This window comes from Dermacentor variabilis, chromosome 4 (genome assembly GCF_050947875.1).
Source record: "Dermacentor variabilis isolate Ectoservices chromosome 4, ASM5094787v1, whole genome shotgun sequence".
Classification (NCBI taxonomy): domain Eukaryota; kingdom Metazoa; phylum Arthropoda; class Arachnida; order Ixodida; family Ixodidae; genus Dermacentor; species Dermacentor variabilis.
This window is the reverse complement of record NC_134571.1, coordinates 34,171,592-34,285,116: the sequence shown is the minus strand read 5'-3', so window position 1 is coordinate 34,285,116 and position 113,525 is coordinate 34,171,592. Positions and strand designations below refer to the sequence as shown.

The 113,525-nt window shown below is 48.3% G+C and overlaps 4 protein-coding genes across 5 annotated transcripts in view; 3 read left to right on the top strand and 1 right to left on the bottom strand.

Moving 5' to 3' along the window:
• The window catches only part of btv (dynein cytoplasmic heavy chain beethoven), a 72,792-nt gene extending 63,383 nt beyond the window's left edge, over nt 1–9,409 (top strand). Inside the window, exons 54-59 of the mRNA XM_075687580.1 lie at nt 1,962–2,261; nt 4,272–4,484; nt 5,601–5,798; nt 7,179–7,366; nt 8,090–8,288; nt 9,251–9,409. Coding sequence (XP_075543695.1) covers nt 1,962–2,261; nt 4,272–4,484; nt 5,601–5,798; nt 7,179–7,366; nt 8,090–8,288; nt 9,251–9,409 — 1,257 coding nt within the window. The remainder of the gene's footprint in view (nt 1–1,961; nt 2,262–4,271; nt 4,485–5,600; nt 5,799–7,178; nt 7,367–8,089; nt 8,289–9,250) is intronic.
• Nucleotides 9,410–23,243: 13,834 nt separating this feature from the next.
• On the bottom strand, nt 23,244–41,506 carry LOC142578925 (WD repeat-containing protein 55-like). Its single transcript, XM_075688629.1, has 7 exons — nt 41,299–41,506; nt 40,312–40,687; nt 40,182–40,254; nt 38,008–38,114; nt 32,645–32,744; nt 31,828–32,000; nt 23,244–23,601 (listed from the first exon to the last, which is right to left on the bottom strand). Exons 2-7 carry the CDS (start codon nt 40,680–40,682, stop codon nt 23,400–23,402), a joined length of 1,026 nt encoding a protein of 341 aa, XP_075544744.1. The 5' UTR covers nt 40,683–40,687; nt 41,299–41,506; the 3' UTR covers nt 23,244–23,399.
• Nucleotides 41,507–41,582: 76 nt separating this feature from the next.
• On the top strand, nt 41,583–58,232 carry LOC142578923 (post-GPI attachment to proteins factor 2-like). The gene is made up of 4 exons (XM_075688628.1): nt 41,583–41,995; nt 52,801–53,172; nt 53,932–54,040; nt 56,469–58,232. Exons 1-4 carry the CDS (start codon nt 41,840–41,842, stop codon nt 56,630–56,632), a joined length of 801 nt encoding a protein of 266 aa, XP_075544743.1. The 5' UTR covers nt 41,583–41,839; the 3' UTR covers nt 56,633–58,232.
• A 12,880-nt stretch (nt 58,233–71,112) lies between these two features.
• Nucleotides 71,113–104,237, top strand: LOC142578922 (teneurin-m-like). Of its 2 annotated transcripts, XM_075688626.1 has the most exons (11): nt 71,113–71,259; nt 92,113–92,889; nt 94,075–94,693; nt 95,461–95,646; nt 95,712–96,066; nt 96,211–96,237; nt 96,433–96,552; nt 96,626–97,803; nt 97,871–98,667; nt 98,760–101,304; nt 102,810–104,237. In XM_075688626.1, exons 2-11 carry the CDS (start codon nt 92,134–92,136, stop codon nt 103,652–103,654), a joined length of 7,428 nt encoding a protein of 2,475 aa, XP_075544741.1. In that variant the 5' UTR covers nt 71,113–71,259; nt 92,113–92,133; the 3' UTR covers nt 103,655–104,237. The 2 variants fall into 2 exon arrangements, with proteins under 2 accessions (XP_075544741.1, XP_075544742.1); XM_075688627.1 differs by lacking the exon at nt 96,211–96,237.
• Nucleotides 104,238–113,525: the final 9,288 nt, after the last annotated feature.

Here is a 113,525-nt window from a genome sequence, read left to right as displayed (position 1 = left end):
CTGTAGACAAAGGACTCCGGAATATGTTTGATCGCGCGATCGGCTCTCTAACCGGCACAGAAATCGCAGCAACTTCAGAGTTTACATGCCACTCGCATCGGAATGCGGTCGCCGCGACCGGGAATCGAACCCGAGACCACGTGCGTGCTTAATAGCAGAACGCCACAGCCGCGATGGGCGTTTACAAGCATAAGCTTGGAGACGCGCATTGCGAAACTGTTTCAGGAGTGTGTGGTGACAGCTAGCGCTCCTGCACACTCCAAGCTCGCGTGACGCTCTTTGACAATCCAAACGAACAAACTAGCATGCGCCGCCCACACGTACAGCTCTTCTTGGCGATGTCGACACGACCCCCCCATACTATGCCTCTCCTCCACGAGCCGTCGACGGCGACTCCGCCCATCTCGCATGGTGAGCGTGCAAGCTATGCATGTCGCACACAGCCATGCATTAGCAGCTGAAGCGAGCAGCGACGCCCACCTGCCTAAAGTGCAATCGGGAAATCGATAGACTTGCCTCGTGCATGTGCTCCTGACCGTGGTCGATGGCTTCTCCGGCGGCACGCTGGAATTGTCCGTTTTTCACGGCAGACTGCCCCCCCCCCCCCAAAAAAAAAGCGCTTGCTGTCTCCAAGTGGATTACTGATTCGGAAACTTATGCTTGCAGTAGTCTAGTTTCCAGGGAACTCGGTAATGACGAGCGGGCGTTGGCGAGCAACTGCTCGCATAAAGAAAGGCTAACCGTGCAATCCGCGGGAAGTACCTTCTCATACTCTCGTTGCACAATTATTACAATTTACTTGCTTAGTAGCAATCTATAAAGAAAGCAAGAAACTCGCCCGTCGGTCGCGTGTACCAGGCGCTCTATATAGATCATTAGGAAGAGGCACTGTGGTGCAGTCAGCATGGGTTCTAATTTGCATTGCCACGCCTCATTATAAGTACGGTGCTCGTTAACTTGGCCTAACAAGAAAAAAAAAACATCAGCAAGACAAATATGAAGACAAGGTCGAGAAGTAAACTGCAAGGGCAGAGTTATACAGTAAACGTGCGCGCACATGCCAGTTAAATGACAACTAGACACTCACCGTCACCATCGATCAGCAGCAGTAGCACCCCACTTCAAGTCCACTGCAGGGCCAAAGCCTTTTCCACAGATTCCCATTACCTCAGTTCTAAAATTTATCCAGATTTTACATTATAAACGTTAAACGAATAAAAACGTATTGTCACGTAGTGTGACGGCGAGAAGCAGCAAAACTGTGAATTGCTTAACTAACTTCTTATTGGGCGAGCCTGCAGTGTGCCCACAAAAGCAAGTTACGCTCAAAGCAAAACGATAGCAGCGAACCCAGTCGGCGATCGTCGAATATATGATCAACGGGTCAAGCAGGTCGGCTTTTATACATCGCTCGTCGAAGGTTCTAGTGTAATTGCTGGTGCCCGCGTGGCTCATGTCTACTGATTCTCAATTGACTACTCAATTCTCATGACTACTCAATTCATGTCGCGCATGCAGTCTGATAATACAAGATTCGGCGAGGCCATACACGACAGATAGCATGCACGACAACATTCGCGCAAGTTACAAATCATGCAGGCACGTCTTGCGCTGAGCGATAACGTTTAACGTTAATTTGTTGGCCGGTGAACAGCGCCTACCGGAAAAATATAAACAAGTACACTTGACAGTATACAGCATCACCCATCCAGCCAATGACTATATTTAACGACGAGTCGAATACAAATGCATCATTGTGTTCAGCGCATTTGCTCTTTGTTCTATTTGGGCCAAATAGGGCTGGCCTGCCTAAATGTATACGTTATACAGGTCTGCTTCAGCCGATGTCCACCGTATGCGCATTTCATAACGCGAGAAAACATCTGCGCCGCAGCTCGTGAAAGTGGCACCGAAGATACCAAACCAAGACCACCGTCTATAGCAAGCCCAACTTTTCGCAGGGCTGGACCAAGCGCTACGACTTCAGCGAGGCTGACCTACGCGCTGGAGCGGATGCCGTGCGGAGACTATGCGGCCGCAGCGGCGGCGCTAGCAGCAGCGCACCTGGTCCCTGGGAGACCCTGCGTGGGCTGTTTGAGCTGTCCGTGTACGGGGCGCATCTGGACGACCCGTTCGACCGGCGGGTACTGGGTGCCTACGTGCGCCAGTATTTCGACCAGAGCACGCTGCCGGGCAGCGACCGCAAAGAGCCGGCACAGCTGGCCCAGGGAGTCCGCGTGCCCACGTCAACCAGCCTCCAGGTGTCGTACTGAACACCAGTCGATGTAGTTATTGGTCGAGTATTTATTGGTCATGCGAGAGTTGATTAGTTAACTGCCTGCTCCTAATGTCCCAAGGATGTCATCGGTCAAAAGGATGTTCCGCATCCACCGCCACGGCATGACCATGAGTGGCGCTGGCTAACACTCTCCGGGTTAGACCTCGAACACATATACATAAATAGAAACCCAAGAATGTGAACGTGGGAACAGCCGCCGCCGTAACGCATGCTAATGCGGAGGTTGTGGGTCCGACTCCCACCGGCGGCAAGTTGTTCTTTCGTCCACTTTTATTTCCCTTTAGCTTATACTTCTACACTTGAATTAAAAAAATTGGAGGACGCTTAAGCTTCGCCTTCAAGAGTGGAACGCGACAGCGTTATCGCACCCCATTCGCACCGCCCACTCAAAACGATCTACGCGAGCCAAACGTCGTGATCGGCACGGACAGCCGGGCCGCGACGCGCCATGAAGGCGTACGCGATCATGGGGCGAGTGGCGCGCCACGTGTCGGGGCAGCGCCGTACATTGCGAGGAGGGGGTATTCTGTGTTTGCCGCAAGATGGCTCTGCGTGTGCGCAGAAGAAATGTAGTGGAAACGTACTTCGCTACTCGTGTAACTGCGACTTCTGCAATTTACATGCTCATAATTACCGATATACACCGCAGTGTAACTTTCTACGGCACGTTTCTAAGGCAACACCGCATTCACTAGAGGCGCTTTTGTCCCGCTTTGAACGTTCGAACTCGTGGCTGAGTGGTAGCGTCTCCGTCTCACACTCCGGAGACCCTGGTCCGATTCCCACCCAGCCTATCTTGCAAGTTGTTTTTTATTTATGAATTGCCTTCCGGGATTTTTCGCTCACGGCCAACGCCGCCAACACCGGCTTTTCTACGACTCGAACTCTTTAACGCTCTCGCGTTAAAACTACGAATAATTTTCATTACGTTAGCCTTGGCTTCGTTATCTGTTGACTTTATATGATTATGACTAGCAAAAAAAAACTCCCTAGTGCGACTTGTCAGACAGTGCAGAAGCATTCTTTCCAGTAGCTTATATATATATATATATATATATATATATATATATATATATATATATATATATATATATATATATAGTCCTAAATGTCAGTAGTCATGAGGCATTAATTATATATACGCCCATAGGACCCCAAGGAGCGCATAGTGTCACGCGCTATACAGACAGACGGACGGACAGATTTCCGAAGAAAGTAGCCCTAGAATGCTTGCGCATTAAAATCGGGTCCCTGGTTTCCTCTTCTTCTCCTTGTCCTAGCAAATTCTGTTAACCTGTGATGTGGCGTCGTCGAATTGAACTCTATGGTTTTACGTGTCAAAAAGCAGGATACGATTATTAGGCACGCCGTAATGGCGGACTCCAGATTAATTTATACCGCCTGGGATTTCTTAACGTGCACCCAATGCACGGAACCAGGGCGTCCTTGCATTTCGCCTTCGCCGAAATGCGGCTGCCATGGCCGGGATTTGATTATGCGCGCTCGGGCTAGCGGCGCAACGCCAAAGCAACTACGTTACCACGGCTGGTGTGGCGGCGTGACACCACAGATGTGTAGTTATTAAGCGAATGTTCACTGCAATTTATAATGCCAATAAAGATATGAGCCTTACTCGACATAATATCTTGATATCTTGCTATATATAGCAGTCAATGCAACCCGCCGCGTTTGCTTAGAGGCTAAGCACGAGGTCGCGGGATCTGATCCCGGCCATTGCGGCCGCATTTCGATGGGGGCGAAATGTGAAAACACCCCTGTATTAGATTTAGGTGCACATTAAAGAGCTCCATACCTACGATACCTTACCGAGTCCCCCACTACGGCGTGCCTCATAATCAGATCGTGGTGTCAGCACGTAAGACCCCATAATTTATTTTTTTAGCAGTCAGCGCATCGCTCTTCAGACGAAACTGCGATAACTGCAAGGAGACGCGCATTCCGGCTACTGCAGGCGCACATACAGCTTATCGAGCAGCTGCCGGACGAAGATCCTGGTGGCTACCTAGGGTTGGCGGCCAACGTGGAGGGATCGGTACAGCGACTCGGTGCCCTGTCCCTGGTTGCCGAGCTGCGTCGTTTGCAGGCTGGTGCAGGCGGCTCTCGGCAGGCTGCTGGAGCGGATCAGCTAGCACCGCTGCTCAGCCTCTGGAAGAGCTTGAACCAGGTACGCGATGTCGAGGCAAACGCACTTTGTCACGCCGAACGGAGAAATCTCAACCGTGCGCTGACAGGTCAACTCTGCCCAAGCGGTGCGGTGGTGTAAGAGGGCGAGTACCGATTACCGATATGGAGTACCGATTAGACATAAATACTTAACTGCATCTCTAGAGTTGGAGTGCTTCAGTTACGCCGATGATGCACCTTCACGTGTCGAAAATTTGAGAAACGACTTAAGCGGCGGCCGCTGTCGATTTGCGCACATTATGATCTTCGATTTTCGATGGTGTCGGTCGTTACAAATTAATCAGCGTCTCTGTATATGTTAGCCATATACGAGTATGTAAGACCACTATTGGTCATATACGTGCACGTGATCCCTCGCGCGTTCGTTTAACAGGCATGGATACCTAGAGCGCCATGCTGGTCGTTAAAACGTATGACTTGTCACACTGCCATGACTGCGGGAAAACAGAAACGTACATTTACCGAAATAACGTACTCAACTTTATGAGATGTAAATGATGGTGGCACTTTCTTAGAAGGAAAAGCACACATTGGCGTCGTTTAGGACGGTTTTCTGCATTTAGATCATGAGGTGATGTTGTGACGCGGAAGTATACGCAGGCGCGGCGCTATTTACGCAGAACACGAGGCCGGGAAGCACTGATCAGCAACTGTCGTTTCTCGACTATATATGGCACCCTCCCAACGCAACTGCAGACGAAGGATCTGGTGATAAGAAACACAATGAAAAAGCATTAAAGATTTAAAATATATACATATAAAATATAGATACAAAATCAGGCGTTTTTTAACATTACTACCATAACGCTAGCGCCCATGTCATCAAATATTCTTGTTGCTGCACCTGCTGTCTTCTTTTTTACTGCCCTGCAATAATGATTCGGTGATAAAGTTAACAGACAATCAAAATCACTAGAACAGCACAAGGGTGTAACAACACGGTTGCCACTGGTAAGGTACGTGGTAGCGATGTCGCAGCGCGAGCTTGAAAGTTTCCTTAACTTGCGACGATATAATCAAGGCCGCGAGTCGAAACGTATCCGAAGAAACTCTTGCTGTCGGGCCAATCATAGTGTCATGTGGCGGGCGGGCCCAGGGCGGTGTGCAGGCGCCGCCGGCTGACGACGGCGACGAAGAGGAGCAAGATGCCGTGGCCAGCTTTCTGCGCCAGGAACGCGCGCACGCGGCCAAGCTGGTGCACCAGGTGCACTCAACCCTGGCCGCCGTGAGCCGGGCACTGCGCCAGGCGAGCTGCTCGCTACCGGAAGCCGCCTCGGCGCTGACCAACCACACGGTGAGCGACGGCTACGACGTCGCTGCCTCGCGCCGCGAACCGCCAGATTTCTTTTTTCTCGGCAACGAATAAAGGCGGAGCCGACTGTGGCTACGGTTGTGGACGCGTCTCGACGCGCTCTTACCGACTCTGGACCGAGTTGGTGATCAGCCGCAAGGCGTGCACGACAGACGGAATGGATCGCTGAACGCCTGCTCCCCCAGAGGCGCATGTTCGTTAAAACAATAAAGCGGCATCCTGGCACATAAAACAGAGTGCTGTGAAGCAGTTTGTAGAGTATATACTGTATATTCAAGCGTGCAATCTGAACCAAAAATAATTCCACCTGTAAGTGTGCCTTCACAGCAGTAAGAGGTACTTTGCTGTGAAGCCGCACCTGAACACAAAATTGAAGGCTCTGAAATTCCTTTACCGAAAACCTGAGTGTCACCTTAAAATGATGCTGTGCCTTCCAATGAATACTCCCGGAATAATTCTTGAAAAAAAAAAAACATCTTGTGCGAACGGAAGGTGTCAGGAGTACACCCTCCATAACCGTTCATGTCATATTTTCAGCAGGTGCGACGCCGGCATCGCGATTGCGCGAAGACATAACCAGTGCCTAAAGGGTAGAGACAACTCAGGGCACTGATCCACGTGCATCAGCCGCGTGTAATGGCACATTTTAATAACGAGCTTGTAAATATGGCTCATATGCTCACAGACACATGCTCTACCAGCGGAATATGTCTATTCACCAAGTTCAAAGGATGGTTTTGAGCCCTGCATGCGCTGGCGTAAAGCTATAGCTGTCTCCAATAGAAAGAGCTGAACACGCAAGTATGTGTTGCAGAAGTATTCCGTTACGTACTAGTTGGTTTGTACTAAACAAATACCGTACTGCGGAAAATGCAAGGGCGGGAAGCTATCCTATCCTATATTTGCTCCGTCTTTCTTCACTCCTTTCTTTCTGAAAAAAAAAAAAAAATCTGGGATTTTACAGGCACGCCGTAGTGGGGGACTCCGGGTTAATTTCCACTACATGGGATTCTTTAACGTGCACCCAATGCACAGTACACAAGCGTTTTCGCTCCGCCTTTCTTGTATATTAAGCAGAAAGTTACTAGCATGTTTGCTGGAGTTTCCTTTGTGAAGACAATTGCTTCAAGTTGTCTTTGAATTTGAAGGCTGTTGTGCGTCGTCATTTGGACACAATGCGCACGAGCGCCATTTTCCTTTTCCTTCTCTCCTGTGGTTTGTAATTAAGGGCATCAGTTAAACATACTAGTTCATGTCATTGTATAAGTTAAGATTAACGAATATGTTGGCTGCTGTGGCTTAGTCAAAATGTCACTCGTCTCTCGCCCGCTTAATAGTAGGTTGCGTCCCGTTGCGACGCAGATTCCCGATGCATGGCTCTCCCTGTGGTCCGGAGGCCGGCAGTGGGTGCCAGAGGCGTACCTGCGGGCTGTGGCGGGTCGTGCACATGCCTTGGCCCAGTGGCACTTTGGACAAGGCCAGCAGCTGCACCTGGGCCAGCTGCTGCGACCGGGGGCCTTCCTCAGCGCCTGGCGCCAGCAGACCGCTCGGTACGAGTTGCCTTCTTTAAATAGCGACTCACCATGTCTGCGCACTTACAAACAAGTACTAAGTGCGGTGCATAGATGACGCGGTGAAAATCGTGTCTGCAAGATATTACGCACATGTACGTTGCAGAGAATCACTGGCAATTCAAACGCAGGCATGCGATGCGCACTCTCAAAGCGTCCAGCTTCCTCGCCAAATAGGAGACGCCATCACAGCTTACGCCCTACCCCGTCAATGTTACCTGTACCTGATCTGTCCCCTTTAGACCATGTCCGAACTCCATGAATGGTTAACACTTTGCAACAGCCTCCAGGCATGTAGGCAATTGCACTCAAAGCAACACATATATGGGTGGCACTCAGACAGCCAACGTTTTCGTTCGCCATCTCTGTCGTTCAGTGCTACCACGCTTTCTAATATGCCATAGCTAATGTTACCAGTATGCCTAAAGAATGTGCGGTGTGACCGCCAACAGAGGCAGGATTAATTATTTTTATTATTTTGCCAGTTTGAGGGCACCTTTATAGACCATAATTATGTACCCTAGTGCCACACATTTCCCTTCAAAAGTTTCAATAACAAAAACTGCCTGGCATGTTGCAGCTCAGCGTGGCCACCTATGTGTAGCCTTTCTCAATGCGTCTTTTGTTAGGAATGGGGAGTCTTTTACAGCTGACTGGGTGTCGTGGAATTGTCCGTCGAGTGCATGTGACAATCAAACACAGGCAAATGGGCCTGGCTGTGGACGAGCTTCAGCTGGAGGCATGGTGGGAGGCGGGAGAGGACAGGCCTCCCCTCTGGACAACCCTGGTGGGTCTTCAATGTGAGGGGGGCCTCCTGGAAGATACACGACTTCGCCCCTGCCGTCCCGGCGCCCCCAGCGTACTGCCTGTGCCCCCCTGCTCCGCTGCATGGATGCGCAAGGCAAGTGTCGTGTTTGCTTAGGTTTTCTTGTGTACATAAGGCAATGGAACTAAACTCGGGCTGGTGGAATGACTTTCTCGATGCCGTTACATTATGCTCATCATGCATAGCTGTCCTGCTATGCAAACCGTAAAGTCATTATAAAACACTGTTTGAATCGCTTTGACGTGGTAGACATTACATAAACTTGAAATCCTCAGATCAATATAACATGTCGTATGCAACAAGAAAAGGCTGCTATGCCACTCTTAACTATCTGCCATACCTTCATTAAGCCAATGCTAGGCCACTACACCAGAAAATTACTTCGGTTCAAAGCATGTTATCTTCAAAGCACTGCACATAATGCAGTCAGTAGTACAATGGCAGCTGAATTTTGTGGTACCCATATTTGTAGTGTTGTATACAGATAGCAAGAGGGTCATTACTTTGTATAGTATGTTGCTTGCTTGAAAACATGCTAGTTCTGGTTACACGTCATACAAATATACGTCAAGAGATATTTTTATAACCGCAATTACTACAGCTGAACATGTACTGGAGCCGCTGTTGTACAGCTTTAGTGCAATTTCATCAGAGCTATTCTACAGTTGCCCCCCATCTGCCTCAGTAGACACCGTTTTCCAGCTGTAAGAGTAGGCAGTGCTACCAGAGTGTTAAACAGGAGTTTCCTGAAGGCAGTTCTAAAACATGATTGTTTGGTTTGTATAGTTAACTTAGGAAAGCATATCCAGATTCATGGAAGCCCTTACATAAGAAAAAATTCTCGTTACCCACCATCCTTATTCTGTAGATTGCCTCCTGTGTCTTGTTAGTGCTGGTAGAATTGGTAGAACTTTTCATAAATTCAGTATCAGCAACACACATCATTGCTTTTAGATCCTAATGGGTGAACTTTTAAAAGTGCAACTAAAGTGTTGTATAGTCTCAAACAAGACTTAAAATGTTTGGATTATGTGCAGGGCACCAGGAAGCGCTCTGGAGGCTCAGTGGTGAGCCTGGCAGTGTACACCAACACGGAGAGGCAGGAGCTAGTTGCCACCCTGTCTGTGCCTTGCGAAGGCAGCCCAGAACAGTGGCTGCTCAGTGGTGCTGCTCTTTTCCTATCCACATTAGACTAGAAAAAACAATGCTGAGGTGAAAAATAGTGGACTACTTATTTTGCAAATGTGAAATAAATGTTATTTACAGCAATTTCGACTGTTTGCATTCCTTTTATGAATATCTCTGTGATGTGTAGGATAGAAAACTGGACCCTTTTCCAGTCAACCTCTGTAAGGATGTTTAACGGGTAAGGTGTAAGGTGTTTTTACACTTTGCCCCCATCGAAATGTGTCAAGTGCCGCCAGGATTTGACCTTCAACCTTGGGCTTAGCAGTTATACCAGAGCCACTACACCACCATGGTAGGCGAGACGTGCTGCAATACCACATTTTGATATGGGCTGTTCACAACTGTAAACATCAAATTATCAAAATATTCCGGCACGAGGATTACACATGAATCAATTTCTAGTGCAGTGTTGATTCAGGTTTGGTCAAACACTAAGTACACAGTGCAGAATTAAACCCAAACAAACATCTTTGTGGGTTAAACTAGGCAATGGGTTTCATTGATTATATCATCATCATCATCATTATCATCATCAGCCTGGTTACGCCCACTGCAGGGCAAAAGCCTCTCCCATACTTCTCCAACTACCCCGGTCATGTACTAATTGTGGCCATGTCGTCCCTGCAAACTTTTTAATTCATCCGCCCACCTAACTTTCTCCCACCCCCTGCTGCGTTTCCCTTCCTTTGGAATCCAGTCCGTAACCCTTAATGACCATCGGTTATTTTTCTTCCTCATTACATGTCCTGCCCATGCCCATTTATTTTTCTTGATTTCAACTAAGATGTCATTAACTCGCGTTTGTTCGCTCACCCAATCTGCTCTTTTCTTATCCCTTAACGTTACGCCCATCATTCTTCTCTCCATAGCTCGTTGCGTTGTCCTCAATTTAAGCAGAAACCTTTTCGTAAGCCTCCTGGTTTCTGCCCCGTACGTGAGTACTGGTAAGACACAGCTGTTATACACTTTTCTCTTGAGGGATAATGGCAACCTGCTGTTCATGATCTGAGAATGTCTGCCAAATGCACCCCAGCCCATTCTTATTCTTCTGATTATTTCCGTCTCATGATCCGGACCCGCGGTCACTACCTGCCCTAAGTAGATGTATTCCCTTACCACTTCCAGTGCCTCGCTACCTATTGTAAATTGCTATTCTCTTCCGTGACTGTTCAACACTACTTTGGTTTTCTGCAGATCAATTTTTAGACCCACTCTTCTGCTTTGCCTCTCCAGGTCAGTGAGCATGCATTGCAGTTGGGCCCCTGAGTTACTAAGCAAGGCAATCTCATCAGCGAATCGCAAGTTACTAAGGTATTCTCCATTAACTCTCATCCCCAATTCTTCCCAATCCAGGTCTCCGAATACCTCCTGTAAACACGCTGTGAATAGCATTGGAGAGATCGTATCTCCCTGCCTGACGCCTTTCTTTATTGGGATTTTGTTGCTTTCTTTATGGAGGACTACGGTGGCTGTCGAGCCGCTATATATATCTTTCAGTATTTTTACATATGGCTCGTCTACACCCTGATTCCATAATGCCTCCGTGACTGCTGAGGTTTCGACAGAATCCTCGTAATCAATGAAAGCTATATATAAGGGTTGGTTATATTCCGCACATTTCTCTACCACCTGATTGATAGTGTGAATGTGGTTTATTGTTGAGTAGCCTTTACGGAATCCTGCTTGGTCCTTTGCTTGACAGAAATCTAACGTGTTCCTGATTCCATTTGCGATTACTTCAGTAAATACTTTGTAGGCGACGGACAGTAAGCTGAACGGTCTATAATTTTTCAAGTCTTTGGCATCCCCTTTCTTATGGATTAGGATTACGTTAGCGTTCTTCCAAGATCCCGGTACGCTCGAGGTCATGAGGCATTGCGTATACAGGGTGGCCAGTTTCTCTAGAACAATCTGCCCACCATCCTTCAACAAATCTGCTGTTACCTGATCCTCCCCAGCTGCCTTCCCCCTTTGCATTGCTCCCAAGACTTTTATTACTTCTTCCGGCTTTACTTGTGGGATTTCGAATTCCTCTAGACTATTCTCTGTTCCAATATCGTCGTGGGCGCCACTGGTACTGTATAAATCTTTATAGAAATCCTCAGCCACTTGAACTATCTCATCCATATTAGTAATGATATTGCCGGCTTTGTCTCTTAACGCATACGTCCGATTCTTGCCACTTCCTAGTTTCTTCACTGCTTTTAGGCTTCCTCCGTTCCTGAGAGCATGTTCAATTCTATCCATATTATACTTCCTTATGTCAGCTGTTTTACGCTTGTTGATTAACTTCGAAATTTCTGCCAGTTCTATTCTTGCTGTAGGGTTAGAGGCTTTCATACATTGACGTTTCTTGATCAAATTTTTCGTCTCCTGCGATAGCTTACTGGTATCCTGTCTAACAGAGTCACCACAGACTTCTATTGCATGCTCCTTAATGATGCCCACAAGATTTTCGTTCATTGCTTCAACACTGTCCTCTTCCTGAGTTAAAGCCGAATATCTGTTCTGTAGCTTGATCTGGAATTCCTCTATTTTCCCTCTTACCGCTAACTCATTGATCGGCTTCTTGTGTACCAGTTTCTTCCGTTCCCTCCTCAGGTCTAGGCTAATTCGAGTTCTTACCATCCTATGGTCACTGCAGCGCACCTTGCCGAGCACGTCCACATCTTGCCAGGGTTAGCGCAGGGTATAACGTCTATTTCATTTCTAGTCTCATCGTTCAAGCTCCTCCATGTCCCCTTTCGGCTACCCTGCTTGAGGAAGAAGGTATTCATTATTCGCAAATTATATTGTTCTGCAAATTCTACTAATAACTCTCCCCTGCTATTCCTAGTGCCTATGCTATACTCCCCCACTGACTTGTCTCCAGCCTGCTTCTTGCCTACCTTGGCATTGAAGTTGCCCATCAGTATGGTGCATTTTGTTTCGATTTTACCCACTGCCGATTGCACGTCTTCATAGAAGCTTTCGGCTTCCTGGTCATCATGACTGGATGTAGGGGCGTAGACCTGTATGACCTTCAATTTGTGCCTCTTATTAAGTTTCAAAACAAGACCTGCCACCCTCTTTCTGCCTCTTATTAAGTTTCAAAACAAGACCTGCCACCCTCTCGCTAATGCTATAGAATTCCTGTATGTTACCAGCTATATCTTTAATAATGAGGAATTCGACTCCTAGTTCTCATCTCTCCGCTAAGCCCCGGTAGCACAGGACGTGCCCGCTTTTCAGCACTGTATATGCTTCTTTCGTCCTCCTAACTTCACTGAGCCCATTTACTGCCCATTATATCCCATTTACTGCCCTCTATTTCCTCCAATAGCACTGCTAGACTCACCTAACTAGATAATGTTCTAGCGTTAAACGTTGCCAGGTTCAGATTCCAATAACAGCCTGTCCGGATCCAGGGATTCTTAGCACCCTCTACTGTGTCACAGGTCTGACCGCCGCCATGGTCAGTTGCTTCACAGCTGCTGGGGACTGAGGGCTGGGGTTTGATTGTTGTATTCATATAGGAGGTTGTGGCCAAGTACTGCACCAAGGTGGCCAATACTGCTCTGGTGAGGGAGTGCGTTACCGGTTCTGGTCACCGGGATCAGGCCGCACTCCACGCCTTGTTTATGCAATTTGATCAACACACGGATCTCTTTGTTTTTTTTTTAATCCGGTGGAAAATTTCGCGGTACCGGGATTCAAACCACGGTCCTCTTGCACGCGAGGCGGATGCTCTACCTCTACGTCACCGCTGCACCTCTTGATTATATAGCAAACCTTTGTTCAGGTCGAATGCTACGGTCTGGATGAAAGGGTGGATGCAGCAAGGTGGTGAACAAGGATTAAGATGGCCTCATGTGACATCTTTTTGAGTGAAAAAGCCGGCGTCTGTCTGGAGCAGCGAAGCAACACCTAAATTTCCATTGGCTGCAAAGCCTTGTTAAGAGCAAGTCTCAACGTAGTTCCCATTGGCTGCGATGCCACGGCACGAGCGCGCCTTGATGGAGAAGAGCGGGTGAAAGGGGACACCTGCTACTGTGGCAAAGGGCCAGGTGTTGCGTGAGGGGAGAGGGCATCAGCACGTCACTCTCACTCTCAGAAGCCTATATTGTTCCCATGTTCTTTGTACGCGTAAGCTCTCATGTGCGTTCTAAATGCGTCCCAGAAAGGCCTAATCAAAATGTCAGCAAGCCTCTCAACGCACTCGCTTGCCGCTGAGGAGCTCATAACTCGAATGACTGCTCAGCGGCATTTTATTGAACATTAATACTTTTGCGTTTACAACTAATAAGAAGTGCTTAGGTGTCCTGGGACATTTTGTATCATCACCAGCACCTACACATCTCTTCCTGGCACACTACATAATTCACAATTTCAGTGAACCTGTTATCTGAAGGAACAGCTGACATTTAGTAGCTACATTTCCATGGATATGAGAGTGGCACATCGCATCTTGTTTCTAGCACACTGCATCAATGTAGGGTTGCCAACTCTCAAGTGGCTAAAGCCGGGACGGCAGAGGGGGAGGTAGCTAACAACGTCTGGCCTCTCAGAGCCAGGAGCCATCAGTCTGCATGTCCAACAAAGTAGAACAACTTTTTATTCATACCATGTGTGCTGCGTCCACCTCAGTCGAAGAAAACCCAGCTCAAATAACTGAATAAAGTTAAACCTCAATATAACGAACTTCAATATAACGAAATTCCCAATACAACAAAGTATTTAATTTTTCAAAACTTCTTGCCCATAGAACACCATGTATTTTGAACCTCAATATAACGAAGTGTGTTTGCATGCGACTTCAATATAACGAAATTTCTCTGCTGCTGCAAAAGAATGCCAAGGCAATAAATGGAAACTTCTACAGATGCAGATCATCAAATGGTTGAATTACAAGCGGCTGCTTGCAAACGAACCCCACAAATCGCGTGCTGTGTAACATGAGCGACTGCCGAAGTGCAGCCGAATCGTCTTCCGTATAAAGTCCCAAGTACGATAACATCCTATCGCGTCCCGCGCACTGTGTGCTTTAGGTGCGAGTGAAAGCTTGCGAGGGTGAGCCAAGAAGGTGGCTTCGCAAGTGCCTACTTCCCGATTGAGCAAACGGGAAGAGGGGGAGGGGAGCGAGCTTGCGGTAACACGATCAAACGCGGGCAAGGGAGCGGGGGAGGGCGAGGTGCCGAGCGAGGAGTAAGTTGGCTTGCATCTCGGCCATGGCTGTGCATGGTTGTAAGCACGGCTGAGCGCATACGCAGCCGCACACGCTGCTTTAGAGGTAATCTGCCGTGTGTGCACAGCTATCTTGCTGTGCGCTTATTATTGGAGGTTGCATAATCTCAAATTTCGGTGACTCGTTGAAGCGAGAGGCAGATGAAGCATTCGCTCCCCACTGCTGGCGCTTTTCCTGATAGCGTCGTCCCAGTGCGGGCGACACTATCAGCCGCTGGGACGGAGTGCACGCGAAAGCATGGTTGGTTTCGCTTAATTCTCACCGCCGAGAAGATATCGTCGATGTACACTGTCGTCCTTTAGGAAAGGGAACACACGAGCGCGTGGCCTGGCTTCGCGGCGGCTGCCTACAGAGCCATCACCCGACAGCTTATGAAAGCATATCCGCTTTCGGTGTCACCTATTGGCAAGCAAAATAACGAGTCATGGCCGGTGGCCAAGTGCTGCTAAATTACGCTCCCTCTTCGCCCGTGCAATGGGCAATGCCTGCAGCGCATCATCTGCCGCCAACAAGTCAATTGTGGTGCGCAAGCACAGTCGTTATTTTATTTGCCAATAGATGACACCAAAAGCGTTCGTGCTTTTTTTAGCTGTCGATTGACGGTGCTGTAGGCAGCCGCCGCAGAGCGCAGGCCACATGCTTGATGTTCCCTTTCATAAAGGACATCAGTGTGCATGGCATGAAACTGTATCGTTCGTCGGAGGCTCTCAAATTTATCAAAATGAATTTTCTTAATAAAATTTGCCTTTTTCGATTGCTCGATAATTTGGGGAATTCCGCGTCCCCTTTGCATGCAAGAAAATTCAATAGGTGACTGCATTTATTTGCACAGAAGGTCGAAGTTCAATAGAATGAAATTTCGACATAATGAAGGAAATTGCTGATTTTACTGACTTCCTTATATAGAGGTTTAACTGTAGTTTATTCTCTTCCTCTCTCCTACCACATGTTGCGAATTACAACAAGAAAGGTGCAGTACAGTTCCTTGACTAACACGGCTATCACTACGGGTAAAGGAATTGTGGGTGATTAAGGCCTACAATAGAAATGGAACTGCAACAAAAACAAAACTACCTTTATTCTTTTGAGAATGCAACAGAACACAAACACAAGAATGTCCAAATGAGCTGTCAGGCATTATAGAAAGGAAATTTGGCCTATTTATTATATAACATAAAAAAGCGAAAGCCGGGAAATTTGGCTTTCCCTACTGGGTCAAGCCGGGACAAGGGACGTTTACTCAAAAGTCTGAACTGTCCCACTAAATTCAGCACGGTTGGCAACCCTAAGTTCATGTAAAGCGAGGCAATGTACTAGAAAATCTAACTGCACTAATGTGCTAAGCCAAGGCAGATTGAGAAGAGTGCTGCCTCATGAGGTGTTTGTAAACACTGGTGCACTGCATCAAGGGACAGGAAAAATGAGACCACTGCAAGCATGTACTACTCTCGTCCATTCACTGTCAAAATGTGCACGCCAGAAACAGGTTCCAGCTTCCCTCAAATAACTATGGCTTCAGTCATACTGAAAGTCAGTTTCTTAGTGGTACATTTCAATCTTCTGTCCATACAATGAGAAGCATGTGTGCACACCAAAACTTAACCTGGCAGTGAAGCTGAGCTTGTGTTTTGCAGGCTTATTGAAGATGAGCCAAGGTCATCCTTTGTAAACAGCACAACTTTTGCTAACTCGTCATCACTAGGGAATGGGTTAACCAATAGAATCATGCTTTGCTCCATGCTTTCCCCCCATGTCCTTCCCACAATGTTTCATTTCACCATGCAGTGTACCAAGGCATTATAGTACTATGAGCATGTATAACCCATATGAGAGTGTATCAGGCAAAATGCCACAAGCCAGAGTTATTTAGCTTGTTTTATTAAAGGGCAACTCATGCACAAAGCTGCCATGACTTTAAGTGCTGTGTCACTGAGTGCATCACTACCTCATGAATAACTTCTTGTGATCAATGATAAGAAAAAGGAGTAATTTATCTGCAGAATGATAAGGCATGGATGATGCAGGTATCAGATACCTTTAGAGACAGAAATTCTCTTTTCTGTTTAGCATGGCAACTTACACCACCAAAAGCTATATTTTCATGTGGCATGTCACTAACCACATCACAACTTCCAGCAGAACTCTATTTTCATGATGAAAAGACAAGCATTCTGGTAAAATTGGCATCTTTGCAGAGAAAAAAGAAATGGTACTGGGAAGGGGGTCAAGTGAGGGAGAGGCATGTTTCAAACAAACTGAAAACAAAGTAAGATGGCAATATGCTGAATACAAACATTGTGCGACTGAAATTTATTCAAAGGCTTTGCTTGACATATATGATGTACTCATCGATTCCTGTGTTGGGTAGGTGAATGAACGGTGTTTGTCCGTATCACTCACATGGCTTAAACTAGTCATGCGAGTTGACATCATAAACTCCAACAGGTGGTTATTGGTGAGAAGATGTGTCAGTGAAGCAGAGGATATGCTTGGACTAATATAAGAAAGCTTAGAAGACAAGAAAAGAAGAAGGAGAGGATACAGTTCTGTCTTGCAAACGTGATGGCAAAAAGCTTAACGCTTTATGAAGAAAGCACCAATCCCCTGGTGCACCGCATTATCTTCAGGGACAGGAAGCAACAACCCGGAGACACCTTTCAGGACTTCGTCACCGCGTTACAAAGGCTAGTGCCTGCTTGTGCGTTTGGCGCTTGGCACGACGAGTCCCTACGCGACCAAATCCTGCAAGGCATCGCATCAGCAAGAATACAAGAAACATTACTCTACGAAGGATCGTCCCTTACGCTCAAGGAAGCCGAGGAAATCAGACAAAGCGTGGAGCAGGTTGACAAGGGACTTCAAGTCTTCAACAGCTCGTCTGTTAAGCGCGTCTCGATGCAACGCCGCGATAGCATCGACAACCATCACCTTCCTTGCCCGGGCGCACAAGATGGCGGTCCCAGCCACCCTTCTCCCTCGACCCGGCAGCTTCAAGATGGCACTCAACAGCATGGCGGACAGTCGCATCCTCAGGAGGCCGGCCAACATGACGCCTGGCTCGAACTCCACGAAGCCAGTCAAGACATCGCAGTCCATTGCTACCGATGTGGTTCACCCCACCACATCGCATCCGATCCAGGCTACTCGGCCAAGCACGTTTCCTGCCGTGCGTGCGGAAAAGTGGGACATTACACTTCAGTTTGCCGTTCGAGGAACCGAACGCATCGACAGTCCCCTGCTCCAACGCAGCTTGTTTCCGCTACTGCTGATACAGAATCAACCACTACAGTCCCGTCTGTGCTTACAATTCAAGCTTTGGGCATTGACATTCAAGGGTCGTCGCTCACATGCCAACAAGTGTCAGGAGCTCCAGCTGACCCAAGTGTTCAGCTTTCGTCTCTTCAGCACAATGCTCCATCGGACCTTGCTGGTGAAGCAGCGCACTGATACGGACACAGAGAAGACACACAAGACGACACTCGCTGTCGTCTTGTGTGCCTTCTCTGTGTCTGTTTCAGTGCGCTGCTTCACCAGCAAGGTATGATGATCAATCACCAACTAGCCCAACTTTCCCCATTACTGAGCTCCATCGGAGTTTGCCCATCTGTTCTCAGGACAATCGGGACTTGTAAAGGCCTTCATCCACGACGTTCGTCTTCGAGCTTCAGTGCAACCAGTCTCGGTGAAACTGCATCCTCTACCTCTGGTTCTCTGTGAGCAAGTCTCCGCCGAGCTGCAATGGCTGGAATCAGCTGATATCATCGAACGAGTCACTGCGTCCGAGTGGATTTCTCCACTCGTCGTCGTTCGGAAGAAGGACAATTCTATTCGACTTTGTGGCGATCTTAGAGAACCCAACAAGGCTATCCTCATAGACGCCTTTCTACTACCTAGGGCTGACGAACTGCTGCATCGACTCGCTGGTGCTACTGTGTTCAGTAAGTTGGACTTACAGTCCGCTTATCATCAGGTTGTATTGTCCGAAAAAAGCCGTGAGCTTACTACTTTCATCACTCATGACGGTCTCTTTCGCTTCAAGCGTCTGTGTTTGGGATAGGCATCTGCGCCTTCCGATGTTCAGCAGATAATGCCATCTGTATTAAAAGACTGTCCCGGTACCTTGTGCTGCCTAAGCGATGTTTTGATTTGGGGCTGCACACAAGCTGAGCACAATAAAAGTCTGCAAACTGTGCTTTCCAGAATCTCAGCTGCTGGCATGGAGTTAAATGCAAAGTGTGTATACAGTGTCCCAGAGCTCACTTTTCTTGGACATAGGTTCAGTGCAAAGGGCATTTCGCCGCTGAAAAACAAAGTTCAGTCAATTGTTGATGCTCTGCAGCCAACTGACAAGAAGTCACTGCATTCATTTCTTGGTCTCATGCGGTAATATGCTAAACTGATCCCACAGTACGCTGAATTGGTAGAACCCCTTAGGAAACTGCTAAAGCAGGGACAACCGTTTGTCTGGGATCAGGATACTGAATACAGCTTCCAGACTATTAAGGAAGTGGTCGCATGCGAATTCGGCTCTTACGCCAAAGCGTTAAGACGTACGTGGACCATCGTCGCGCAACAAAATGCCCCCAATTTCGTCCAGGAAATCTCGTCCAAGTACGTAACTCGAGAACGTCCGGTCCTACATACTCGGGTCTATTTAAGATTTACCGTAGGGTAGGTCGCAATACTTTCATGCTTGAAAATGGCAAACGTTGGAATGCATCCAAACTTGTGAAATGCCCTGCACGACAGGATTTTCTTGAAAACTTAACTGAAGAGAGTCACCTCAGTGACTGCCCATCCCTTGATGATTGTTTCCCACCTTTTTTTCCAGTTACTGCTGGTATAGGGGATATCTTACGTTTCTTGTAGCGTAAACTTGCAGTACGCACATCGTCACTACGGTACTGACCCCCATACAAATTTGCCTTTCATGCCAAAAAGTTATTGAACATTACTTAGGTCTTTAGCATCCTCACGGGGGACTATCCCAACTTCCTGGGAGTGTAAAGTGATTGATACGCACAGTCTTCAATCCACGACAGCCACAGAGCTGTCTCGAGTTAGGCTCAGGGCGAATGAGCCACCCATCAGTGCTGTCCCAGGGGGCACACAGATGTTTGCACTGCCTACCTTTTGTACTCTGTGAATTCTTTTTCATGTGTGATCTGTATGTGCAAGTGTGCATCTCGTTGTCTTCCCAAGACAGGTACTGAAACTCTTCAGAACTGTAGTGCAATCGTGTTCATTTCCAGTCTTCATGTTGTGTGTTTCTCTTAAAATGGGGAAGCCAAAGATATCTGCCTAAAAAGAAAAAGTCTGTGATTGGTACTAATGTACCTGAATTTTCTATTGTATTAAGATGTCATCACCAAACAGACATGTTTCAGTGCTAACATGTGTTCTTCTTTAACTCATGACTTGCTTTGCTGCGAGGAGAGCGAGTGGTGCATTTTTCTCTCAAGGGAGAGGTGATGTAATATCCTGTGTCGGCTTCCAGTTTCAGTTTCGAATCGGTTACATCAGGGCGCCACTCAGCGCCAAATGCTGTAAAGTACGCCTGCTGCGTTTCCCCTCACTGGAATAAAGGATTCTTTGTCTGGTCCCCAACTTGAGCAGTCCAGCTCTTTATTGCGGCGCTGCGTGCCCCAGCCGTTTAGGCCTCATGTTGTAGGTCTTCCGCCCGGCTGCCCCGTCGAAGCTACTACAGCTTTCCCTACTGCACCCATTCAGCATAGCTATCCCAATAATGATGGTTTCAAACGTTGTTTTCGAGACTTTCCTCGCTGCTCATGGACACACTGCACCACCTGACATATAGTAGAAGTAAACTTTTGTTCTTTATAGAGTTTATTTTTTTTCCCTGCTTGCCAACAATATTTAAATGGGCTCTGAAGATGTGCGCTCGCCAGAAATGAAAACAAAAACACCCGCCCCCAAAAGTGGCATACACACTCCAAAACATTGCAGTTCTCACGATTCGGCTGCATCTGGGGCTGGTTTTATCAACAGTTCAAGCAACAGTGATTCAGAGGATGCTGCTTTTTCATCCGACTGATTCTAAGAGCAACTATGACGGAAATTGACTTGGAACTTGAGGATTCACCGCTATGTCGTGCTTCTCAATCAACTGAAGCCATTTAACACTACCCAGCTAACATGGAAACATACTGAAACTGAAAGAAATATTATGACAGCCAAACGTGGCAAAAAAACTGAGTTTACAGCAAGACTTGCGATGCTGCCCTGTATTTCACATCGAGGAACTGCTTTGCTGTATGGCAAGCTCAATTGTAGAGCTCCCAATTAAATTTTTGTAGTGCAAGCAGTTTTCAAGGAAAATGTTTGCTTTCTTTGCAGATAGGGCTTATTATAGAAACATTTTGTACATCTCAAAAGTTTTTATAATTTTTTCTTTTTAGACACAAACGGACCTTCACAAGTTTTGCTGAATTTTATTCCACAAGCTTGCTGCAATAAAACTTTTGGGCCAGTTCGTTCATAGCTGAAAACCATCCTGTGTACCTGTGCCTTTTGTTCATGCTTTTGTGCTGTTTGTCAAGGTTTTCACCATCTTCTGTTTGTTAATTTATATTTTTTATTAGCTAAATCTCGTTGCTAAATGTTTTATGCCTGAAAATCAAATTTATTCTGCTTTGCTTTCATGTATTGCATAAAATATTGAGTGCAATAACTTCTTCAGAAAAAGAAAGAACTCTGTGTAACCTAGAAATAACGGCCCATTTCCACCTGGTAGGTAAAGAGTTCAAAAATTAAGAATGAACATGCTTGAGACAATCCCAGAAATGAAAGTGGTCAAGGTTTATCTTTTTTTTTTTAGCAGAAATTGCCCATTATGTAGCAGAATATGTGTGTTTTGGAGCAATTTTACAAAGCTCAATATGACTGAAATAAAAGGCCAAGAAATAAAAAATAACACAGGCTTTAATAGGAACAGCACTTAATAGTATATGTTAATGGTATTGTTCATAACAGTCAAGTTTCATTTCTTTTGTTGTGTTGTCATGCGTGTGTGTATGCGTGTGTGTAAAAATAGCATATTATATTCAGATTTATTTAGCTATGTTTATGTTTTATTACCTAACTTCATTGATAATGGGTCATTGCAAAGGTTGTGGCATAAAACTTTTATTAACAATATTTATGTCATAAAAAAATATAAATGAAAAAGCACAAAACTGTGAAAACTTTGACTGGCTGTGCAAAAAGCATGGACAAAGAAGGCACAAGTACACAGGATGGTTTTCAGCTATGAACCAACTGGAGCAAATAAAAGTTTTATTGCAGCATGATTATGGAATAAAATTGAACAAAACTGGTAAAGATACGATTGCATCTAAAAAAAATTCTAAAATATCTTTGAGATATACTGTGCTTGAGCTGATGGTGTGGTGAAGTATCTTAAAAAGTTCATCACCATAAACAAGTTCTATGGGATCAAATGAGAGTACGTCATTGAATACTAATGGCAGCAGAAGTGGCAGCTCAAATGGCTGCAGGAAAAAATTCTAGTCAAATGACAATACTTATGAATGCCTAAAAATGAACAAGGTAATCATGAGCAGTAATTCATATTGCTGGCCATATATCTTTCTTGGGTTCCAAGTGACTCTGGACTGCTTATTTTGAGTTCCTCTAAATGAGATTTACATTTAAACCTTAGCATTTATAATACCACTTGAAGTATAAGTACCTTTTCTAGCTTTGTTTATAACAGACATGGGAAAAAAGTTAGGATGCGTAGAATTGAAAATAAATTTTAATATTGCACACACCGACTTCAGCCAAAGAAAGGAAATAATCCAGCTGGATGGAGCATTTGTTCCTGCCCTCTATCATCATCATCATCATCATCATCATCATCATCATCATCATCATCATCCTGGTTACGCCCACTGCAGGGCAAAGGCCCCTCCCATACTTCTCCAACTACCCTCGGTCATGTACTAGTTGTGGCCATGTTGTCCCTGCAAACTTCTTAATCTCATCCGCCCACCTAACTTTCTGCCGCCCCCTGGTACGCTTCCCTTCCCTTGGGATCCAGTCCGTAACCCTTAATGACCATCGGTTATCTTCCCTCCTCATTAAATGTCCTGCCCATGCCCATTTCTTTTCCTTGATTTCAACTAAGATGTCATTAACTCGCATTTGTTCCCTCATCCAATGTGCTCTTTTCTTATTCCTTAACGTTACACCTATCATTCTTCTTTCCATAACTCGTTGCGTCATCCTCAATTTAAATAGAATCCTTTTCGTAAGCCTCCTGGTTTCTGCCCCGTACGTGAGTACTGGTAAGACACAGCTGTTATACACTTTTCTCTTGAGGGATAGTGGCAACCTGCTGTTCATGATCTGAGAATGCCTGCCAAACGCACCCCAGCCCATTCTTATTCTTCTGATTATTTCAGTCTCATGATCTGGATCTGCGGTCACTACCTGTCCTAAGAAGATGATGTATTCCCTTACCACTTCCAGTGCCTCGCTAACTCCTGCCCTCTATGCTCTGCTCCAATTGCAATACCATGCAATGCTAAATGCCAACTTGGATAATGAGACATGTTTCACCTGTACAGCATGAGAAAATGTTTTGGAGGCAATGCAGTGTAGCTTGGATAAAAACGAGCCTTTTACTATGCCTAATAACAGTAAGAGCAAGGGCAGACTTGCAAGTGTGGTCAACAAAGCGTGGCTCACCAACCACGCTTACAACAGCTTGTCATCACCAAGGCGACACGCTTTGTTCACTTTCAGTCAGGTCAGGCCTCCAGGCCAGCGAAAAAGTCTTGACTTTGTGGCCGAAGGTTCTCCACAGAGGACACATCCCAGAACTTGACACGTTGGTCGTGCGAGCAGCTGGCCACGAGCTGCCCATCGCGAGACACCGACAGGCTCTCAACAGGGAAGTGGCCATGCGAACCTAGCACGCCTATGCACTTGTTAGGGAGCACGCTCGCCACCCTGCGAAATAATAATAACTATGCTGTAATATTCCTCTCGTCAATGGGGAGTGAACTAACTAGCAAAGGAACAGTAGTCATCTTTGATATCAGTCGATTTCTCAAACGCACAATAGAGGAAGCTGACAGCAGGAAAATAAAATGCACTCATGCAGAACGGTGGTGATTCAGTTAATTTTGACAATTATCAAAATACACTTTTGACACAAAGCTCTTCTGTTCTCACTGCTAGAACAAGCTTGCTGGACAACTGGTAACATGTACCAGCAATTATAGTGGCCTTCCTTCAGCTCTTCAGACTGGTTGCTGCAATTTTACGACCCAGCGGTTCCGAGCTTCCAATTCAGAATGGGGCATTACCACATCATGTGTAGAGTGAAATTTTGATACATTTAAACCTAGATATACAGAAGTTGGCAAAATTGTCATTTTGCTTTGTTCTACTGCAATTTCTCTGTACCAAAACTTTTTATGCAAGCAAGTACAGTTGCCGATGGAGTTTTTTTTACATGGAAGAGTTCACAAAGCTTTCACAAAGCTTTGACAAAGCAAAGTTATAAAAAGTGAAATACTTCGTTATATTGTGAAGTTCGTTATATAGAGGTTTACTGAATAACAAATCTCATGGGTCAGCCGAAAATCATTCATTATTTTGAAATACTGCATCGAAAACGCACAAATTAACCTTAAAACTAAATTCAACAAGAAAAATCACCTACATTTGCAAGAGGCTTATCCACAAATACATTTATGCTGACTACAAGGACTCCACACAATACGAGTGGAAATGCACATTTATGCGAAGAGCTTATCTCCGCCTGGAGTGCACACAGCTCGTACAGACCTCGAATCACTTAATACAACACAAGCGTGTGCCCGACTGCAAGTCCAGAGACTATAACAACTGTCACCACAGCGAGACTACACACCACAGTTCCGAGCATGTTCCATGTGCAGTAGGATGAAAAAAAGCACGATGCTGCAGGGCGCCTGTGATCATGACACGGTGATTCTTGAGTGCGCGCCGATTGTCACACACGAACATTGCAGTGATGCGTTCCTTCAGAGCAAAGACAATGCATCTTGAGCCATCATGCGTGCAACATGCAAGCTCACTGATAATACAGGTGACTGCCACTAAAGTGCACAGTGAGTACTTGCTTGCCTGAGATCTGTGCATGCATTTCCAATACACATGGTCGCAAAAGTTACTGAAGCCCCAAAGGATCCACAAACGTTTTCACTTTCCTTTTGTCATTCGTTGACTTGCTGATCAAGATGGGCTGTTGGTGGTATTTTAAGCAAACTCACCTTTCACTGGTGTTATTTTTTCTCAATCCTTCAAGACTGCACAAGAATAAATGTGATCTCATGCCCGCAGTTCCAGTAGTGCTGATGTGTGTAGTTTCTGTCCCTGTGGCCAACCATCACTGAAGGCAATGGGGCTGGCGTGGATTTGTAAGCACAGCTGTCCAGGATTATCTGCTGCTGTTAGTGGCGTGCCGAACTTCTGACGGCTTCGTAAGTCACAAGTGTGTGCAATATATACAAATTTGTTATTTTGAGGTGCTACAAGTGCAGAGAAAGCATAAAATATTGTTGCGAGGAAGAGACAAGCACGAATGTTGTTTATGCAAGGCGAATGCTGAAGGCACCAGCTGACACTATAACATGGCAGTCGAAGCGCCATAGCAACAACAAGACTTCTTCGTCATCCGACTTTTGTCTGCATGCCCTGTTCTGCATCGCGACACTATGCCGCCGGGGTTGGAGTGCCAACACAGCGCAAGCGATTATGGCCCGGCAAAGACATACATGTAGGGCTTTAAACGGAAGACATGGACAACATAAGTTTTTGGCTGTATGGACGATGGGCCTGGCTCTTCGGGAGCAATCTCGTATGTCACATCTGAATGCTGTCGCAGGATTCAGTAGGGACCTGAATATCATGACAGAAGTTTTTCCGATAGGCCCACACGATGAGGTGGTGACCAGAGGAGTACGAGGGAGCCAGGTAAATACTGCATGTCCCTATGGTGCATATTGTAACGGGACTTCCGAGCAGCCTGGGAATCAGTGAGGCGAGCACGGGCAATCTGACGGGCCTGCGCTGCTGTAGAAATCACATCGTGGGCATAAGCGGTGTGTGACTGTGTGGCTTATAGAAGTACAGTGTCCAGGGGCAAAACAGGATCATGGCCAAATAGCAGATAAAACGATGAGTAACCTGCAGTGTCATGGCGGGATGAATTGTACGCAAAGGTGACATATCGCAGAGCGACGTCCCAGTTCTTGTGGTCTGGAGAAGTGTACATAGCTAGCATGTTGGTAAGCATTCTGTTCAGTTGCACTGTGAGACTGTTTGTTAGTCTATGGATGGTAAGCAGTGGCTATTTGATATTCAGTAGAGCATAGGCAGAGGACATCATCAATGCCCTTTGACAAGAAGTAACGTCTGCGGTCCGTCAGGAGCTGACGTGGAGCACCGGGGTGCAGGATGACGTTGTGTAGGAGGAAATCCGTGACGTCAGTGGCACAACTTGTAGGCAGAGCTCCCGTAATGGCAAAACATGTGGCGTAATCAGTTGCAACTGCAACCCATTTGTTACCCTTAGCTGAGAAAGGAAAAGGGCTAAGTAGGTTGAGTCCCATGCAAAAGAAAGGCTCAGTAGGAATATCGATGGGTTGTAAAAGCCCAGCTGAAGCAATGGCAGTGGGCTTCTGGCGTTGGCACAGGCTGCAAGCAGTCACATACCGGCGCACAGAGTGGTAGAGGTCGGCCCAGAAGAAATGGCGCCAGGCTCGGTCAAAGGTGCGAGTAACACCCGAGATGCCCAGCGGTGGGCATGTCGTGGAGTTGCTGAAGCATGGTGCATTGAACGTGCCGCGGTACGGCAAGCAATAGGTCAGCACCTACAGGGCGCAAGTTGTGTTTGTACAGGACTCCATCGGAAATACAGAAGAGATGAAGGGAAGTTGGCAAGCTTAACTGATCTGTGATGGTTCGTAGAAAGGGATTACGGTGCTGTTCATCACCAATGTTGAGGAAACCTGAGATAAACATAACGCTGGTGTCGGATTCGAGGTCTGTAGCTTCCAGTGGGTCAACAGGGTGGCAGGTCAAGCAGTCAGCATCCTGATGGAAATGGTCGGATTTGTACACTACAAAGAAAGTGTACTCTTGCAAGCGCAATGCGCAATGCTCAAGACGCCCTGTCTGGTCCTTCAACGAGGAGAGCCAGCAGAACGCGTTGTGGTCGATAATTACGCGGAAATGGCAACCAAATAGGTATGGGCGAAAGTTCGCTATCGCCCAAACCAGCGCTAGGTACTCTCACTCCATGATAGAATAGTTGCGCTCAGCCGTGGACAGAAGACGGCTTGCATAAGCGATAATGCACTCTTGACCACGCTGAATCATCTCTGGGCAAGAACAGCGCCAATGCCGTGACCACTAGCATCTGTATAGATTTCAGTGGGTGCTGAAGGGTCAAAATGGGCTAAAATTGAGAGCTCATCAAGAGTATGATGAGTGCTGTGAAGGCTTCGGCCTGCCGCTGTCCCTACGCGAAAGTGACGTCGTTCTTTAAAAGCTCGGTGAGAGGGCGTGCAATGTCAGCAAAATTTTGAACAAAGCGATGAAAGTACGAGCATAAGCCTATGAAGCTGCAAACGTCTTTAACTGAGCAATGCACAGGAAAGTCTTGTGCAGCTCGAACTTTGGGCGGGTCAGGTTGAATTCCATTGGCATTTACAAGGTGCCCGAGAACAGTTATTTCACGATGACCGAAGTGACACTTCCACGAGTTGAGCTGAAGTTTCGCAGCACGAAACACAGCAAGGACCGTCGGAAATGCTCACTGCGGGTTTCAAAAGTTGGAGCGAAAATGATTACGTCATCGAGATAACACATACAGATGGTTCACTTCAAGCCTCAGAGAAGGGTGTCCATCATTCTCTCGAACATCGCTAGGGCATTGCAAAGCCCGAAAGGCAAGACTCTGAATTGAAAAAGTCCATCAGGCATAATAAATGGTGTCTTCTCGCGATCCTTCTCATCAACAGAGATCTGCCAGTAGCCCGAGTGGAGGTCAATCGATGAAAAATATTTCACCCCATGTAGACAGACAAGTGCGTCATCGATACAAGGCAATGGATACACATCCTTCTTGGTGATCTTGCTCAGATAGCGATAATCAACACAAAATCTCCAGGTGTTGTCTTTTTTCTTGACGAGGACAACTGGTGAGGCCCACGACTAGTGGAAGGCTAGATGGTATTCTTCTTCAGCATCTTTGCGATTTCACTTTGAATGATGCTGTGCTCTGCGGCAGATACGTGGTAGGGGCGGCGATGGACAGGGCTTGCGTCGCCAGTGTGAATCCGATGAGTGACTACAGCGGCCTTGCCAAGCAGGTGGTCCTCGAAATAAAAAATATTGCGGTGACTAAACAGAATGCGCCTAAGGTCTTCAGTTTGAACTGGAGAGTGGTCGGTAGCGATCTTTTTATCGACATTGCGGTAGGGTGACGAAGCCAAACGGGAACACACGATGGCAGGGCTGACAGAGGCAGGAATAGTGGGCACGGGTGGAGATATCTCATACTCGTGCAGAGGTGTCAGACTGGCCACTGTCATGTTACCGGGAAGAACATGTGCCACAGACCCAAAGTTGAGAACAGGAAGCCAAGTAGAATTATCGACAATGGTGACAACAGTACTTGGGAGCACGACGCCATGCTGTAGGATAACGTCCACAAGGGGAGAGACGATGTAGTCGCCATCAGGAACATGTGGTCGAGCGTTAAAAGGTACAGTAGCAGCGGCTTGAGGCGGCAACCGGGTGAATTCAGAAGAACACAGGGACGGATGATGTGCATCAGAAACAAAGTAGTTGTCAGAAGGAAGGTCCAACTGCATGGCACCTGTAGCACAGTCTATTAGAGCAGAATGGGTCGAAAGAAAGTCCAGCTCCAAAATCGGGTCACGCGAACAGTGCTCTAGCACAATAATTAAGACGGTGGTTTGATGGCCGGCAATCGTTATTCGTGATGTACACATGCCAACAACCGGTGGCGTACTGCCATTGGCGACGTGTATTGTGCATGGTACAGCAGGCGTGAAGACCTTTCTGAGTTTTTGCAAAGGGAGGCGCTCATTACAGACATCTGCGCATTGGTGTCAACAAGGGACTTGACTGAGACTCCATCCACCTCATCATCTAATACACTTCCAAAGCTAGGCAATGTGATCAGAAGATTTCCAGGTCGGGTCGTTGATGCAGCGTCATCTCCAGGAGCTGCACAAACTAGTTTTCCTGTGGCACGAACGCGGGGGTAGAACAGCAAACCTGGGGTAAGCAAGACCGACGACTTAGGAGTGATGGTGACCGGCTAGTTCGGAAGGTCGGAGGCACGTTGTCGGTATTTATAGCTGAAGGATACACAGAGAAACAGGGAACACCTTGATCTGGACAGTTGGATAGGAAGCTCACCAAGGGCTCCACCACGTCATTGCCACCAATGATGGTGGCAATGACGAGCGATATGTTTAACATGTGCACAACTGAAACAAATCGGCCTATCATCCGGTGTTCTCCAGTCGGCCGGGTTATGACGGTGAGTTGGAACCGCTGAAAACAGGGAAGCAGTGTTTGGGCGGGGCCAGTCCTGACTGACAGCAGCATCATGAGTGGGAAAGAGAGACGGGAAGCCTAAATTTGCTGTCTCTTGTCTGACAACGACCTGTACAAGCGAGACAGAACATGTGTTGTCTGGGCAATGCTGACGAGGAATGGCGGGAGACATTGCTTCAAGCCCACGACGAATTAACAGCATCAAATTTTCTTGTCCAGACAGAGGAGGTCCATCTAGCTGTTCCTCCCACGAAGACATCGAAGCTGTATTTGGTAGCCTGCTGAACTGCTGCGTAATGCGGCAACTCTTTATCAGGTCAAAATTGCAGCACTCTTTAATGATAGTGTCCACCGAGTCGTAGTTCTTGTAGATAAGCAGGTTAAATATGTCATCTACTACGCCCTGCAGGATGTGGCCAATCTTGTCGGTCTCGTTCATGTCTTTGTCAACTTTATGACAGAGCGCGAGGACATCTTGAATATAATGCCACGTAAGATTTTGTTGACATTTGAGCGCGAGTCGATAGCTCCTTTTTCACTGACGGCTGACGGCCAAAGGGCTTTCCAAAGAGGTCTAGAAGCTTCTGTTTGCAGATGTCCCAACTCATTATGTCGTGTTCGTGGGTCTCGTACCGTGCTAGCGCTTTGCCTCGGAGATAGAATATCACATTCACTAGCATTAGCCTTGGGTCCCACTGATTATTTTCGCTGACACGCTCATACCAGGAAATCCAGTCTTCAGCATCCTTACCATTGATGCCATTGAATGTCCCTGGGTCTCGTGGCTGGGACAACACGACGGAGGTCAGAGACTGCGGCACCGGAGGTGGGCGGTTGGTCACTGTGGCACTCTGTCTGTCGATCATCATGTCAAGGCTCATGCGGCGACTGCTGCGAAGCTCCGTGTTGGTACCCCGCACGTCCACCAAAATGTTGCGACGCAGAGACAAGCACGAATGTTGTTTATGCAAGGCGAATGCTGAAGGCAGCAGCTGACACTAGAACATGGCGGCAGAAGCGCCTCAGCAACACTTCGTCATCATCTCTTGTATGCACGTCCTCTTCTGCATCGCGACAATATTGTTTGTTATTTTGAAATATTCGGTGTTTTGAACTTCGCGGTACTGAAATTTTTCTCATTAATGGCATTTGACTGAAGATCTTTCAAATTCTTGTTAACATGAAAAAAATTGTAAATCTGAAGTTTTTAGTAAAAAGATTTCACAGTAGTCATCTAATAGAAACATGCTCTCATGTCACCATCCTGAAATTAAAAAATAACATTGTCCCTACAACATTTTCAATGAGGTGACATACTTCGTGAAACCTGTGCAGCTTCAGCCATACAGATGCACAAATTGCATGTCCTCTCTGCAGTATCAAATGCTTTACAGGCTGCCATAAGATGTAAGGCAGTTCACTATTGAAGTGTAGGAACACCCAGCAAGAAAACGCATGAAATTTTAGTTTCTTGGCATGCTTTTAGGGAGTTTTGGATTTTGCATGCATGAAGTTCAGGTACGCAAAATGCCGAGCTTACAAAGGAACCCCAAAGTGCTGCTTTGCATATGTGAAGGTCCCTTTGGGTACTCAAACCCTTTTGCATACGCAAGGTTGAAAACTCCCTTTTATTTATTTTTTTTTTTTTAAGGAAGGGCAAGCCTTGGTCAGGTGGTGTAACACGTTTTGCCTCCCTTCCTTGGTTTGTGCCCAATGAACTGAGGTAAGGTAATTTATTCTTGTTGTAACAGGAATACAAATTTCATTCCTACAAGGGTAAATAGCACAAAATACTGCACATATAACAGATAAGGACAAGTGCTTCGCATTTGTGTCTGCCTAGCACTTCGCACTAAGCTACCCTAGTTAAATGTGAGACCAACTAGCACAACAGTCAGTACTTCTACCAATTTTACCCTGGTGTTGCACACAGTTATGAAACTAATTTTGCATGCTCGAGCCTCCAATGCAAGTACACCTTAACCCCCCCACCCGAGAAAAGTCCAGCTGGTCAGCCAGCTGGCCCTCCCTTTTTCATGATAGTGAGCACGTCCAAGTGCAATACGAATGTTTTTCTTACAAGCAAAAAACTCAAGGCAATAAGGGGCAAACGGATGGGAGCTATTAAAAGTATGCTAAACTTGGGAGAAAGATGGATCAAACTGGCACATATGTATAAGGCACTGCCACTAGAAAACCCTGGCTTCATTCGTAGGAGAAATGCATATTATTAATTCTTATCATACTGTTACTTAATATAAAGATTCTTGATGTTTTTGATGTGCTTATGAATTTTCACTACCGACTTTGACTTAGTTAGGGGCATCAGACACATTTGGCTGATGAAGGGGAGGGACACAAGTTTCCAGTGCTCACCACTGAGCAGCCCAGCCGCGTATACGCCATAACAGCCTATTCTGAAGTCTGTACACAACTTCCAGTACTACTGTTCATGTGAATACACTGAAAATTCTGCTCATTCAGCTGTCTCTTTAGTTGGAATAGCAGATAGCTGTCTTTTCCAGCAAAAGAAAGAAAGAAACGTGTAACGTAAATGCACTACTGCACCTGCTGCCACAAGTGAAAACGTACCGAACACGACCGTCAGCAGTGCCCAAGCAGAAGAGGTCTTCAGTGATGGCAACCAGACTGTCAACAGCCTGCGAGCGGCCCAGTGGAAGCCGGTCACCCATGTTGTCCCAGCGGCCCCAGCTGAACAAGTTCACACTACCGTCACCAGCACCGACTAGCACTTTACGGCCGTGCTAAAAAAGAAAGGAAAAGACAGAGAGAGACCACCATCACTATCATGCACATCACCAATGTCACTAAGCGAGAGTACCTATTCAACAAAGGTGTGAGTGGACAATTACGTTCTCGCAATCTAGGATAAGAATCTAATCGGGCAAACATTCCCCTGTCCACATGGAACTGTAGAAACAAATAGACCAGGGACACTGAAAGCAAGGCGCACGTCATGCAACACAATCAACAATCTTTTATTTTTGGGGGGGGGGGGGGGGCATGCTTACATTTAGAACTCCCACAACTTGAAAGAAAATTCACTATGCCTAAAGCCCTCTAATTTTTGTTATAGTCATCAAACTCAAGCTACTGGGCGCTAATGCAATAACTATAAGTCCATTTCATATTTAGCAGGCAGTGATGTGTAAGGTACACGAGTAGCGTGTGGTCATAGAAGTTTCATTCATATCTATATCGTATGTGGTCATAAAAATGTCACTGAAGAGCATTTAGAAGTACCATTGCTTTTGACCTGCAAAGCTTTCTAGAGAATAACTACATATATTACAACTACAACATTCACAGAGTTGTCATGACAGCATTCTGCTGCACAACATCAGGGATTTTGTCAACTGAACATGCAAGAGCACAAAAAAGCACTTGCCTTGAGTATGGCCAGAGAGAGAAACTCGTCCTCAAAGGGTTCCGACTGCAATTGGAGAGCACGCTGCCTTAGATTGAAGGCTGTCAGAGTCCCATCCCCGCTGCATGATCACCACATAAGAAACTCAGGGCCAATATACCAAACAATAATGCTTTATGAACCTGAAGCATTAGTTACTTTACACCGGCGCTAGTTTACAACTTTCACATGGTCTCATCTATAAAGTTCTTTGCTGTCCTTACTAACCCCTCTCCTGTTCCACCATGCCCCAACTATATGTGCAAGGAAGCCTTGGTTGACTTTCCTTGTTCACACAACAAAAGGCCCGTCTAAACAGCTTTGCTTCCAAAAGACAATAGTAGCTCTAGGGCAGTCACTTCTTTCCTGCTACCAAATGCTTCCTAACGTTAGTTCTGCCACACTGAAGGTAAAGAAGAACAAGCAAAATTTAAACAAAGCCTATTCTAGTGACATGAGTTTTAAAGAAAAGAAGCGAAACAAGACGCTTCACATGACGTGCCAGAAATGGAAACAGTTCCTGCTGCACAAGTTTGAAGAGCGAAGCTTAATGAAGCACTGTTGAACACTTCCAATGAAAATGACACGCCACAGAAGAACAAATCTGATGTCTCAAACAAAAAGGACATAGAATGGCAGGTGACAAAGGGACACAATGGGTGAGTGAAGCACAGTGGCATGTCACACTGTACGACGCCTGTTCTCAAATGCGCTGCTAAAGAGAAGTTATTGCTCCTAAAATGTATCTGCACTGATTCTCCTCTGGCGTACAAGACCGGAGAAATGGCCAGTGGTGCACCTAGTGTTAGATTTACTGGACACCTCTGGTTTCCTAAGCCAGTGGCAGCGTGGCATGGTGCTACTTGCTCTAGTTGTGTTCAAGCAGTACATGCCCGAATTGTCCACAAAACAGTGCTTTCTCGGTTTTAGTCGATCCATGAAATCTTCTTCAACCAAATGACATTTTTCTGGCAGTTCGACAGTGATTTGTGGTTAAAACTAAAGTTCGGAAGCAGGACATAACAAAACCGACAATGAAGTGTCTTCAAGGCAGATTTGTGTAAATATCACGCCATTAATGAGACTAGAAACACTAAGTCATTCAATCTGCCAAACTGCCTCTGCATTTCTCCATTGGAAGAGCATTGGTTATTAGCTGTGAAAATTTTGGCCAGATTTGTCTTTCTTGAAATACTTCCATCAAGCATGTGGTATAAAGTTTGTAAACAGGGATAAGGTGCCTCAGAAAGGCTGGCCAACGTTTCGATAGGAGGACCTATCTTCGTCAAAGGCGGCCTCGTCATCCTCGGCGTGTTAGCTTTAAAGGGTTAGTGCAGTGACGTCACGTGCGGGTGTTGTCGCTGGCGGCTGGTTTTAAAGAGAGAGATTACCAGAGGAAACAAGGGCTGTCGTCCAACGTCTGTGAGCTTCATTCCCAAGACGAGGGGACAAGAGCGTGAGAGTGGGCACGCAGGGAGAAAAGAAAAGAAATAGAAGCAGAAAAAAAGAAAAAAAGGGGGGTGGGGGAAGCCAGGGCCGCACCAAGACAGACAAAAAAAAAGGGGGAGAGAGTGAAAGAAAAAGAAAGAGAAAAATGAAATTTTTTTAGAAATACGGGGGCTTGGGAGCGTGTTGGGGATGCGAAAGTTTAGGAGGTATTCAGGGGGAGTCGTTGGCGGCATGTTTTTGAGGCATTAGAACGGCCGGTCAAGCTGTCAGTGCGCGAGTAACACAAAAGACAAAAAAAAAAGGAAAAACAGACACACACACACAAAAAAAAAAACCATGAGTTGAATGTGACTTGAGTAGCATAGCAGCAATACGTCGAGTAATTTTGAAATAGTTAGGATGGCGACATGTCATTCCCAAAGGCTATCTAGCTCTCACCTACAGCTGGATAAGAAACCCTGGGCATGCTCCTATGACGAAAGACCAGTTGATCGACAAATACAGTCGAAGCCGGATATATCGAATTCGACGGGGATCGAAAAATAGTTCGATATAGCGAAAATTCGATATACAGATATAAACCAAAAAAGCACTCACGATCATAAAAAACTGTGGCTTACCGATTGGAACAGTCGCGAATCACATAGCATGTGCACACAATATGAAAGCACTTTATTCCACGGAAGAAAAATCACTAATTTTGGGCTGCTTGCTTTTTCCTCTGGGAAATGAAGATTAAAACACTAGTCTCAATCTTCTCAAGACTGTCCAGGTGCGAGAGCTCAATGCCTTCCATTTCGCCGCAACAGCGCCGAATCAGGCTGAACGCTGACGCCAGTTCAGTGGCTGTGCACGGACGCGTTTCTTCAAAAACACAGTTGCCCTCGTCGTCGCTGGAATCGCCGTCTTGAACGCCAGCTATTCCGGCCACAATGTCCTCATCAGCGAGGTCGGCTACCGCTTGAACTTCGCTGTCAGCGTTAATGAAGTCATCAACAGTAACTTCGGACGGGACGGCGCCGGGAAAATTGGACAAGTCACGGAACGCGTCCTCCAAGCACTCATCATCATCTAAAGCTTCCGGACATTCATCTCTGGCCACTTCAAGGCCTGCCTTGCCGAAACAGTTGGCTACTGTGGCCTGCTTCACGTCGCCGCAAGCGCCAGTAATCATCTGGATCGCGCCGAGCAGGTCAATCTTGAGACCGGTTCCCATGCGGAGGTTTATGAGGAGCCGTTGAATAAGTTGCTTCTGATAGCCTACCTTGAATGCCTTTATGATACCCTGGTCGAGGGGCTGCAGTCTCGCTGTGGTGTTTGGCGGGAGAAACTTCAATTCAATGTGCTGCAGCTTGCAAGTCGTTTGATGGGCCGAACAGTTGTCTACCAGAAGGCAAACTCGGCGGCCCGACTTGCCCAACTCAGCGTCCCAAGCCTGCAGCTATTCAACAAGAAGTTGACCTGTCATCCAGGCCTTTCTATTACAGCCGCAGCTGACGGGAAGCTGTTTACAGTTCTTGAAGCAGCGCGGTGACTTGCTCTTCCCCATCACGAATGGCCGTAGCTTGCACGAGCCGTCCATGTTGGCTGCAAGCAGCACTGACACACGCACTTTGCTCATTTTACCGCCGTTGCATGAGGTTCCACGAAGAGCGAGTGTCTTATTCGGCAACATTTGCCAAAAGAGACCAGTTTCGTCTGCATTGAAGATTTCTGCAGGCGAAAACTTCTCAGTGATCTTCGGCCACTCCTCAGAAAGCCACTGCTGCATCTCCTGGCTGCTGACAGCCCCACTTTCGCCTGAAATGGCCTTTCCTACAATGCTGTGGCGGTATTTAAACCGTTGCAGCCATCCAGTGCCACCGCAAAAGTTCTCTTCGCCAAGAGCCGTAGCAAACCATTTGGCCTTTTCGATTAACATTGGGCCATCCACGGGAATATTTTTCGCTCGGATTTCAAGAATCCACGTATAGAGTGCCTTCTCCACTTTGTCAAAAGCAGCAGGGCGCACACGACACGCTCCTGAGCGACTTTCCTCACCTGCTTTAAGCTTGATGTCCTGCTTGTTTTTTAACAACGTACTTAAAGTACTGTGCGGAATGACGAATGCGTCTGTCACGGAGGACTTCTTTTCTCCATTCTCGACACGCCGGATTACTTCAAGCTTTCTTGCAAAGTCCAGATTCTTCCTCTTTTTTATGTCCGCGGATGCCATAGCTCACCAGATGACCGCAGTCACACACGCTACACACGGTACGTTGAAACAGAGGTTCGCACAACAAAACGCGCGATGCGCAGATGGAGCAGTCCGAGCGAAGCCTGTTCGAGCGGAAGTCAATGGGGCTGCGAAGGAACGACAAAGGGAAAAGAAAGAAGAGAGCGGGGAAAAAGATCGGTGGAATATGCCGTCGAAGGCGCTGTGTTCGTTTTTTTAGCCCTCTCTGGCTCTCTTGTCTCACCTGGCCCACGAGCGACCGTGCCGACCCCTCACTCTCTCTCTGTCCCTTTTCCCAGGAAGCGTGGCTTGGAAATGTCGCCGTGTCTCCATGCCGCGCACTCTCTTCGCTGATCTCTAATGCCCTTGCCCAATGCACATGCCGGCGGGGCGCAAGAACAGGGGAAGGCTCTGCGTCTCCGTCGCTAGGCGACGGCCGCGCATGCGCAGAGGAGAAGCCTTCTGACTGACTCTGCGGAAATGTTTTCCCCTGAGGACCGGACACGAATGTCTTTGGGAAAAGCGCACCTTCCAGGGGCGCGGCGCGGCGTTCGATATATTGAATGTCCGACGAAAATGGAATTCGATATACTATGCAATTGTCCTATACTTTTACATAGTATATTCAAGGGGGTAATCTGTGTGTTCGATATAGCCAATAATTCGAAATATGCGGGTTCGATATATCCGGGTTCGACTGTACCTGCAGTCATTAGGTATGTGCTGTGACCAACAGCTAGAAAAGTATTAACACTTCAATAAAGAAAGCTACATTTGCAATATGATGTTTAATAAAGAGTCACCCCAGAGTGATGTTTTCTATTATTAATTTGCTTGTCATCAGTAAGGAGTGGCCACTAAAGCCTTCACAGTGTAGTCCAGAAATAAGCTTGCACCACCTTCTGTTTTAAACAGAGTTGCAGTGGTATGCTGCGCATTGTTGTTATCATGCCAATATTAAGCAATGAGTTGACCCACAGAGTGGTATCCAGGAAATTCATTTGCAGCTGTGCACACCTTTGCACATCCGAGTTGCTTGCACCCTTCTATGGCTTCTGGGTTAAAGAAGCACACTTGGAGTCCATGCATGATGCCAAATCTTGGCGCAATGACACTTACAAAATGTTTTGCGGCTTCTCCGTTAGGGTAGGAAACATGTGCAGCTGCATCGTGAAAGCAAGAAGACTACATATGGAAAAGGCTAAAGTGCAAAACACAAGAACACGAGGAAAAGAATACCAAAGGGACAAGCACCTCCTTGTTGTCCTATGTTTTGCACTTCAAAGCTTTTCCAGATGTGCGTCATTACCTGGCCCAAGAGAATATATACTATTCTAAACCAATCTAGCTTAATCTAGCATTTCTCTTTAGCATCAATATCTCTCAGGTAATGTTCAAAAATGCATTGCTCTCACTGGTAGTAGATTGTGGCATTCTTGGGCGAGTGAAATACTAAAGAGGATGATTTTCTTTTTGTTTGCTTCAGTATAGAATTTTGAGGTTGAATAACTTTTGGTGGCATAAGCAAATATTTGCAGTTCTTTCTCATTGAACACAGGACCACACAAAATATCCTTCAATGCAGAATTATTTACAGGAAAAAAAGAAAGTACGAGGTTAAGGTTAACCTTCACAAAAAGCTCACCGAAAATGTAAAGTTTAAGCATCTGCGTGAACTGACCTGGTGGCCAGCAGTACCCTGTGGTTGTCACCTGTGGCCAAGTCACTGATGAAGTCATCACTCTCCCGGCATTCCATGACAGCAGTGTTGTGCCGGCGGTCCCACACCTGAAGCGATAGCCACATGCATGTGTATAGGCCTTAGCATATCTACAAACACAGAGGCACTACACAGTCATCAGCACACTTCTCTCGAGTGATCAAACTCTATGGTTTGGGCTGCACTGGCACCATCTACCAATAATGCTTGGTTATAAATAGCTTGCACCTGAATGTGCTGCCATACTGATGAAAGTGCCATAATCTTTTTTTTTTTTCTTGCTGGTTACCAAGGCTTTAAAGGGTCCTTGAAATGGTTAGGACAAATCTTGTAGATGCGTAGGGTACAGCGATAGTAAAATATTCGCACCACAATTTAGGAGAAGCGTCTGATGTTAAGAAAGCTATGAGTGGTTGCAAGTTACCTTCATTCCTAGCCATGTTTTTTCACCTCAACTTGTTCACCGAGCGATCGAGGCTAAGCTCCGCCTTCCCTGGCTCTGCGTGATTATGTGGCATCGTGTCATCTGCTTCCGGTGTCTCGGAGCCAGCATGCGAAACCTCTCCAACCTGTCTGCTAGCCATGTGGCTGTCAATATCCAGCGAGAGCTATCCAAGGAGCGTGCATTGCGAGCGTTCTATCACAGCACTAAGCGTGTCCAGTGTTTCAGTGAATGAATGCAAGCTGGGAGTTTTGACAACTAGGCAGATGCGTAAATGTGAGCAGCCGAAGGGACCTAGCGGTGGCCTGCATGGCCTGCATGGTGCAGCCACCTAGTGGTGCAGAGCTTAACCCAGCAAAACACAGAGCTAACACTGCTGTAACCAAGTGTAAAACATTTTACCGCTAGAGCCAACTGCTCTAGTGGCATTTCACCTCTAGAGCCAACTGTGACCTACTGCAGCACTGGCACGCACAAAAAAAAAAAAATATGCAGATCAATGCACAATTTGAAATGTGTGTGAAGTGAAGCTCTCGTGAAGCGGCTAACGAAATGCTATAAATTTGCCCATTCCATACCTGTGCCTTTTGCATTTGGGTTAAGTTCAGCCATTTTCGGGTCTGCAAACACACCAAATGCACCATACACAAGTGTTTCCATGCCTATCAGAATGTAGCTGCTGCAGCCCAAGAACAAACCCACAACTTTGCAGTAGCAGAATGCCATAGCCACTGAGCCACCATGGTAGGCTGACCAAACAAACGTCATATGGCGAACCATATGTCAGAAAATAAGCAAAGTAGGAAAACATTTAAAATCATGACGATCAAATCAAAGAAAGTAACATAAATACTAATGTCTGTCACTTACACAGCAAAACCTACATTGAAAAAACTGCAAGGTACTTAAAGAAATATTTATTCAAGAGAAGCATGCATAGAGAAGCAGGCAATGGAATTTCGGAATTTTTTTTCATCTGAACAGCTTGCTCAAGTTTTAGTAAACATTTTTACACAAAGATTTTTTGAGCAAAACATACAGGGAAAAGGAGCAACACAAGGACGTGTTGCTCCTGTTGTGTTGCTCCTTTTCCTTGTCCTTGTTTGTTTTGCACAAAAAAAAGTTTGTTTAAGAATGAATCTGTTCCAACTAGGCTGACTCGCAGTTATGCTGTAGTTAACATGCCCCTCAGCTATGTGCAGAGTGCTTAGAATGTTGCCAAACAAGGGAACTTTATGTAAGGAACTGTGATCATAATGTAAAATACAGTCGGTAACATGTTAAGAATGCAGCAGCCCTCTGGAACATAAACTGAGTATACCTCTCTAATATTCTTACCCTGTCTTTGTTAGTCCCACAGATCCTTTTCCAAGCATGAAGTAGCAGGCTAGAGTCATATATCACTCAGACCGACCTCTCTGCCTTTCTCCCATTAATGTTCCTAACTCCCTATAAGTGGCACAGCAAATTGCAGGGGTTTCTGGGTCAACTACCCACCAACCCTGTTCTCCAAAAAACTTCAGGCATGGTATGTGCACGTGGCCCGCTGTGACTTCCCAACATTCCAGCACCCTTAAAATGAATGATTTGCTATGTCATGATTATTAAGCTTTGTAGAGAAGGCGACATAACATCATGTGCCTACAGTTGCGCTTAAAATGAGATGTCGGTGAAGTGATGAAGCACAAGGTACCTTGACATGGCCATCATCATCGCCGGACGCCAGCAGGTGCTCGTCCACAACGCACAGGCTGTAGATGGGTGCACTGCACCACCACATTGAATCAGATCGGCTCGCTCGCGATTGAAGGTGCACTACTCACCTGTGGGCCTCTGGGAGGCGCTGTGTCACTGCACCCGAATTCAGATCCACCATGCACAGAGACTGATCCTTGGAGCCCGTAAAGAGCATTGAGCCATCAGCCGAGAACCGGAGTTTGCGGCAGGACGTGCGGTGGTGCGTCAGGTGCAGCAGCTCACGACTAGGGCTGTCCAAGGCGTATGAATGGACAAAGGCATCGCCTTCCACGGTGCCAATAGCCACCGCATCCCGTGTCGGATGGCAGCAGACATCAGTAAGCAAAGTTTCAAACGGCATGTCATCTGGAGTTTCGCCAGAGCCGATCTGTGGCTCTGAGCTGGATTGCTCCTGGGCATCTTCACTGCCGTCGCTGCTGTCGCTGCTGTCAGACATGATCGCTGCAAGAGAGATTCCTAGTCACGCTTCTAAACAATGCTGGGGAGGGCGGCGGGTCAGTCGGCTTGATAAACAATCCGCCAACTTTAAAGTACTGCGCAAATAGACATAGAACCCAATTTGAAGTGCAACATAAGGCGGGAAATTGCATAAGCATCATTTTTGTGCCTGCGTGCGCACAGCAACATTTAAACATGTTGCTACAATACTGCGTGTATCGGTTCCTATGACCGTCGATACACGTGTGCATGTTGACAAACCACCGCACCTGGTATGAGAAGCATCGCACACTGGCCGGCGGACGCGCTACCGCACGTTTAGCGCTTCAGTGGCTAATAATTCTTATTCTTGCTTGTAACAGCTAACTTCTATAAATGTGCTGCAAACGAAGCGAATACAACGTTGGTCGCACACTTGACATCAACGTGATTTCCAACTCCATCGACAAGCAAGTTGCATAAAACCGTCCCACGGAGATACGTTTAACTCATTTAACCGACATGTTGCTCATACAAAACTGCACACATTTACACAACAGTGACAGACGTGTCCCTTAGCTACTTTTCCTCGTTCCAAGACGGTAAAGGCACTTCAGCCGTGCGGAGACACTTGCCGGCAGTCGCAGGGCGATGAGATCACAGTTGTCGAAAACACCTTGCCGCGTGTTTCGGGGCGAACTTTCCTTCGTCAACAACAACCAGTTTGCCCGCTCAAAACTGTAACGCGCGCTGCGGATAAAGAAGACCACCAAATCCTATCGCACGCGAGCCTAGCGTGCGCCCATGCGAGCCTTGGCTGCGCTGCGGGCTTCGCGGTGAGAAAACACCCAAGCCAACGGCCGAGCGGCTACGGGTAGCGCCAACGGTTCAGTGGCGCCCCTCGCCGGCTTTCCTCGGAGGTGTAATGGCCGACCGCTTCTGATGGTAGAGCCGCTTTTGTCCGCAGGCGTCGGTTAGGTTTCCCGTTGAATTAATGCGTTGCTCAGGGAAGCTGAGACCTTTAGAAGACCTGCATGGACAGCGATTAATCGCATGATGGCCCGCGGTGCCAAGTTCAGGCTCTAAGTCCCATGGCAGCAGGCCCTGGGCCTTGCCGGCGAGGAGCAGCTTCCTAGTCATCCCAAAAAGTGGACAGTCTGAGTGTCCCGGTGCGCGATGGATGCGTCAGTACCAATAGAGCACGTGCTGTTGAGAATCAAGGTTCTCAACCTGGCCTACCTGACTGTCGCGCTGCCTCTATTCACTTTGATTTTCTGCTTCGTCACGTCAATGTTGTTCCAGTATACCGCTGTGAATACGACAGTCTGCAAGGTGAGCCTGATAACGCTGCCGTTCCACGCGTAACGACGCTGCTCCGCTCTAGTAACGCGATTGATTTTTGGCGCATCGAGGTACGGTTCCGCCTATTTTGTTTTTGTTTTTATTGTGTAACCTTGAAACCGCTCTCATGAAGTGTAACCACGTTACCCGTTGATCGCCGAAGTTTTCTTCGCCACTTAGCTCCGGTGTCGGGCGCAAAAGCATCAATCGCGCGTGAGCACGCGAAAAGCTGAAAGTGCTGCGATTCGCCGCACATTGTCAGGCTACCGGCGCGTAGCGCGGTCACATTTAGAGCAATCTACTTAATATTCCAGTGCTCGCGCTTCTGGTAAAGGTTACGCTCGCCTGTGTAGCTCAGTAGCAGTCTGGTGTTATGTTTATCACATTCATCACGAAGCTCCCGAAATGATCGAGTTCCCAAATTTTGTTTCTCTGGTCGCATGTGTTTTGCGTATTGTAATGATAGTAACACCGCAAATATCTCATATGTGTCGAGCATTTGTTCCCGTGTGTTTCAGTGTCTTAGTGCTTGCGTTTATTGGCCTAAAAGCTTTAATTAAAATTTTTATGCGGCTTGACTTATACAAGGCTACGGCTGTGACGCGCGGTACGCCTTGATGTTTAAACTGCAATAATTTTGACAATTTAGGTTTCTTTAATGTCCATCGAAATTTCAGTTTCCAGCTGCTTTCGCGTACCGCTCCCATATCGGTATGTGTCCTACGCTGTCATGTATCGAACTCGCGACCTTGCTTTCAGCAGTAGAGGGCCGTGTAGCCTTTCAAGTCATTGCGATAGATGTCGTATCATGTGCTGTATATAGGAATGTAAAAGTCAACAGCTATGAGTGTTTAATTTGTTTAGATCGCGACTAGTACGTGTCCTTAAGGAGGTTTGACTGCGCATGCGCTTTCAAGTGCTAATGGAAGGGTGCCGGAAAATTAATTAGTTTGAAATCTCCACCAATCTTTGTCTAGGAGACAGAACATTAAGAAAATAGGGTGTCCAGTTAGTGTGCTTTACCTTTTGCGTTCTTACATATTCTGACCACAGGAATAGATAGATAGATAAATAAATAAATAAATAAATAAATAAATAAATAAATAAATGTTGTTTTACATAAACTGGCAGCGAACTAAGGCACGCTTGGACTCGCAAAAACTCAATAAGTTAGTTCAAATTTAGCAGTGAATTGTGTACTAGACGTCGTTCTCTCATAACGACTGTAGGAATATGTGCTCAGTGAGATGACTGACGGAATTCGTGCGGTTTAAGTGCGATAAAATTTTATCTTGGGGTCGGCTGTTTGTCATTTCGTTCACTCGAAGTCTGGACTGGGAGGAGAGTTGCGGTTAGTTTCTGTACTATGTACATATATTATCACCTTATTACGGCGTGCTACTAAGTGTACTTGCCGGCTTCAGCTTAAATACCCGCAGAGATGCGCGAGACACGCACGCACCCTTGTCAATAATGTGAATTGCGGAGCTGTTAATGAGATTGCACCTACCTGAGCGTATATCCCAAAACTAACTTGCGGTACATTAACGAGATCCGTATCCACGTCATTCCGGCGTCAAGTTTCCTGCACAACTGTGAAAGATGCTGGAATGGGAATATTAGAGTTTCATTTCTATGTGGGCATGGTATTGAAGTTAAAGTCAACGTAACACAATTATACAGGGGTATTTGGCATAGAATAGTTACAGGAGGAGACCCCCACTCCCCTCAAGAAAAAAGAACATAGTCAGAGGACCTCCTGTCGCTACCGCATCAGATGATTACATGATAAGGCTGGTGAGTCTATGATTACATAATAAGGCTGGTGAGTCTAGCCATATGCGTACAAAGGATTGCAGAGGCACAATGGAAACACGCAGTACAAACAAATATAGTGTCGACTCGCATCGAACAAAGGACGGATGAATGCACACGGCGCTGTCCGGGTTAGCACATATGCTGCAGGTTGTTTCAGTTCAAGCTATAGGTCTATAGCCCTTAAGGGGCCCTGCTATAGGTTTAAGGAAAACGAAAAATAGGGAATCTTATCTAACCGACGATGCTTCCGACACGACGGAAGACACTGTCTTCGGTCATGCGCGCAGACGAGGATGACTCGGAAGTTCCATATTGCTGCCATTAAATGCAGTGAGATGGCGCGTCCGGTTCGCTAAAATTCTCTCGCAGCAATATTCGTTGACTGCTCCTTAAAAAAAAAAAAAAAGAGATACACTCGTTAAGAGCCAAGGCGGTGTAGATATAAGCAGTCCGATGAAGTGCTGTAGCGTCAGGACATACTCGTCTGGAGAAAAGTCGGTACACCAGCGTCGTTTAGCAAGCTGATCGAACCCCGATAAATGCAGACATCTTTCCCTGTGTGAAATATGTACTACACAAGTATGCCCGTATTCGCAGCGCAGTCCTCCGGAGGGATATACTTACAGCGTAAAAGATTGTCCCTCTGTGTATGATCTTCGGGAGATTTCTTACTCGAGGACGCGCCCGTATACTGTATACATAATGAAGAGCTCCGAAGGAAAAAACTAAATGAGCAAAAGACAAGGTTATCAGTCGGGAGGTTCCGTGAAAAGTGCGCGAGAGTGTAGACGAAATGGTACGGGGCCAAGAAAATGGGTCCTAAATCTAAAATGAGGGGACCTGCATGCATGAGTAATGGGTCCCGCGGGAATTCCCGAAAAAAAAAAAGGGGGGGGGAGGGGTAGAGATAGAGAGAGCTGCAAAAGTCTGTTATACACTGGCACACTCCGCCGAACCTTTCACCTGCATATGTATACTACAGCCCGCTTCCACGGCAACCCCGGGGAGCAGTTTAGAGGAGACGAGCGGAGATCTTTTGATCCGCCTAGTGCTTCTCGTGAGCTCGTTTTCGCGACACCGCGAGGACTTGTCCAGAAAGGCGTGAATTTATCAGGAGGAGGGCGAACCGAATTGCCTGCGCCGGCGGTCAAGGCTCCGCCGAAGCGCCCGTGGCCCAGCGGGACGGGGGGAAAAGAGCGTTTTGGAAGTGGCGCGCTAAATATGCAAAGCCCATAAACTGGGCGCGAGCAAAGGCTGTGACGAACGGCCGCCGACGTAGGGGAAAGGGTCATTTGCGGCAGTCCTCTCCGTCTCTCTCTTCTCTGTGGTTGTCGCTCTTGAGAGCCAAGATGCCCCGCGTAATTACTCTGCGTCTGGCGCCCAGATTTATTGTGTAGTGCGGCCAACAGTTGCGGGCGGTTCTTCCGCGCACCCTGTTGTCCTCGTACGCGGCACTAAATCGAAATATCTTGAATTTAACCTGTATTGATTACTCTTCTGAAACTGGGAGCACGTCAGTCATTCCTTAACCGAAGACTTGACGAGCCAGAGAGGACGCACGAGCGATAGGAAAGTGGCGCCTCCACCTTATAACTCCCGTCCTGGGTAGTGTGCCCAGTACAATGTCTCGTGCTGTTTTCTTTCTTTTTTTTTTTACATTTCTTTAGCAATAAACGAAGGGTCGCAGTGTGCATTCGACATAAAGCTGATACATGGCAACTTTTGTAGTCTTTTTTTTTTTTTCTGCGAAAGAAAGAAGCCGGTCGAGGGCGCTCAGAAGTTCAGAACGAAAAAAATCTCAAAGGGAAGCTCATTACTTTTCGAAGCGAGATCGGGATGCCTTAAAAGGCGCACCTATAAATCGAGATATAAGAAGGAAGAAGAAGCATATGCTTGCTGCGGTAAAGCTAGGGAAACTATGGAGCATGTTTTATTAGAATGTGAAGACGTCTACCCAGCGGTCGATTTAGGCACCACTGGCCTCCTTGAAGCCCTTGGGTTCAGCGAGAGCACTGGAAAAGTAAACATGTCCACAATAGGGATTAGTAAGAGGCGATTGGAGGATTGGTGGAAGAAAAGTAGGGAAACGACAAAAAATGGAGAGGTGCGAAATCACAGTTCGCAATAGGGGATCAGAAAATTTGGTTGTGGGAGTTCATAGTGTTCTTTTTTTTTATTGTTTAACCCAGGTAAGACATTAGGCAGTATAATAGCAAGCGCTTGGTGGCAAAACCCACCGCCCCGTTTCAAAGGGGACGCTCATAACATCCATCCATCCATCCATCGCGAAAAAAAAAAAATCCCAAGAAATCTGTGACATCAGACTGACGTCATCGACGCCGTGATTTGGGCGCGAAATTCAAATCGTGAATTTAGTTCAGCCTTCGTTCGCACCGATATATCGACTTTTTTCTTTTTTTTTTCGCCAACGCAAAACGAGTGGTACATGTTTTGAAATAGTGACGTACGCCTGTTTAAACTCATTAAGCGTCTCTCTTTAACGTGCTTTTGAGCTTCTAAACGAATAAGGGCGTCTTTTAGAAGCGTAGCGCGGTTATATGCACTGTCAACTACTGTTATTTATGCTCTTATACTGTTACACTTATTCGTACTCTACTATACTCTGCCCCACTACGAGTCTTAGTTACCGGCCGCCATTTCGGCGCAGCAAGTTGTTTCTATAGTATCGACTCGCCGCGACTCGGTATATTCCTGAACAGCTCGTTTAAAACTAACTTCCTGCCATTCTGCGTGCTCTCCTCTGACTAATCACTTTCTTCTTCCTTAGTTCTTTCTACGAAGACAATATTTGGCAACGTTAACGAATTTCTGCGAATTTAACGAGGCGCGCAGGTACTGTCTTTATTTTTTTTCGTGTTTCACAATGTTTTTATATCTAAAATCTCCTTTGAGCGCTAATTAGCGCCGCTTTCCCCCCCCCCCCCCCCCTATTTGTCCCGAGACTTGCAGCAAAGGCAGGCTTCGCACGGTTTTATCAGTTTCGCCATCCGCTTGTCCGACTGTCTCTTTCTTATTTTCTTTGTCCCTCTTTAATGAACAAGGAGCCGACACATTCCGCCGCTGTGCATGGGCTGAAGCATACGAGACGGGGCCCTACCAAGGGAAAATATACTTCTATGAGATAAGAAAGCAAGCCCCGAGATTACTTGGGAAGTGAGGAGGTGGTTTCTGCAGATTGTCATAACAAGCCCTATGCTGAGGACGCGCGCTAAGCGCACCCTCACTTTCTCAGGCAGATAAGAAACGTCTTTAGTGGCACTGAGTGCAAGTTGGGGAGGGGGGGGGGGGGGGAAGCGGACGTTGTGTGTTGACACGACGGCGCTGGACCTCGCTCGGCTCGCATTAGCAGGCGGTCCTCCTTTTAATTAAATGAGCTCCTCGCGTAGACGCACTTACGCGGCATGTGTGCAGTGAAAATCGTACTTTCGCGTTCATAGTGCAATGTCCACAAAGAGAACATATTTGTTCCTAGGCAAACGAACTACTTCGTTGTTAAGGAAAAATTCGTGCTGATTTTTAGGTCGCACTCATGTACGACGGTACATGAGTGCGATATATATATATATATATATATGGTCGCTCGAGTGACCAAGCCAACCAGAGGAATATTAGGCGGTAGTGCGAGGTCGAGTTACGAAATCGAAGCGCTGAAGATTCTTTGGAAGCACTGAAAGCTTGGAAAAGCTATGAGGTTTCCGTCCTACTAAATTGCATTGGACGCTGCAAATGTCAAACTAATCGCGTAGGTAGTACTTTGTGATGCGGATCACGTGCCCGAACATCCGCCCACATAATTTCTTAGAACGCATTCACGCGAAAAGAGAAAAAAAAAATGTAAGCGTGATTACGTATGATAGCGGCTGATGCAGACGAAGCGTATTCAAGCGGGAATGCGCATGATATACTACTATACACACATCTGTGCGTAGCCGACAGGCACCATCCCCGACAATTTTAATTTCTAATACCACGTCGCCCGAAGGAATTAATTCGTTTCATGAATTTCACGTATACTGGGAAATGTTTCTGCGCAAATACAAGTTCAGCCTTGACACGAGCAGCTATCCACGGCCCATATATATTCGATGCCAATCCGGAGAAGCCTCCGACCGTGTGGTGATAGGTTCAAGGACTGCTATATGGCGATGCGAAAGTCTCTGCAGAGTGAAGAGAAAATTTCCTCTCAATCATCAGAGTGCCTGCGACAGCAAAAACGGCCCCGTTGCACGAACCAGGAAAGCGGCTTCGGTCGAACGCGCGGGCGGTCTCCGAAATTGCTTATACGAAACTGCCTGCGCTTTTTTTCACTCGCCGAATGGTGCATCCGCCAGCTTTTTTCAATCCGGCGGTGCATCAAAGCGCGCTCTCTCTCTGTAGCCGTGTGTTCGCGTAGTTGTTCTTGCGCTGAACCGCAGCAATCTTGCGCTCCCGTCGGACATAGGCGCGCAATTCTCCTTTCCTTGCAGTCTTTGTTTTTGTTCGCCCCGTTTTCGTTGTTACACTTTCTTGTCGGTACTTTACGAAATTTCTCTTTGAATTTGTTTCTTGAGGGGACTGCGGCGAGCTTTCATATAGCCTCCGGCTATTGCTCCAACAAGTGCGTTTGGACGTTTGGCACAAAAACAGACGGGAAATACGGGCGAATGAGTTTCCTTCCTTTTCAACGCGGCGTCAAACTTTACTCGCATTTCGCTTCCACACTTGCTTATATACTGGGTTGCGAGCTGGCCTTAGGCTATTATTGGTCACAGAACTACGTTCGCGTTTTGTACGGAGTGGGATTACAAATTGTTCCCACCGTCGATGCAGAACTTATACTTTTTAATTAGTTTTAGGAATATACCGGCTATTGCCCGATTTCGACTTAATCGCCCCCAGCTTTATCCGCACATCTTGGATCATTCAGCGGGCGCAGAATACGACAAGGTCATTGCTACACCGTCATTGCTGTCCTGTCCTCATCAGTCACGGAAGTTTTCGACAGGCGCCGAGCCCTTTCTGCGATAAGTAATGAACACTTTTGCTTCCTGCCTTGAAAGTGAACACAAACTCTCGCACAGTTCTTCGCGACGAAACATGGACTTTCACAATGCGCACAAACATAGACGTAATTACCGCGGGGGGGGGGGGGAGCAAGGGGGCACCTTTAAGGCACCTTGCCCCCTCAACACCCCCCTCCCGCGCGCGCACACACCACACACACATGCACACGCACTCTCTAATGTTGAAAGGGGGGTAGGGGAGGGTCATATTAGTGTGCCATCTCTCAGCGACATCACTTGCACTTTATGTAAAAAGGGTGATAGCACATTGATGCATTTCTCGGAATGGCGAGTTCGTTGGGACCGCGCCTAACCATATTTGAGAACTCAAAAAAAAACAGTGTTGCTCTTTTTCGAATAAAACAACATTTACCGCCTAATGTTTAACACCATGTATGATTCCTAATAAGATGTGATAATGATAGAAATATGTGCCACTGACGCTTTTTCAGCCTCTTTCTTTAACTGAACTTGTAACTCGAAATTCTCCAAGAAATATATATCTTTATATATATTTTTCTTGGAGCATTTCGAATTCGTTCCAAGTGCCTTGCGAACTCCACGGATTTAATTTGTAGACTGCAATATGGGCCATAAGGTAATTATTTACAAAGTTAAATAGTGAATTTTTGTTAATTAATCCACTATGCGTTTGAGTTTGTTGTGCAAGATTAGTCATATCATGAGAAGCCAACAAACACTGACACCAAGGACAACATAGGGGAAATTACTTGTGCTTAATAAATGGAATGAAGAAACGATAAATTAATGGAAATTAAAGTGGATGTATAAACAACTTGCCGCAGGTGGGAACCGAACCCACACTCCCACACTCCCACACTCCCAAGGTTCTACTAGTACACATAAATACCTAAGAAAGTGAATGGGGAAACAGCACCGCGGTAGCTCAATGGGTAGAGCATCGCACGCGAAACTCGAAGGTTGTGGGTTCGTTTCCCACCTGTGGCAAGTTGTTTTTTCATCCACTTTAATTTTCATTATTTTTTCGTTTCTTCATTCCATTTATTAAGCACAACTAATTTCCCCTATGTTGTCCTTGGTGTCAGTGTTTGTTGGCTTTTCGTGATATGACTAATAAAAATCGGGCCCTTCGGTTAACCCCCCCTTTCTTCTCGTTTATATATATATACACTTCTTATCTCGTTCATTCATGGCGAGGGTCTCGAATCTGGCAGCTTTGATGTCATTAAGTAGTATACGAAGGTTTACTAACCACGTGTCTGCACTCCTAAGTTCACATGTTACGTGACGTCATCGGACAAACAAAAGAGTGTTCCACGTGCTCCCACCATGGCTCTTAGTTGCGCTGGCTAACACTACCACGGCTAGATCCAGTAAACATGAATATCCAAGTTAGTGAAATGATTGATAGCCGTCGCCTTAGCACAATTGGTAGTTCAACGCACGCTTAATCGGATGTTGTGGGTTCGGTTGCCACTGGAGACTAGTTATCTTTCAATCCACTTTGATTTTCATTTTCTTTACTATCTTCAACGTTTCAATTTCAACCAGCTAATTTCCCCATGTTTTCCTGGACTTCATTCACTGTTGTTTTTCTATATATATATATATATATATATATATATATATATATATATATATATATATATATATATATATATATATATATATCGAGCACTACTTGCGCAGAAAATTGCAACGCATAATCGACCAATTAACAAAAATTCAGTATTTAACTTTGTATATAGTTGCCTTATGGCCCATATTGCAATTTACAAATTCTAGCCGCGGAGTTCGCAAGGCGGATCCACTTAAAACGAATTGTCAGGAATATATATATATATATATATATATATATATATATATATATATATATATATATATATATATATATATATATATATATATATATATATATATATATATATATATATATATATATATATATATATAGTTTTTTTTACTGATATGTTTATAAGTTGAAAGGAAAGGCAATGAAAGGGCACGAAAAAAGCACTTTGTGGAACAATAGACAACTAGCCTAAGCCAGCACTTCCATGATCATTTTAAAGTGAGGGTTTCTTTGCTTCTTCATTCCACTTAGCGGATGCAGTCTTGCCGAGTAAACAACCACTTGGTTGTCGTCTGCCGAGCCCAAATATAAGGTCAATTTACGTTGCACTTGCATCACTTTGTGCAACCACATTCGTCATTAGCGTTACGTGGGCTTGCTTCAACATTTGCGCGAACATGAAAGAGAGCTTTCCTTGACACCAATTCCCACATGAGCATGGCGTCTGCCGAATTCTTTCTCACCGCGCGCAGTAGCAGTATGAGTGAGGCAGCACGTCTAGATCTGCACATGTAGCCTGTGACTCTTCGGAGAAGCAGCGGCCTCGTAATAAGGGCGCATGTAAGACGACACGGCCTACAGAAAGTTTTAAGATAACCTCGGACTGTGGATTACAGCGTCAGCTATTAGAAGGTCGTCCGCGTCTGTCCCCCGCCTGCCTGGCCCCCGATATTTGCTGGCGTGATTCTCAACTAATCCACACAACAGACAAATAGAGGTATAGTGGCTTGAAACATTGCATTCATAGTAAGCAGAACATGCGGAGTTCCTTAATGTGGTACTGACTGACTCGTATTTTTCTTTCTTTTTTTCGTGAAATGAGTGTCTACACCATCCGAACACTAGTAGAAAATACTGGCAAGCGTCAGAACGCTCTGAATAAGTTACTATAACACGTGTTTCAACACGCCTGTTTCGGCTTGGGTTCTATAGAGTGATGGAATTGTCAAGACGTCGTGACTGACTGGCACTCTCCGTTTCTGCCGCCGCTGCAGCACGCGAGCATAGCAGCATTGTTTTATTTTTTATTGAGCAACTTCAGCATACCGAACCTTTTTGCCTACACGATGTCAGCAAATTCTGCTCTTCAATGACGTGACGATAATGTCAGTGATGCTATTTCCGTCATTCCTAGACAAACGTTAGCATCAAATTGAAATATCATATAAGGGTTTCACAACCCTGATACTTTATTGGTGTCATACCTTTACGCGCGAGAAGCGTGTGGCAATGTTTTTACCACTTGTATGTATATGTAATATGTATCAGTATTCCTTTAGAGTGCGTTGAATAAAATCCGGAAGCCTAACACAAAGACATAATACAAACGGAAAAAGAAGAATCGTAAACAAAGAAGGAGGTCACTGGAGATACATGAAGAAGCTTACACTCACAGGGAAAACTCAAATCTATCATCAGTGTGGAAGTGAACAAAAAAAAAAAAGAGAGAGAGAGAGAGAAGTCTGTATGCAAGCGTTCAAGAGCAGATCACTCGGTAATGTTCTGGTGATCTTGATAAATTGAAGGGGGGGGGGGGGAGTGTTCGAAATTTGTCACAGAGTATATAAGAATCACCATATATCGTGTTTATGTAAAACTGTTTTCAAAGCTCAGCTTCCATTGAAACCCCCTTCCCCCTCCCTCCCCCCAATCAGCGTGAACGGCTGTCTGGCCGAGTAACCTGAGCCGATCCCGGAGAAGACAGTGTATGTAGTCGAAGGTGATGACCAGGTGGGCCGATCCAGCACTATAGTGCACGATTGCGCCCTCGCAGAGATATGAATGCGGTTTTGTATCGCGGGCCGATCCTGAAGGCACTGCAGTCAGTGCACCCGAACGCCTTATAGTATTACTCAACAAAGCTAATTTTAATAAGTGTCCCCAGCAGTATATCTCAGCAGGCCTCGGCCGCATTCGCTTGACATCGAAAAATCATCCTGCCGTGGTTTACACCATATTCTTCCCCCCTCCCCCTCTTTATTTTTTCTTTATATCGCCCTCATAGACACGCATTAGTTGAAGAGTGTGGACAACCGAATGGCGCGCAGCACAGGGAGTGATCCCGTGTCACTGGTGCGCAGGTGTACAACTTCTGCCCGTCCGTGAGCGCCATCACGGGCATCTCGCCGCAGCGCTACGTGTGGCGCATGGGCGTCGCGCTGCACACGGGCCCGCGGCTGCTGCTGGCGTCGCTCTACCCTCGCTACTTCGCGCGCCGCGCCGCCCTGGTGCCGGCCCCCAAGAGGGCGCTCTTCTCGCGCCTGACGCGCGCCAACTACGCGCTGCACCTAGCCGAGGCCCTGTCCCTGGTGGGCGTCACGTACGTCTCGAACCGCGAGAACTACCCGGTGCACGAGAAAATCTTCATCGTCTTCATGGTCTCGTCGCTGCTCTACATGGTCGGCACGTGCATGGCGGTGCACATGTGCGCCCACAAGGACGACACCCAGATGGTGAGGACTGCGCGGCGACTGCGACGTCGCCGCGCGCAATATTCGGCCGTCTTCTGTGACGAAAGCTCCGAAAAAGTCGATAAAAAGGCTTAGGATCTGCACGTTCTTAGCTTAACTCGTTGACGGCGTTATCGTTCAGAGTAAGCACAAAACCCAGCGCGGAAGTTCGCCAGACAAAGCTTACCTAACCTTCAGAATAATGAAATGTCTCCCTATATGTGAATGCCCCGCGCCACATATTCCGCCGATGAGCTTTCGTCCGGGCTAAAAAATGGTGAACTTTTGACCCCTTGTGTCAGAAATTAACGTCCGGTAATATTTTTGAAGTTGAGCTTCCGTCCGGTCACCGCAAGCATAAATGCTAACGTCTTCCGAGTGTTTCTTGCCAACTTAAACAAACCCTCGGGCCCCCTCCGCCACCAATAGTGCCACCTCTCGAAAATAATTTCTAGCGCGTATCTTTGGGTATCAATGGTCAGTCGATCACATCTGCCGTCTATAAGCGAGAAAATTTTGGGAATTTGTCACTCTCTTGTCATCTGCTGATAAGTTCTGTTTGTTGCCACATATCCGTTTATTGCCACAGTTTCGTTTAATGACGCTGATTCCAGAGTGTACCAGGTCAGCGTGACGGTTGTAGAAAAACGCGGCATGTTCATCCAAATGAAATGACGAGACAGTTTTGCTTCTTGGCGACTATAACAATTCTGTTATTCTCTGAACAGCCACAACTCATGCATATTGTCGTGGCTACCGCAGGAACGTAAGTCGCGTCGCCTCAAATTCTCACTGCTGGTGCTGACCCTGGCGGCCAGTGCAGGCATGCTCTTCTTCTTCTACAAGCACCGAATCCACTGCGTCGAACTGGGTAGGTGTGCGCTATATAGTGCTTAAAACCAATCAGGCCATAGCGTATCCTAATAAAATAACTAGCGGTAAATCTGGCACTGCGATACTTCGGCTTTGTGGCTTCAAGTGCTCTTGTGGCGTTGCGTACTACGCTTTATCTTTCCAAATTACAAAACAATCTTGTTTTTGTAAACGCTTGAAGGCAACAAGTCTGTTCTGTGCGCGTTCGTAATCGTTGCGAATGTTGCATTTATAACGAAAAATTTTGTTAAGACCAATTAGCAAGATAGCAAAGCCGTTTGAAGCCATAAGGACGAAGGTTAGGCATACCCAGGTGCTGCCCATGATTTACATGCTATAGCACAAACACCGTGCTTGCAGCTACCATAGACACTAGCGCAAGAGTCAAGTAATTAATAGTAATTCTCTGGCAAATCAGTTCTGCGGAAGCCCGCAAGGTGGAGGAAGGTTTATGAAAGGGGGACAAAAAATGTCATCCACTCGATTGTGTGGCACGAAGCTGCTGGCAGTGCAGGCATGTTTTGAATGGAATTTCGACAACGCCGCAATCAGGCCGCTGTCCTGTTGCGGACTTTTCTAGCGGACTGGGAACCCGGTCCCGGCGCCATGCATGGTGGGAGCGCAGCTATACTGTTACATGCGCGGACGAGAGGTGGCCATTCCCGCACACGCGCGCTTGCGGCGTGCCCTTGGCGCACACGTAACGACCGCGTACTGGCAGTGCCGGGACCGCATTCCCGTTGAGCTCTTAAGTATCAAGTGGCGCGACAACTTTTCACTCTATAAACAGCCGAACACATTTAACCGTTGACCAAGGGGCAACCAACTGAAAGTTTGTGTAGCGGCCAACATACAGGAACCAAAAAAAGAAAAGTTTAGCGGCAAGTTCTTTGTGCGACACGTTTCCGACGCAAATGGCAGAGCAGCGAACGCGCGCTACAGAAGACAGTACGATGCTGTCCGTTCCCGTGTTCCGTTCCGTGCTCTGCTGACATATCGCGGAAGCGGCACAACCATATGTATGGTGGAGCAGCTAACCACATGAAACTCTGTGGCTAACCACTCTAGTAAGCAGCTATAGCTAATCTTCTGGCTACATTAACTGCTAAACTTGTCCAGCGTGCCGAGAGCTCTTCGAGCCGACGTCACCGAACGCCGCAACCAATAAAACTCGCGCGCGGATAGCGCGCGCGATCATTCAGGATGACGGGCACCCATCGACCGAGAGCAAAATGGATTATGTATGGACCTCGCAAGCGGACGCGCATAGTCGTTAGCGTTAAAGGTTATTCGGCGAGCCCACGACTCTGATTGGTCGAGCCATCGCAAGCGCGTCGTGGCGACGTGTTTCAAACATGGCGTTGAGCAGCAGAGCCCGTCTGTATGTGCTGCTGACGTACGCAAGACCGGGTGCCGGTGTGAACTTTCCGGCGTTGTGTGGCGCTCACGCGAATGGGTCTCGCCTTGTTTGCGGTCGAAACTCCAGTCTCACTGTGGTAGTACCGTATTTACTCGTGCAAGGGCCGCGACGCCGACTTCGGAGCTCAGTACTCTGGGAGAAAAAGTTTCAAGACAGGATACTTTGCGTCGATTAACATCAGCGGGTGCTTCAGGACATGCTACATAAGCCAGCGACGGCGCCGGAGAAAGCAGATAAGTGTATCGAATGTAAGGTTTTCCTAAAATATGACAAATGTTCATGCACGAAAGACTAGCACGAAACTTGAAAGAAAACCCATACATTTCTTTCTTTTTTTTTTCAGCAACCAGGCTTAGCAGTTGAAGAAAAGTCCGTCCTTGTCGGGGAATTGAACCCGGGACCATCGTCTTCTCGAGGCAGTCCCGGGTTCGTTCCCGGTACTATGACTAATTTTCCTTCAAATGCGAAGTTTTCTTTCTGGGAAATCCGTATGGTTTATTATTACTATTGTTATTATTCTATTTTCAGCTTGGTGCTACTGTCGGGTGGATGACGTTTTTCCCCTTTTATGAATCTTCGTCCCCTTTGCGGATTGCCGCAGGACTGATTTGCCAAGATTTTCCTAACAGGTCATTAGCGGTTGCATGATGTGTACATGTTGTGCAGCATGCGCGGTGTCAGTAAAAGTAATATAGACTCATCCAAGACCAACTCCGTATCACTATAGCGGAAGAAACGTAAGGGGGGGGGGGGGGAGAGGGTTGATGTGGAATTTACACTAGCAAATACGGTACATGGCGAAAGCGCCTGCGATATCGCTGTTACCGTTACCTTAATAATAGTAACAGCATTTCTCTTCTCCCTAAGCCCTTCCCCGTTGTACATACTCCTGGCAGGGAGGGGGGGGGGGCATCGCTCTACCCTTTGTTACCCGAAAGCCACCGTCCATCTCTCTTTCACTGCCGTAATGCAATTATCTTGTTCCTTTTATCATTTCGTCTCGCAGCGTTCAGCTGGTTCTCCATCTGCGAGTACGTGATCTGCCTGTGTAACATGGCGTTCCACCTGACCCTCGTGTACGACATCCCCAACGAGGAGCTGCTCGTCGGCCTGCCCGTGACGAAGGCCGTCTGCTCTTCTTCCTCCGCCTCTTCCCGGAAGGACCAATGAGACACGACAAGCCGCTAGTGCCAATGGATGCGCGCTCTCTTCCACGCACACACCACACACACATCTCTCTCTCTCTCTCACTCGCTCTCTCTCTCTTAATGCGTCGCTCGAGGCTCCCCCCTGTACGGGTCTTGAGCGCGCATGTACCTGCGCCCGCTCGCCCGCGCTGCCGCTCAACGCGGCGCGGCAACTGCATGGGAGGCTTTCCCGGCGTATATCTTGCGTTACGTTGGTGCGTCCGCTTCGCGACGTCTGGTGACAGCTGCGGCATTAAAAGGCCGCCCCGTAGCGTTTTTACGGGTGTTTACTGGCGTTGCGTCTCTCGGCGTCGTCGCATGAACGCCGCCAGAGAGAGCGTCCAACCACACGAGCGGCACGCGGACCAGCGCTGATTGTTCTGCGCTCGTCGAGCCGCTTCCGGCGGCGGCGCTGGTGAGTCTTGAGCGCGCCACCCTCAGCGTCGACGCCGAGCGACGCCGAGCGACGCCGGGTGACGAAACGTCAGAAAACGCCGGGAAAACGATGAACGTGAGGTGGCCTTTAGGCCAGAAATACGTACCGTCGGGTCGGCGTTTCAGCCGATAAAGAGTATAAACGAAATTCCTGTCGGAACTATAAAACGCGCTCGTTGCAAAATGGGCGCAGCGGGGGCTGCGTCGGAAACGCGTTCCATCTGGTTGCCGCTGAAGATCTCGTACGCAGGTCACTGGTGCCGCCATCTCGGCGCACGTGTCTTACCTCGCTGCGGAAAAGCATACGCGAGCGGGAAGAGCGAGCTCGTGTAAATTTAGTCACACTCCGATCTAGTCACAACATCGTTCTCATTCTCGCGCGAGGACGACGAAGAAATGACCGTAGCGTCACGCAAGCTACCGCTGGCGCGAGCGCCAGCGGTTGGTTTGCGATTCGATAACGGCATGAGCGCGGGCGCTTGTAGAGGAAACGCAACTTCCAGGGAAGGGTGCGCGCCTCCTCCTGTCTCTTCCCGGCACTCGGTAGCGTGCCTCTCTTCCACCATCGACGCCATATTTTTGTTTTTTTCTTGGTGGGGGTTAGGTGGGTGGGTGGCTGGTGAAGGGTGGGGGGTCGTCGCGAGTTTTCTGCTCAAAGAGACGCTCCTCTAAAAATAAAGTTGTCTTTTGTCCAGCATTGCTCGGCTGTGTTCTCTTCAACTGCTCTCAATGCTGCTGCTGGTGCTGGTGCCTCCACAAGCGCGGTACGGAGGGCTGCAATAAAATTTCCTTTCTTTTTTCATCCTTCGGATAGAGAGAGAGAGAGAGAGAGTGAAACGCTTATTAAGTAAAATAAAAGGCGGTGCTTCCGGTGAGGATACCGAGATTAGGTTGATCGTTTCGCTCCTCAAGAGGTATTTCACACGTTAGAATGACCGAACTTCATTTTCACATCGCCTTCACTTTGAATAACACGCCGAACATAATTTCACATGTAAATATCAAGCCCATCTTTATCACACTTTTTTTTCTTCCGCCCTCGTGGCCTTTCAATCCCTCATCTCCTCTCCCATGCAGAGTAGCATGTAGGCGGCTTTACGCGCGCCGAAAAAATCTCTGCGTTTCATTAAAGAGCTCTCTCTCTCTCTTCCTCTCTTTTTCTGCTCTCTTTGTTGTTTATGGCTTTCCGACGGATAGGGGTTTCTCTTGGAAAGCTCCAGTCGTTTAAAGTAACGACTGAGCTCTGTAGTTCAGCGAGGCAGGCGCTTCGCAGCGCTGATATAGACCGGGATGTTGCGCACAGCAAATGGTGTGCTGCAGTTGGCTCACCCGTGCCGCAAGTGCCACAGGCTGGGCCCAGCGACTTCAAGGTATCGCGTTCTGAACGCAGGCGTGGCTTGAACGGTGGAGTGCTATACGCGTAAATACGATATAACTTGCCCTGCTTATGTAGACATATCTATCGCTGGGAAAAGACACCTCCTCTTTGGAATGTTGCGTTATGAGCAAAGACCGCACTGCTGTCGCTCCTACAGCGCTTCGGAGCAGGCGTCACATGGTGTGAAAGAGCCCAGAGAGCATTATTCCCAACATTCATGTGGCGATTTGATTTTTGCTAGTTCTGTCGAGTCATAGCGAGGAAAAGAAACAACACGCATATTGAGCTTCAGGCAAGCTGAACCCTCTGCGTACTAAATGGCGGACTCGTTTGACTTCGATGCGCTGAGTAGATACACACAAGACAACTTTGCTAAAGCCACTACCATGCATGGGGGGTGGGGTGAACAATGACACCAAGGAAAACTTAGGGTAAATTACTTGTACTTACTAATTGAATTAAAGAAATAATAAATTAATGGAAATGAAAGTATGAAAAAACTTGCCGCAGGTGGAGAACGATCCCACATTTTCGCATTAATCGTGCGATGCTCTACCACTTGAGCTACCGCGGCGCCGTTTTCGCATCCACTCTCTTGGGAATTTATGTTTTACTACTAGAACTAACCCTGGGAGCCTTAGCCAGCGCCACCACTCACAAACCTTGGCGGCGGATGTGGAACATCCTTTCTGCCACAGGCGTCACGAGTACTTAATCTTTTTGGGTGAAAGCAACTGGTCGTATGCTACAAACCCACATATGCTACCTGAAGGCATCATTGTTGCCGGATTTGTGACCCTCGTTATGTAATAAACGAGAAGAAAGGGGGTTAACCGAGGGGCTCGATTTTAATAATCACATCATAAGAAGCCAGCAAACAATGACACAAATAAAACAGTGACGGAAGCTTCTGTGTACAAACCAATAATTTTGACGTCACTGGAAGCAACAGCAGCATTCGATGGTCTTAGCTTTACTCTGCGTACCTGCTGTGTTTCACCCTTGTACATACTGGGAATGTCGGTGAAATAAGGTTGGCTGCAGCCACACATTCTGTCAGACGAAGTGTGTACATATTAGTTCTCTGTTGAATTCATGTTACATAATGGTTTTATTTTTTCGAACGTGCTCATGCAGCCTGCTCTATCCTGAAAGGGTATGGTGCGCGTACATTACGACGAAGTTACCTGCATAACGAATGATTTTGAGAAGTCAAGAGTGCTTATTTATAAAGGCCGTTTGACTGTAGACAAAAAAAATGCGCAAATTCATGAAGTGGCGACAAGAAAAAAAAAAGGTAAATTGTTCTTTCTTTGTTACAAAAGAAGCAAATATTAGAGATCAAGGAGCCGAACCAGTGATGGTAAAATTTTAAGGATGGGATTTGCAGTGAAAAGTGCTCAATGTACGTCACGTGACATCGACGACAAATGGGTTGATCCATTGTTACAGCGTTCCGCGCCTCCTTCGGGTGTACGGTTGCTAGACGAGTTAGTGCTGACTCCCTGCGTTGCACTACCATGGATCTCGGCGATTCAGTAAAGGAAGGACAGCGGGATACATACAAGTTTGGCACCAGCTACAGTGTCTACTGTAAAACCGTCACTGTTGTTGACCTCTGTACGTTTACGTACGCCTTACGCGTCGTTAACATTCAATCCGCCCAGTTTCACCAGAGTGGATGCCGGTCGACTGCGCTACACATGTTCTTTAGTCAACGCACGTGATTTACGACGCATGCGCAGACTATTCACCAAAGATTCATTAAAGGCGGGAATATGCAGCCAGCGTTAACTATAATACCGCCTCACAAAGCGTGTGTTACTCGTCTCCCTGTGGTTGCGCTGTGATTCCACAACGCCTATGCATCCACAACGCCAATAGTATCCATCCATCCGTCCATTCAGCCTGCTGCGCATGTCCACAGCCAAATTAAACACACGTTGAACAGCTAACAAAGAAACGATAATACTCTTAAGTGTTAATCAAAACTGTCAGCAGAGCATAATTGTCTGTAATATAGATGGAGATGTGGCATTTAACATTTGTATAAATGTGCGAGATTCGACTCCCCATATGCAATGGCATCTCCCAGAGATTTCGAATCGGCCCTGTCTTGCAACAGCTGACGCTATTCTACGCCTGAAAATTTCCTCATGCCATCACACCACATAGTTGTTTTGCCGTCCTCGACTGTGCTCCTTTTACCTTACGCTCCCACTCTGTAATTCTAATAGACCACCGGTTATCTGTCGTACGCATTACATGGCTCCGCTCAGCTCCATTTTTTTCCTCTTAATGTCAACTACAATATCGGTTACCCTCGGTTGCTCTCTAATCCACACCACTGTCTTCCTGCCTCTCAATGTTGCGTCTATAAATTTTCGTTCCGTCGCTTGTTGCGCGTACCTAAACTTCGTATCGGGCTTATTTGATAACCTCCAAACTTCTGCCCCGTGTTGTTACCGGTAGATTGTAATGATTGTACATTTTTCTTTTCAAGAATAGCAGTAAGCGTACCGGTCATCACTTGGTGACGCCTTTCGTATGCGCTCCAATCATATTTATACTGCAGCTCTTGTCATCATCAGGATCCCCTCAAATTGGCCCAGATAAATGTTGTTACGTTTCGCCTACAACGCGCGGTATAGCCGGCGCGGATGCAACGGACGCCGGGGCTTCGTTCAAAGCGGCGGACATTTTGGCCCGTTCGGCGCCGCCGCTACGCCTCCCCGCCAAGCGCGTCCAGGCATGTTCCAATGCCACGTGTCTTCGTGTGCGCGCGTGTGTGTGTGTGCATGTTGGTGCCCACGCTTGTCGAAGCGCGGCAGCCGGGGAGAGGAGCTCCCCCAACTGTGAAGCGAGGAGGTCTGAACGGCGCCGGCCCGGCGGATGCGTCACCTACTCGTCCCAACGTGCCCGAGCGGCGCAGTCACGTGCGCGTCTATCGAGGCGTTCCTTCTTGCCCTCAACTGCGAGAGTATAAAAGCAGCTGCCCCCCGGACGCCTAGAGAGGCTCCGATTTCTTCTGTTGAGTAACGTGCTCTCCCGTCTCTCCACTTCGGTCGACCTGACCGCCCGCTCTTTTGCGATGCTAGAATAAACAAGTTGTTCTGTTACCAGTCGACTCATGCTTTGCGGGACCTTCGGATGCTTCCAGTTGTGCCCCAGGCCGCCAGGCCAACGCTACCCTTGGGGCTTGCGACCCAGCTGCAACAACGGGCGTCAGCGCTGAGATTCCAACAATGTACACTTGCACAAGCTCTAGAGGCGTATTGCCTTTAAAATCCCTGCGAGAGGCCTTCCTCCGGCAGATGACATACAATTATTATTATTATTATTATTATTATTATTATTATTATTATTATTATTATTATTATTATTATTATTATTATTATTATTATTATTATTATTATTATTATTATTATTATTATTCGACTAGAAAGAGTCCAGAAAGGTCCGCAGCAACTTACCGTCATCGTTATTGCTCTGGCATCGGTCAATCTAGTAGCCTTTGCATTTTACCCTTATCACCGTCCATTACCTACCGACGCATTCTTCTGTTTTTGTGTAAGCTCCTTCACGGAAACCCGAACTATGCTGAGCTACTTAGTTATGTTGAGCTCCGGTATCCGCAAAAAGTCACAAGGGAGCACCGACCATTCTTCGTTCCTTCTTGTCACAGCAAATATTCTGCTGTGTATAAATTCACAATCTGTACAATACCGATTTGGCTGACCTTGATATTATTCATCGGTCGCTTTCTTTGTTCTCTTAACACCTTCGTATTATCGTGTGCTATAGTTTTTCTCGGTGTACGTACGCGGTCTCTTTCGCCGTGTGATTTAGTACATTGTTCGGCTTGCCTGGCGATATGACAAATGTCCATGGTGCAACGAAAAACCCACATTAAACCACATAACATGGGCATGTCAACAAACTGACGAAGTCCCACTCGTATCGCACCCAAGTGCGGAGCAATGGGAGGAACTGCTGTCCAGCGACCGCTGCGAAGACCAGCTGGATCTAGTGCGGCGTGCACAGCGGACAGCAGAAGATAACGGAGCCCTGGACTGAGGGCAGCCGACCATTCCGATGGAGGACGGACGAAGCAGCGGGTGAAGACCTCCGCGAAAGACACAAGGAGGAAGTCTCCCCTGAAGAATCCGCCCCTCAATAAAGTTTTCACTCACTCACTCACTCACTCACTCACTCACTCACTCACTCACTCACTCACTCACTCACTCACTCACTCACTCACTCACTCACTCACTCACTCACTCACTCACTCACTCACTCACTCACTGTGATATTTCAGTGGCTTCCTTATTTATCGCACATTCAATGTTCTTGATGCATTGCATTTACTTGTATTTTACATGCATTGCTTCCCCTTTCTTTATTCACTTTCCTTTACATTTGCACCTCTAGCTCAATATTTTTCTTGCTTTTTCATTTTACTTGCTCACTAATCTGTTAATTTTCGGTTTACCTTCCTTTATCGATAGAAGAAAGCTTTTTCAGCAACTTTCTATGTCCTTTGTTGTGTGCCAATATTATACCCAAATGGTTTTTCTGTACATGCATTTTTGCCTTTGTATTCTTTTTCTCTCTTTTTAAGCTGTACATTATATTTTCGTTAGAATACCTGTGCGCCAGTATTAAAACCTGATGGGGTTTCTTTTCTGGGCACATAATCTAAAGGCTGGATTGATTAATTTACCTTTATTGACTCTCACGCATTGTTCAAGTTCTTTCTCCTTCTTTATGTTGTGAATTCACCGTGGCTTTTGCGGATTGCAAACTGCTTCTTTTCATAATTGTTGTTTTCAATTTCTTGCGTTCTTCCTGCATTTGTATCTGTATTGATAATTTTGTTTTACCGTGCGTCTGCACTTTCACCTCACGGTTGTTTCTGAGCACGTTAAATAAGCACGATTGATTGATTGAGTGATTGATTGATTGATTGATTGGTTGATTGATTGATTGATTGATTGATTGATTGATTGATTGATTGATTGATTGATTGATTGATTGATTGATTGCATCGCCATGACGTGCGGAGCATCAACGAGAGCACGTGGCTTAAGCTTCTGTCGCGCCTATCGTGGTCATCGCAAAGAAGAGCCGCCTCCTCTGAAAACAAGACAACGGTGGCGGAGCAAAAGCCCCATATTTTAGTACCGGTAGACTGCGATGACTGCACGCATATTTTTTTTTTTTAATAGCAGTAAGCATGCCGGTATGGGTAAATATGGGTACCAACGTGCTTGAACGTAAAAAAACACCTATAATAAGATTGGAATCCGTATCAATTTCTCAGCCTGCGCTATCTTTTGGAGTACACTAGCTTCGGTTCCATACTACTCAGGTGGTCTTTGTACAAACTTTGCTTAATCCCTTAAATGTATGCATCTGGGAGGTGCCACCTATTAGCGATGTGCGAGAGTGCCTGCAGATAATCTATGACGACATCTACTCAAACAATGCAAAACATCTCTCTTTTAAAATCTTAAATGATATATTACGAGATCGTTTATTGAGTCTACCAATACAAGCTGTCATTGCGACAAACTCCTCACAGTGTGCAGAAAAATCTTGCATAGGCATTTTTCTCTACGGCTCTTGGCTGGCCTCAGTTAGGATTCCGGACTTCTTACCTGCAGTTCTGGCCGAATTTCTAGCGGTGCTGGTAGCCCTATGCGCAAACTAAATTCATCAATATCAGCAGTTGTCATAATTACGGATTCGTTATCCTTATGTTCATCGCTCTCAGCAAAATAGTGGTACTCGCATTTTGCGCACATTTCATTTTTCTAGTGCCTGCTCACATAAACTTAATTAGATTGGTTTGGGCGCCAGGCCATATCGTCTTATTCATGACCGAAATCGCAGACAGCCTGGCGAGAGCGGCTCTCAGTGGCGCTGTTCTTTGAATACTTCCTGTGACAAATTGCGTAACTACTGCCAGCCAGATTCACGAGACGTGCAGTTATTCAAGAATTCTTGAACCTGGCAATAGCTGAATTCTCGGAGTGCCGACACCTCCTATTAAAATGGGACATAAATTCCTTTCATACCAGAAAAAACTGAAGTCATTTTTTGCCCGTTACGTTCTCGGGGATACCAGCAGCCTCGGACTTTTATCGTCACAGGGCTGGTCTGGCGCCTTCCCCCCTGTGCCCAATAAGTGAATAAGATTGAGTAAGATGAGACGATCAAGCATGTTTGTTTGTTTTTTCTTATTCCGTCGCCGCTTTTTATCCTTCAGGTAAAGTATTTTAGAAGCTAGGTTTAGGCAATTTGGCCTAATTGTTTTCCATTTCGGACATTTTTTTCTCTGAGGGTCTCTTCTCATGGACACTGCCAGACGAATGCTTGCTCAAATGTAAATGATTTTTTTAGCTGCTTCAAGCCGCTTTCCTTGATAAAATCCTTGCGCGGTATGTTCCATTAACTTCTTGCGGAAATGTTTTTATTGTTTTGCTAACAATTCAACTTCTTTCCCAACGCCATTCGAATCTTGGCCAAGGCTTTCACACTGCAGGTAGGTATGCGCCATCAGTGAAAGAAAACAAAAAACGAAACGCAAGAACTCTAAAACGAAGCTCGTTTCTGCGGGGTAGTTGCATTACTCATTAAACCATTACACCATGTAACCTTCAACCGTACAGCGCGCAAACAAAGAGCAAAGATCATCCCGTCGAAACGCGCAGGAGAACGGGACGGCGAGGAAGTTATGTCGGGCATTGTTCGCGCCGCTCACTACAAGTCTAGTGACTTTCGCGACAGTCAAGCGACGCTACGCCCACTTTCAAGCACTATTGGCTAGTGCGCAATCGATAGCTGTTGTGTCAGTGTTGTTTGTTGAAAACTGTTTATCAATCAAAACGAGAATAGGTGGCGTCCAAATCGCACATCCAGCGATGACTCCCTCGGCGTAATGGAAGCCAATATCGAAAGTGATGTTCTTATGGGGTGCAAGCACCGGAAACGATTGCATGCGCTGAGAACGCGTTATGGCCGCCATGTCTTGATCATTATCTGTTATACTTTTCTTTTTTCTGAAGTGCCAGCAAACGTTCTCCTCTGAAAGAAAAAAAAGGTATCTCTAAAGTTAGTCAGACTGCTTTAATATTTTTTGTAGAATTTTCACTTTACGCTACCTATGTCGCATTCACTCGGCGATACCTACGCCTTATTGGCCGTGTAGACAATCCGGCAAGTAGTGCGAGGTACCCGAGATCACAGAACACGTCTCGTGCACCTGCCCGCCATATGAGTCGTATGCTGTGCGCAACATTTCGTATATCAATCAACCTTTGTCTGAAAAGGTTCTATTGGGACCTTGATCGGGATTCTTGTCGGCGTGGTCTCTCATTCTCATCTCATCAAATTCTTGCGCGAGAGCGGTCTAGATTTCAGACTTTGAAGAGTCCTTGCTGTTCGAATTCATTCACCGCCATCTTCATCCTCGTCATCAACATCTTTCTTCCTCTCTCTCTCTCTCTTTTTGCTCCCATCTCCCTTCCCCAATGCGGAGTAGGAGGTCAGAACTTTGATTCAGGCCAGCCTTTCAGCTTTTGTGTCATAATAAATATATCTCTTTATCTCCCTCCTCCGTTTACCCATCTGGTTCTTGGGCAATCCGCCGTAGTAAGTGAGCGCCATGGCATAAACCTTTTTCTCGGCGATACCTTGGGGCCCGCCATATTTTATCACATGATGACGCGTCCATCGCTTGCCTCAGCAGCCTCAGTGAATAGACAACCAGACACTTAATCTGGTTAACATATCCGCCTTTCACCTCTTCTTTTCCTTTCCTGCTTCCCTTGCCTCCTTGTTTATAATAGATGTGCATGACGCCGGTGCGGCTCAGCAAACCTCTATTTCGGCGGATATAGCAGACGTTGACTGGGTGGACGACACGAAGCCTTGACCACAACTTCAGAGGACATGTAAGCGATTCCAGAGCTCATTACGCCTTGAGCAAACTGCGTAGCGTATACAGTGCTTATACTAGAAGCGGTGCTGGAAGTGTATTCCAAGCTATACAAACATCCTGCTTATGAATGAAATCAGGGTGAGTGTGCATTGCTCTACGTGCTTTATTTGGCAAACACTTTTGAAGAGGCGGCTTGTCGTGTTTGCGACCAACTAACGTGCTTCGGTGCGGACACTAGCTGGTAGCTTATTTTCCGCCTAATCGCTCCCAGGTGTGCTCAGTTGCGACAGATTTGTTCTTGCTGCGCACAAGGCTTGGAACGTAAATCTTCTGTATTTTGTAATAATTTGTATAAAAGTGTCGTCATCAAGAGCGCCATTTAGTTTCTCTAGAGCAAACTGCTCCGCGAAAAGGATCTATGAGGAGCAGGCAAGCAAGTGTACAGGTACGAGCGAGAGATCGAATGTAAGGGGCTGCCCCTGATCGTTCTCGCTGTAGGTGTGGACGTAGCGGAGGCTCAAGCTCACTCATCGACTTGAAATCATGTAGCGGTGCGTCGATGAGGAATTGTCTGGCACCTTAAAAACGGAGAAAATGGGAAAGTTATGTGCTCAGTTGCATTTTACGTTTGACAAGTATATCAGGCATTATGACTTCGTAACTTACAAAACAGAATAATGTGTCATTTAGCAATGGAAAGAATAGGAAGAGTGACGAGTTCTCTTAGAGGAAGCGGGAACTGTTCTTTAGAACGGGAGCGCATACCTGCAAGCTTTAAAATTTTATCATAAAATACTTGACGTTAAGACCTAGTTTACGACTTTCGTACTGAAACGATATTCCTCAAATTTTTCACTCGTGTCCAGTTTAGGGTAAAATTGATTTCATAAAACTAAAAAGCACAGACCCCCACCCATTCTCAGTCCGATTTTTGTTCTCGACTAGCTGGATTATTCGTACCTTTCTACAGAAACACTACCCGCTCATTGAGAACGAGCATGCATAAAGGCAACCGAATTTTTACAGCGAAGCTGTGTATGGCTAGGATCCCGGGATTTCTTCAAGGCCTAACGCCGAGAGAAAACTATCATCATCTATGGCTCATACCCCCCAATGCAATGGATCATATCCCCGTAACGCAGAGGCTACAAGCACTCAGCAAAGTGAATTGCGAAGAGTGCATGCATTCTATGGTATCGCGCATGAAAAATACAGAACAGCATATGTTTCAATTAAGAACACGCTCAAAAGAAGCATCCGAACAACATAATTGGTGATAAGGCGGTCCTGCGCCTACATGTAATGCGAAGCCTGTAGCACTGCCCGCATACGTTTGCTGGTAAGGAATACTGCTGCGAAGCTGCCGCGGCGACGGCAGCTTGATTGTATCGTACGAAGCAGGGAGTTACGTAAATACACTTTCGTACGTAAAAGAACACACCTAGCAATTGATTTGTGTTGTGATTGTGCTATAGCAAGGTCACGGACTCCTGAAGAGCAGCGTGCATTCGAGGCGCGGCGAAATTCTTTTCTCCCTGGTCCACTTTTTGTAGGTGCACGAAGTAACGGCGCAAGCCAACTTGCAGGCCATCGAATTGTCTAAGGCTCATAATTAGGTAAAGTACATGCGAATGTCGCCACGTGAATGATTTCAACCTAGGTCGCAATGGGTACTCTCTCTAGCTGTCTTTTACAGCATCGCTGTCCAATCACCTTCACAGCATGGATTGGAGACTTTTTCTTTCAGCCGTTGTTACGTCAATGATTCTTGACTGAACTTCATGAACACTTCTTTCGTCGGTGGTGAAAATCATTCTTTCCGTGATTACAGAACAGAGTGCCTGTTCACAGCGTCCCTACAGAACATACTCTTCGTTTTGTTTGCTTGTTTTTATGTTATTTTACGTTCCAGAACCACGCTCTCATTATGAGGCACGTCGTTATGATTATGAGGCAACCCTGTTCGATTGTTTCATTTCATCCTCTTTGTAATGCGGCTGTCGTGGCCGGTATCGAACCTGCCACTTCAACCTCAGTAGGGCAACGCCATAGCCACAAAGCTACCATGACGTGAATCCGTTTTTAATGCGTTAACATTCCCGGAGCACTTCTCGCACTTTCCGGGGAGCTATCTAGCTATCCATGTTTGTATCTATGTTTGTATCTAACCATTTTTCCGCCTACCTTGGTCATTGGATAGTCCGTAGTCGAATGGTTAGCGCATCGGGATGCCGTGCTGAGGTAACAGGGTTCGAAACTAACTTTCGGATCAACTTCAGTTTCTGAGTACGTGCCAATGTGTATGTGCCATGCATCTCTGAGTCCACGCGCAGGCTTTGCGGCGGCGGTGCTCGATAGCACCGCGTGTTCTTATGGAAGCGCGAAAGTGGAATGCCCACTGTAGTACAAGCTTCGTACATTACTTGTTTCGACGGTGGCAATACGTTGTGTCGATGTATTGATTCAATGCTAAACGCATTACCGTCGACAGCCATCATCGAATGGTTTCCACCAAATTTTTTTAGGGTATTCAAGGCATTGAGTAAGGAAACAATGTTTTGCTATTTTCAGCACATTTTAGCATTGTTTGGCTTCGATCGTGGTCTTTTTCATCTGCAAATGTTTCCATGTCTGGGAGCATGGTTGAAGAGAGAAGCTATGTGGTGTAGTTTCATCGTTTTTACCCGTTGGTCGCATCGGCCGTATACAGAGTTGGGAGGAGTGCAGCTGAATTGAGGCCGCGTTCTCTCCGATATCAAGTCCTCCCGACCAGTGCATGCAAGAGGAGTTAGGCACATCGAAGGTTTCCATTCTTACGGACTCCTGCGCTGCGCTTAGCTGATTGCAGAGAAATAACGCTGATCGTCCAGTTGCGCGTAGCGTCATTGAGTCTACCAGCAGAGTTACATCTCGTGGGGCATCCCTCGTTGGCCAGTGAGCATCTTCGCACGGGGGGTATCGCCGGAAATGAAGAATCCGATCGAGTTCCTTCCCATCGTGCTCACAACGAATGTGACTGACCGGAAATTTTGTGTAGGCTTGACGACGCCCGTCCATTGATTAGTCGACACCTCCTCAAGAAGCAGCCAGACCAGCATGTAGCGAAAGGATCCATTCCTCCCTGTGTTCGGGGTCGAAACTTGCCTCGTCGTGCTGGAGCTCTATTATTCATGTTAACGGTTGGCTCTGTCCTGGTGTTTGAACGACTATACAGACCAAGACGTGTGAACAGTCCATCGTGTGCCTCTTGTGATTCTTGCGAGACACGAGTGCCTTATATGACAGTGTCCTGCTTGCGAAGGGACTGTAGTCTACTTGGCCTGCAGTGCACGACCCTCGATCATTGTCTGCGTGCAAGTGGTTGTACTTCTCAACGCGACATACTTCAATCCTTAAGGAACTTGGGTTTGGACTCCGTACTTCGGATAGGCTTGCTGATAACAGGCGCCATATCCGTGTGGCGTCATCGTCGGCCATCACGCTGCTGTTTCTTCCCCTATTTCCTGAGTGCAGAGAAGCTGGCTAAAAAGATGAACCTCGGGCCAACTGCTCTGCTCTCTTTTATCAGCAAACATTATCTGCTGTAGTCACGTTGCGCACTGTTAAAGCTGCAATTCTAAGAATGCGTGTTTCCTCAATTTCTTAAAACGTGGGCTCATTCAGTTTCCCGATTCCTTGATTATTATTTTGCTTAATCGCAATCTTTTGTACGTTAAAGAATATATTAAGAAATTAATAAATAGAAAAAGAACGTAAACCAATCTATGCAGCAACATAAATGCTAAAACGATGGAATCGAAGCGCTATCAACATAATGGCTCTGGATGTATACCGGTGGTACCGGTGGATGAAAACATAACTCCGGGCTATGCGCCTGTTTATCGGAGAGTGGATACATGTTCGTTCCTGAAAACAGTGTACAGTTACAGCCAGTAGCTTGGAGTGCGCTCAGAAAATGAAAGTTCCTCAGGCAAGAACACCCACGAAACGTCTCCCACGCGATCTCGAACTATTCGATGGCGCGCCTCTTTCAACAAGTTGGAGCAAGCGCGGACCTCTGACTAAAGCCTCCCCCGACAGCGTGTCACGTGTTATCTTGGTACATCCAAGCCTCGATCCGGATGACCGGCGACGCGACATAAGCGCCAGTACCATTACTATTGTAGTTTTTGCTGACGTCTCCGAAATTAAGCTGCACGTAAAAAAAATTAATCCAGTGTTTAAGCCTGTCCTTAATGCTACGCAGTGCTTGGAACTTTCACTTTAAAGCACTATCTAAAAAAAAACAAAGCGAAACACGATAAGGGGCAACCGAGAGCAGAATACCCGGCGGTGCCTTCTTCTCGGCTTCCCTACTAGCATGCGCAGTCACCCCAACCATTTTTTAAATATTTTTTTCTCCTATTTCTTTTTTTTACTACGTTTAGCCATCCTGCCAGTGGGCGTCAGGCGTCACTTCAGATATGCGCCACACGAGGCTAGGCTGAAAGGACGTCCGCTCCCCGAGCGAAACGAAATAGAAAGAGCGCGAGGAGGAGAGAATAATAATAAGGCCGGGAGGCTGCGCCCCTGTAAAGCTGGCTCGGCCGCAGCTTCACTATACGCGTGGCGGAGCGACCTCTGCAGGCGGCGGGAGCTGTTTGCGAGGGAGCGGGAGAGAGAGGGAGAGAGACGACGCATCGACCGGCGCCAGCAGCGCGAGGCCTAGCAGCGCGCAGCAGCAGCAAGCAAGGCGAGCAGCACAGAGAAGCAGCCGACCGCCATGGCGCGCCGACGCCCGCCTCGCCGAAGAAGAGGAACGCGAGCCGACGAGCGGCCATCCCGACGCTGTCGCTGAGTGAGCCCGCACAAGGTGAGCTCCGATCCACGGCAACCGAGGGTGCGCCACCCTGGGTTTTACGGCACTGGGCGGTGGCCGACCGAGACTCGACATCGCGGCCCAGAAAGAAAGGAGACCGGGGAGGCCGCTCACTTGGGGCGCCGCAGAGCCTAGTGCGAGGGGGGTGGTGGTGGTGGTTGGTGGTGGGACGCCGCCGCAGTGGCGGACACCCGCGAAAGTTACAACCGCCGCTTCATCGTCGCCTCTCTAGCGTGCGCGGGGCACAATTGAGACACACGGTTTTGTGTCGGAAGCGCGGTTCATCGGCCGCCCTTCCTTTTAGCCGTCGTTTGCGGAGCCCGGCATCGTATCCGGTACATCGCCCCCAATCGCGTGTCTCCATCTTTGCCTCAACCCCCCCCCCCTCCCCCGCTCTGCTTTTCTTCTCGCGAGACACTTGCACCCATCCCGCGTACGCGCGTGTTGTGAGTCTTTGTTTTGGGGGCGGCCCGCTCTCGCACGCGCTCGCTGCAACTAAGACGTGCGGCTACTGTGAAACGTTCACGCGCCTTCACGTGCAGCTACGCAGTACACCACTTTGGTTGCTATAGAGATTTCGAAGACGTCAGCTCACGAAGCTCGCTAGGTGCCCTTCCTCTTGGGCGAAAGGGTCCGGAGGTCGCGGTGTACGGATCATTTCGAATTTCCCGTGGCCGCGAAGGACAGCAGAAATAGGTCGGCATCTTTTTATTCGCTGTCAGTCGCTTGAGATAAACGAGTTGTCCAAAACACAAGGCGAAGCCGGTGCAGACAGTACTGTCGTCGCCAGCGTTCACCCCCTCAAAAAAAGTTAAGAAAGAAATGCACAACTCAATAGAAAAGGCTCTGCCGCGCCCCTCTTTGGCGGCAGGATGTCGCTGTACGTCACCGGACAGGAGCAAATTTAATAACAGTGGCACAATAGCGCAATACACGACCGTTGTGCACATTGCGGGGAAGAGGCTTCTTTTCCGCAGATGGCGGCCCTAGCTGTATAGCCATTGACGCCACTTGCTTTGTGAGCCAAGCTTCCTTTCAATGGCCCGGGCAGCTTTCCGTGTTTCTTCTCGTAGCAAAAGTGCAACTTTCTCTGGTAATGTTATTCTATAATTACGTGCACGGAGCAGAAAAAACGTAGCTGAACGCGTCCCTTATGAAGGTGAGCTCGCGATTACCTGCCACCTAATTCAGACACATAATTCAGAAATAGAGAACATAATTAAAGGGTTTCATAGAGCCTACAGAATTAAAGGGTTTGTGGAGAACCTCCACAAAAGAAGTAACTAGTGTAAGTTTTGCAGGCTCCGACGCGAAACTTCCTTGGCTGATCATACGTGCAGGTTCATTGCGACTCGTAAAGCTGGCAAAAACGAAAAAATTTGTTACCCTAAATTAATCCAGTCATTGCTTGATCCTTTTAAAATAGCCTGTTTCTCTGACGCCTTAGAGAAACAGAGCTTGTTTTTTTTTTTTATGCACTGTACATGGGCCGGAGCAGACATTCATTCACCTGCTATATAATGTAAGAACATAGAAACCAGACTGCGCTTCTTTCATACGACCTATTCCTTGACCCGAAATAGGCACATGCAGCGCCATGACAGCCAAGAGTGTTTCTTGATTGAATCTCTGAATAAAGGCATCTCTTTATATTTTTATTCCTCAATCCAATCTCTCTCGCAGTTCAATCAGCCATGTCTGTCTCGCAAACTATTTTAGTTCATCTGTATTCTCGCTCGTCAAATCTGTTAAGAGAGAAAGAAAAGAGCTGCTTCTCGCCAACTTCATATAAGTCGCAGACAAATCTTCCACAAAAGCAGTTAGAGATTTTTTTCTCTCTTCTTTTGTTGCACAAGCGGCAGGAGTCGTGCGAGCAGTTCGCATTGTCCTCTTAGGCCAGTGAGTTTTATTCCACAAGGTTAACAAGAAAAGAAATGCCTTCCAGCATCTATGCCACCATTTGACTTACCTGCGCGGTCTCGGCTTAGCCCACGGCTCTCCGTGAACGCTAAACTGAAACGCGAAGTAACAAGCTGCTTGGTTCGAGTATTTGCTGTTCACAACATCGCTAAATCTTTTAAAGTATCATGGAGAATAACGGGGTCCCTGAGAGATGGAGACCTTAAATGATCAACAGTGGGCAAACAAACGAAGTCTTAGCCCGAACGAAGACAAATTCGCTTGTCGAAACGTTGGCTCCAGGCTAAAGCTTTCCTCACTCGTCCACTGTTTAAAAAAAAAAAAGGGACATTGAAGGTAGACGACTGCGCACCCGAAGTCAAACATTAACTATCACCTGTCTGACCACTAAACCTTACTTAAACCGTCTGTCCGTGTCGAAGAACAAGGCGACTTCGTTTTACCCTGAGCATTAAAAGGTATTACCTTTACAAGAGCTGAAGCGTCCTATCTGAACAGGACGAGAAAGTTTTTGAGGAGATGGTAAGTACTCTTGAAATTACATGAGTGCCCCTCTTATCTGTCGTCGTTAATCTCACGTGTTTGAATATTACGAGCCATACGCATTCATTTTGAATTTATCGGCCCGCTTCGTCCAGCTCTTCCTTCGATCCTCGTCTTCTTTATAAGCTGCTCTACACAGCCGTGTCACTGCGTTTATTGCGTGGGAAAGCACTGCGTATTCTACGTGTCCAGGCGGGAAAATAATGCACGAAGACTAATTTATGAAGTACTTCGTTCGCAACGTTATTGCCGTTCCGTTTTCGCCCCATGCCTTCGCTACCACTGGATTTCTATACGAGTTCAAGCAATGCAAGTCGTGTGATACAGGCAGGAAATGCCATGGATCTCTCCTTTATTTCTCAAGACTTTGGTTACTGTAACTGTTTTGCATTCCCCTGCCTTTAACTTCGCGAATATTGACGGACGTAATATCAAAGACCACACCGAGCAGACATATTGATACATTAAAATTCTACTAGCGCTGACAACGTCATTTGCTCAAGGCGACACTCTAATGTAAGTCTGTGCAGGGAATCTATCAAAAGTATCAGGGCTGAAAAAAAAAGGAAACGATGTACCATCCAGTACACGCTTACCCTTCTCTGTTTGCGGAGGCTTCTGCCGGTTTACGGACTAGAGCTTCAAGAACGCTTCTACCTCTATCGAATTTAAGGATTCGCTGCTTAATATGGAGGTGTCTACTCTAATGCGGTGAACATTGCAAAACGAATGCCACCATCAAAATAAAATAGAGGCAGTTTCAACGGATGGTAGCTGGTACGGTTTCAGGCTATAACAATTTACTGTGAACCAAACATTTTTTTTGAAGTGAGAACACAATACGCACGAATAGTCCTTCCTGTAGAACTGGAGCGCCAACAAGCAATCATTGCCTACAAAGTAAATAACCACAGTAAAACCATGGCTGCTCGCATGAAGAAAATGTAATAATCCTTATCAGTTAACTATAGATCGGGTGATATCAGGGCGTCTTATCAAAGCCTTGCCACCGTTCCGCCTGGCCAGGAGCATGCACTGAGCGGCTTAGCATGCACACACGAAGGTGGTGGGTGCCCAAAGCGGTGGCGGTAACGATACAGCCAGTTTGTTATGCTATAACTCGCCATTCGTAAAACATTTGCTTGCATTGAAGAAAAAGAAAATACAGACAACGAATGCCCAAGCATTCTGCGACTAGTTGCTGCATCATTTTCATCTATGCCATACGCAGAACACAAATGGCTGAACTTAGCGGAAAGTCGTTATCACACAATGCCCAGCTGCTCCAATTGATGCCTGTTCAGCCTCGCAGGTATTTGATTTTCACGCGCTGGTAGCAACAATAGTCTAATCTGCTTTGACTGAGCTCATTTGATGAGAGAAGTTCGTGTGAATCGTTTTGCTGTCACCCAAATTGTAAATTCAAGTTCTCCTGTTTAAAGTATACTTATTTAAAGCCCGTCGCTTCCTCCTGAGAAACTAATGTTATCTCTCTCGTTTTTCTTATTTTTTGTTTTCTTGGCTAAGATTTTGGGAAAGACAACCTGCTTAGTGACCAAATTTTTCATCTTTCATGTGTAATACAAAAGAAAGGAGAATCAGTTGGTCCTTTATGTTGACAAGCCCGCCAGCACTCTCTTCCTGTAGAACTGTAGCTTAAGTTTTACCCGACCGCCATAAACGTTGTGGTTGCCCCTAAAGCATCGATGTATGTCCTGTACGAACTCCTCAGTTCCTTTGGTTCTCATCTCGCATTAGGCAGCCTGCACTCTGTCAGGCGATGCCTCAGGTAGCATACGAGAGAATATTGGCCAATTGCCCGCTGCTATAAGACTGCGTTCTGCGTGGTGCTTGCGACTTAATGAGTATGTATTCCACACCCGCCGTCATGGCAACGATCGGCGCTGCTTAACACACCCGAGGCTACGTTCCCACATATATGCTCATAAGGTACCCAAGAAAGTGCGGAGAGGACAGTCGCCGCCGGGTCTCTGTTGGTATAAAGCACGGTGAGAGCTATGCGAAGGCTTCAGTTTCGCTTCCTATCGGCGACAAGTTGTCTTTCCTCGATTTTCGCTTCTGTTGCGTTTATTACGAAAGTTAATTAGGATAAACAAAAAAATATATCCTCTCTCACAGTTACTAGCCATATTTAGGCAAACAAAAGAACCTATAGCTCCTCCTACGCTGTCATTGGCTGCAGTGCTCGTCGGCTTTCCCTGTGGCATTTACCTGACCAAATGTCGAGCGGCTCCGTTTGCTCAAGTGTTCCTGGCGGCGTTCGATTGAACCGCTGTTACTGGGCATCTATTGCTATCTCCAGACGTTTATTGCCCAATGTGCACGGGTCATGTCGCTGCTGGGATGCACCTACGCAATTTCGTAACCGCAGCTCAACCTGCACAGGCGCGCGCCGAGCAACGCCGCTACGAAGAAGCATTCCAGCTCGGACAAATTCAAGGCACAGCCGCCGGCTACCAACACGCGTATCGATCCGCGCACTTTCGCACGAAAGCCAAGGCGGTGCTCTTTTTCTTTTCTTTTTTCTCCTAAAACAGGTGGATCCCTGCGGGGTTGCTAGATCCGCGGAGATGTTAAACAGCCCTCCCACTCGAAACGTGTGCGGACCGAAAGTTACCCGTTCGAAACACGAATCGAATGCCGGCCTCACGCACGCTACGAGCTATCGTAATGCATGCAGCGGAACACGGGCCTCGACCAGGTTCCGCAAACTGCTTCGGGTTCGCGTGTTGGTGCGTGCGTGCGTCTTCCTGTAGTTCCTTGATCGTATACAGGGTTAGCGTGCAATGCCAAACATGTCGACACGCTAAACGATCTTGTTGTCCTTTAAACATCGCTTATCTGTCAGACAGTTGCGGCAGAGCTTTCCTACGCAACGCGCACGTTATACTGGCATCGAAAAAACAAACATAGAAGAGCACGCGAAAGAGACGTTGTTTGACGTTTTTCTTTCTTTCCCTCTTCGTTCCGTTCCACCTCCCTTTCTTTCTTCCTTTCTCTCTTTCTTTCTTCAGCGGCGCGGTGATAGAATAATAAGACGTTTAAAGAAATCTGAGGCTTTACGTACCAAAACCACGATGCGATTATGAGGCACGCCATATTGGGGGACTGCGAATTAAATTTCGCCACCTGGGGTTCTCTGACCTGCACCCAGTTCGCAATGCACGTCTTCTTTTTTTTCTCTCTCCTTCTTTGCCTTTCTTTTTTTTTTTCATATCGCCTCCATAGAAACGATGTCGCCGTGGCCGGGATTCGATCACGCGCCATCGGGCTCAGCGGCGCAGCACCGAAGCCACTGTGCCACCGCGGCGGGTGATAGGACTTTCGTGGCTTGCATCAATAAGACTGCGCCTTTCCGAACGGTCTGTGCTGCCGTTGTCGCGTGAGGACTTTAAAAACAATACAAAAATTTCCCCAAATGAGCACCATCACGTGGCCTAATAACGGTTAAGTTAAGCTTCCGAACGATGTAGTACAAGCATATTACACTAATGGTTCTAGCCAGCAGGCCCAAATTCCTGGCCAGCAGCACACAGACGCGGACCACACTGCCCTCGCTTTCCCACGCGGCATAGCGTAAGGTGACCTCCCCAAGCGGCGCGGAGTACAGATAGCTCGATAGCTGCAAGCCAGGTAACAGCTGAAACTAACAAAAGGATAGAAAGTTGGGCAAGTTGGTACAGTAACATGATCTTGAATTGTAGCGCGAAGTGACAGACAGAGGCTAGAAGCAGACAGGACGAGCGCTCGTTCTCTCTGCTCCTAGTCTCTGTCTATGTTACTTCGCGCTACAATTCAAGATCACGAAACTAACAGCTTGCACGCTTTCACAAAAGAACATTTTAAAGCGAAGCTTTTGCTACCCGCACCCGCATGACTTGACGTCAGCGATTTTGACAGCGTCTACTAGGTCTTATAGCTCATTTTTGCTGCTTATTGCTTATCCTCCGTTCCATACATAGCCTGTCAACGTTGCGGAGGCTAGAGAGACTTCTTGCAGTGCCTTCGTGCGCACTTGGATATAGTTCGATGTTTTTTGACCACAATTGGGCGCAACTGATTTTTTATATAGGCTCAGTATTGAATGAAATAACTTTTAACACTTAGAAACAGACACGCTGTGGTATACGGCTACTACATAATGCGTTGTTTTAGATCATTTTTATTGTTTTCTTTAGTTTTTTTTTTTTTTGCAACCCGTCGGAGGAGCCTCACCATGCTCACGCGAGCGAATGCTGTTGGCGCGCAGCGAAGCATGGGCGGAACGCGCGGAGTGATAACATTTATTGACCGAACTTCTTGCGTAGCTTTCACAGCGTTGACTGCTATGTATGGAACGGAGTATAGATTGAACGAAGGAGAGTGCGCTGCATTCAAAGCGAACCAACAACAAACACGCTTCAAGACTTTTTTTTTCAGCTAAAGGCCAAATAATTATAATGAAAAAGAAAAGGGGAGCGGGGGAGTTGGCTTTCATTTTGTTCAGATATAATCAACCTTTTCCTGTGAGACAAAGGAAAACATAATTTTTAAAGTCTACCATGTCTAGGCTGATTTAGCGCTGTTTCTAGTACCATTTTAAGAGATAGAAGGAAGGAACATATGTGTTTCCAAATACGCAAATGATAGCGCTGCTTTTCTCAGCTGTGGCTGAAATAAATTTTCATATGTAGTTACCGGAAGTCGCGCCTTTAAAGGGGCGCTTTATAGAACAATGCTACGTCAGATTAAACTGGTGAAGTATTCTTTCAAAACGCTACATTTATTCGTGTTTTGAGGGAAAGGCTTAATACTGATAGAGTAAGTGAAGCTCTAACTTTTCATTACTTTAATTCTGCGCCTGAACACCCAGTGTGACGTCATGAACTACAAAGTACTTCTTTTCTCCTTTTATTTTTTTATTATTGCATTTCGGCTGTATTGGCGCAAACAAAGTCATAAGTTATTCATGGGTTGTGCATTCGGTGCTTTAAGAAAGAATTGTACGCCTTTTTTTTAACTAGACGTCAGCAGACGATGTCAAAATCCCTGAGGTCTCGGCGAAGATTATGCGGACTCTCGAACGCGACGTCGACACCCGACTTTTGTTTTTGCTACTTTTTCTGTCTCGTCAATCTTCCTCTCCCTATAAGAGTGCCCGCTTTGCCTATTGCAGAGCAGTAATTCTCTAATACAGATCAACTGCGCGGCAAATGTGTGGAAAAACTCTAATCATTGCCTGTTAGGACATTGCTGCTGAGCTCCAAAGCGACGGAACGTCTGGTAATTTAAGGTGTTGAGATATTTCCTTTTCACTTTGTGTATTTTATGCACGGTTTATTTCATTTGTACAGTGGGTGTATCACCACTACTCTTGTTTGTTAGCTTTTCTAAAGCGTAATTTCGCTCTTGCTTTTGATGTTGTGTTTGCCTGCGCATTGTGACGTGTTGTGCGCAGAACATGTAGGCATATCGCACGTGAACATAGTTAACGTACACTATCATCGCCATCCGATCTCCCTCTCACTCCTCCTGCCTTTCCCATACGTAGAAAGTAGTAGGCGATAAGCAATGGTCCTTCGGGCGACCTTCTTGCTTTTCTCGCATGAAATACTTTACACCTTGGTCAGCTTATATTTTATTTAGCTATACTGTAAGCCTTTCTACAGGCTCATACAGGAGTAGGTCACAATCAAAACAACAAAACATTGTTGGTCAAAACAGAAGAAAGCAATGAAATACGCTAATTATTACAGTTCAAAGATATAACATGCAAACAAAATGACAGACCAAAGCAAACAGTACAAGGCAGATAATACAGGGAAGGGGTAAGAGCTACAAACCATTCAGATGCGGTAGGAAACGGCCAAAAGACAGTTGCGCATCGCAACGTTGTAGCGAAGCACTAAATAATCGGAAACAGACCTAATCATAAAAAAATTTGTATGGTTTCTCTCCCTTGTAGAACGTAAGAACTATTAGCACTACTGCTAGTGAAAGCGTTAGGGCCTGCAGTATTTTCTGTATCAGCATTCGTTGGTAGTATCTACTTAATGTGCTGTATCGGTTAGGCCGACATAACTTGCATAAGGATGTATAGGCAAGCCAGTAACTCTGACAAAAAAAATAACTGCAGCGAACGGAACGCGTTATGGTCAGAAAGAAACGCTTGTGCAAATGTCCCCGTTTTGTTCCCCTCCGCCATCTCGATCCCCTCCCATAATCGAGAGGCGTTGTTACTCGGGGGACTGACAGAAAACGGTGGGGAAGCGACCACCGCGCCCAGCCGTAATGACAGCCAGTCGGTGACGTCATGGCTAGCGCGTGACTTTCAGGCAATGAAACTATGTGGTAGGAGAAAAGAAAAACGGTCAGTGGATTACTACGCTGGCGCGAATTCCGCGTTGTGATTAATGGCTTCCGGCGCTATTCACGTGTGTAGCCGTTCGGAAAGGGCCGGTGGAGGGACGGGGGAAGTGCGTAGAACTGTACGCCGTCCCTGCGCCGTGACGAAATGCTTCCCATAAACCGCAGTCGCCTGTCACAATAGGGTTGGGAAAGAGCCCCCCTTCAATGCCAGGCTACTTCATATATCCCGACAGTCACCCCTATTCTTACACACCCTAATCAGGTCACTGAAATCTCCATTCTTGTGCCCATCGATGCATACTGCTGCATCCTTAAATTGGGAAAGACGGGAAAGGAAATATTTCATTCCCTCATCATTATTAATGCTGCAGCATTAACACTTCGGAAACTTCACCCAGTTTGCGGTATGTCTCTATGTATGTCCCTTTTTCTTGCCGCCAACTTGAGTGTCTGGGTAGTCCGTGGTCAGATGGGTAGAGCATCGGGCTGCTGTGCTGAGAGAATCAAATTCAAGCAAACCGTCAGCACACTTGGGTAGCGGGGTACTTGTACTAGGTCGCGCTCTTCGACAAACCTCCTTGACGCCAACTTGGGTCACTGGGTATGTATCACCGGGTATGTGCCGTTCTTCAATGACACTATTTCATCTCAACTTAGGTATTTTGGTATATGCCGCTCTTCAACAAACCCCCTTGACCTCGACTTCAGTCACTGGGCACGTGCCGTTCTTCAATGACCCTCTTTCACGACAATTTGGGACACTGGGTTAGTGCTACCTTTAATAATAATCATCATATAACATATATCATCAGCAATCACCCACCAATAATATGTGGCAACATTGTGGCATTGTTAGTAACCACCTCACCGACGACGCTGCCTGACGTGCCCAGGCTGGAGCAACGACACTCCTTTTACCTTTATCGAGAGTAGACGCGGCAAAGATCTTCACAGTCTCGCGCGTACCATCACGTTGAGTCACTGGAATATTCCTCAGAATTATAACCGTCGATTATACAGCCTCGACCCATTACTAAAACTGCAATTACCAACAAACATTTCATGGCATGACGCAACACTGCTGTGTCAGTTGTGGGTAAGAGTAGCCTTCATAAGTCATACAACTATCGCATAGGCATGGCTGGCGCGCCCATGTGCGCTAAGTACAGGCGTGAAGAGGCCATCGATCATCTTCTGTACATGTCACTGTTCTCGTTTCGATAAATAACGCCAGACTCTCCAGTGTGCCTTGAGTAGACCGGACGATTGGCCGTTTACAGAAGCCAACGTCTTGGGAGTCTAATCTCACAGCTAATCAGCGCTGAAATCAATTCGAGCTCTTCTTCAGTGCCTGAAGGTGACAGACTTGAGCGCCCGATTTTACATATGCTGCACCTGGCTTAGTTCATGGGAAAGTGCGATCGAGATTCGCGCCTTCCTGCTCTCTTTCTTTCACTCCCCCATCCCCCCCCCCATGTGTAGGGTATCAAACTGGACCAAGTCTAGTTAATTTCCCTGCCTCTCCGCCCTTTTCTCTCCCTCTCTAAATTGCTTTAAGCGTTAAAGTCGCCAATCATCTCTGAATGATGGATGCTCTGACATATACTTTAAGTCGTCATGAAGAAACACAAACGTTTGTTGGAACAACGCCTGAAGGCTGGTCCAATCTAGACATAATACAGGCAGGCTGTGTCGCCGCCAGTGCGACAACTAAGTAACAAAAAATTCGGCATAACCCATCTCCTAGTGACTGTCGACGGCGATGCGTTTAGCATTGAATCAATGGAGCGACACAACGTAGTGCCACCATCGAAACTAATTATGTATGAGGCGTGTACTGCAGCGGGACTCCTCTTTCGATCTTCCCTAAGAACACTTGGCGCCATCTAGCGGCGGCGCCGCGAAGCCTGTGCGCGTCCTCTGAAATGCATGACGCGCGGGTGCGTGCGAACGCTGAGAAATGCGTTGATAGCCGAGCTCCTCTCTAACGCTTCGGATGGATGGATGGATGGATGGATGGATGGATGGATGGATGGATGGATGGATGGATGGATGGATGGATGGATGGATGGATGTTATGAGCGTCACCTTTGGAACGGGGCGGTGGGTTGCGCCACCAAGCGCTTGCTATTATACTGCCTAATGTCCTACCTAGGTTAAACAATAAAAAAAGAAACACTATGAACTACCACACCCAAATTTTCTGATCCCCTATTTCGAACTGTGCTTTTGTACGTCTTCATTTTTTGTCGTTTCCCTATTTTTCTTCCACCAATCCTCCCATCGCCTCTTATTAAACGGTTCTGGAAACGCTGCGCCATCTAGTGGCGCTGCCGACAAGTCCGCGCGTGGCCTCTGAGACGAGAAGCGTGGCGAGCCGGTGCGTACGAACACCTACAATTGTTCCGTCACTTGCTGCGCACCCAATGGCACGTACACAGTGAGCCAAATTGATGAGAGGTTCACTGAAGAGCGGCACATACCCAGTGCATACTTTTGGACCAAGAAATGAAATTTCCGTATGCCTCACAAGCTCAAAAGAAGCCAAACAAGCATGGTGCACCGGATTCGCCTTGGTGTCGCATTAACCAACCGTTATAGACATCTGATAGGTTGCAGTGATACTAGTTACCAGAAACATTTGATCATACATTTTGCGTTTGTCCCGCGTACCCGCAAGAACAACAGCAACTGGTCTCTTTCATTGCAAACGTCGATAAGAGGCCGCTATCAGACGAGTTTCTTTTAGGTCCTTGGCCTAATGAAAACAGCGCAGCCCTGATAACAAGTGCCGCTATAGCCTTTCTCCAAGCCACTGGGCTGGGCGCACAGCCTTAGGGATGCCACAAAGCCGTGAACTTGTATATACGCACCTCTTCCTCATATCATCATCATCATTCATCAGCCCTTTTTCCCTAGTGTAGAGTATACCAGGCCAGAGCAAGTTATAGCTCAGGCGGACCTCTCTGCCTTTCTGTAACTCTCTCTCTCTCTCCCTCTATTCCTGGCGCAGCTCTTTAAAGCGGTGGCATGAGAGACGTTCGTTCAAAAGCGGCACATACCTTGTGAATTTGTGCCGCAGCCTGCTGAAGCGTCGGGTTGCTGCCCTTGAGGAACCCGTGTGAGGTAGATTTAAAGGATCCATTCTGTCATTGTAGAGCGGCACACACCTGCAGTTGCACATTACCCAGATATCCAAGTTGGCATTCAAGAGGTTCACTGAAGACAAACACAGACCGATCGGCACATACCCACTGTTCCAAGTCGGCGTCAATGAGTTTCATTGAAGAGCGGTACATGCCCAGTCCCGCATCCTCGATGACCCACATCGACGTGAAAGAGGCTCGTTGAAGAGCGGCACATATGCTCTCATATTACCACATACTCAGTGACTCAAGTTGGTCCGACGGTTGATTTTGAACCCTGTTCCCTCAGCAGAGCAGCCCGGTGGTCTAAACATTCGACCTTAGACTACGTGCAGTGGCCCAGGCCGGCGCGAGAACGGTTAGATACATACATTATCATCAGTTTACATGTATGTCCACTGCAGCACGAAAGCCTCTCTCGGCGGTCTTTAGTTACTCCTGTCTTGCGCTATCTGATTTCCTAATTTCGTCACCCCACCTATCTTTTTTTTTTTTTGCCATCCTTGACGGCGCCTCCTTTCCCTAGGCACGCATTTTGTAACTCTAACGGTCCATCGGTTATCTTCCCTACATATTACATGGCCTGCCCAACTTTATTTATCTTGATGTCAACTATAATACCGGCTATCACCATTTCCTCTCTAATCCACACCGCTCGCCTCCTCTTTTTTAACGTTAAGCATAACATTTTCCATTCCATCGCTCTTCGCGCGGTCCTTGACTTGTTTTCGATCTTCTTTGTTCAGCTCCAAATTTCTGCCCCATTTGTTAGCACCGGCAGCATGCAATGATTGCACACTCTTCTTTTCGGTGACAGAAGGAAGCTTCCAGTCAGGATTTGGTAATGGCTGCCGTATGCACTCCAACCGATTTTTATTCTTCTATAAAGTTCCTTCTCATGATCAGGGTCCCCTGTGAGTAATTAACATAGATAAACGTACTTCTGCACAAGCCCTAGAGGCTGGCTAGTGATCACGAATTCTCATTCCCTTGCCAGGCTATTGAACGTTATCTTTGTCTTCTGCATACTAATCTTCAACCCTACTATTGTACTTTCTCGGTAAATCCTCAATCATTTGTTGCACTTCATCCCTAGTGTTGATGAACAAGACAACGTCATCTGCAAACCGAAGATTGTTGATATTCGCCGTCGATTCTCACTCCTAAGCCTTCTCAATCTAACAGCCTAAATGATTATTCTAAGCATGTAGTAAATAGCATTGGGAAGATTGCGTCTCCTCGCCTGACCCATTTCTTGATAGGTAATTTTCTACTTTAACAGCAACGTAGCTGTGGAATCTTTGTAGGTATTTCCCAAGATAGTCACGTGTGCGTATCCTGGGGCCCTAGCTATAACGTAAAACTATTTTAATATGTTTTTATTCCAATCACCTGACGTCAAATTTGCGTAACCGCCGACGCAAGCATCGGGCGGTGACCCGCAGGTTTGTCTGAAGAGACCAATCAAACGCTTTCCTCGCTCATAGGAGGACACTTTTGTTTGCTTGAAAAACGAATAACATTGCCTACACTGAGCAGCTTGTCCTATCTAATTGGCTGACAAGAGGCGAGGAGCACGCTCAAGTGGAGAGGGATTCAATGGGCCCGAGACACTGCACTGAAAATCGATAACTGAATGAAGAGGGTGGTGCCGGCGTCTGCGATTGGTCCTCTTTCCCTTACTTAGCTTGCGGTGGTTGGTCGAAAATCGCGGCGGCATGCAACGGAAGCTTAATAATGACGCTAAAACGGATCCTCAGCAAAGAAGAATGGGCAGAACGAGGTTGTGAACGGGCCGAAAGTGCTTGAGAACGTTACACGACTACACAAAAAGTTTTATTATACGCAAATAAAGCCATGCTTTCCGGCAGGTGCGAGTAGCCAGTGCCTGAGCGATCGGCGGCAGCCATCTTTTATTCGTTTCGGAACGGGGCAGCCTGCGGCTATTCAGAAGAAAATTCAGTTTTGTTCGGCATATTAATGCATATTTAACGCGTACATGTCATTTTGACGCGTGAGTTTTTGCGGTTTCGTGACGTCGCGCGACAGGCAGGTGAAGTGGGTGCCGCCCGAAAACTTTTGGCCAATATCCGAGGCCTAATGACAAAAAGGCGTCAAATCATAAATAACTATTTTTCTTTTGTTTGGTGAAATCATGCATAATCAGTTTGTACACGTCATGTCAGATGTGGAGCTATCGCGGTTTTCATGACGTCGCGTGACAGACAGGTGAGTGAGGGTGGTCCAAAAAGTTTTTGACCGATTGTGGAGGGCTGATTGCCGAATTGGAATAAAAAAGTTTGAAATACCTTTACGTTATAGCGCCCCTGTACTCAATGATTACGCAATATCTTAATGACTGTTGGTATCTCTATAAAATCAAATTCGTTTTCATAATCTATGAAAGCGGTAAAGAGAGGTAGATTGTACTTCGCAGATTTTTCAGTTACCTGATTATCTAAAGCATAGTTAACCCCCGGAAAATCCGTGAAGCACCTTAAGAATGCAAACGCATAAAAAAAGGCATCGCTGAATGAATGAATAGAATTTATTGATAGGAAAGACAGAGAGGTCGACCTGAGCTAGTGCGCTCTAGTCTGCTACTCTGCACTGGGGAAGAGGGAAGGGGAGTGAAAGTATTGGAATGGATGATGATGATAAGAGAAGTGGTGAGTGCTTATGTACATGAGACAGTTGCCTCGCTAGAGCCGCTCGTCGAGCTTGGTGTCCTGCAGGAACTCCAACAATACTTGTGTTGCACGCATTGAAATTGCAGTGTCAGGCCATGGGCCGAGGATAGCTTCCTCCGACAGTAGTTGCCTGCCAACACTGGCTAAGAAACTGTCTAACGTCCTTCGCTCCAGCATATATGCTGGGCAGTCGCACAGTACGTGTTGCAGTGTTTCGGGCATCTGGCAGTGTACACAATCAGGGCTGTTCGATTTGCCGATGAGGTGTGCGTAGCGACGGGTGAAAGCAACGCCGAGCCGAATCCTGTGTAGCAATGATGTTTTGCTCCGTGTAAGCTTCCGGGGCAAACAGAATTTACCGTCTGGGTCAATCATATGTAGACGTCTGTGAATGTTGTCAGAGTGGGCTCTGTAAGCCTTTGTAAGGTCCTGCATGAGTGCCTTGATCATGGAGTTGGTGTCAGGTCGCGAGTAGGCAATCCGTACTTCATCAGAGGAAGAGGAGGCCGATCTTGCCTCACTGTCGCTGAGAATTCGCATATCTTCTATGGACTAAAAGTGAAGGTAGGTGAAGCTAATGTATACTCTAGAAACACAAACAGATATTTGTGTTGTAACAATATTCGAGGTTTACACGAAACAATAAGACTAACATGTCGATTAACCCACGAGAGTAGTAGAATATTCTTTTAAAACGGTTTTTATAAAGCCGGGAGTAGGGTTTATCTGGTACCCGCCACCTGCCCTCATAAACAGCTAGCATCCCGACTAGCTCAGTTTGACAGAGCGAATGCCTCAGTCAGGCGGTGGTCCCGGGTTCGACTCCCGGGCAATTAACTTTTCGAAGTAACTACGACGCCTTCTCTCTGATAAATTCGCACATGTATCTCTTGTAGCAATATGCTATACTACCAGGTGCTTGGAAACACCACCATCCAAAAAATACGATAGCAAACGAGGACACAGTAATTCGAGCTGTGGATACCATTTTTGTTGATCCACATAAGGGTGCTCCACTTGATTTGAGCGAAGCATTAAAAATATGCAAATGCTACGTACCTGGACAGAAGCAAGGTACTGTTGCTTGCCGTCGCTTGTAGATACTCAGATTACTCTTCTCACTCCGCATAATTAGATAATTAGTGTTAATTAATTCTCAATTAATATAGTTAGATGAAAGTGTCAATGAGAAAATTGTAGAGCAACATGAAAAAAATTCAATGCCCTTCCACTCTGTGAAGAAGGATGACGAGCGAAGTTGTGTATATGGGCCCTTTAATGGCGAACTGCACCTCCGGCGCGGGTCGGCCCGACGTTGCACTATCTTCGGGATCGACCCACGTATGAAAAATTTTTGGTCTATGTCCACGGAGGCGAGATACGCCAGAACCTAGCCGCGAACAGCTTCGCTGTAAAACTCCCGATACAGCTTTCTGTGACTCAATAAGTACTGCATAAAAGTATTTTTCCAAGCGTGAAAGGTGCCCCCGAATGCACGCATAATTGCCGCGCGACTTGCTGCTGGAGGCACTTTGCGTGCATTCGCGGGCTTCTTTCCCGCTCGGAAAAACACTCTTATGCAGCACGTATTGAGCAACAGAAAGCTGTATCGGAAGTTTCTCATGTTTTTGCTTTATGATTTTCTGACTGACACTTTTCATCTGACTATAATAATTGGGAAGTTGATTATTCAATTATTTCAGACTAATTATTTAATTAGATTTATTGCAAGAAAACTATCTGAGTATCTCCAAGCGGCGGTAAACGACATTACCTTGGTTCTCTCCAGCTACGTAGCATTTGCATATTTTTAATGTTTGGCCCAACTTAAGTGAAACACTGTGTACACCCGTCACGTTCCCTGATAGATTTTAAAGAGGCACTAAATAATCAAGGTTCTTAACTGTATTGTTATAAATATATATATTCACGCAGATCAAACCTTGATTTATATACATATGAACCTTTTATGAATATCTCTACAGATGAAACCTTGCTTTATCTATACATGTAAAGCATTCGACAAGGCGTGTCACCCAAGCTATTTCTTCCCAAACTAAAATAACTTAACATTGACTGTAACCTTTTGAAATGGATTGTGCTAACGGCGTTAACTCCGGTTTTATAGAGGTTCGTTCAGGTGTTCCACAGGGTTCCGTCCTTGGACCTCTATTGTTCCTAATCTACATTAATGATCTTCCCTCGCTTATCAATTCCCATATCTGTGTGTTCGCTGACGATTGCGCCATTTTCAGAGAAACTGCCAGTGCTAATGATATTGGATTAAAGTGGAAAGTTGGGCGAGTTGGTATACATTCATAATGGGAACAGCGCGAACAAGGCGACGACGGAGTGAAATGACACAGGACGAGCGCTCATCTTGTGTCCTTGCACTCCGTCGCCGTCTTGTTCGCGCTGTTCCCATTATGAAGATATTGAATTACTTCAGTTGGACTTTACCACTATAGGGAACTGGTGCAATGAATGGTAAATGGAGCTAAATATTAACGAATGAACGTCATGCTTGTGTCTAAGGAAACATCTACGATACCGTCGTATTACATTGTAATCGTAATACGACCGTAATACCGTCGTATTACGTCGCTGGAATCAGTTTCTTCATATAAATATCTTGGTGTTTACATCACTTCTAACCTCAGCTGGTCTCTTCATACTGAGAGCATAATTAAATACGCTAATCGCATGCTTGGCTACCTACGTCGCAACTTTTTCAACGTACCTACTAATCTGAAACTTTTGTTATATAAAACTTTAATACGACCCAAACTCGAACACGCGACTCCAGTATGGGACCCTGCTCACGAAAACCTAATCACTGACCTCGAGATGGTTCAAAATAACTTTTTGCGCTTTATTCTTGCTAACTACAACCGCACAGCGAGCTTAACTAACATGAAATCTAATCTTTGCCTGCCATCGCTGGCATCTCGCAGAAAAGTGTCTCGTATTGCCCTCTTCCAAGAGTTGTACCATCATCATACTCTACGAGATCACCTCATCCCCCATCCAGTTTATGTATCCCGTCGCATTGATCATCAGTACAAAGTCGACATTTTGTCATGCAACACAAAGTTTCTCACAATCATCCCTGCCGCGAACCTCACATGACTGGAATCATCTTCACGCTGAAGTTATAGGCCTTACTAATTATGAACAGTTCCGTGAAGCCTGAGCTAATATTGTACCTATATACAGGTGCTATATAAACACTCATGTGATCAACTATATTTGTTTTCTTCATTCTTTTGTATTTACCACTCCCCCTCTGTAATGCCCTTGGCCCTGAGGGGTATAATAAATGAAATGGATGAAAACAAGTGTACAGTTGAGCTGCATTAGTAAATTAGCTTCCCAAAATACCAAACAAGTCACTCTTATATTGTGAGAAGGGGCTTGGTAATGCCAGAAAAGACCAAAAAAGACGGGTGCCGATGGGTGGTGACACTGCGTTGAAGTTCCCGCACCATCGTGACGTCATAAATGTTAACAATGTCTACTCGGAATTATCTTTGTTTTGTTTCCTTTTCCTTTTTTTCTTTTTTTATTTGTTAGGGTAAACTACATCGGTAAACTACAAAGGCGTTAAAGACCGAACTTAGCAAGTTTCGGGAACATTTTTACAGTGCCAAAACGGACAAAATACCTGAAAGTACTCTAAATCCCGTGACGTCACATTGTCGTAACTGCGCTAGGGCTTCGGCAGGCACGAAATTCAAATCGAAGTTTGCCCTTCATTTTTTATTCTCGTAAGTCAACCTCTTACCACGAAATTAACGAAAGTCGAGTCAGCAAAACTTCAAATTGGGATAGTTGGTGAAGTTCCATCTTTTCTTGGCTAGCGTGAGGAAACTAACCATTTCAGCAAGGATGAACATAAACGAGTGAGGCTGAGCAGGTGAAGCGCAGGTGAAGCGCAAGACCGAACAGGTGCACTTCACCTGCGCTTCACCTGCTCAGTCTCGCTTGCTTGTGTTCGTTCTTGCTCAAGAACAAGTGAAAACACATCACAGGTGCGAAGCACCGGCAGGTGAAGCAGGTAAATTACAGCGGGACGACTACGCAGTCTACACATGAAATTTCAATGCCTGCGTGCAGTCTCGAACTGCCCTTCAGAGCTGACCATTTCATTTACAACGTCACGTACCAGCTTTGTACTTACCCCAAAAAATACTCGCTCTCTGATTCTACGCTCCGGTTTGTATTGCTATTTGCATTCGGTCAGTTGAACGCAAAAAGAATTTGGTCGAAATTAGTAGGTGCTTCAGTCAAAAGGTGAAACCGCTTGTTTGCGACGTAGGAATATATGCTTCTTTTTTTTTTTTTTTTTGAGAAAGGCGACGCCGCTTGTTCTGCTCCTCTGCTGTCGAGACGTAAGGGTCAGCTACGTATACGTCAACGCACTAGTTTCCAGAGAAAGCCCATTGGCGCTAACTTATGGAGTGTTACACCGTGTGCTCTGACAGACACACCAGTCACCTTACCTTTTCATTTTTATGATTTGTCATGTATGCGCACTCCTTAGTGAACTGTACATCGTGTAAGTTATTTCACCCTCACCATGCTATCCTGTCTTACTAGCCTCCCTACCTCTAGTCCCCCTTCAAATAAGCAAATAGAACCCGCCGCGGTGTCTCAGCAGGTCTAATTCTCCATTTCCATTAGGGGTGCGGCAAGGCACATGACGACATGGTAACATCATAGCAGCGGGGAGGGGGGGGGGGGCAGCATAAGTAAATATTTAGAGTTGACCGAACACCTGGCTTCTCGCCTCCCTGTCCTTTCGACACGTTTTATTCGAATGTGTGCGTTGTGAATTGCGCCCCGTTTCAGATTCGTCCTCGCCAATATTCGTCACTTCTGTTGCTGGATGTAGTGTGACGGACTTTAGGTACTAGCGCACTTGACAGGCGGCGCTAGGGCGGAGCAGTTTCCGACTGATTTTGCAAGAGCAGGTCCGCCTGCAGCAAGCAACACTCCCCCCTTTCCTCCTTTAGCCCGTTCTTCAATAAAGTATATCTCCCCCTTACTTCCGTAATGAACGCTGTTGTGCTAGCAATAGGCGATCACCAACATGACAAAGTGTAAAACGGCCACAACACCACCATCATCAATTGCATGTCGGTACAATATTTGTGTAAATGGCTTAGTGAGTCTGGCATTGCACTGACCGGTATTCCGGACACCTTGTGCGGGTGAAGTTAGCTAGAAGGCAGCCTCGCAACGAGATTAACTAGGTATACGATGAGAAAGATAAAGTTACAACTAGCACCGTTGGGTTTCATCTGCTGCTAAACACCTTAGACATCATTTCGTAACATCTGTCATAATGAGCGCCATAATAAGCAGTGGTAATAAGTTGAGAGTGCGACTCCTGGTGCTCCTTCACTCTTGTATTATCACGTGTAAAGACTAGGATTGGAAAACGTTGCATCATGAAGAATATACGGTCTATCTTCAGGCTCTTCCTGAGTTTTTTTTTTTTTTTTCAAGAACGCACAGACGGCTTCACGCCATAGCTTGCTTATTCTTGTGTGACATGCACGCGGTTCTTGCGCGCACTGCTTGTCACAGTCCCACACGCCGCTGTGTTTGTCGAAGAGATGCTCGCGCAGAAAAACGTTTTCGGTACACTTTTTTCGTGCTAAGCGCGCGCGCACCAACACCACCGCGTCGTGGAAAGGTCATAAAAGCAAAAATCAAAACAAGCAAACAAAACGAGAACTACAGAACATTAAGAGATGAGGCGCAAACTGAGGGCCAGCTTCACTCGAAATGCCGGCACAGCACCGTCGGCCCTGTAGACGACGGGGATCGTTCTCCACTGGGAACACTTCTCTCCGGATCCGCCGTTGTACAACGCGCCTCGAGGCTCGTGCTTTGGGCGCCGTTTGTAGTGATGCTCAGGTTGTAAGGTTTCACCAGTCACTGGGGATGCTTCAGCCCCAGGTCAGTCTTAGAATGACCGGCCATTGAATAGGACAGCTGACTGCACCCCAGCTCGGAACGCACATGTATGGCTTCCTGCGTCTGTGCACCACTCAGGGCACGTACTATAGTAGCACTTCGCGTGCTTGCGCAAGACGAGCGCACCGATATAGCCGAGCGAAGCCGCCAGTAGGACGTCGTCGCACATTCTCTCTCTCTCTCTCGGTTCGCAGGGCGTGCAGCCGCGGTCGCAGATGGACTCCCTGCACCGGCGGCCGTACGCGAGCTCCGAGTCATGGCCCGAGAGCCCACCGGAGCCGGCGCCCGCAGTGCCGCCTCGCAACGCGTACGCCGAGCCGCCCAGCTACAGCGAGACCACGGGCCCCATGGTGCCGCCGGCCGCGAGCCGTGTCAACCCGCAGCTCATCATCGAGGCACCCCCAGCCGCCTCCACTTCCCTCGCGGCCGCGCTCACCCAGCGGCTAAGGCCGCGCAGCGGCTGGCAGTGGGCCTGCCTGGCGCTGGCCGCCCTCGCGGCCACCCTGGCCGCGGCGCTCGCCTACGTGGCCGCCGCCGGACCTGCAGCCAAGCCTTGCGTGCTGCTGGACGCGGCGGCCGAGAGCCTGTCCGCTTCCGCGCCGCCTCCGCCACACCTGCACAACAACAACAACCAACAGCAGCAGCAACAGCAACACAACCAGCAGCAGCACAATCAGCAGCACCAGCATAATCAGCAGCAACCTGCCGCGCGGGAGCCGTGCCGGCCGCCCGCGCAGGCTGACGCATACACCGAGGTGGAGCTGGGCGCCCGCCTCACCCATCACCTGGAGGCGCACGACGCTTGGAACGTGCGCTTCGAGCAGCCCGAGGCCGCGTTCGTGCGCTTCAACGTGACCGCGCCGCAGGGCGCTCGGCTCGCCCTGCTGGCCAGGCGTAACGAGCCGCCATCGCTGACCGCCCGCGACGTGGCCGAAGTGGTGGCCACAGCCGGGGGACACCGGTCGGCAGTCGTGAGTGCACGGCCCATGCCGCTCCGTCGTGTAACCAGCGTGTTCATGTCTTCTGCAGCGGTATCACTGGTATAGCCTGACGTCGTAAACATGTAGCTTTAGAATATAATACACTAACACTTCCTGTAGTCGAGGGTTAGAGCAGATCGGTACAGTGCACGACAAGAACTTCAGTGCACTGTTGTATGCTGGACTCCAAGGTAATGCGACCCAAGAGTGATTCTAACGGAAGCGAGCCTAACCATCCACACTGGTTACAGAGAGAACATGAAAGGAAATCCTTGCATACATACATTGTTTAAGATCAGCTTCGAAAAAGAAAAATTATAAAATGCCAGCGAAGCAGAACCTGCTGTGCCACCGGTTAGCAACTGGAGCTGGTACCCCACCTGTCTTTGAGCTACGCAGGTTACCATAGCGTCAAGTCATAGGAATCATAGAAATGAGCCCTAAGAACAACTCGCTGCAAGTACTGAATGACACAACAGCTACAGGTGTTAAAGGTATACCATCGAGATACGGCAGTGATGACCCTCTCATCCCTTTTCTAATGCGACTAACTCGTAGCTATATGACGCATGACTATTTAAACATCTCAGCCAAACGGAGTTCCGTGAAAATTCGCAATGTGGGAAAACGTTCAGGAAGAAGAAGCTTCCATCCATGTGATCTGCGTGAAACTCTGTAAACAGTACACATGAAGCAAGTTTCTAAAAGATAAGACTGCTTCTGTGGTTCCGCATCGCCATTTCGCGTCACTCACCGTCAACGAGAACAGATCGCGTACATAATTAGACAACAGCTAGGAGACGAGTGTCGCGTGTATTTCCGCAACGATGTTTTCCTCAACCTTGAAAGATGCGTGATTTCAGCTGAATGTTCAAGGTACAGCTGTGCCTGTTTGCTTCCATGTTTTCATTCTGGTTATATTTCGACCCCGCTATACAATAATGCCCAGCTGGGCGATGTAGGTTCCTGAATAATTAACAAATAAATATTTACGCAAAAGGCACTGTGGCCAAACAAAGTTGTGCAAATGCATGGCATTAGAACGATCGAGAGGACATGATACGAAGAACCAGCTCTAAAACGTCGTCTGCACCAAGACACGCGAGTGGTCTCATGCATGCGTAACCAGCGCGCGGCTAACGATGTGCCACGCGCCTGCGCGCTGCTTGCTCGCAGCTGGAAGAGGTTGACCTGATTCATTTCCTGGAACCCGGCACGTGGTTCCTGTCGCTGATCAACGACGACCCGCTACCGGTGTCGCTAGCCCTGCAGCCGGCTATTGCCCGGGACGTGCCGACCAGCTGCCCCAGCCAGTGCCACGGCCACGGCAGCTGCCGCCTGGGACAGTGCCACTGCTTCCCAGGGTACATCGGGCTGGACTGCGCGGACAGCGTTTGCCCCGTGCTCTGCAGCGGCCACGGCCGCCTCGTCCAGGGGCGCTGCCGCTGCGAGCCCGGATGGAAGGGCGCCGAGTGCGCCGTGCGTGACGACCTCTGCGAGCTGCCCGACTGTTCGGGACACGGCCGGTGCGTGCGCGGCCGATGCATCTGCGAGCCGGGATTCGGCGGCGACAACTGCGAGCGGCCCGACTGCCCAGACCCGGAGTGCGGATCCCGCGGCGCCTGCGTCCAGGGCCGCTGCTGGTGCAAGCCCGGGTGGCGCGGTGCGAACTGCAGCGACGCCGACGAGCGGCTCAGCCGCTGCCTGCCGGACTGCTCGGCGCACGGCGTTTACGACCTGGAGCGCGAGGCATGCGTCTGCTTCGAACAGTGGACTGGCGACGACTGCAGCCGGGGTGCGTGTCCACGCGCTCAGAGCGATGCCCGCGTGCGCTTAGCGCAACGTATTTTAAGGCTTCCTTTGCCTCTTTCGCCCGTTTTCGTAGTTGGCGCTTGGTGGTCGGACTTACCGCTGATACAAATGTGCCGATGCAAAGGGTGCCCGCTCTCCCGAAGCCGAGTGACCGACTTGCAGGGCGCGTTCATCGCTGGGGGGGGGGGGGGGAGGAGGCGAAAGTTTAGATATTGGTGTGGAGTGGTCGGGCGGAACCAAAGGCCGGGGCACTGTCCTGCTACCGTGCCCGATTGCCCTAGAATCTAATGGGGATTCTCTCGGGTAACCGGCGCTGATTTTGACGTCACCGCTTTCGTCACGCCTAGTCAAGTAGCATGTCGTCATAAAGCAGAGCCCTTCTCTCCTTCCGCCAGCCTCTCTCCAAGTGGCTGCCGCAAAAGAGGGCTTCGCCAGGGGAGGAGGATGGCAGCTGCCTTCCACATCGGCGGTCACATCGCTGGAGACAACACACATATGACGAATCGACTTATACGTATATAAAGCCACCTATACCACCCCCACAGATGTGCTGGTTAACGGCTCTGTGCTCGCCCCATTACGTAATGAAACGATGAGCGCTACGTAAGTATCATCACTGTAGCAAATATGCTCCATCAAGCGCATAAGCGATTAACTTTATAGAAGCGCTCCGCTGTTCGCTTAGATTTAGAATCACCGTCGATGGTTTCCACACAATGGTTTAGTTCAACTTTCCGTCTTCACACGCAGCCAAGTGTGAGCTGGACTGCGGATCCCGGGGCCGCTGCGAAGAAGGTCATTGCACTTGCGAGCCGGGCTGGACGGGCGGTCGGTGCGAGCTGCGCGAGTGCGACCAGCGCTGCCTGCAACACGGCCAGTGCAACAACGGCACCTGCGTGTGCATCCAGGGATGGATGGGCCAGCATTGCACGTTAGGTACACCTCCGTGGAGGCGCGCACGCGAATACGCAGAGGCTGTACACAGGCCATTGTCCTCGCAGACGGCTGCCCCGAGGGCTGCCACAGCCACGGCCAGTGCGTTCGCGATGGTGAGCGCTGGCGTTGCGCCTGCCTGGCCGGCTGGGCAGGCCGCGACTGCAGCGTGCCGCAGGAGACGCAGTGCAGCGACAAGGCGGACAACGACAAGGACGGCCTGGTGGACTGTGCCGACAGCGAGTGCTGCTACCGGCCCGAGTGCAGCGAGAGCCTGCTCTGCCTGTCATCGCCGGAGCCGCAGGACATCCTGCTGCGCAAGCAACCACCCGCCGTGACGGCGTCCTTTTACCAGCGCATGAAGTTCCTGATCGAGGAGGACAGCGTGCAGAGCTACTCGCACCGCGACGAGTACTCCGAGAGGTCAGTGCGCGAGCGCCCGTCTGTCTGTCTCGTCCCTGTGGTGGTCACACGGAGTCTCTGTGTCTGTCCCTGTGTGTTGTGTGCGGCGGCGCGCCGCCAGCGTGCCGCGCCCTGACTGTTGGCTTGTCCCCTCCCCCCTCGCAGCCAGTTCTGGAGCGCCTTCGCCAAGAGGTGAGTGCGCGCCCGCGGGGCTGCCGTCTGGCTGGTGTCCTGTCCTGTCTCTGTCTCGCTCCGTGTTGACCCCATAGACCCCCAGCTCGCCTGCCGCTGGGGGCGCGTGTGTCTCTTGTCCACCCTAACCCCTAAAACCCCACCCCGGCATCAGCCAGGGCCCGCGGGCGTCTTACACTGGCGCGCCCTTTCCAGCCGAGTGTCAGTGATTCGCGGGAGGGTCACCGGCAAGGAAGGCAACGGTATCGTCGGCATCCGCGTCAGCGTCGCCACGGACCCGCAGTTCGGCTTCACGCTGACTCGCAACGACGGATGGTGAGCGGCGAAGCAACGCGCGCGCACACGCCGGTTCTCCGCGGTGACGACGGACCTCCTCCGAACTGCGCAGGTTCGACATCTTGGTCAACGGCGGCGGCGCAGTGACGCTACAGTTCCAGCGCAACCCGTTCCATCCCATAAAGCGCACTGTGCTCGTTCCTTGGAACACCATCGTGGTCATGGGCCACGTGGAGATGGCGGTGCTGGGGGGCGAGCCGGCCGAAGAGGGCGGTCGCCGACTACAGCAGGCCGCCTGCGAGGCGCACTCGTACCAGCGCATGCAGCCTGTGCTGTATCAGAGCGCGCGGCCGACCGGCGGTTGCGGCGGGTCGGCCGTGCTGGCCGAGAGTCGCGAGTTGCAGGAGACGCTGCAGGTACCCGGATCCGGGCTCCAGCTCGTGTACCGCAGCGGTCAGGCGCAGGGATACCTGGCCACGCTGCACCTGCGCCTCACGCCGTCAATCATCCCTCCGGAGCTGCGCCTGGTGCACCTGCGCATCGTAGTCGAGGGCATCCTGTTCGAGCGTATCTTCGAGGCAGACCCGGACATCGAGTACACGTTTGCCTGGAACAAGCGCAACGTCTACAAGCAGAAGGTCTACGGGCTGGCGCGTGTGCTCGTCTCATTGGGCTACGAGTACACCTCTTGCGACCAACCCATTTGGAGCACGCAGTCGACTACGCTGCCGGGTCACGACATGGATGTGTCCGAGCTGGGCGGCTGGAACCTGGACGTACACCACCGCTACAACTTCCAGCAAGGCGTGTTGCAGAAGGGCGACGGGTCGGCGCTGTACCTAGCACAAGCGCCACGTGTCATGGCCCTGCTGGCCGGAACGGGTGAGCCGCGCCCACTACTGTGCAGCGCAGCCGAGTGCAGCGGAGGCCCCGCGCGGCTCCAACGGCTGCTGGCTCCTTCGGCGCTGGCTGCTGGCCCCGACGGCAGCGTCTACCTGGCAGACCTGAACCTGGTGCGGCGCGTGACGCCCGAGGGCCAACTGTACACCGTGCTGCGGCTGCGCGGTGCAGGCGACGCCTCGTGCCAGCTCACGCTCAGCCCCACCGACGGCCACCTGTACGTGTCCGATCCCGAGCGCCACCAGGTGCTGCGCGTCCACTCGCTTGACAAGGTCGACGACCCGGACTCGAACTTCGACGTAGTCGTGGGCAGTGGCGAAAGGTGCCTGCCCCGCGACAACTGCGGCGACGGTAGGCCTGCGCTGGAGGCCAAGCTGGCCTATCCGAAGGGTAAGTAGTATATGTGCAAGGCGACCAACAGCCTAAGATATAACATCTTCGCTTGTCTCGGGCGCAGGGCTGGCCGTTGCCGTAGACAACAGCTTATATGTGGCCGACGGCAGCAGCATCCGTGTTGTTGATAGCCGTGGCATTATCGACACGCTTATCGGCGATCCTCGAGGCCGCCGACGCTGGCGACCGTTCCCGTGCGCCGGGGCGCTGCCCGTGGGCGAGGCCAAGCTGCGGTGGCCCACTGAGCTTGCCATCAATCCACTCGACAACTCTCTGCACTTCATCGACGACCATATGGTGCTCCGACTGACAGCCGATCAACGGCTCCTCGTGGTGGCCGGCCAACCCGTCTATTGTCCACAGGGCGAACAGGACAGTAACCCGCTGGGCGCCCTAGTGAGCTTTGCGTTCGGCCCCACGGGCGAACTGTACGTGGCCGAAGTGGATGAGACCGACCGTCAAACCGTGCGAGCCCTCGCGCCCGACGGCACGCTCACGCTTTTCGCTGGATGCCATCAGCAGCGTGAGGGCTGCCGTGCGCCGGGCAATGCCACCTTGGCCGTGGAGAGCGAGCTTCGTGCCGTGGCCGCGTTGGCAGCCACCAGCGATGGCGTGGTCCATGTGGCAGACCTGGGGCGCCGGCAGGTGTTCTCAGCGCTGCCCTATCTTCCGGAGCCAGACGAACAGCAGGAGTACCAGATCGCGCAGCCCGACAGCCATGAGCTGTTTGTGTTCAACAAGTACGGCCAGCATGTGGTCACTAGAAGCCTGCTCACCGGAAAAGCCAAGTACACGTTCCTCTACAACGTCAACACCAGTTTCGGCAAGCTCAGCGCTGTTACCGACACGTCCGGAAACAAGGTACAAAGATCACGCTTCCACTATATGCGCTGGCAAGGCTGCATTGTTCTAGGCATGGCACATACACTGATTATTCCTTGTCTCTTGCGCAGGTGGCCTTCTTGCGCGACTCGGCCAACAGTCTGCACACAATCGAGACTGCGAGAGGACACAAGTGCCGGGTGCACGTGGCACAAGACAAGCTCCTCGAGTCGTTCGTAGATCCAGACGGGCTGCAGACGCACTTCCTATATGGACCGGGCGGCCTCCTAGCCAGCCGGTACGATGTAACCGGCGCCACCTTCCATTACGCGTACGACGAGGCCGGCCGCCTGAGTCAGCTGGTGACGCCCAGCGGACTTGTGCGTCGATTGTCGTTCTCGTTAGCCCCTTCGGGAGCCGCATCTGTGTCCGTCGGTGACTCGCTCGAGGTGATCACCGTGCGGCCAGGCAGCGTACAGTGCAGCCGAGGGGGCATGGCTGCTGAGACGACAACGACGCGGCCGTACGGCGGCCTGCTCCTTTCGACGCCCTGGAAGGCAGCCGCACTCCTCTGGGAAGCCGGACCACACCGCGTCCTCGAGCACTTGCTACCCGTGCAGGCCGGCATGTTCCCTATGCCGCTGAGCCAGACGCTGCTCTGGGACGGCAAGCCCAGCGACCGCCGGCTCGAGTGGCGCTACGAGCTCAAGCTAGCCAAAGGCGCCATCTCGGCCGTGGAACGCGCGCTGCTGGTGAACGGCAGCCAATACTTGACGGCCGAGTACGATTGGGTGGCAGCACGTGAGATCATCTACAACGGCTCGCGACGACCACTTCTCGTCGTACAGTACGACAGCTTCGCGCGGCCAGTCCAGTGGCTGCCTACGGGAGGTTCACGTCTGCCGCTAAACGCCGCTTACGACCGGTTGGGCCGACCCAGCGGCTGGCAGCGCGGGCCGCTCGCCCAAACGCTTGCCTACGACCGACTGGGCCGCCTTGTAGAGGTGCGAGCGGCCGACGGCAGCGCGCTTCGTTATGCCTACGAGGCCGGAGCCAGTCAACCTAGCCGCGTACTTCTGCCCAGCGGCCGCGCATTTGCCTTCGGGTACGATGAGCATGGCGGCCTTGAACACGTGCGCACGCCGCGCGACGGCGCGCGCCACGCCTTCCTACTGCTTGCATCGATCGGCTTCTACCGACTCAGTTACACGGCACCCGGAGGGTCGGGCGCCTACGTGCTCCACCTGGATGACCGAGGCCTACCACTGTTGCGCATCTTCCCGGGAGACCGGGGTCGCGTGCTCTACCGCTACAACGCCCTGGCGCAGCCGACCGAAGTAGTGTTCGGTGGAGGCAAGGTGCAGCGCAACTACACAGCCGCCGGCCTAGTACGCGCCGAGAGCTGGAGCGAGGAGGACGTGCAAGTGCGCCACGAGTACTTCTACGACGGGCCTCTGCTGAGCCAGTGCGTGGCACGCTTCTACAGCCAGTTCCAGCTGACCACGGCGCACTTCCAGTACCGCTACGACTCGCGGATGAGGATGCGCGCTCTGGGCGTGCGCGTGGGCACCCTCCAGTTCCCCGAGACCGAGCTAGCCTTCTCGGCGGGAGGCCGCCTCGTGCAGCTGGACGCGTTCCGGATCACACGGGACGGCACTGCCGGCAACATGACGCTCTCGGACGGTACGGCCGCTTTTAGCCGCCACCTGGACACGTTGGGCCGACTACAGCAATCTACTCTGCGCGTCGGTGACAAGGAGCTCTTCCGCATGGAATTGCAGTACGACGCGCGCGGACGAGTTGCTCAGACGCGCACGCTCATGCGGCTGGCCGGAGGTGTCCAGCTACGGACACACAACTTCTCGTACGATGCCGACGGACAGCTGACGGAAATGCTTGGTAAGGACCACTGGCGCTTCAGCTACGACGCCGGCGGCAACATCGTTACCATGCAATACATGGGCAACAAGATCGAGATCTTACACGATGCCGGCGACCACGTGCTTCGCTTCGGCGAGACGCCGTTCGTGGTCGATGGCCGTGGTTTCGTGGTTCAGCGCGGCGAAGAACGCTTCGCGTACAACACGCGGGGCCAGCTGGTACGCGCCCAGCGGCCCCGGCGCGGTCGCTACGAAGTGCGCTACTTCTACGACGCGCGAGGCCGCCTCGCCATGCGCAAGGACCACCTCGGTAACCTGACGCAATTCTTCTACGCCGACCCGGCACGGCCGACGCTCGTCACGCACGTGTACAACAACGCCGACGGCCGTGGCATGACGCTGCTGTACGACGAGCGCGGCTTCCTGGTGCAGCTGCGCGTCAACAGGGACTCATTTTACGTAGCATGTGACCAGGCGGGCAGTCCGACGCTCGTCTTCGACCGCCACGGAGACGCGCTCAAGGAGGTGTACCGTGGGCCGTACGGACACATCATCTACGACTCGGCGCCCCTGCTGTATGTACCAGTGGACTTCCGCGGCGGCATCCTCGACCCACTCACGGGCTTGGTGCACTTCGGCGAGCGCATCTACGATTCGCTCATGGGCCGCTGGATGACGCCGCAGTGGGACCACGCGCTGCGCCTGCGCGACGTGCGGGACCTGCACCTCTACCAGTTCAACCGCAACGACCCCGTTAACCTGCACCCGGAGCGGCCAGCCGGAGACTCCGACCAGGGTAAGATAGGCCAGTGGGCGAGCACAGTGTTGCAAGGGAACGAAGCGACCCGTTTGTCGCACTTCGAGCATTGAGGTGCCAAAAGTCGTAGTAGTATATATTGTCGTTAGGTTAAGCTAGCGTGGTTTGGGATTGAGCCTGAATAGATTGAGCTGCCTGTATTCACTTCACAGCCGAAGAGAAAACCACAATCGATGTTCAAGGCTGCAAAGACGCCATCATGGAATACATTAGCATAAGAATAGCGCTGATCCCACCCATCTGCGGGCTGAATCTCGAGTGTAATCGGTTTGGGACACTAGTTCACTGCATTAAAATGCATTTCACAGAAACTATACAATACAGTCAGAGACGTGTCGTGTCTGGGTGAGTGCGAATTTCGCCGAAATAAGTGGGCGCCAGATTTGTATGACGTCAACTTAGCTACGTGCGGACCATGGTGGAGAAATGTGTTCGTAAACCAGTATGCAAACATTTAAAAGTGTAGTTTTAGAAGACAACCAGGCCAACCGTAGCTGAAGGTCCTGAGATTTCGAGGAACGCCTTCATGTTCTCTATAGTTGCTCAACGTTCTTTAGGTGTCTGCATTCTGGGTTGCAAATAGGGTTCCCCGCGACGGCACGAGGATAAGTTGACGTCGAGAGAGCACAGCGCCCATTTAAACTTGCATTCGGTCAGTCATGACAAAGCGACCGAGTGTACTGCGTAGCTTCGGTGAAAGCCTTTCTATGCGTGGACGAGCGGCCGCAACCGATGACGCGCGAAACACACCCCACACATGCAGGGGACAGGAGCTATACGAGGGTGATTAACTACTTTCATAATCATGCCTTTGCAGCCTCGAATTTCAGTGGCAGTTTTCGTTATGACCAATTTTCGTTAAATGTGCCAAATGTTGCCGTAGGCGCCCACGCGACGACTTTTCGTCGCTTCATTGAATGCTGCCCTCTCAATATGTGCCAAAATTATGTTTTTTTATTGAATTGGTTGTCAAATACGAAAATCAGTCTTGCAACGCTTCTCATAGTAGCGGTGCAAAACTGAACAGTTAATCTCGCTCGTCGTTCACAATTTTGTGCAACCGCCATGCGTTTCGACGGCACCGATAATCCATGCTGACATCACATCGGTCAGCGTATGACCGCCCCCTGAAAACTCCCAGTCAGAATGGCCAGTCTGCGTTGAAGTTATTGAAGTAATGAGGCACAGGCTTCCTCTTTGACATCTTCGTAAGAAATGTTCGATTATCTATGTCCGTTCCAAACCACCGTTTGCCTGTGCGGTAGACTCCTCGTTAGTTCAGCTGCAGGTGTCTGTTCCCGTACAATTTGCGTGCAGTTCAGCCAAACCAAATCACTAAGTTTTAAGCTCAAAGTGGTTGCTCTTTAAGTGTTGCTGATACTCTCGTACCGCCTCCGTATCGGAAACGCTTACAATGCGGGCGACGCGTTGCGATTCGGGGGAGTGTGCCGTGGGTAAGAAAAAGAACTTTCGGGATCCCGCAGAGCTTCCCGACTGGGTGGAGAGCCAAGGCCTCGGCCTCTCGGGCCTGGGACTGTCCGGCTGGCCGCCGAAGGACGAGCAGCGGCCGATCAGCGACGACTACGACGAGGACGACGAGACGGCGGCCCTGCCGTGGCGACTGCCCGCGGTGTCCGGCACGGCTTGCGCGGCGCGGAGGCGGCTTCGCGGCTTCTCGCAGCTCTCCAGCGTCGAACCGTCGGCGCTGGGGCGGCGGCGACCGCAGGAAGGGCTGCTGCCGCGCCGGCTGAGCCGGGGCGCCGCGCCGTTCGGCCGCGGCCTGAGCGTGTCGCGCGTGGACGGGCGCGCCGTGGTGCGCTCGGCGGAGCGCGCCGACCCCATACGCCGCGACGTGTTCGTCTCGGTGTTCAACAACTCGCACCTGGTGGACCTGCACCCGGTGCTTCAGGGCCGCGACGCCTTCTACTTCGTCAAGGACAGTGCGTGGCGCTTCCACGAGGACGTGACGCAGCTGCAGCGGCTCGGCGCCGCCGTCAACACGACCGTGCACCAGGGCGACGTGTCGGACGTGCGCCTGCACACGCCGCACGCGGTGCTCAACCTGCGCTACGGGGCGCCGCCCGACCGCGAGCGGCAGCGCATCCTGTGGCACGCCAAGAAGCACGCGCTCAGCCAACGCTGGGCGCACGAGCGCCAGCTGCTGCTCGCCGACGCGCACGGCGCCGCCGCCTGGAGCGACCAGGACAAGGAGCACATCCTGCGCGCCGGCTCGGCGCCCGGTTACCGCGCCGACTACTTCCACCCCGTGGACGCTTACCCGGAACTGGCCGACGACCCGTCCAACCTGGTGTTCCGAAAACTGAGCTGATACGTGACAGCCGTGCGCGATGCTGCCGCTGCAGCCCAACCGAATCATCAACGAAGGCCGCCGTCGCGCCCGCCGCCGGCGCGCGTCGACCGTGTACAGTGCGCGGGGCACACGCCCGTGGCCCGCGGAATCAGTGTTGTTGTAACGAACGCTTGCCTCTCATCCGTGCCTGGCGCCGCCGACCCACGAGTCACTGCTGCAGTTTCCCAGAGCTTCTCGATCGCCCAAACGAGTCGTTTTGTGGCGCGAACAGACTGTGCCCCAATGACGATGCGTGGCGCCGCTACGACGTTCCACGTGCTTCCGCGGGTTGATAACGTCTGCTCCTCACGCTTGTCTTCAACGTCGCAATAATGTCCATTTCTTATTTCAGAGCTATAAGGAGCGAAGGGGACCGGGAATAAAAGTTGTAATCAGAGCAGCGATGGCTTGGCCCCTGACTTTACTACAGTGAGTGACGTGCAAAGGAAATGCGAACGAGGAAAGGGAAGCCCGAAGACGAAAGACATTTCATTTGATTGATGTGAAATAAAGGTGACCGCTGTTTCTTCCCCGATAAAGAGCGGTGTATTGCACAACTATACGCAATTCATTTTGTGCCATTTTGTGTCTATTGATGGTTTGTACATTCTCGTTTCGTGCAGGCATCGTCCGCGGACGTGCAGAGGTGCACGTCCATAGGTAAAGTGAACTCGCAAGCACATAATTTACATTTTGGCGACACTCGTGGTGCAACTGCCAAGAGAAGCGGCGCGGACACATTGTGCGCGCGGGCAGAGAGGAACCAGTGTACACCTTCAAGCCCGGGCATTTCGATTACTGTACAGATCGATGTACTCCCGTTAAGACAAACTCTAAGGGCCCATGAAAACCTGTTCGTCTAATCAAAGGTTCGTCTTTACAAAAGTGATCCACAGACCTCTAAATCTGCTGTTCCCAGCGCACGCAAGTATCCGCAACACAAAACAATAAATGAAACAACAGTATTAAAACCGAAGAGTAGACGTAAAAAGGTACATTTGTAGGCTTGTGCGAATACGAATTTTTTCGGTTCGAAGCGAAGCCGAAGCGAAGCCGAAGCGAAGCCGAAGCGAATAGTAATTAGTGTCGAAAGCGAATAGTTCGAATAGTTGTTGGACTTGCATAAAACATTGACATAAGAGCCCAGATGTTTACAAATCTAAAGATGTTGGTTCTTTACTTGTAAAAGAAGGAAACAGATTCATCTCTGGAGTCAGTTTATTTACAAAGTGGCGTTACTGGTTCAGATATATTTCATGCAAATATGCAAGCTACGCATTTTTCACAACTGCAGCTGCACAGCATATTTGTTTAAGGCTCTCTCTCACTGCTGTGCTTCAGTCGACTTAAGATTACTTCGTAGCTTAAGGCGTGGAAGGGTTTCGAGTTCGCCAGTGGCGAGTCGTCGTGATGCTGGGAAGTGGGACCTTGGCGGCGTGACGTCAGCAGTTTATGCCGTGTTGCGCAAATACAGCTTGATTCTTTCCGCCTACACGCGAGCTTAACTACTTCCGTTCTATAAGGACAAAAACGAAAATATTTACATCGAGGTGCGAGTTATACGCGAATTCCGACTTGAGGTGTGGCTGCACGGCAGCGCGAATTTCGCCTCAACGTTTGGTTTCACGACAGTATGAGCTATGCTGCCGTGAAACTACCTTTAGGGCAATGTTCTCCTCCGCCATTAGCGCAGCCGAAGAGGTGGAGACAGACAGGGGGAAGGGAGGTGCGGAGTAATATTGTATATTCGCACAAGCCTAGACATTTATTGTATTCAATGAATGATACAAAGTGTTGCTTTATGTCCTTCTACTTAAGCTCTTGAGTTCTTGATGCTTGCCGGCGCTGTGTAAATATATGTCAGTCATAAAAGTTCATAAAAAAAGTAATAGAAGTAAACTATTCGGGGTAAATTATCAGCTGTGTCATATGTGAAGCTGGTTCTTGTGGCTTCTGGGTGGTGTCCTCATCTAATTACCGGCCTGAAGAGGCACATCAAAGACTTCCTCAATTATCGTGTCAATGGTGTCATCCTCGTGTGTTTCCACATCACCTGCGACGCTGAAATAGCTGTTTGTTTTTACAGACGTGTCATTCTCTGCTCCTGTATAGCTAGGTGAGCCGCCTTCTCTGAGTTTGCCGATTCGTGTATCATTGAGCCGAGCAGGAGGTGTCAATGGCGGCTAAATCTTTCTGGCAATTAATTCTAATAACTAGCGGTTTCTTTCTTTTTCTCTCTATCTCGATCTCTCTCTCACACACATTTCTTCTTTAATTTGGTGTACGGAAAAGTAACCAAAAGTTCACACTCTTTTCCTCGTGTCTGGACATTGGCTTAAACAGGCTCGCCTTTATGGGAGTCCACTGTACGTAGCAACAAAAGGGAAATGTGCTCGCGTCACGTGGTTACCATGTTCTACTTATAACTGAGGTGGATCCGCATGTGCATCATGCGCACAGTGTGACGACTCGAACGGCAATTATTACTGCTTCTGTCAGTATTACTCAAAAGCAGATGTCATCCCTTCCAAGAAGATCTCGTGGCGAAATCAGTGGAGCTGAAAGCAAATAATTTAAGCTTCCATATTTACGTTCCTGCAACGTAATGCTTTCGCCCATGGGGGCACCTCCCGATATGGCAGCCACGGCTGAAGGTACCACGAACACGTCGACAAGGCAGACGAACACGTCACGTACAGAGTGCCAAATCATATTTAATGGAAACTTTGTTAACACTTACCGCTTGCTTTTGTTCCAAACAATTTTTTTTTTCAGAAATATCTGCATAGTAGGTAATGTAATATTCCTTATGCGTGGCCTCTTCAGGAAATGATTTGCATGATGAATCGCTATTTCGACGCTTTTATCTTGAGTCGCTCATGATTCAGACTACGCCACGCACTCTGAACAGGAGCGAGGGCAATCTGCCGTTAGTGTACGCGCGCTACCTACGTCACGTGCTCAAGACTATTTAAACGAGCTGCTCGAACATCTTTGTTTATTTTACCTGTGAACAAGGCTCCCGTGTGGGAGCCGAAACGTCTTCTTTTCTTTTCTATTCTTTCCTTTTGTTTTCTTTTCTTTTCCTTTAAAATTTTACTTTGGTCGGCGTAGTGCCCCGGGTTTTTGTCTACCTTTTTACCATGTTTCATCCCGACCAGACGGGCTTCCGTCAAATACTGAACTTCATGAATCGCTACGTTCGGTAGCTAACTAAATTTTACTGATTAACTTTCCTTCCTAATCGGTACCTTCGGGCTCGTATAGGGCAATTTCGGAACTTAAATCGGGGCGTAATGAAGTTCTGTTCATTTTGTAGAAATACTGATACTACAGCATCGAAGTGTCAACCCACAAGTTTTGCTGCGAATTAAATTGACACTCCTTATCATATTTGCTCGAAGCCCTCGAACGCGCACTGCAGCAGAAAAGTGTGCATACGTCCCACTGCAAAGGTGTGAACAGCCCCTCTCGGATGACCTAGAGATTTTCCGGGAAACAACCCCCGCATGATTTGTCGGGTTGTGAGGGGCCGCGAATGTCCATCTTCCGAGGACGGCTCTCGCAACCATAGCAATGCGTCACATGACGTGGGAGGTCAGATGCGCCATCAGAGAGACTTGTCTTGGACGTTCAGTATCTCATTTCTGCACCAGCGGTGCCCAACAATATCGAATATATGTGGCGCATGAAAGCCGTAATTTTGTTATACGTCAGCATGCAGGAGCACTTGTGTAACTCCTACGTCCAAACCATACTGTTATTGTATAGATACAATAACAGTATGATATATCCTGCAGAACATATGAGGAAAGAAATAGTCCTCCGACGAAGGACCATTTCACACTTGAATCGTGGCGGATCGTGGGTGTCGCGTATCTCATGGGCAAAGTATTCGCATCATGTATGCGAATACGCAGTCGCTGGTTGACAATAACCATGACGTAACATCAGCACCGTTAGGCTTGGCTACCTAGATTAGATGCATAGACTAGAGTCACGGTTGCGCGTGCTAGAGGGCACTTCGATGCCGCGTCCTTTACGGCGGCGCCGCCATCGAGACTATTTTACGGAAGCGTTTAGGTGCCGCCATCTTGGGCTGTTAACGCTGCTCTTTTCTATATTTAACGAAATGTACGCGTTACTAGAGAGGATTCGCAAGCACGAAAGTGGTTGTATAACTGCGTTCATCGTTCCATGACACCGTTACATGACTTCACTTCTCATAAAGCTTAGAAATTGTTTGTGTAACAGCCCAAGATAGCGGGGCCCATGAATCGAATGTAAATTCATCTTATAATGTCCCTGCATACGCAGGCTCTGATGAGTCCACCCTGTTTGCTACTTCACTTCTTACTAGCAATGCGGATCAGTGTGTGGCGGTGTCACACATGCTTTCGTGGATAAAGTAGATGGCCCAACGACGACGGCGCAGCGGAAGTACGACGACTTACAGGTCACGGACCCTGTAACGTACTCTGGGCGGGAACAGACAGTTTCTTTTCTGGCGACTGCTCTCCAACAGATACTCGATCACTCACGCGTACCACGTGATTGGGATATATTCATACGTGTAGGTGACAGCCGTCGACCACCCACGCGTGAACGAACCGACCGACTGTTACTGCATGCAGCCAGTAGCAATTTAGCTTCCCTTCCCTCTTCTTTTATTTATCTATCTAAATTTATTTAATTAAACAGTCAATCACTACTACTACGCGATGTCGCTGTCGGTACCATACGCGTGTAGCGTTTAACGGCCAGTTCGCGCTCATTCTTCTTGGTGCTTCGTTTTACAGTCGTGCATCGTTCAGCCTCGAGTATGACACCACGTAACCATTGTTCGCGATGATGCGGACTCTTCTTTTGGAGTCACCGCCGCTTAATTAGCTTTAGCGTCGCCGTGCAATCGTTCTTCACGTTCAGCCCGCGTCTCGATTGGTTCGCGCGAGCGACGCTTTCTCCAGCTGGCTGCAGCCCTAGCCTCACCGAGCGCATACAACTCTAGAATACCCAACGTAAGATTCTGTCGACGTAATACCCTAGAGCATGTACCGGTTGCCTGACCTCCGGTGGTTGAGCGGTCAGTTGCAAGAAAAGTCTAGCAGCATTTTTGCACGCATGCAGTTATCATAGCTAACGCAATAAACGTTACTACCGTGAAATAAGGCTCTATCACGAAAGTGAACAACGTAAAAGCCGCTATAGAGAGTAGGGAGCATTTCTCTATAGCACAGCGATGTGGAGCAATACGGCAGTGACCTCGGATCCCGCCGAAGCGTTTCTGACGACCAACAAACACTCTCCGTGATTGGGCCCACAGAACGCCTTCAGGGCCCTTCAGATTTTCACAATAACGGGGCTCGCCATTAAAAACATGATGATGATGATGATGATGATGATGATGCCTGCGACGAACTTTTGCAGCAGATTCTGCACAAGGCGCGTTTGATCGGAAAGAGAGTGCGTAGGCCGATATTGGGAGGGGAGGAGGGGACGTGCAGCTGGCGGCACCCTCACTGGAGCACCAAGGTGGGAAGGGCGGGGGGGGGCGGGGGAGAGAGTGCAATCCATACCTCTTCCGTGTGTAGCAGCTGAAGGCGCGTCGATCGAGGAGTTACGCGCAGGCGGAGCAAGGCGGCGGAGAGCCCGAAAGGAGGAGTCCGGCCGACGTCGGCCGGAGAGAAATGAAGAAGGATATATCTCAAGAGTGAGCTGGGCAAATGCGGAGGGACCGCTATTGGAAATCGGCGCCGTTAATTGTCATTACCTCAATCGAATTAGAAGATGCTTATTCTAGAAGGTTGGCTGTCCCACGAAATGTACTAAAATTTGAGAGTGGCAAACATGATTCTACAACTGACGCGACAACGTCAGAAAGGAAAACGTCCAGCATAAAATGGTTCTCTCAGGTCCTTAGGCTCATTCTCTGCGACAACAGATAGAAATGTATAATGTAGCGCAAAGTTCGCAAATATTATTCATGAGCTCCCCAGTCTTTTGTAGTTTTCTCCAGTGTTGTGCACGCTTTGTCAAGCTTTCCGATGTTTAGGGGCGAAGCTTTCTTCGCTTACTCTCCTGGATTTGGCGTGGTTGCTGCTGGGTCGGCCGGCATCTCGGCGAATATATTTTTGGGTAGATATAGGAAGTCTATGTGGGCACCGAATGCAAGTACCAGCAAACGGGCTTGTATACAACCTCTGTATGCTGACCGACAAGATAAAGTGCCACCGAGTGCACTTTTGTTGTGAGTAATAAACAAATAAATCCTTGCATAAAACCTGAGCATATAACGTCGGCTCATATTTATCACTAAAGCCCACCAACCTCTTACATTAGTAGCGCTATATATTCGGCGGATTCTTTGATTTACTTGATTATAATTTATTTAAAGTTCACTCGGTATATGTCACTGGATGTGTGCCCATTCTTTTCTAGTGTTATGACACTTAAACGTACAAAGGCGTTGAAGTTATAACTAGATCCTTGTCTACTTCTCCGTGCTTACACTTGTCATTACCATTATTCCTTCAAGAAGCATCATACTTACTGGAGGTCCTCGCCAGACCTCCAATAAAATTATTTCACTCACTCACTCGTCCTCGTCACATCGCTGCGAATACGCATGGCCCTTTGCAGCATCCATCCTGATTTGCAATGGTGTTTGCATTTTGGCACAGCTTAAGTGCACATACATAAAAACTGCACGAGACCAGAGTTGTTACCTTTGCGGTCGAGAAACACAAACATCGCACGAGGTTGCACGCAGCATGGTATTAAACGCACATCGTTGTTGCTTGTATAGCATTTAATACACACGCTTTGGTGCTTTGGTTGACATAAATTCCAGCTTGAACGCTGGATATGCATTTTCTTTTTTTGCAGTGCTCATACGTTCGTGCAGTTTCTTATAGCTAATCTTTTGCAAATCTTGTTCAACATGTGGAGCCTCTCCGATGCTTATATTTATTCGCCTTCCCAGTGTGTTTTCTTCTAGCGGGAATACACATATTACCTTTACTTAGAAACCCGTGGAATGATGAATAGGGCAACTTCCGACAACGATGCTCACATGCCAGCAGACCTGTACACGTACGTTGATGTGCTATACGTTGCGCATTTTTGTAGAAGTTCATAGAAGGTATTTTTTCGCGTGGCACCGTATAAAGGACGGTAACACAGCCTATCGAATAGGCTGAAATTTTTTATTTTTCCGGGGGGTGGGGGGTGGCAATCAGCTTTCTCCGAACCCGCCATGTATGTATGTGTATATATATATATATATAACCTTTAATAACAGTTGCAGTTGAAGAAACTTCGTGTGACCTCGAAGAATGGTTCACTGAAGTGACGGCGTTATAGGAATATTTATACGTCATGGCAGGAAACAGTTCAATTTCACAGCCTGAGTCCTCTTGCACCACAAGAATCTGGCGCCTCTCGGTAATGTAATCTTCCTTTGTGTAATTATGGTATACTTCGCTATCACTAATACTGTTTCGCCTTTCCAGGGCAAACTTCAGCCACTCTCTCTCTTTTCCTTTTTATTCTTTCAGTCCGAGTATAAGCGCTTCTGCGCATGACTGCTGTTGATTCAGATTTCGCGTGATTCTGGCTTGGCGACATTTTAGTTACTGAGTCAAATATACAGGGGGTCCCAACTATCATGCACCAAGACTTTAAAAAGGAGCAATAGCGTTACTCGAAGAAAACATAGTGCGTATTTTTTCCATTACAGTGAAGTAGCCGCCAATATTTTTTTTTCATTACTGAGATTTAAATAGGTGATTGCAATTAATAATCTAACCGGAGAAGTAGTGTCCCAATTATCAAAGTGTCAGTGAGGCATCTGTAGGCACAGCCAACGGACATCTAACTGCGGTATTTACCGCGACGTACTAATTGCGTGCTATTTTTTTCCGACTGGTAAAGAAACCCCACGAAATATGAAAAATACCCCATGACTGGGGGGCGCTCCCACCCGCATCATAAAGCAGTGCCCTCAAATAAACTGGCTGAACACAACTGCTTTGCCTGTCGCAAACCCGAAGAGACAGTTCATCACCTAGAGCACCAACATCAGGTCCTGCGCCTTCGCAGCTATTCCTTCGTCTCACTTCTACGGCACACTTACTATCCGTCTCCCAAGGCCGACTGATCACATTGACAACAAAAGGCTCTTGATAACGCGGCCGAAGCGCCGCTCTGACCACGCAAGAAACGCGAACAGCGCTGTAATAGGCGTAGCATGTTTCTAAATCGCGGCTTCGCTCGCACCGCGTCGAAAGAGTGCGCGCGAAGCTATATTTCGCGCCAGAAAACCCTATCCGGAAAACTCCGGAGAAGGCTCGGGACCCGGAGCCGCCCTGTAGTCGGCGCCTATGGCCTACTGTATGCGTTGTCCAACCCTACCAAATGTGCCTAAAGGGACAAATGATGAGAAAAACTGAGCTCTAAACCAGTAAATTACGTTTCTACAATGCCTCCAAAAAAGCCCCTCTTACCGTGAGAGGAGGTTCGGTAAGCCAGAAGAGGCACAGTAACGAAAAACGGGTGGTGACGTCATCTTCATTTATTGTACCAGCTCGCCAGGACATCGTAGATTTTGATACCGTCTGCTTGGGTCTCGCTATTTTTTTTAATGGATTAACATCATTTTCCTACTTCGGGCAGTTTGAGCCTATCTATCTATCTATCTATCTATCTATCTATCTATCTATCTATCTATCTATCTATCTATCTATCTATCTATCTATCTATCTATCTATCTATCTATCTATCTATCTATCTATCTATTTATCTATCTATCTATCTATCTATCTATCTATCTCACGCCGACCCAGTGACCCAAGTTGTCTAACGGTTAGGGCCACTAGGTGTGTGCTCTTGGTCGTGACGCCGTCGTGCTCGTTCCACATAGTGATCATTTCAGCTTCGTTAGCTGACTCTCGTCTTGCCGCCGTCGTACCGTCTTATACGCCGACCCAGTGGCCCAAGTTGTCTAACAGCGTGAGCCACTAGGTATATGTGCTCGTCGTCGTGATGCTGTCGTGGTCATTGCATAGTTTTCATTCCAGCTTTGTCATCCGACTGTCTTCACGCCGTCATCGTCTACAGTCTCGCGATACAGTAGTCACGTCATCGTCGCGCTACACTCGTTGTTGTCCCATTTGTCTTCATTTCGTTCTCATGCTATTGTCGTCATTGCATTGTCGTTATGCCTTCGTTGTCATACGTGAGTCGTGATGCCGTCGTGACCATTCCATCGTGGCCTTAAGCTCGTCGTCATCACACTCTCGTCACGCCGTCGTTGTCGCGCCATCGTCGTCACACGGTCGTCGTCATACAATTCTCGTGATTCCCGTCGTTGTACGCTGACATTTTACCGTCTCCGTCGCTTCAGAAACGTTGTCGCACTGTCGTCATGCCATCGTCGTCATACTGCCTTCGTCGTTCCAACGATACATCATCTCTTCTCCGTCTTTCTAGCGTAATCATGCTGCTGTCACTCAATAGTGATTATGCCGCTGTTGTCATGCCATCGTCGTCGTATTGCGTTGTCGACAGAAAGTCGCCGTCATCCGTCCGCTGTCTTACCATCGTCGCCATACCGTCGCCGTGCCGTCATAGCCGAGCCGTCGTCGTCATTTCAGCTTCGTCATCCGGTTGACGTCACACAATCGTCGCCGTTCCATTGTCCTCAAGCCGTTATTGTCCCGCTTTCGTCGTTGTACCACCGTCGTCATTTCAGAATCGTCACCTCAATATCGCCATGTCGCCTTCATCCCACCACCTTTGTCGTTCCACTGGCGCCATATCCTTCTTCGTCATTCCACTGTTGTCACTGCAT

What these genes read in the sequence shown, in the direction of transcription:
- LOC142578922 (XM_075688626.1), top strand. Translation starts at nt 92,134, where the DNA reads ATGGACTCCCTGCACCGGCGGCCGTACGCGAGCTCCGAGTCATGGCCC. An exon ending in CTGACTCGCAACGACGGATG is followed by an intron (nt 96,553 to 96,625) that starts GTGAGCGGCGAA and finishes CGAACTGCGCAG; the next exon opens with GTTCGACATCTTGGTCAACG. An exon ending in CCGACACGTCCGGAAACAAG is followed by an intron (nt 98,668 to 98,759) that starts GTACAAAGATCA and finishes TCTCTTGCGCAG; the next exon opens with GTGGCCTTCTTGCGCGACTC.
- LOC142578925 (XM_075688629.1), bottom strand. Translation starts at nt 40,682, where the DNA reads ATGTCTGACAGCAGCGACAGCAGCGACGGCAGTGAAGATGCCCAGGAG. An exon ending in CGCCTCCCAGAGGCCCACAG is followed by an intron (nt 40,255 to 40,311) that starts GTGAGTAGTGCA and finishes GTGGTGGTGCAG; the next exon opens with TGCACCCATCTACAGCCTGT. An exon ending in ACTGCTGACGGTCGTGTTCG is followed by an intron (nt 23,602 to 31,827) that starts GTACGTTTTCAC and finishes ATTATTTCGCAG; the next exon opens with GGTGGCGAGCGTGCTCCCTA.
- LOC142578923 (XM_075688628.1), top strand. Translation starts at nt 41,840, where the DNA reads ATGGATGCGTCAGTACCAATAGAGCACGTGCTGTTGAGAATCAAGGTT. An exon ending in TGAATACGACAGTCTGCAAG is followed by an intron (nt 41,996 to 52,800) that starts GTGAGCCTGATA and finishes ACTGGTGCGCAG; the next exon opens with GTGTACAACTTCTGCCCGTC. An exon ending in ACAAGGACGACACCCAGATG is followed by an intron (nt 53,173 to 53,931) that starts GTGAGGACTGCG and finishes TGGCTACCGCAG; the next exon opens with GAACGTAAGTCGCGTCGCCT.